Source organism: Nuphar pumila, chromosome 10 (assembly GCF_984573655.1).
Source record: "Nuphar pumila chromosome 10, dmNupPumi1.hap1.1, whole genome shotgun sequence".
Classification (NCBI taxonomy): Eukaryota; Viridiplantae; Streptophyta; class Magnoliopsida; order Nymphaeales; family Nymphaeaceae; genus Nuphar; species Nuphar pumila.
Window position 1 is genome coordinate 31,832,597 of NC_143258.1, and position 144,179 is coordinate 31,976,775.

The window sequence follows — 144,179 nt, forward strand, 5'->3', positions numbered from 1 at the left end:
CAATGATATTCGAATTCCTTGAAAATCCTTCTTATATATTGCTGTCACAATGAACCAACTTTTTTTAAATAAGAAAACTATGTTAATTATATATATCGATGAAATATGCTAAACAAGTTTTTTGGGTTTTTTCTTTATAATTCTGACATTGTAGGTGTTGTCTATGGGTTGACTTCATCAGAAGCGACTTTGATTGGTTTTTATAGCATTTTAAAATCAACTACATAAATTCTTCATAAATTTTTGAAGCTCAATTTTTTTTTTCAACAAAGAAAAAGGATACAATTGTCAATTCCTCGCCGATAGATATTGCCATACGCATAAGGTTTAGATTTAGTACTAATAAAGGTATGAAATTATTGAATAAAAAATCATTTGTGCAAGTTAGTATTGACTCAATCTGACCATATAAATGTACTCAATATGCTTTATTTTCTAAGTAATATTGGTCATGTCTTTTTTCCTTGAGGTGAGAGAAGCTCTGTGAGGGTTTTCCTCCCTGAGCTTCCTCGTCCTTTGAGAGATCGCTAGCCCTTGGCCGGTCGGTCTTCCCCGGCTGCTTTGGCATCCTTCTGGGGTCGTCTCTCTCCCACCCAGGTGCTGGTGTGCCCAAACAGGTAGTGCAAGACCCCTGCTGGTTTCTTATTCCTCCTGCATCCAGGTTTCTAGGGGTGGTTAAGGGATAGGTCCAAAGGTCGAGAGACCCACTCCTCCCCCTTTCCCTATTGGGGAGGCGGATTGGGCAGCCTTCCATCCGTGTATCTTGTTGTTTTTGGGATGGAAGATGCCTCGCGACGGTGCCTCATCAGCACTGATTCAAACTAGGGCTGATGAGTTTGTGGTTGATAAAGATGGGTCGATAAGGGATGCCAGATCGGTTTTTGCTTCGATGGTTCAACCTGCGTGCAAGTCTGCAGAGGATGGTGGTGCAATGTGTGGTTATCATCCATCCATGGATGCTGGAGACGTTGATGCGTCTAGGGCTTCTTTCGCATGAGAAGGTAAAGATAGATCACCGTCATCTAGTTTGGTGGAGGAAGTTGCTACGGGTACGACAGGTAGTGGTGTTGTACTGCCTTCACGTTCATGGGATCATGTAGTGGGTTGCGCCTCGATCGCTCCCAACCCAGAGTTCCCTCCCCCGTTAAAAGATGGAGGTAAGTGATCCATTCACATACTGCAAAGCTTTTACGATCAGAAACGCAAAGCCTTTGCCCATTGTTTGATCTGCAAGTAGGATATGCGGTCGATGGAGAGGGATTCCTACATTCGTGAGTTGTGTAGACGTTGGAATCCGTGATCCAAACCTATTTTTTCGTTGCTTCTGGATAGTGAATTTTTGTGTGATTCGGCAACCAGGAGGACATGATGTTTGTGATGCATCGAGGGCCCTGGTGTTGCTGGTCGCACGTTGTTGAAGGAATCATGGGATGGCTCTGGCATCCCAAAATTTCATGGTTTGAGTTATGTCCATGTTTATGTAAAGGCCTATGGATTACCTCTTGCAATATGGTGCAATGACGTATTTTACTTGATCGTGGAAGCCCTCTTCTGGAAGTTGGTGGCAGTTGATTTAATGACTAACTCGCAAGTTCGATATCACTTTGCTCAGGTCCTCGTTGAAACGCAGATTAATGTTGATCAGCCAACGACTATTCCCATTACGCTAGCTGACTCTTTTGAGGAAGAACTATGTCTGCAATATGAATATGGAACGCGTGTTTGTGTGGTGTGCAAGGCTCGCTCTCATACCACATGAAATTGTCCTCGTAAGAAGATAAAGGTTGTTGTGAAGGAAATTTTGTTGGGTGATGGGTGGCAACAGGTTCCTAGGAAAAAAGCAAATAAGGTTTGGGTTTCTAAGTCCATTATGGGGATGACCAATTCGTTTGATGTCCTTAAGGTAGCTGAGGATGAAGATGTTGTTGAGGGGGGTAATCCATAATCGCCTCCAAGAGAAGAGCGAGTTGAGTTGGTCTGTGCAGCGGTTGAGAAGGTGATTGAACAACCAACGAAGAAGATCACTCCACATCTGTCTCCAAGAGTGGAGCTAGCCTTGGTTGGAGGCAAGGATGCAGTGGTTGAGTCGGTGATTGATGAAGATTTTCCTACAGCTATTTCGAATAGTCCTATCTCCCTAGTGACCTTGCCAGGGATTGGTGATCAGCAGGGTCTGGTGAGTTTCTGAGGTATGGCTCTGCAAGAAGGCCGGTGGTTGTGCAAAATGAGAACCATGATTCAGTTCTGGAACAGTTGGTTGATGTGCCTGTAGTGTCCCTGGTTTCAACTTGCTATCCAGCCATACAGGATGTTGTCATTGAGACTGCAGCCTTGAGTTCTTTACCAATTCGGGAAGGGAAGGACCAGGAGTGTTTTGGCCCAGTTGATGGTGACAAAGGGAAGGTTGTTCCTCCATATTCCAAGAAGAAAAGGGGCAAGCCAAAGAAGGGTGTAGTAGAGCATCAAGGTGGGGATGGAGTCAATCTCTGACCTCAGGGGTGGCTCCAAACCTAAATGAGGATTCTTTCTTGGAACATCAAAGGCTTTTCTAAAGCCTCTGTTCATAGGGAGCTGCAAAAGTCCATCCGTTCTTACCAACCTGAGATGATGTTTATCATTGAGCCTATGATTTTCTTCAAGAGATTTCAGTCTCTCAAATTTGGGTATGTGGACTTTAACCTTATTCATAATGCCTTATCTGAGAATGATCGCATGTATATCATGTGCTTTTGGGATCTGATGAGTTTTGACTGTTCTGAGATTCACATAAATGATGGTTTTATTTGGTATTCAGTGTTTGATCGAGCAAGGAACAAAAATGTTATGGTGGTTGGCCTATATTTTAGCAATCATTATGGTCATAGATTGCAGCAATTTAATGCACTTTTAAAGGGAATGGAAGCTATTTCTCTTCCTTGGGTCATTACTGGAGACTTTAGTTGTGCCCTAAATGCAGCTGAAAAGTGGGCTGCCTCCAAATATTCAGCATGCTGCACATTTCCAAAATTTTATTTCAACTGGGGGATTATTTGAGATTAATGACCTTAACGCCTTTTATATATGGTCCAATAACTAGAAAGGTAGGCACAATGTTCAGTGCAAGTTGGACAGGTGTTTTGTTAATTATAATTGGTTTGATTATGTGGTATGGGGAGTACCTTGGTCTTTCCTAGGTTTGTGGTCGACCATTGTTTGCTGATTTTTTACTCTAAAGTGGTTGTGAGGCAGAGGAATAGATATCCATTTAAGTTTTATTCTTGATGGTTGTCTGAATAGGAATGTCTCAAAATTATTTAGGATTGTTAGAGCTCTCCACAAGTGGGTTGTCCAATGATTTGTATCCTTAGCAAGTTAGATGAGATTAAAGCAAAATTATCTTTTTGGAATAAATCTAAGATGGATTTTGATGTCAACTTAAAATCCATTCGAGAGAGCCTTCTTCATGTACAACAAAGAATGAATTGCCCATCTCTTGTGTTTGAAGATATTTAGCATGAGATTGTCTTCAAACAAAATCTGGAGAAGACACTCCTTCAGGAGGAAGCCCATTGAAGGCAAAAGTCTAGGGTGAAATGGTTACAAGAAGGTGAAGGCAAAAGTCTAGGGTGAAATGGTTACAATATGGTGACAGGAATACCCATTTTTTTATGGCATCGGTGAAAGGTAAGAGCCAACATAACAATATTGCCAAGCCTTTTGTGAATGGTGATTATGTCCACGATTGCATGATGTTCATTGTTCAGTTATATCCTTATCTAAATCAAACTCCGCCTGCACAAATTATCATAAAATAGTTAGTAATACTTTTTTTATGGATTAATCTGTTTATCAAAACATAGTTAGGTAATATACTTACATAAACTGCCTCACGTAACACCATCTTCTCATCCTTTGGTACCTTTATCCACGACTTGTGAGTCATATTGGCCCGCTTCCTGACGATGCATGAAAGCCTCCTAGAGAATACGGATTCGCCCTCGCCTATGACTCCTTGCATCACAAGCTTGATACTTACTAAAGTCTTTCGTTGCTTGATTTGCTTCTAGTAGGCTATACATTTGTTCCTCCCACGTTTGCACTGAGAAAATTGTATAGTTGCTAATTTGTTGTAATAAACAAATATATATTAATATGAATGATAGTAATAAATTTTTAATTATAAAAAAATACTAGATTAATATTTACCTAAGCCTGCCGTGGATGCCTCTGGAGCTGCAGTGGCCTGTGGTGTTTGGGGGGCATCTCTTCCTACCTTGAAGTATCACCCATATGTGATATGAAGTGGATCTGGTCTAGGTGTTCACCTTGCGGTTGGTGAACCATTCCACGGCGAGGAAGAACGTGCACGTCCTCGTTGTGAGCGACTATATATCGTTGGTTGTTGGATACTGCTTTGAAAGACTTCTTTCTTTCATGTTTTCTATTTTGAAAGACTTCCTAGACCAAAGCAGTTGTTAAACATGGTAGAAGATGCATATAATGTAAGTTTTATGTACCTATCCTGCACATATTTCATAATATTCATAGACATCTTATCTTTTTCCTTTTGTCCCTTATCTACCAAAATTATATCTTTTAGCATTGTACAGTACTGGTGGTTGCACTTTTTTTTACTGTGTGAAGTTCATCTATATTGTTGATGTTGGTACTTTTTCTTATATAAATATAAAAATACAACCATGCTTTCTCCAAAAGCATGACATGTGTACTAAAAGCAATGGAAGAATCACACTCAAATAAACTGAAGATCTAGAATCAGCTCATAGAAGCAAGCAATAGTACAAAGCTACATATACAAATCCAAAGTACAGAAGATGATATGCTTGTCTGTGGCATTTGTTAATGTTGTATTTCCAAGATAATGGTGCCATTTGAATGTTATCAAAGGAGCAAGGATACTCAAGACAAACATTGGCAGCTAGGTTGAATCAACATGAGATCATACAGCTGAGATACCATACAAATCCAATTTAAGAGACCAAACTCAAGAATCTTTCAAATTTTAATATAAACATTTGTGTGACAGCTGACATTGAGTATGATAGAACCAGTAATAAGGGACTTCTCATTCACACAGGCCAAGAACCAGACTGAGAGTGACCACTGTATATAAAATTTAGTGAGATTTTATAACATCCTTTTTTGCAGTGACAATTTCAGAAAGTTAAAAGGAAACTTTCAAGGAAAAATAGGCCAGCCAGGATATTTTCAACATAACTACATAAGGACTATTTTGATTTCTTTTTTCTTTTGAAAAGTGAAAAGCATTTTCATGTTGACTAGCAAAATTTTATTTAATGCAATGGCCTAAATAATCATAAATACATTGCTCAACTGGCTGATTAACAAATCCATGTTCCAGTAAGATCATACAAAATCAAGTACATGGCTCTGAACTACAAAAGTTTGGTTTCAAGCAAACCAAAAAATCCTTCATGAAATATAGCCAGTTTTGGAATAAATTTCTCACTATAACTAGCACACTTCACATATCTTTCAAGAGATCTAGTCATCCTGCCACAATTAAACCTCTGAATTAATTGAAGCATAGGTTTGTCTAGATATGAACCAAAGGTTCCAAGAATGGATCTTTCGTGAATAATTTTGAAGTAATATTGAGAACAGCGATTAAGAGAAAACTTTGCATAAAATTGGATAGAGAAAAATCAACAGAATATACTGTTGTGATATATTCCAAACACCATCTTCTATTTGAAAATGACAAAACAACATTAGCAACTATCATATAACTGCACATAATTTGTGGTGTAATGAGCAAAGCAAGCAATGTCATTGATACATTATAACCTTGACTCTTCTCATAGCCTATTATGGGACACTACCAAATGTTATAATGACCTAACTTATAATGACAGAGTCGAACCCAGCCCGGGCTGGGTTCACCACCCTCGTCAATGAGGGAAGAAGAAGAACAACAAGAAGAAGAAGAAAGAGAAGAGAAAGAGGAAGATGAGAGAGAGATACCTTCGAGAGGGAGGTCGGGGTTCGGCAGCATCACCTGAGCAGGGAGGCTGGAGAGAGAGAGAGAGAGAGAGAGAGAGAGAGAGAGCCCATCAGGCCCTAATTATAGACTCAATAATGGTGACATTTATGTCACCGTTATAGAGTAATATATAACAACAACATAAATGTCACAGTTATAGAGTATTCTATAACAACGACATAAATGTCACCGTTATAGAGTCTATAAGTATACCATATAACGGCGATATACAAGGTTACCATTATTGAGTAAAACCTTATAACGGTGACATTTATATGTCGCTGTTATTCATCTTTAACAGAGAGATTATCGGCCGTTAAATATTTTCGTTAAAGTATTTTTTAACGGCAATATTTAATGGCCAAATAATGTCGCTATTAATGATGTATCTTTAACGGGATATATAAAGTCGCTGTTATATGTATGTTTATAACGACGATGTGTGCCGTTGTTGATCAATCATGGTGACTTTTATTATCGCCATTAAAGTGTCACTGCTATTGACCCTCATCTTCGAAGTGGCCATATAATATTATCGTTATAAACATACCTCTAACATCGATAGCTAAGGTCGCCGGTATAGGTGTGTTTATAACGGCGACATAGTTAACAACCATATAATATCGCTGTTATAAACATACCTATTACGACAATATCTTAAGGCGTCATTCCATATATGTCCATAATAGCAACATTTGTTCAGGGTCAAGGTATTCACAGGGATATCTAAAGTCGCCATTATTGCTCAGCCAATAGCAGCGACTTTTTATGTCGCCATTAAAGAGTCACCGCTATTGACCCTCATCCTTGTAGTGAATATTTATATACCTTCTTTAGTGGCTAATATTTACGCCTCAAGTTTTGGTGTATCGTAGTGTGACCCAAGGTCAATAACATATCTTTCACTCAATCTAAGCTTATGGATCTGCTAAGCATAGTTTATTTACTATGATTCATACCTTGGGTTTTGTTTCTTCAAAGTAAGATAATTTTTGAAGTTGTGAAATTTTGGCACGTTATGAGCCATTGAGGTTTTATGCCTTGGAAAATCCTTCTTACACATCACAATGTTACGATCAAAAACATGCTTTTATTAAACAAACCATATAAATCACACTTATGATACTAGTTTGACTATCTGATCAATTGATTGGACAATTTAAGGTGGGGGCACACTAGGCCACACCATCCAACTTCTCTCTCTCTCTCATATATATATATATATATATATATATATATATATATACATATATGGGCTAATATTTGGTTCTATTGAGGGCATGAAACTATTGAATGTAAATTACCTTCTTTTCATATTTTTAAGATTATTTTTTTGTAGATTGGACCTTATGGATGTGATCTACAAGGTTTGTTTTAAAAAAAATGAGTTTTGAATCATGTCATTGTGCAAAAGTTAACAGCCAGTGTTGTGAAAAGCGTTGAGGCGTAGCGAGGCGCTCCACCAAAAACCGAGGTGAGGCGTAAAGCGTAAGCCTCAAGATTTTTTTTTGAAAACTTTAAAAAATTTATAAAAAAAATATAAAAATACAAATAAATAAAGGAATGTTTTATTGATGAAATAACAACCAATAAGAAATAGAAAATCTCAAATAAGTACTAAAAAACATGAGATTGACATATAAAAGTAACTAAAAACTGATTATATAACTGAAAAATATATGAGATTAACCAAAAAAAGTTAAAATATACTAAGAAACTGATTACATAACTGAAATAACTGGAAAATATATGAGATTAACCTACAAAAGTTAAAATATATGAGATTATTCTAAAAAATATGAGATTAACATATAAAAGCAACTAAAAAATTACATAACTGGAAAATACACGAGATTAACCAACAAAAGATAAAATATACTAAGAAACCGATTACATAACTGGAAAATATATGAGATTAACCAACAAACATTAAAATATATGAGATTATTCTAAAAAGTATGAGATTAACATATAAAAGTAACTAAAAAACTGATTTCATAACTGGAAAATATATGAGATTAACCAAAAAAAGTTAAAATATACTAAGAAACTGATTACATAACTGAAATAACTGGAAAATATATAAGATTAACCTACAAAAGTTAAATTATATGAGATTATTCTAAAACATATGAGATTAACATATAAAAGTAACTAAAAACTGGAAAATATATGAGATTACCAACAAAAGTTAAAATATACTAAGAAACTGATTACATAACTGAAAAAACTGAAAAATATATGAGATTAACCTACAAAAGTTAAAATATATGAGATTATTCTAAAAAATATGAGATTAATATATAAAAATAACTAAAAAACTGATTACATAGCCGAAAAATATATGAGATTAACCAACAAAAGTTAAAATATATTAAGAAACTAATTACATGACTGAAATAACTGAAAAATATACAAGATTAACCAACAAAAGTTAAAATATAGTAATATACTAAAAAACTTATTACATAACTGAAATAACTGGAAAATATATGAGATTAACCTGCAAAAACTTTGCTGGTTATGCCTCAGAAATCCTGTTGGAAAGTAAAAAATTTTTTTTTTTTGCGCCTCAGGCTTGCGCCTTGAGGCACAGAGTGCCGCACCTCAAGGTGCGTTTTTGATAACACTGTTAACAGCCCATAATGCACTAAAACTTCACTGAGTGAAAAATTATATTTTATATCAAAATAACATGATCCAAGGTTTGATCCTTAACAAACAAGCCATATTAAACACATCTATGTGGTTAAATTGAGTTGATAAAACTTGAACCTATGATTTCCAAATCATCAGTGTGCCTTTAATGGCACCAAATATTAACCTTATATATAATTATTTATTTAATATAGTCAATTGTACCTACAATCTACTTAGAATCTCATTATCCTAGTTGTTTTGACTTAATCTAATCTCGTAGATATGTTCAACATAGTCAATTTAGTAAGAATTGACCCTTCGATCAAGTTCTTTCGATAAAAAATATACTCTGTGTGGACAAAAATCGTATGCTTTTATAGCAGTTGATTTTTTCATCACCAGAAAAACCTGTACACAAGTCAGATTCTGGTAATTCAAAAGTTGGTTCCCATTGAAAGAGGATGTAGATCACATCCATGGGGGTCAGGGGTCAGTTACAAAAGAAAGACAAAAAAAAATAAAGAGAGCGAAGTTGCTAATTTGTTTGTACATACAAACAATTACAACAAACTTTCTTCCATATATATATATATATATGAGTAATGCTCTGGGAGTACCTACTCCCACATACTGGAAAATCATGGTTGTAGGCTATGTCACACGGACTCGGCTAAGGAGGTGCTGCACCCGAGTCGACACGCCCCGACACGGGTGCGGACTCGAGTGCGGCTTCGGACTCGGTCAACGCCGAGTCGGACTCGGTCAATGAGTTGAGGCCGAGTTCGTCCATATTTTGGACTCTGTCAACTTTGACCGAGTCCAAAAATGTCCATTTTGATTTTTAAATTACGTTTTGTATCCGGGTCGGGTTGTGTTCGGACCCGACCCAGATCCAAATTTCTTTTGCAGCCGAACCCTAAAAGGGGTTTATCGACAGGGGGAGGGGCTTACCCTCTCGATTTTGCCTCTCCCCCTCAGCCCTTGCAGCTTTCTCCTACACCCACGCTGACGATCCAGACTCCGGCGACAGTACGCACAGGCAGCCACCGTCTCCCCCTCCGTCAACACTCAACAGGTATGTCGATCGACCCTGCTGCACCCTCTGCTCGCAGCCTCCCTCCTTGCACCCTCTGCTCGCAGAAGAGGGGCTCGGCCCCTCTCTGTGCCTCCTATTCACAAAGGAGCGGCTTGACCCCTCCTCGTTTTGCTTATGTTAGGCAGGCCCCTCCCCTAACATAAGCAACATATGGATCAGAGACTCCAAATCTGCAACGTCTTGCAATGAAGTTGTTATCTCAACCTGCTACATCATCTTGTTGTGAAAGAAATTGGAGTACATATTCTCAAATTCACAACATTAAAAGAAACAAACTCACTAGTAAAAGAGCAGAGGATTTGGTTTATGTTCACTCAAATCTACGATTAATTTCTCGTCGCACCAAAGAAGATTATAGGTACTTTTTTTTCTTTGTATTCAAAGTTTGTATTTAAATATTTGTATTCAAAGTTTTAAGTTAGATACTAATATAGTCATTTTTTTATGCAGTTGTAGACCATCCAAGAATTGTGATGTAAATCCAGAAGATTTTGACTTGGAGGGATAACATAATTTACGTACTCTCAATATGGACTACCTCGATCCTGTTCTTCCCTCTAATTCAGACGATGAGGCAGATTTATGATAAGTTTTGTTGTTTATCACACTCACAAGCTTCTTTATGTGTTATATTTTGGTAAGTTTGTGTTGTTAAGAATTGCTTTTTTATTTTTGCTTTAAAATTTACAATCTTTATGTGTTAATTTATTGTTATATGTATACATATAGCCGAGTCCCCGTGTCCAAATTTTTTGGAATTGCGCTGCACCCGCACCCGCACCCGCACCCGCACCCGCACCCGCACCCGCACCCGCACCCGCACCCGCACCCGCACCCATGTGACATAGGTTGTAGGTTGTATCTTCTCAATTAAACCTTATGGATTTACTCAACGAAGTTTATTTGATAAGAATCATGCTTTGGATCATCTTTTTTGGACATAAAAATAAGATTTTTTAAGTCATGAAATTTTGATACATTGTGAGCCGTTGATTTTTAAAGGTCTTAAAAAACATACATGTATGCTATAATCACATGATCCAAAACTTACTTTTTTTCTAAATAATACTTATAGATCATATCTATAGGGTCTTATCAACAAAAAAAGATTTAATATATTTGAAAATCTAATGCTTCTATTAGGTGGGAGTAGGTACTCAGGTAGCACCTTATCATTACCAATATATATATCTTAAGGATATTGTCGTTGTTCTGGTTTTTATCTCTGGCAATGAATGTAGAGCTGAATCTTAACTTTTTTTCACCACTCACACCATGTCTTTCCCTCCAAGTTTCTTTTGCTGAGGTTGTATTTATTCTGCTGGTCACTATTGAAGGAATGTAAGAGAGCACTTTAGGTTTCCTCCAGTGGATGTAGGTCCATGCGAACTGAACCACGTAAATTATTGCCATTTTTTGCTCTGATTTTCTTTAGAGTTAGCTCAAATCAATTTACTTGCCATCACCCAGAAGGCATGGTCGTGTGTTGCCCTTTGAATAGGAGGCAGGCGCGGGGTCCCCCTCATGGAGGGCGGCAGCCACTACATGGCTCCCCCCAGTTGTGCCAAATACCTTATGAGGTGTTCATCTGCAAACACTAGATTTGCTTCATCACGTACTGAGTGATGCTCTTTATGCTCCGTCCAGGGACAATAAAGGGTTTAGTTACACTTGATTTTCAAGAGGAATCAGGGCCTGCTAGGTATTTGGATTACCAATATGCATGTCTTTGGCAACCCAGTTCCAAAGATTGTGTGATGCCTTGAAGCAGGATTTGTACATATAGTGGGAAGATGTTAAGGTCTTGTTTAAAGAAGATTACACTCCTACCAAGGCGACAATTGAGATTGAAATCATTCACAAGGTTGTGTCATCACCATTAAAAAGGAGATGCTTGCATTGCCTTCTTAAAAGAAAAAGTAGTTTGGATGAAAGGGTTAGGCAGTTGGTGACGCCAAACGTGTGGCAGCTGCAATGACTTGGATAGTGTGAGTTTCATGCATTGCAATTTGAACCAGAAGAATTGCAATCCACTTCTGTTCTTGGGGCCAATTTCTAATTAAGATCGAAATAGCAGTTGATCTGGTGATAAACTGGTACATATATCAATCAATCTTAAAAGAAAGAGAAACAACAAACCTACTACATAAAGCACACAGAATTGTAATGCGGTTAGGTATAGAGTATACCTACATCCACGATGAAGCTCCTCTAAATCTCTCATTGAGGATCATATTAAACATTCACTGATTTATAGATAATACAAGAGGTGTTTTTGACAAGGTCTCGTCAACTCGTCTAGTTATACATTCACTCAAGAATGTAATGGTAGTGTAGATAGCACAAAGGAAATGAGGAAGAAGATGTGGGTTGGGTGTTTGGGAAACAAGGAAGATGGAATAGGGATGTCAGCTAGCTTGGGGATAGAGAAGGGAGTGGTTGCGCTAGTTGGTTTGGTTTGGGTGAGAGGTTACGAAGAGGTTGAGGATGGATAGGTGAGAATCTTAAGTGGTTAGGGGTCTAACCACCCAAGCCTAACCCTTTTAGAGTAGTGCACATTTCCAAAGAGAATTCACAAGTGAATATTCTTCAAATTGCATTAAGCAACCAAAGTAAGATATTATGAGAATGAATGAGCCAAGTGACTTGGGATGAACCTTATATAGGCCACACTCCTCTTGTCTACCCTCATTACATGTTGATTTTACATTCATGTCATCCCCGACCCAAGTGAATACAAAATGACCAAATACAAGTAAAAATTATAATACATGCAATGCCACCCAATGTAAAGCCCAAGTAGGCTAGCCAGCCAGCCAGCCAGTGTAGAGATGCTAGTGAGTCCAATATTCATCCAATAATGTTGGCTAGGAATATGTGCATGTATCCACCCCCCCCCCCCCCCCCCCTCTCAAAATTTGCCTAGTCCCCAAGGCAAGTGTTGAGATAGCCAATGCTCTTGTCAAGATGGAGATGAATATGGTTTCCATGGTCTTTAGCCCTCCCGGGTCCCAAATCTTAATTCTCTTCCAATGGTGCAGCTCAGATATGTTATTTTCATAGTTAGAGAATCATTTCAACTCCAGCTGGGTTTGCCTTGAATCATGAGCTCTTTCTTGCAGTTCTCATAGTATTCTCCATTGTCAATTCCCGTGCCACTTGCAATTTAGCAATTCTCAGCTGAATTTGGAAAAGTTCAGCATTACGCATCAAGGATGGCTGCATACTCCTCGAAATTTGAAAAGTAGGGTTTGGTAGACAAGCAAGTGATCTGCTGAGGTATAACTGCCTTGGGCACCACTTGAGGCTCGCTTTGCTTGTCTACAAGCGATATGTTGAGGTGAAGTTCCGGTGTGACAGCCAAGGATCCCTCGAACAAGTGGCACAAGTGATGCCACACTCCCCCGAGATCAAATACCTACATCTGGTCCATAATATGTGATCTGAACATGATATCAAATCCACTGCTACGTTGAGGCCAATTTGTCACACAATTATTTGCTATTCTTCTCCGTGTTTTCCTAGCAATATTTTGCTGTAGAGGTTGATTAAACAGTGGAAAACTAATCATGGTGCAATTCAGATTTGCCTTCAACAGAATAGTATTGTGCACATTGAGTTCATTTGCCCTGTTATGGTCTTCTTTAATGGAAGAACCTTTTTGTACTTGGATCTCAACATTGCTATCCCCACACTTCTCTTTTCTTTCATTCATGTCTTTTCTACGTTTTTTTGGATCACGTTTTCATCTTGTGGTAACATGAAAGACTCAAGCTTAATATCATCTTCTAAATTCTCTTCATGCTCTTGGCATGTCTCACGTGTGACACCTGTCAGCGTTCCTTCCTGAACTTTAGTGTGACCATAATTAGTTCCAATTTGCTAGATGTTGAACTTTTAGCTTATACTGTTGTATAAGACGCTTGTGTAAGATCAATTTCTGCACATGTTGAACTTTTAGCTTGTGTTAATGTGTAAGATCTATATCTGCACTGTCTTCATTTATGTGACAAGTATTATGTGTGGCATCCTCTTCTTGGGCTATTGTTCTTGAACAACTCGGAGCAGTCATTTGAATTCTTCGTATCCCAAATCTAATATTCCACATAGAGACCAATGTATATTCCCTAATGTCTCCTTGAACTGATTTAGGTTGTCAATAATCTCAAGGTATGTTTCTCTAGCTAGTCGCTTGTCGATTTCAACATAGAGTTGTTTAATCTTCTCAATTATTTTATTCACATCAGTTGAGGATGGGTTCCCCATACACCCATTAATCACAAGCAGCATGCATATCAGTTTTATGTCAATTGAGTGAAAAATCCAACTAAATTCATCACTCTTCATGGCTGCCATCTTCTAATAATCACTTCACAGAACAATTTTTTTGGCAACTAGTTGTGCTGGAACTTGTAGAAGCCAATTGGGTTCTGTATAGGTTAGGTTTATGTTAGGGCCTGATTTGATCTTGATGTGGGTGTCTTGAGAGGCCACAGTCAAAATTTGAGCTCAAATGGTTAGGTGTGAATAGAGTTAAGTGGTTATCAATTGAAACATGTCTAGGTTAGTACAGGTTCAGAAAAATTGCATGAAAGTAGAAATGGGTTGCACCTCAAAAATCATATCCCACAATTCAATTTTCTCAAAATTCTAGAATTTTGAGGGTGTTAAGGTAACATGTAGGAGTAACTCCTGTTAAAACTGTAGAGCAATTGGCTAGGTCTAGGTAGGGTTTATAGGTTCACAAAGTGGGGACAGGTCTGGTTTCACATGTTTCAGGGTTTCACAGGGATGACAAAACAGGTTTCATCATATAATTGTTATCTCATAGCACAGACGTTCAAAAATTCTGAAAATTAGAGGGTATCGATTTAACACATGCAAAAAACTATAGAAAAAAATTTGGCCTTAGATTATAAGTTCTTTGGAAGATACAAGTTTTTGAATTTGGCCAATTTTTGGGTTGGATAGGTTCAAGGTAATACAGAGATGGTGAAACAGGTACTATGGAAAACAGAACTCAACAGCACAGATGTCACAAAAAATGTGAAAATAGGAGGGTATTCTACTAACATCCAGAGGTATCTACGGTTTAAATTTGGGGCCCAAAATCCTCAGAGTTTGGGGGATGCAGATTTTTCAATATGACCCAATTTGAAATATAGTTCTGGACTGGGTTGTGTTGAAATGACACCTACTCAAGATCAAGAACTTGGTGCTACCTCCAAACAGGATCCAAACACCCAAACTCGTCTTTCAACACTTCTTCACAATCCAAAATACACCCAAAAATAGCAAGAGATGAGAACAATAGTAGAAAACCACCCAAACTTCAAATCTTATGCTAACAAGATCACGATCTTGAGAACACCAATGTGGGTTTGAGAAGACCACGTGAATTCAATCAAGAACTGACCCAATTCCCAATCACATCAAACAACCATGAATTATACATTAATCAACTTTTAACACTTCATGTTTCATCATATATATGACCCAAACCGAAATTCAAACCAGAACTATAAAAAATCTCAAGAAAATTGCCCAAGATATCTCCACTACACAAAGATGGCCATACAACATGTAGAAAAATCAAGATTTGACCCAAGAACATGGGAATCTCAATTGTCATAAAAAACACCTGCAGAACTCATAGAATCTACTAAATTCGACCCAAGAACGTGGGTAACCCAAATCAATTTGATTTGCTGAACCCAAGATTTTTCATAAAAAAACAGCAGAATGGTCCAATCTTGGAAATCGATAGTGGGGAAGATCCCACATTAGAGTTCAACAAGGATGAATGTCCCAATCTTCAAATTTATCACTAGAGATAAATTTGATCTTCAACTCACCAATGTTCAGACCTTCCAAGGTTAATATTCATGTAAAATACGGTTTGCAATTGGTTCTTGGTCTCTTTTGGAAGAATATCTCCTCCAAGCTTCAACTAGGTGAGCTACTATGGTTGCGGAGAGCTCCTTGGTGTTTTTGGGTGTTAATTGCTTCAATTGCAGCAGTTTGGATATTGTTGCTTTGAAATCAAATGATACTTTCACTCAATAATGTAATGGTGGTGTAGGTAGCACAAGGGAAATGGGGAAGAAGATGTGGGTTGGGTGTTTGGGAAAAAAGAAAGATGAAATAAGGGTTCGGTTAGCTTGGGGACAGAGAAGGGAGAGATTGGGCTAGTTGCACTGATTTAGTTGAGTGGTTTGAGAGGTTAGAAAGAGGTTGGGGATGGATAAGTGAGAATCTTAAGTGGTTAAGGGTTTAATCACCCAAGCCTAACCCTTCTAGAGTAGGGCTCCTAAAGAGAATTCACAAGTGAATGCTCTCCAAATTGCATTAACTAAAGTAGGATACATGAGAATCTATGTCACATGGGTGCGGCGATGCGGCACTTTCAAAAAACTTGGGTGCGGGAAAACATGTGTTAAATTAGGTATCTTTAGTTTTATGTTTAAATGGGTTTCTAAAGATATCAAATTAAAATTAACAGTCTCCAATGCCGATTCATGATGATATACGATACAGAGGATGTAAGAAGAATATATATGTAGAATCTCCAATGTCGATTCACTTTGATGAAGAGATTTGTTTCTCATTCTCATTCATTAAACAAATGAGGAAAAAGGAGAAGAGAATGATATACAATGATGAAGGAATTGTGAATTTCTCTCAAACAAACAAGCAAATAAATATATAATATTATTGATAAAAATGGGTTTTCTATTTAAATATGAAAAACAATTAACACGAAGAAAAGAATGTGTGAATATATATTAGGTAAAAGGGTAGTAGCATTTGAAATGTTTGTTTCATTGTGCCTATTTTGATACCAAGAAGAAACTTGTTGCATCAAGATGACATTTCTTTGAACATTTACAGACGAGGGGAGAGAGAGACTGAGAGACGAGGGGTGAGAGAGATTGAGAGAGAGAGTTATTGAAGGAGAGAATGAGAGAGACAGAACGCACCAGACTTCGGTGGTCGGTGGTAGCTCGAGGTCGGGAGACGGCGTTGGGGTCAGGAGAATAGGTTGGGAGGATTAGGGCCTCTCCTCAGCCCATTTCATCGGGTGACTTTTTTTTTAAGTCTAAAAGTTGGACATATATGACACTGGGTGCGTTGACCGCACCTAGGGTCGGGTTGATTGCACCGGGTGCCGCACGTGCACCCGCATCGTGTCGACGCGGGTGCGGCACCTGGTTGGCCTAATCCGTGTGACATAGATGAGAATGAATAAGCGGCCTGGCGTGAACCTTATATAGGTCACACCCATCCTATCTACCATCTTTACATGTTGATATTACATTCATGTAGAGCCCAAGTAGGTTAGCCAACTAGTGTCGAGATGCTAGTGGCTCCAATATTGATCCAATAATGTTGGCTAGGAATACGTACATGTATCATATAGCCTTATCTTTAAGTATTTCTACTTTACAAGAATACACGGTGTTCTTTTTTCCTTTTAGTAATGAATCCAACTCGGAAGTTGGGTTTGAAAGAAAGTCCGAGTCGGAACTCGGATCTTGCAAGGAAAACTTAAACTAATTTAGAAGTTGGTTTTGAAAGAAAGTCTGAGTCGGAACTCAGATCTTTGAAGAAAAAATAGATTTAAAAGAAAAGTTTGAGTCGGAACTCGGGTTTTCGAAGAAAGACTAAACCAACTCGGAAGTTGGATTTGAAGGAAAGAAAGTCTAAGTCGGAACTCGGGTCTTCGAAGGAAAACTAAACCAACTCGAAAGTTGGATTTGAAGGAAAAAAAGTTCGAGTCGGAACTCAGATCTTCGAAGGAAAACTAAACTAACTTGGAAGTTGAATTTTAACGGAAAGAAAGTCCGAGTCGGAACTCGGATCTTCAAAGGAAAACTAAACCAACTCGAAAGTTGGATTTGAAGGAAAGAAAGTCCGAGTCGAAACTCGGATCTTCGAAGGAAAATTAAAAAGTTCGAGTCGGAACTCGAATCTTCAAAGGAAAACTAGAAAGTTCGAGTCGGATCTCGAATCTTCAAAGGAAAACTAAAAAATTCGAGTCGGAGCTCGAATCTTCAAAGGAAAACTAGAAAGTTCGAGTCGGAACTCGAATCTTCAAAGGAAAACTAGAAAGTTCGAGTCGGAACTCGAATCTTCAAAGGAAAACTAAAAAGTTTGAATCGCAACTCGAATCTTTAAAGGAAAACTAGACCAACTTGAAAGTTGGATTTGAAGGAAAGTCCGGCACAAAACTGGATTTGAAAGAAATTTCTAACATGAAGCTTTATTTCGAAGGTAAGTCAAGTATAAAGTTGGAATTCTGAAGGTAAGTCCAGTATAAAGCTTGGAGTTGGAAGGGAAGTTCCAGCACAAAGCTAGAATTGGAGGGAAAGTCCGACATAAAGCTGGAATTGAAAGAAAATTTCATCACAAAGCTGGAATTGAAAGGAAAGTCTAGCACAAAGTTGGATTTTGAAGGAGATTTTGGCCCTGAAGTTGAGTTTGAAAATAGAATTTTGAAAAGGGACCAACTCGAAAGTTGGAAAAAGAGGCCAACTCTTGGAGTTAGATTCTGAAAAGGGCCCAGTTTGAAAACTGGTTTAGGAAAATGACTATTTTGGAAAAGAAAATCAACTCCAGGGTTGAATTTTGAAAAAGAGACTAGTTTTAAAAGGAAATCAATCGCGAGGAACCGGTAAGCCTGACTTTTGAGAAAAATACTCGTCTCTAGGGTCAAATTTGAAAAGATTGGTGAAGGTAGTTTTGAAAGGAGACTCAACCAGGGGGTGGATTTTGAGAAGACGGCGAAAATAATTTTGAAAGGAGACTCAACCTGAGGATTGATTTTGAGAAGACCGGTGAAAATAATTTTGAAAGGAGACTCAACCCGGGGGTTGTTTTTGAAAAAGACCGGTAAAAAATTAAATTTTGAAAAGGAGATCAACCCGGGGGTTGTTTTTGAAAAAGAACAGTAAAAAATAAGTAAATTTTGAAAAACAGATCAACCCAAGAGTTGTTTTTGAAAAAGATCAGTAAAAATTAAATTTTGAAAAAAAGAGATCAACCCAGGGGTTGGTTTTGAAAAAGACCAGTAAAAATTAAAATTTGAAAAAAGGAAATCAACACAGGTTTTATTTTTTTGAAAAAGGTTGGTTTGAAACTAGTTTTGGTAGACAGGAGATCAACACGAGGGTTGATTTGAAAAGACCGGTTCGAAACCAGTTTTTGTAAAAGAAGATAAACACGACGGTTGATTTTGAAAATATCGGTTTGAAACCAGTTTTTGTAAAAGAAGATCAACACGAGGGTTGATTTGAAAAAACCGGTTCGAAACCAGTTTTTGTAAAAGAAGATCAACACGAGGGTTGAATTGAAAGGACCGGTTAAAAACCAGTTTTTGTAAAAGAAGATCAACACGAGGCTTGATTTTGAAAAGACCGGTGCCGACCAGTTTTGATAAAAGGACTCAACCCTAGGGTTGATTTTGAAAAATTCGAAGAAAAGTAATTTTGGCAAAAAAAACCCAGGGTTTTTTCTGGATATCTCTTTTAGAAAGTTGTCTTATGAGCTGACGACACTCCATGAAACTGTCATTTGTCTTAACAACACTTGACCTCTACTAACAATAATCTCGATTGTTGTTATTGGGTTTTTGGCGATCTTTTTTGGTCTGAAGCTCTTATCTTTTTCAGACTATCAGTGAACCTTTTCATTATGATTTCTGCATAGTTTCTCCATATCCAGCCATGGTGTTGATCAAGAAAGATAGTATTTTTTCCTTATTTGACATTTTGGGATTGATCCACGAGCATTATCGTGTAGAGGAAGGGGATGCTGGGAGACTACTACTCTTTTTTTCTCTTTGGCTCTTTTTCTAACTCCATCTTCCTTTTCTTTGGATGCAGAATTCACAAAACATTGTTTCTTCTGTCACTCCGTGATTTACTATTTGGGTGCTAGTGTTCAAGCTTTATCATGAGTATGTGATTGTGTTTAATCTGTTGATGGACGTTCGACTTTGCAGCTTCAAAGTAAATGGTTCACTCATTTTGGCACTTGCAAAAAGGTGGATTCATCCACCAACACGTTCTGGCTTTCAATGGGGGAGATTACGATTACTCTTGATGAATGCATCACTATCTTAGGGCTCACTTTTCCTCGAGGTGAAACTCTCCAAAACCAGTTTTTTTAACTGACCTTACAATGAGTAGACAACTTTGCAGAATCAGACTAGTGGGGCTTAGTGGTTGCGCATGGATCACAATGGAGTCTTGCTTGACTCTTCAGTCTTTATGGGAGGCATATTACAACTTGACGGATTGCAAGGCTGAGCAATCTTTGACTAGGCTGAGGGGAAGCTTCACCTTGTGTATGATTTTTTTCATCATTCTTGGTGCGACATGTGAGTTTATGGGCCTTCGGCATGTTCATCGTTGGTTTCGTTATAGGCGGCATCTTTTACTAGGCATGGCGACTCTGGCTTGATTGTGTAGGGGTTTAAGCTCATTTGCATACCTCCAAGATAAGGGTTTTATCGACAGTAAGGTCCTTTTGAAAATCTGGCTCTATGAGCATGTGGCAGATCTTCTACCTCCGGTTCTTCGGACAGGGGAATCTCTTAGAGAGAGATACACTGATTTTGCGGGAATTTGGAAGTGTCAGTCTATGAGGGCTTATTGCAAGATCATCAATGATTTAAAAGGTGAGTCTTATCACATGGGATATTTTAACGACATCAACTTTCGATCTACCCAAGTTTATGATACCTCTTCCTCAGACTGTCCTCTGGCTGACAAGACCGTACTTTATGATTTCATATCACTCTGATCTGTGACTGTAGATTCAGGGGACAGTGATCAATAGTCTCTGAAGATTAGCTAGAGGAAGTGAATCTGGATTTGGATACATGGGTCGCATGCTAGGATTCAGTCATCTTTTCTTGGAATACTGTTATGGCAACCCTGCAGACTTTCGTGGGTCTGAGTACCACTGCTGGTTTTCATCATTTGTGGGAGAAAGTTTACCCCAATTTTTATTTTTCTTATGTTCTCGGGGAAAACCCATAGTGATCCAATGCAAAGACGAATGATGGATGATGCTATTATTTTTTTAATAAAGATGCAATTTTTTTTATTTATGAACAAATGCATTTTTTATGCCTTTTGTAAATGAATGCATACAAAACTCAAAGAAAATAATATGAATGCATGAAAAAATTGTGTTCAGAAGGTCTCAACAACGAAGAAGGCACGATAACAACAAATGAGAAACCAATAATGACATCTTTAAATGTTAACGACAATCCTTCTAAAATATGTGTTGTTAGCGGCCCAAACAAACATGGGTCTGCTGACCTGTGAAATGAAACACAACAATAACGACAAACCCAATTGTCATTAATGGACATGGATCCAGATCTGGGTCTTTTGACCCAAAACAATAATGGCACTCTAAAAATTACTAACGACACTTTACGCTCGATCAATTGTTGTAAACACCTAAAACCGAATAAAAGTTAGTTTGGGGGCGCTCTATAACCATTTTTTGAAATTTCTTTGAGATTTTTTAAGGTTTTTTGCAAAATTTTGAGATTGATCGCACCCACAAGCGAAAGGTAATCCGATTTGAAAACATTGGCGGGTTCTTCGCTTCAAAATCAATTGGAAATAAGGTACAAAGAAAAAAACTTTTTCTCGATTTTGATTCTGTTTTTTGGTGCATGAATGCCCGATTTGATCGGTACAAAAGCTTTCTAGGAAAAAAACAGTGATTAAGGGAGCCTTTCTGTGTGAAAACATTGAAAAATAATGGGAATCGAACGGTGACCCTTCGGTTTCTTGAAAAAGTTTCCAAATTCAGTTTTTGAACCAAATCCAAATGAAAATCTAGGTTTTTAGGATCAAATCATTCGAAAAACAATTTAGAATAATTCTAGACATGATTAGAAACCTGAAATAGGACTTAAATGGTGAAAATTGGCCAAAATGGGTCAAACAATTATCCAAAGACCCCAGACATTAACGACACTTCGGCATTGGTGTCACGGTGTTGACGACAATCTTAGGGGTTTTAACGACAATTCAAATAAAATGAATTGTCCTCAATGTTTCCAGCTAGGGAGTTAGTGACTAATTCATTTGTCGTCAGCATCCGTTAACGACAAGACAATCTGTCATTAAAGGTTAGTTGATGACATCTTGTGTCATAAAAAGAATGTCAAATACGGTGATAAATACTTACCTGGGGTGATCCTTTGCATTGTAGGGAGGAGCTGGTGGATCTACATGACGTGATCTTCACCACCACACCAGATGAGGGCTTTTCCTTTCTTAAGAGAGACATACTTGAGGGAGACGAAGAGCATGGGCAGGTTGTAAAGACTGAGGAGCCCAGTGTTCTTACATATATGACTATTATGAGGGTAGAATGGAGACAGTTTGTACATGAGGCATTTATAGCCTCTTCAGCAGTCTCTTCCTGTGGGGAAGATTCCTCTTTCAGTTCTCAAAGGGAAACGAAGATGACAACAGTTTGATTCTGATCCCTCCTTCCTTCCATCAACGGTTAGGGAGTTTTTGCCTGATCAACCTCATCATATTTCTGGCTTGACTCTCTTGGGAGTGGGGATGTAAGACCCGCAAAATTTCAGCAACTTTTTGAATAAATTCATGAGGCATTTCCATGTGAAAATAAATATGAACTCGGAATGCAAAATGAATCGATTTCTACGAACCAGTTATACTTAGGATATTCGTATCTTCGTGAATATATACTCAAATAGTCAGGGAGCCATAACTTTCTCCTTGAGTAAAATCAAAAGATTTTTACAAGTCAACTTTCTTAGTTACGTCAATACGAAGAAAATGGTGTACTTAGAATTTTTCAAAAAAAAAAAATCACTGAAAGCCCAAAAAATTTTCAGGACCCACAGAAATGTTGGTGAGACCCATGAAAATATTTCTCAGAAAATATCTTGTGTGACTCACAGAATATTCTATGTAGGCCCCACACAAAAAAACCTCTTGAAATTTATTTAAAGTTAAAGGCAAGAAGGAGAAAGAGCTTTTTAAATTTTTCTAGAAAAATCCAAAGAGGAAGTGGGGCTTGGGCTATAAATAGCCCTCCTCTCTCTCTCTCTCTCTTATCATAATTTCGATCGCCCCTCTCTCTCTTGCATTCCTTCTCTCTCTAAAACCTCCCCTACTTAGCCTAGCCTACCTGACCTGGTCTGAACCTGCTTAACCTGGTCGAAACCCACTTGACTTGGCTTGAACCTAGTTGGGTTTAGTCAAAGTCCCTTTTGGTCCTAAACCTTGGTTTGATTCACTTGACTTAGACATAGCCTAGTTGGGTTAAGTTTGAACCTACCTGACCTAGTTGACTTGGATCGAACCCAGTTTGGTTCAAACCACTTGGGTTTAGCAGCTTGACCTGCTCTTCCTCGTTTTCAACTAGGTCGAACTCATTTGACCTCTCAAAGGAAGGTTCAAACCCAGTTCGAAGTAGTCGGAGCATGCAAGAGTCGTTCTTCATCGATCGGAGGGTAAGGGATAATGATGGACCCATTACACATTGGATTCCCAGCATGTTTGAGAATCTAATGAAACAATTAGGGATGGATAACGACTACCCAAGAGAGGTTAAATTTGCAGCCCCTGCCTCTGCAACAGATCACTAAAGAGGTCTCGATTTCATATCGAGGATCCCCTGAAGCAGGCCGTTAATCAACTTCACACCCCTATTCTCCTAAAGTCTTCGCAATGCACACCCCGATCCTAGCCCCTTCAGTGGTATCAGAGCTAGGTTTCGGTGTGCGCAGAAACTCATCGTTGATCACCATGAATACAACCATCGCTGGCAACATTGACTTATTTTCTAAAAGGTGGATGTACATGATCTTCTGGCAGTCGTCAGTGGGCCATTCGAGGGAGTCGTTGTTGGTGTGGGGCGACAAGTACTATCGCAGGAACAAGCCTAAGCGGCCCCTGCAGAATCCCTTCTTGGTGGATTAGGCATATCCAAAGAACTTCTTATGCGACCTCAACTCACTCATCTCTAGCGTGCGACCCATCGTCGACTAGGAGGTCACCAACTCCGAGTGGTTCTACCTTATCTCCATGATGCAATCGTTCGATAATGTGAGTGGCTACGGCCTCACCGAGTATGCCATGTGCTCCCTTGAGTCAGTCTAGCTCTCGGACATCGGCTCCCTCACAGCAACATCCTGCGGTCGCATCTCACAGGTGCACACCCTCAATTTCTACACAATCAGGCATATTTTTTTAGGAAACTAGAGAACCTTGACTGGCACAGTCGCGCAAACCTCAAATCCTCTCGCTCTGGCACTAACGATCGGGGACTCTCCACCCTTAGTCTATGGGCTAGCTGGATAGCAAAAAGTATGATCTCACCTCGAATGCGCCTGATCGAAAAACACCCCTTTGGTTGGTGGTGTAGCCGGAATAGGTGGCGCTCAGATGAATTGGGCAAAGGAAAATCCCATGCTTCCCTCCTCTGTCTGCAAATAGCAGGAACATAGACATAGATGCTTTTGATGGGTCGATTTTTTTTATCTCAATGGCTTACCGACCCTCTGCCTCCTCCAAAATAACTCATGAATAACAGTGGTGCTGCATATAGGAGGCACTTCTACTGAAGGACACCCAAGATAGTGGGGAGGGATGTTGTCCTTCCCCACTTGATTTTCTTACGACATAATAAGGATTGGCCAACAAAGAGCAGTGGCATGATTGCAACAGTCTACCGAAAGTTATGATGAAGCCTCCTCTGTTGAGCGGTGGTTGCCGAAACCCTTGGCCATAGCGGCGACCATAGAGAAACCTCAAAGAAAAAAACATGGTGAAAAAAAAGGGGAAGAAAATTCAAGTTTTACTAAAGGGTCGAGAACCCTTCGAGTTCCTCTCTTTTACAAAGAATGAAAAAAGGGGGAAGATTGTGCTCAAGAGGAAGAAGGGCTACTCATCTGAGCCGACAGAGGACGTCCTTGAGCTCTTCTCTGACAATCTTCATGTCCCCATCCTTGTCGAGGATCCACATCTCATCGAAATCGCAGTGGACCTCCTCCGACGGGTATTTCGACCACCCATCAAATTCATGAGAGGGGTAACCCGCAGAACCCCAACCGTCGATTCCACTGGAGAAAGAGACAGAGGAGGTTGTGAGAGGCATCAGGATGTCTCTCTTCTGTCGGGTCTTTGCCACAGGAGGTGTTGTGGGAAGAGTGTAACACCCTAATTTTTATAATCCAAAAAATGGTGGATTTTTTTTTTAAATATATCCTTTTAAACTCCTTTAACAAATATAACAAGAATTTTATTGAGTCTAAAATTTGGTATGCTATTTCTCTTATTCATGCATAACCATACGATTGTGGGGAGTCAAAAGAAATAGATTTTAACTTGCATAAACTATATCAATATCCACAATCATTCAAATAAATTAATTACTTTAGTCTGTTGACTTAATAATCAAATAATAAATCAGAGTTCAAAAATCTTGTGAATGCAAAAGAAAGGTAGGCTCAGTTTTCATCACAACCTCCCACCTTCTCATGTAAGCTACTTTTCATTTCCTGAAAAATATTGAACCATATAGGGTCAGACAACACATGTCTCAGTAGAGTGAGATATACTAAACTCATAAGACAAAAATACAAAGCAGGAATTTCAATAGCAGTTTCATAATTTAACATTTAAAATTTATTGAAATAATTACATAATTAGTCATGCATATTCAATCTACGAAATTAAACAAGGGAGCATCAATTCATACCTTCAAGAAGTAAGATACATGAGCAGTTAATATGCATGACTTAACATATGCAAAAAACCTTTGATGCATATATATATTCTAATTTTTAATTACATTCTCTTTCTTAAATGATGCATGCAATGCCTAACTAATGCACATACATCTTAAGTTATCACTTTTTAGCCTTGCTAATATGATATATGCTTGACTCTCAGATCAAGATCATGGTTCAGATAGTGTTTTACATGTAGGAGTGACTTTGGCCTGGCCGGGCCCTTTCACCAAGACAAGGTGATGGACAATAATATGAGAGAGATTTCCAATACCTTTTAACCCGATGCATCAAATTTTATAATGAGTACCTTACCCTCTTCACTACAGTCTAATGCAGAAGTTTTCTTATAAAATCCTGGGAGGGAAGAAGCAACTTTCTGTGCTCAAAATATACTTGCCCCAAAAAGTTTTGTACCACCTACCACTCTTTTAGCAAGTATCTTGATTTTAATGTCACATGTTTACTTGATTATATTCATATTTTTCATGCAACATCAAAACTTTTGGCTACTTTACAGGCAATGGATGCATTCTTATAAAACATTGAAATATTTATTCAATTATGCTTTTAATATAAACTTGAGCATATGCAAAAATAAATATTTCATTCACATTCATGCTTTAGGTAGCACATATGCATATAAATGATCAATAAAATAAAGAACATGAATTAGAATATTTATATCATTGCAACATCAATATCATCACCATCATCATTACAACATGGGCATACATGCAGCCAACACAATATTTAAAATTAAACCATAAACTTGCATTCATTGGACCCTTCGATCTTTTATCTTTATGTGTATGCTTTCTTAAGACAGTTCATGTTTTAATCTAGACATATAAACTTCTGCATAAAATTAGACTTACATACTCATTCACATGCTACATGGTATTCGATATGAAGAAATTTATACAACATATGTGCAAACTACACAAAAGTTGACGCTTAGTCTAAAGATCGGTCTCGATTAGCAAAATTTTCAACTTTGTCCAATAGTTAGAGTTAATATAAAAAATTTTAATTAGTGAATATCGTTAATATTTTTACAGTATATATAAAATTTGGTCAGCTTTTCATAGCTGCAAACCGTTCGTAAAAATTCTTCGGTATGAGAGAGTGATGAATATTTTACTATGGACATAACATATTTTGTTCCAACTATCACAGGGTCGTGCTTAGTATATAAAAAGGGATCAAAAATTTACAATAGATGCAAAATTTTGTTAGCTTTCTAACACAATAAGCCATTCATCAAAACTCATCCGGACGAGAGAGATACAAACATTTTACTGGTTAGATGTCTGACTAGAAAACTATAGTTTTGGGTTTATGCATTCGGGTTAGACCAAATCGGGTCACCCGAATTCGTACACCCGTGATTTTTCTTGCATAAATTAAATAAAAAAAGAATAAAATATACAAATAGGTCTCACACATGCTTTATTTTCTCATAAATTAATTCAGTAAAATACATAATAAATTAACAAAATCATGGAATATGCATGAAATAAAAAATCATAAAAAACTACAAAAAATAGAGAATAACTATTTTAATATAATTTATCAACTACCATTGAATATTGCATGAATCTAGCTATAAAATCCATATTTTTTTAATATTTACTGATTTGTTTTTTGAGAAACCCGATATTGCTAAAATCGTAATATCTCTAATTTTTTACCTTGAAATTTCACAAAAAAATTACAAAACATCTACAACAACCTATTTTACCAATATAAATCATTACTTATAAGAAAAGTATAGCATAGCACAAGTATTTATAAAATTTACATATTTTTTTATGAGAAACTGGGTTTTTATAAAAAAAAATGATTTTCAAGAGAGTTTTCTTTTGAGAAAATCATTCATTTTTCATGGATCTTTAGATCTGGTTCAAACCCACAGCTGGGAGGGTTTGATCATGGTCTAAACTCATGAAAAATCATTGGGATCTATGCCAAGGAGGGTTTGATCATGGTCTAAACTCATGAAAAATCATTGGGATCCATGCCAAGAATTTTGTTCTTGCATTTAAAGCATAAATTACCTACCTTTTTTGGAAAACCATTTTTTGAAGATTTCGATGGGTCTTTTTACACAATCTGCTCCATCTACTAGCTTGAGAAAAATCTAATACACCCCCTAGAATCACGTGAAGGTCTTTTTTGAATCCAAGAAAAATGAAAAAAAGGCTCTAAGGGGCATAAAAATATCAGCTATGTAAATCTTACCTTTCTACGATCAATTTTCATGGTTAGAACGAAGCAATAAATGATTCAACTCTTATTCCACCACCATTCAAATAAGTGCATGTTTAATGACTGCACATGGGTTCTCCAAGGCTCCTACATGTTTTGGATGAAAGAGAAAATCCAAAACAAAAGAGAAAAGATAAGAGAGAAAGAAAGAGAGAGATCTGACCTTGTTAATCCTTCTCATGAGGTCCTCTATTTATAGATGAGCTTAGACAAGAGTCTCATCTTTAATATAAAAAGTTAATATTTATTAAATTTTTTATTAAAAAAAATAAAATAAATTATGAGACCTAATTAATTAAATTTTAAAATTACTTAAGATATAAAAGAAAAGTAGGGACTTTTTACTTTGCTTGGGCTCTAGTGACATGGTAACCTTTCGGAAGGCCTACAGACCCAAAAACTCGTCAGAATTTGATGTTTAAATATTCGATTTGATAGCCCTCAAAACATGGATCATCATGCTAATATTAGATTTAATCGTAAGCATATAGATTGGCAAGAAAATTTAATCGATATCAAAAAAGTGTTAATTTTTGACTTATAATTAGGCATGAACTTCAGTCGAGGATAAAATGCTCAAATCAACACCAATTTAGGCATCTAGATAGTTAGTTTTGATGTCGTCAAAATGAAAAATGTCAAGGTTTAATACAATTTAATAGGTGAGCTACTAATAAAACTAAATTTTGTCAAAACAATAATGATGTTATTCGAAGCATCCGATGCTATGGGTCCAATCCCATAAGATTAGATCCAAATCCAAACTCCACAATATAAAATCATTTATTTTTTATTTAGTCCACATATTTTAGCTTTTTTAATTATTCTTGAAATAATCTTCATAACTTGAGACAAAAGTTCATAATTAATCAAAATCAAGAAAATAAAAAATTCATGATTATAGTCATGAATACACTTATAATTCATCATTTATTCATTTTAATTATCAAGAAAAAATCTTAGGTTTTATAAAGAAGAAGTGGAGGTGGTGATCGATGGAGATGGCGGAGTAGATCCCTCCTTTGTCGGGATGATATGGCAGAATCGATGGTGGTGACCACGAAGATCCCCATCGGATGCTCGTCGAAAAGCTCTGGCCGGAAGATGGTGGAGAACCCCCTTTTTCGTGAGGTGGTTGCACCGGTCGAGCGATTGCCGAATCTTTCAGCGAAGGCGATGGCGAGGATGAGATCCCCCAGGAGGTCAGCGATTGTCGAATCATTCGGCAGAGCCAACGGTGAGGGCGACGACCGTCGCCCCCGTCCCCTTTTCTTCACTCTGGTTTTCCCCTTTTTCTTGAAAGGGGGAAACCCTAATCTAAGTCCCCTTTTATGAAAAGGGTAACCCAGTTTTATTTTTAAGGAATCAGTTTAGTTATTTTTTTTAGTGGATTCATAAAATGCCTTTGGTTTTTTTCAAATCAGAGGCTCTATTTTTCGATTTTTCAAAAACAGGCATGTTCTCTGGTTAATTCTCGAGACAGGGTCATATTTTTTTGGCTTGTTCAGAACAATCTTAAAGTTTTTTGAAAATTACAAAAGACCTAGAGTTTTCTATTTAACTTAAAGTTTTTTTATCATGTTCTGGATTGCTGATTTTAACCAGAAATGTTTCTGACTTTTCTGATTTTGCAGAAAAGTGGTTATGATTAGCAGGAATACCTCATACAGGTTTGGATCTGGATTGGGTCAAGTTGTTCAGGTAGCTTCTTACAAACCTTGGTTGGATCAGGTATAAATTTTTAGACCCAATTATGATTTATATCTTTATACTGCTATTTTTGGATCTAGAAATATTGTGTCCACATATATTTTTTATATACATTAATATTGTGTTCATATCTGGATTGAGTATGATCAAATTATTTTTTATATAAATCAAGTTTAATTATAAGATCTATTAAATATAGTGTATGTGTCAAGATTGAATCTCATCGGTATTAGATTAAATGTTTAGATCTATTAAGGTGACACATACCTTGATTTGATCCAGTAAAATATTATGAATATAATTAAATATGCATGGATATAGATAGTTCAAATTGATTGAGTATAGATCCAGTTGAATTAGTTTTTAGATCCAGACAATATTATTGGATCTTGTTAAATTTGAGTGGATCGAGTGTTGTATCCAGATAAATATAATTACCATATGGATATGGATCTAGTTTGATCCAGTTTTTTGAGATTGGATCCGGATAAGTATTATGCTTGGATATGGGATATAGATCCATAATTGATCCAAAGACAAATCTAAATATGTATATATATACATATACTATAGGGATCTATATTTGATCCAAGTTTATGTTGAATCTAGATACTATCTGGCCAGATATTTGGATTTAATAATGGCACATATTTTGTATGGATCCAAGATTGACATGCTTAGATCTAAATAAGTATAATACTGGATATTTAATATGAATTTATTTATATTTGTAATATGTGATTTTGAATATGGATTTGGATTATGGTCAAATCTGGTAAGATCCATGATTTTATGGAGATCCATTCTAATATGGATTATGTTGGACTTGATAGATAATAACTCAAGTCGGCTTTGGATATGGACTCCTACAATTCTAATAAATTCGAATATATATATATATATATATATATATGGTAATGAATTTGAACTTAAATGTTCAAACTTGTGATTTGATTAAAGCCATGTAATTGACTTACCATATTTGACATATTCAAATGATAATGAGATAACTCTCATTGAATATGGATCTGGTATATATCCAAACTGGATTTGGATATATGATTTATGCTTAACTTCATGATGAAGAAATCCAACTAGTATATCTAAAATCACATGATGTTGTGGCTTAATGCAAATATTGCTTAAATGCAATGCATTGAAAAATCGGGAGTTGAATTATAATTTTACACATGCATGCGAAAATATTTATATGTAATAATGATAAATAATCGTAATGCTCCCAATAGAATGAATGATGAATACATGAAAGTATATTTTTCATGTTTTAAAGTTTTACATGAAATGCTAAGTGATGTTGGTCTGTCACATTTGTGACAATTTGGATCCAGATATTTTGATATAAAATGATCAGATAGTGATCAACATGTGATAATGTACATGAAAAATAAGAGTATTTTGCTATGTTTGACAAATCACATATTTATGAATTAATAAATTTCATATTACTCCACTAGTGTGCAAGCTTATGGTATAGACATGGAAGAGCTCACATGACTATGTGAGACCCACATTATGATGTATTCATTCTTGATCATTGGACCACATGATTTAGTATGCAGTAAATCGCGAATACTTTAAATAACCTGATCAAATGTTATGATAAAATTCTATGACATGATGGAAAAATAATCTAGTTTGTGAATAACTTCATGATAGAGATATATCATGAAGAAGAAATTCAACTAGTATATGTAAACCCTCATAATATTATGAGTGCAATACATAATATGGGTGTTTACTCCATACGACAAAGTGAGAGATATTGGTATAGATCCACTGTGGTCAAATGAGTCTCACTTGAAATTCAATGACCCAATTGAGAAGTGGATATTGAGATATATACCACCAAGATAATGGTGAGCCCATTACACATTGTATTCTCAACATATTTGAGAATCCAAAAGCACAATTAGGGCTAAAAAATGACTACCCAAGAGAGGTTAAATTCACAACCCCTGCCTCTGCAGCAAATCACTGAAGAGGTCTCGATAAGTCTATCGAGGATCTCTCCTGAAGCAGTACGTTAATCAATTTCACACTCTTCTTCTCACACACCCCGACCCTAGACCCTTCAAAATAAGAGAGATAGGGAGGAGAAGGGTTCGGGTAGCATCCGTGCTTCGTCGACGACCGACGGTGGAGAGAAGGTGTGGAAAGTGGAGCGAGGAAGGGGAAAGGGAGAGAGAGAGAAAGGGAGGGGTCCTGTGGGTAGGGTAAGGTTCGAGATTTTTTTTTCCGTAACACTTTATATATCCCTTACGCTAGCCGTTCGATTGCTCTTAAAAACGGATGGCCAAAAAGGGTCAGATATAGCGTCTCACTAGGGATGGCAGTAGATCGAGCCGGGGGACAAGGTCTTTACCCCTGCCTCCATCCCTGAACGGGGATGGATTTTAACCTCCACCTCTGTCTCCATCCCAGTTTCATGTCCTCCATCCCTGGTCCAAACGGGGGCGAGGCGGGGCCCCGTTTCCCCTTAGTCTATAGTCATTCCTTAAAGGATTCGGGACAGGGTGGGGTGGGGCTAGGCGGGTATTGGGACGTGGACGAGTTCGGGGTGGGGAAAAGTAGGGGTGGCAATCGGGTCGGGTTGGCGGGTTGGCGTGTCAGCATACCTCAACCCGAACCCGACCCGTTTATTAAACGGGTCAGCTGTGGCAAACACGAACCCGACCCGTTTAATAAACGGGTAACCCGACACGACCCGCCAACCCATTTAATAAATGAGTTGGGTCGAGTAAACGAGTTTTCAGGTTCGTGGGTCAGGTTGGCGGGTTGACGGATCGGGTTGGCAGGTAGTCAGGTTGGCGGGTCGGGTTGGCAGACGGGTTGGCGGGTTGACCCACCCGCCTAACCCGTTTATTAAATGGGTCAGCCGGGTTGGCGGGTTGGCATACCGCCAACCCGAACCCGACCTGTTTAATAAACGGGTTATGCGGGTCGACCCGTTTATCAAACGGGTTGGCTTAAGCCCAACCCGAACCTGCCTAAGAGGCGGGTTGGCGGGTCGTGTCAGAAATTGCCACCCCTAGGGAAAAGCATAAGTCCATCCCCGCCTCCATCCCCGCACGGGGATAGATTTTAACCTTCATCCCCGGTCCAAATGAGGCGAGGTGGGGGTGGAGCCCCGTTGTCCTCCAGGTCCACTGCCATCACTACGCCTGACTATACGCCTCTCTCTCTCCCTCTCTCTCTCTATATATATATATATTTATGGTAATATTCGGACTAGTAAGAGAAGACCAACATAATTATTTTTACACAGAGAAACTACAAAAACAGTAAAATAAGTCATAATCTGAAAACAAATCCAATTAAAGGCATTGATACTTCGAAACAAGAAACCATATCTGTAAAGAAAGCTTCGAGCTCCCGACCGAAACGGATCCATTTGAAGCCCTAAGCGCAAGAAAAGAGCAACGGAGCAGCAGCCCACACCAAAAGGGTTAACCCCGTCATCCCTGCCAAATCCGACGGTCAATTTTGAGATGAACAGCAACTCCAAAAAGGTCGCGCGTGTTACAGGCACACGCTTGAACTACCGATGGGAATGCGTGTTGCTGAGCTGGCTATCGTACCAAGACGCCCGTAACACGAGGCAAGAAGAAAAACTATTGGTTGACCCCATAAGAAACACAAATTACAGAAATATCATTAAACTCTTGGAAAAAAGAAGCAGCACTGCCGGAAGTGGGTGGGCGGACTCGCCAGGACACACATTCATCTGGGTCGCCCCCCGGCCGGAGCTAGGTACACACCTCAAGGTTAGTAGTGTAAACAAGCCTAAGTACAAGTCAACTTTCCGATTATTATTATTAGGTTATCAAGTTCAATATAACACTAATCTTTTTCTTTTTTTTTTTAAAGGCAGACCCCCACAACTATACCATTGGGTTTTGAACCTGCAACGTCCCATTAAAACTTTTAAATTTATTATTTAGAGAGTAAACGTCAAGGCTTGTTAAATAAAAAAACGCAGCAACTTACAAATTAACAAGCTTTGTCTAGTGGCTTCCAGTTCCAATCAAGCGGTGGATAATTATTGAGTTGACACAAAAAATTGTTAGGGTTTTGGCGCACTGCTGCTGTGGCCCGACTAGCGACACTTCATAATGACTAAGCGCCTTTGAACAAAGTTACTGGCGGTGAAAATATGGGCGATATTTTTTTTTTTTTAGTTTCTCACATATTTACGTATCAAAACAAATTAAAAATATACTTTTAAACAAACATAGCTAGGGATGGCAGTGGACCGGGAAAAGCCGGGCCCCGTCCTGCCTCGCCCCGTTTGGACCGGGGATGAAGGGTATGAAACAGGGATGGAGGAAGGTTAAAATCCATCCCCGTCGGGGGTGGAGGCGGGGATGAACGTGCACTTTTCCCCGCCCGACCACTTTTCCCTGCAATATCCCCGCCACGCCTCATCCCTGTTTGAACCGGGGATGGAGGACATGAAACCGGGATGAAGGCAGGGATGAAGGATAAAATCCATTTCCCGCCGGGGATGGAGGCGGGGGTGGAGGATAAAATCTTGAGGCGGGGCGGGGGTGGAGACCTTGTCCCCTGCCCCGCCCCACTGCCATCCCTAAACATAGCATGCAAAAATTATTAAATTAAGAATTTAGGATTACACTGATATAGACATAAATACGTGAGAGAGGGACCACGATATTTGTGTAGAAACAATAGAATCCTTGACTCGTTGAACAGAGCCAGCCAGGGCCCAGGACAGGCTATGAAGAAGTATTCATCCACTCGGTCAGGAGTCTAAAGCCAAGACATCAAGCCTCAAGTTAGCCATATACACGAATGGCGCACTAAGGGTATTTTCGTCAATAAATTTCACGTGACAAAGGGGCCCATTGTCAGGATAGGGTGCAATCACATGGCACAAAATTAAATTTGTGCCATTCATCAGGCCTTGGGCCTTACAACTGACAGGCCTGTCTTTAAGATGGAGGGTGATCAGGTGCTTAATGCACAAATATATCTGTGCAATCATATTGCACCTCATCTTTTTCACTAGCAGGTTTCGGCCGTTTATATTTTTTATTTTTTTTCTTATGATTGAGGCGTCGCAGAAAAAAGAAAGTTTAAAAGAAAAAAAAATCTCCCCTCTCTCACTCTCGTTTCGTTCATGCGCCTCCACCCTCTGCCCCCCTTCAAAAAGTCTAGGGGTTTTCTTCTTTCTCATCCCAAAACCACACTTTCATACTCTGAAGGCTGAAAAAGGGCGGTTTTGCTCTTGCCGAATCTGGTTTTCCGTCTAACGGCGTTGGATCTCCGGCTTTCCAGGAGAACCACCACCACCTCCTCCTCCTCTCTCTCACTTTAGCTCTCGGAAGGCACCCGTTGTTTCTTTTTTCCCTTGCCTTTCTGACGCCCTAGGGTTTCCGAACCAGAGGAAGGGAACGATCGACCGAACCATGGTTCGACCGCGATTAGGGCAAGGTTGAGATTTGGAGTCAGGAATCGAGGGCGTCTTTGTTGGTGGGCTCGGCATGGCGCTCGGCGATCCGACGTCAAGGTGCAGCGTCGAATTAGGAATGTCGACGAGGTACGCACACGCGTCGGTCGCGAGCCACCTCGACGAATTGGCTCAGGCGGGCGAGGACGGGGACTCTGTTGGCGGCGGCGGTGCTTGTCAAAGACGGGACGCCGAAGCCAGTAGCAGCAGCGTCGGCAGCTCGACCGCCGCGGTTGGGGCAGAGACGAGCTTGGCTTACTTGCCGCAGACGGTCTTCCTGTGCGAGCTTCGGCATGATTCATTTGAAGCTCGTGTGCCGTCGGGACCGGCTGAGAGCGGGTTGGTCTCCAAGTGGCGGCCCAAGGATCGGGTAATCCGTCCATCAATAATTCCAAATCCCCATTTTCCAATATATTATTGCTAACTAGATTCTGTATTTTTACCTCCCGAATCTTGTTTGCTTTTGAGTAATTGAGCATTTGGTGTAATCCGTACACCATGAAACTTCACACTCCCGTGCTCTGATGCGCCTACTTATCCAGAAAATTGCATTGTGTTGTATGGTGTAATTTCTCATTTCATTCCTCTTTTTGAGGCATAAGTGGGCGCAGCCAAGCTGTGGTTAAGGGGCATACGAGATTTCGATTGAGATGATGAATCTCGTAAACTTTTGACTACTTGTACTACTTATTTTGCTGACTGTAAGCGGTTTTTGGTCTTTGTAAATTGTGGAGTCCTTCAAGGTGCGTGCAAGTATAGAAACAAACATCATGCTTTTGCAGCCATCAAACTAGTGTTTTCGGTTGATCATTTTCCTCCACGGCCAAAACCCCTCTTTTTGTTTCTGAGTTACGGGGTTCATCTAGAATAGTCTCTAGGCCAGAAACCCAAATTGTTTTTTCTTTAGTAGTAACATGAAGCCGAAAGTGATTTTACATAAAAATGCAACTCTTCAAACATGAAGAACATAATAAAGAAGTAAACTGCAACAGGGGACTCGTTATCTCTTGTTTGTCATTATATTTATTATCCATCTCCTTTTCTGGAATCTCAGTATGAAACATTAGATTGAGACAATTGGCTTCTGTGCGGCTAGTCATCATGTAACCTAAATAACGAACAGTTCAATAGATATGCACAGGTTGGTTCTTGGTTCTCCATGTTTCATTTAAAATGTCAACAATAAATATAGTTGGAAGGATTCTATGTACTGAAGGAATGCAGTATAATCTTAGAGAATGAACACAAACATATACAGTTGCGTAGGCATGTCTTCATAAAAAAGGTCAAATTTCTTTCAGCTTTTGTGTGTGCATGTGTGTAACGCTAAATCTCTGCATTTGTTTTTGTTGGGGGCGGGAGATTAGATTTGGGAGAAGATGGATTAGTTAGATGAAGGTCATAATTTTATTGGCAGTTGTTTCAATTGATAATAATGAGGAAAACAGAAATCTTCTTTCTCACCTATGACTATGAGGGTATTTCAACAATGTGGTATGTTCTTGTTGCTCCTCTTTAGACATTGCTTATGAAGACCTACCTCTTCTGATGAAAATAACCATTTTACAGATGACATTCTGGCTTTTGGAGTGGCCTTAGTAAACCTGCATGTGGAGAACTTGCTAGTTGAAGATTTTTGGTGCTGCCTGTCTTAAGAGTGCAAATATACACACAGCCTCTTAATCTTTCAAACCTGAAGAAGTGATTAGGGTGTTGGCTGTGTGTATTCTTGGGTGTTCAGCTAGATACCTACTGATGAAGTGCTTGAGGCTTTCCCTTACATCAAAAGTGGTGCTTGCATTGGCCATAAATGATAGAATACCGGAGGAGGATTTATAAATATAATGCTAAATATTTATATGTGGCAAACATGGTTGCCAATGAGGAAGTGGAATTGAGAAACAATAGGGGAAGAAAAAACAGAAACAAGAGCTTTTTGAATCTATATGAAGCAGAAATAGCCAGAAAAACCTTAAAATTTGAATGGTGAAGCTTTTTAAAATAAGAAAACAAAAAAAACTCAAAATTTCTACCATATAATATTATTATTACATCCATGATTAGTCAAGAAAACTTAAACTTATTTATTAATTGTAATACTAAATTAAAAGGTTAAAATCAGTATGAACATCTTAAATTCAAACAAAAATTATTACTCACTAGTATTATAGTAACAAAGAAGCGGTAACTAATGAAGAAAATTTAGCATAACAAGTTATTTGTATGCAAGTACGTATAGTATGCGCATTCTTATAATTGGAATCAAATGCTAAACTTTTGCCTTGATTTGAGCTTTCAAATGAAGTGCATAACATGCCTTTCATTCTAATTAAAAACACATCTTTTATGTAAAAAGCTGAAATAGGAGATATCATTCATAGCCTCTCTTCAATTTAGTTAAAGCGATTAAACTCAATCTTTTTCTATATGAATTCACAATTTCCCAATTTGTGTGAACATTGCTTTTTAATGAAAGTAGAGTTCCTATATCTAAAAGTCTTATATACTTAAGTTTAAGCATAGATGTGCAATAGAAAAAATCTAATTTATGCATTAACAACAAGTAAAGTTTAAGTGTCTAAAGTTCAAAAACTCATTAGTCATTACATAATGTCATCAAAGTTCATTACATAAAGGTTTCTACAATAAAGTCACAAAACACATCCGTTATTGTCATTGAATATTCCATGACCATGTTCCTTGTAGGAGACATCTTGTGGTAGTTGTGTGGCGAGTCGTGCCTGTGCCCTTCTTCTAGACTGGCAAGAAACTTAACACATACATTGTTCGAAATATGAGGGCAGCAATATAGTCACAAAAAGTTACTTTGGAGGCCTTCAATGTGGCATTTAAAATGATACAAGCCCTCGTGAAGTGTGTAACCACAAAACCCACATTCAATAAATTTTGCCAAAAGTCAAAGACTTCACAGTATTCTCATGCTGGGTTATCAATATTTTAGGGCCGGGCCATCGCTAGATGTAATCACCACAAACACAATTAATCCATTATAATTTATAAACACAAACAAAAATATCATTATATTGCATAAGGTCATCATAATTCATGATTATATAAAATGGTAAAAGTTCTATTGCAAAAGCCGACACACGTTAGGACCAGGCAAATTTGATGGCTTCACCACTCCACTTAGGTTCAAGCATGGCAAGTTTATCTCAAATGGATGACGATTCCGCAAAATATTCTCTAATAGACATCTCATTTTGTCGAAGAGTCAAGGCCCTTTTTTGAAGATAATATTTGTGAGACAAATGTTTTGAAGTATACATTTTTTCAAGATATTCCCACGCTTGAGAAGCCTTTTTGAAGTTAATGTTGGCATTGATTCTCGTCTCTACAGATGAGGAAATCCATGATAGGATTTTAAAATTTCTCATCTCTCAATCCTCATGCTTCTTGGAGTATTCTTCAAGAGCCTTATTTCTTTCTTCAACTTCAAGAATTTTGATTTCACATTTTTCTATCAAGGTGATCTTAGGCTTCGGTTCCGGAATCAAACCTTGGACATAACCCCAAAGCCCTTTTCCTTTGGTATGGGCCTCCATGTTTCCGACCCAAACATGATAGTTGGAGCCATTAAGTTTGAAGTCAAGAGAAAAATGAGTCTTTTTCACCCATTAAAGAAGAGATAAGAGAGAAGAGAGAAAAAAGTATGTACCACAATAAGATTTTTGATCTTACTTGGTGGAATACGCTTCTAAAATATTGAATGAAGAGAAGACTCTGCGTCAATCACCCAAAAATTGAAGGCACGTTTTTTGAAGCACCCAATAGCGTGAATAGCCACACAATCTTCTTTCTTCAAACCAAGATCTGATACCATGTGAAAATGTGTACAAAGAGACAATACACATACAAGTACTAATACCTCACAAGAGATGTGCACAGAGGCTCTCAAATAACAATTGAACAAATATGCACAAAGGCATAAAATAATACAAATATGCACAATGGCACGTAAAGAATCTCTATATTCGAAAAGAGAAGGTGCTTGAGCTCTCAAGCTTATTACAAATACAAGGGGAAGTCCCCTATTTATAATACACAAGAGGAACCACTTGGAGGGGCTCCAATGTGGTCGTTCGAGCCCCTCCAACGGTCACATTTGTGATCGTTGGAGGGAGGCCCAAAGACTACATTGCCCCCCCCCCCCCCCCCCCCCACACCAAGGTGGGTACAAAAAGAAAAAGAAAAAGAAAAGAAAAAAGAAAAGTAAAAAATACAACCATATTTCAATTGAAATGTGTAAAAGGTAAAATGACAAAAATACCCTTTATCGGGTTTTACAAAGAGTGATATAAATATATATATATCTATGTATATATACATAGAGATACGTATACATATATGTAGGACATATATGTATATGTATCTCCTATATATATATATATGATACATTGAGTACATTTTAACAGGGACCTCCACGGTTTTACCAACCGAAGGCCTGCCAATGAGCGGTCGGCAATGGAGCGGTTTTCCCTTGGCCCAGTAAAAAAAAATAGTTAAAGTTCTAACATTTTATGTTTTAATACTTGAATTTATTAAGCTTAAATAGTGATAGCAGTTGACAGCTTATCCATATTGTACAATCATTGCAAATTGCTTGCATATGTTCCAATAAGAAGTTTGATTACCTGGTAGTTTCCACTTGCACTTCCATATGTTTCCATTCATGACTTTTATCATAAATATGAAAATCAACTATTGCAATATACATATTTGGCAATGACCTTGGCTGCCTAAATATTTGTCGCTGGGCTACATTAGAGATAAGGTTCATGAGGTGTTTTGTCTTCTTTTGAAGTTGTCTCACAAAGGGTCATAAAGTACTTCAGTCAATGATTTTGTGTAATTCTATTAAATTGTTGTTGAGATTTCATTTCTGTAAACCGTTATTCCTTCTTTATTGGAAATTAAATACATTGTGTTATTGCAGATGAAGACAGGTTGCGTAGCACTTGTATTATGTTTAAATATTAGTGTAGATCCACCAGATGTTATAAAAATATCTCCTTGTGCAAGGATGGAGTGTTGGATAGGTATGCAGCTACATGCATTTCCTTTAGTTTGTTGTTTGTGTTATGTTTCTACTTAAAGTATTTTCTACCAAGCTCTGTTACGTGATATTATGCCTTATTGTAGATTGCAGCATGTAGTGTATCTATCTGCTTGTGTTTGTCTATACTTGTGTCTGTGTTTGCGTGCCTAGAAACTAAGTATGTTATATGTAAAAACATTATGAAACTCAAACTTTCTTTGGAGAATGCATTATAAGAGCATATGTGTGCACTGTAATGAAACTAAAGTGTGCGCAAGTAAATGCCACTTAAGGGTTACAAGGGTACAAAGTGTGCACAAACACCAAAGCCACACAAGCTTTGGTGTCCCTGTGTCCAAAATTTTTAAAATTGCGCCGCACCCGCACCCATGTGACATAGGTTCAATTCAAACATGGTTTTGTCTGCATCCACTTGTGCTATAAGTTTGGAACCTAATATAAAGAATGCTTAAAGCATTTACAATGTCCTACAATAGACAAATACAAGAGAGAGAACAAGAGAGGAGTCCACTATGGGACAATACTACAAGCCTTAAAAGGCAACACATAAAAAAATATGAGCTTTATTAGAGAGGAGCTCTAAAGCTTAAAACTACAAGAGGGGAAAGCTCTTATTTATACAAAGTGAAAAGGGAAAAAAGGGAGTACCATTGGGGGCTCCCCACATAGTCGTTGGGGGCCCCAACAGCTCTATGTGGGGCCCCTTTTGCATGGAATAAAAAAGCTAAATGAAAAAGAAAATACAAAAATTTAAATAAAATAATCTATCCTAAAAATAAATAGTTGTTTCTAAAATAACTATGAAAAAAGACAAAAATACCCATATTGGGTATTATATATATATACATGTATTTTAACACCCCCTCTCAAACTTTACGGGGAGATGACCAAAAGTTTGCTAAGAAGAAAATTGAAACGGGGAGCAGAAAGTGCTTTAGTGAAAAAGTCCAATTGATATTCTGATGTGACATATGGTAGGGCAACTGTTCCTCTTAGATATTCATCATGAACATAGTGGCAGTCCATCTCTATATTTTGGTGCGCTCATAGAATGTGTGATTGTTGGCGATATAAATTACACTTTTGTTGTTACAACATAGCTTCGAAGCACCAAAGATGTCAACACCCATATCTTTGAGAAGACTTCGAATCCATATAAGTTCTATTGTAGTAGTTGCCATAGCCTTGTATTTAGCTTCAGTAGAGGACAACGAGAATTTTTGTTGCTTCTTGCATCTCTATGCAATTAAGGAATCTCTTAAAAAGGCATAAAAACCTATAGTTGAGATTTTATCATTAGGGTTACCTCCCAAATCTGAATAAGTATAAACAAGTAAATTTAACGAGGAAGATGAGGATAAAAATAGCCTTTTAGAGATGATATTTTTGATGTATCTGACGATCCATAGCACAACACTCATATGCACAACTGGCTAGCAGAGTGAACGACATGCGCAATATCTGGTCTGGTGATAGACATATAAGTGAGAGAACCAATACCTTGTCTATAAGGTGTATGCTCTTCTAGAAGAACCCCATCATCTATTCATAATTTTGCATTGATCACTTTAGGAGTCTCCACCTTCTTGTCATCTGAAATTCAGATTTAGTATATATATCTGTAGCAAGCTTCATTTGTGAAAGTATATATCCTCAAGGAGAATATACTACTTCAATTCACTGGATCATTTTCTGTGATAATCATATCATCGATATAAAGTAAAAGAACAACAATATTAGCTCTTGCACTTTTTACAAAGAGAGCAGTGTCAGTATAAGATGAATGAAAACTCAGTTTAATCATGACATCACTAAATCTATCATACCAAGCCTTGGGGCCTTGCTTAAGACCATACAATGCTTTTACAAGTTTAAGAGTTTGACATTGTCCAATGTTAAACCTCGGCGGAGGATTCATATATATTTTTTTGTTTAATTTTTCATTAAGAAAAATATTTTTTACATCTAATTGATATATAAGCCATTTTTTAGTTGATGCTACAACTATTAAGGTTCTAACACTAGCCATTCTTGCTACAGGTATAAAGGTTTCTTTATAATCAATACCATATTCTTGTGAATATCTTTTAACAACTAATCTTGCTTTGTATCGTTCTAAGGATCCATCACTTTTAGTTTTAACTTTAAAAACCCACCGACATCCAATAGTTTTTTTTTGGAGGGAGTTTAGCTATTTCCTAAGTCTTAGCCCTTTTGAGAGCATCTACTTCAATTTTCATGGCTCGATCCAATGAGGTATATTTTTTGCTTAATGATAATATGCGGGCTCATGATATGAATGCAAAGCTATTAGACAAGGCTTATAATTCGGTGTAAGTGATTCATATGAGGCAAACTTATTTGGTGGAATGGATTATCTAGAAGATCATCTAAGGGAGGTTTCTCCTATAGATTCATTATTTTGAGAATATTTTTCTAGGGCACTTATAGGTTTATCTTATTCACGTTGGGTATAAACATGTAGATTTTTATAAGTGATGTCATCACTACTTGGTGATGTTTTAATATTAGATACTTCATTATGTGTATCATCCATAATTTCAAAATGATTCAAAGAATCATCATACATATCTTCCGTTGGGGAAAGATCATACAAGAACATGTAGTCAATTTTATCTTTCCTGTCAAGTATTTCAAAACCATTTTCATCTTCTAAGTTCACATTTTTGAAACATAAAGTTTATTATTTTTGTAATCAAAGCATCTATATTCTTTTTTATTTTCACCATATCCAACGAAAACACATTCAATCTCTTTAAGAGACAACTTGTTTCTTTTATGTAAGATGACAAAGCATTTGCAACAAAAAATATGAAGGTGATTGAAATCGGGTGTAAATTTAAAAAGTTTTTTATAAGGAGAGATATTTTTCAAGTTTGATGATGACATACGATTTATTAAATATGTGAAAGTTAAAACGACTTTGGACCAAGAATTCTTAAGAACATTTTTGACGATAAGCAATGTTCTAGCGGTTTTTACAGTATGCCTATGTTTTCTTTCCGATTGCTCATTTTGTTGTGGAGTTCTAAGACATGATCTTTGATGACAAATTCCATTATGCTTTAAATAATCTTGAAAATCATTAGATAGGCATTCACCACCCAAATCGGATCTAAGAATGGATATGCTACTTTGAAATTAGTTTTGAACTTTTATGCAAAATTCTTTAAAGAAACAAAAAACTTCCAATTTAAGATTAAGAAAATAAATCCACACACATCTAATAAGGTCATCAATGAATGTTACGTAATATGAATAACCACCTTTAGATATAACTGGAGATGAACCCCAAACATCCAATTGCACAAATTCAAAAGGTCTTGTTTAAACAAAAGTTCTAGTTGGAAATGGAATAAGCTTCATTTTTTCAAAAATACAATCTTTGCAATTTGTATCTTTTTTTTACAAAATTTGTTTTCAAAGGAAAAAAGATACATTTTAGAGTAACTTGGATGTTCAAGTCTTTTATGCCAAGTTTCAATACTTTTATCTTGGACATAAGTACAAAAAGAGTTTGTAGGAAGAGTCAAATGATCCATATAGTAGAGGTCTCCTTTTTTATGACCTTGCCCAATCCGCTTCCCGGACTGGAGATCCCGGACTGAAGATCGTGCACAAAGCAACCCTTAGATGAGTAAGATCTTTCACATCCATGGTCGGTAATTTGGAAAACCGGAAAAAGGTTTAGGTTTAATTTTGGAACCACTCTTACTTTTGAAACAAAAAAGTTTTGAGAGTTATTAAAATCTAATGTTTCTATACCTTTTATTTTTAAAAAAGGTTCCATCAAGATATTTTTGAATTGGTGCATACATCCGTTAAAGCATTTTCATGAGTCATATGAAAAGATGCTCTAAAATCTACAATCTAAGAATACATACAGAGTGGAGATGTAGAGACAATGACAACATTCGATGTAGATGAGGTAGACTTGAGTAATTGATGAAGAGCAATGGATATTTGACCAAGAGTTTCTTTGAAATCCTCAATTTTGCTTTCATCTTCCTTTTTGGTGATGGATTCTTCAACGGAAGCCACCTTAGTCTTGAAAGTTTCATTTAATTTTGGGCAAGCAGGTTAATATGACCGGACTCATACCAATGATGACACACGATCATCTTTCTACCTCCATTATAGTTTTCTTGTTTTTCAAAATGTGGTGGTTTATATGTGTTGACATATGGCAATGACTTCATCTATACTTATCTTTCTTGTTCCTCTTGCTTTTGTCTAAGTTCAACATCCTCCGTAGCCACTCACTTAGGCTCTTAGAGAGCCAATTCATCTCATAGTGGATTTAGAGCACTACAGGAATCTTGAATGCTCAAATCTCCTTGCTTAGTGGTTCTTACCTTTTCTTGCAAGAAGTAAGCTCTTGCAAAGTCTTTTTGGGTATACATACCCTTCATAAAGAACCAAGCCTTATTGACTCGACGAAATTTAGTTATGTTTGCACATACCTTGAGTTCAACGTTATTTATAAACCACACTATGATTTTTGCGTGATTGCTTTCCCAATCCTCCACCTTTCTTTGGTGTTCTTCAGTTGCTTTGAGGCGAGCATCTCTCTCAAGAGTTTTTTCTTGATCTCCTTCGATATTGGTGAACTTTAATTGGGGTTCAAGAATAGAACCCATTATATAACCCCAAGGTTTTTTTCTTTTGAGATTATTCTCCATTGCGGATGCCCACATCATGTAATTATTGCCATTGAGCTTGAAGAATAGGTCGATTTTGGATTCCATTGCACCAACAAAGTATGAGAGGAAGAGTGGGGAGCTTTCAACTTTCAAGAACCGTATGGCTCGGATACCATGTAATGAAATATACAGAAATATAAAGAATGCTTAAAGCATTCACAATGTCCTACAAAGGACAAATACAAGAGAGAACAAGAGAGAAGTCCACTATGGCACAATACAACACGCCTTAAAGGCAACACATAAAAAAAGAATATGAGCTTTATTAGAAAGGAGCTCTAAAGCTTAAAAATACAAGAGGGGGAAACCCCAATTTATACAAATTGAAAAGGGAAAAAGGGGAGCACCATTGGGGGCTCCCCATAGAGTCGTTGGGAGCCCCCAACGGCTCTATGTGGGGCCCCTTTTGCATGGAATAAAAAAGATAAATAAAAAGAAAATACAAAAATTAAAATAAAATAAACTATCCTAAAAATTTATAGTTGTTTCTAAAACAACTATGAAAAAAGTCGAAAATACCGCTATCGGGTATTATATATATATTATATATGTAGGAATACATGTATTTCCACCATAAATCTAAGTAGAGATATAAAAAATTGTAGGTAAGCAATAAATACAAAACAGTATAAGATTATAGCTGAAAAGGAAATTGAATTGAAAAACACAAAATGAGTTAAATTAGCAAGGCAAAGTTCTGAACAAATGGACCCTCTATTGGAGATTGGAATGCAGGTAGAGGGTGTAACTGTAATCTTCAGCTTATAACAGTATTCATGGTGTTTTTGTCTGTTAGTGCCTGGCTATTATTAGTATTTCCTGTCCAAGTGCCCTTTTATGTCAAATTAGAGTCTTGGAACTATCAGTTATTTAATGTAATTGCTTCAATATGAAGGGTAGCTTCACAATTTTCAAGATTTATTTCTATTTTTAAGAGGAGCTTAGCTTTTGTGATCGTTTTTTTGTTTTCCTTAATATGTAATTGATGATTTGTCTACCTAGGAAATGCGTTATTTTTTGAGTTTTCTATGAATTTGTTCTGGTGACCAATGATTTTTAATATAATGATGATACGTCTGAAGAAATGGCCTTCTTGATTGATCACTCTAGACTAGTTATACTTAAAACTATGAAGTATCAGTCTGAATACGTTGCTAAGAAAACCTGTCATATAATTTTTTGGTGCTTCACTATTGGAGATCTGAAATATGGCTGCAGATTTTGGGTTGCATGAACCAAACTCGTGTGCCATAGAAGTTAGGGATCCCAAAGTCCCTATCTGATGTCTCCAAACCTGGTTTTCAGGTTGAACCCCCACCTATCCTGCCATGAGTCTGTGGGTTAGAGGTTCAAGCTTTTTGGTTTAGAAATTGGAAGTTTTCAACTTTTTTTGTGATCTAAATACCTGGTGTCAAATGTGGCCTTTGAAAAAACAGTGGCTGCAAAATTTAAACCTTTATTTCTTTCTGTGAGTAGTGTGGCATAACATCACAGAAGGTGTTAATATATGCGTAACACTTTATCCCGCATGTAAGCAGTTATCTATTTTGCTCCATCTTCTAATACACTGTCCTTTGAGTGAAAATATTACTTTCCTGTTGTCATTTTGATATGTTTTATCATTTTTGGCTTGGGTTTCCGGAAACACAAGCACATAGATGAAGCTGTTCTGTTGATTTGCAGATCCATTTTCAATGGCCGCCCCAAAGGCACTCGAGACAATTGGGAAAGCCTTACATGCTCAGTATGAACGATGGCAGCCTCGGGTAATGTACTTTATGCATGTATTTGTGTAGAAAGTGTAGAATTTTGTCATTTGTCTGACAATACCTTTGCATGGATAGGCTCGATATAAGCTTCAACTTGATCCTACGGTAGAAGAAGTGAAGAAGCTTTGCAATACGTGCAGGAAATATGCAAAGTCAGAGAGAGTGGTCTTTCATTATAATGGGCATGGGGTCCCAAAACCAACTGCTAATGGCGAAATTTGGGTTTTCAACAAGGTTCTTGTACTCAGATTTTATTTGTTGTTTAATGTGCTTCATGATGCATTTTATATTGAAATTACAATTTCTTGCTGATTACAGAGTTATACCCAATATATTCCCTTGCCTATTAGTGATTTGGATTCCTGGCTGAAGACACCTTCACTTTATGTGTTTGACTGCTCTGCTGCGGGAATGATTGTCAATGCATTCTTAGAGGTATGTCCAATATAATTGAGCTCTTTGATTTAGCTTAGCTCACATCAGTAAAGCAAGTAAAGAGTGTGGACTTTTCTATGATATGTGGCTACTTGCTTGGCCTTCCTTTTTCGTTTTATTTCCTTTTTTAGTGGAGGGTAGTGTAACGAAGTATGCGGAAATGTAAAACAAGAATGCTAATGCATTTACAAATGTCCAAAAATGGATAAGCACCGAGGCACAAGAAAGAGATAAGAGAAGTCCACTATGGGACAATACAAAAGGCCTTTAAAAGGCTACACACATAAGTAAAAATATGAAAACTTTATTGTAAAGGAGCTCTAAAGCTTAAGAATACAAGGGGAGAACACCCCTATTTATACACAAAGAAGTAAAAAAGGAGTGAAAAAGAGGTGGAAAGGGGAGCCATTGGGGGCTCCCACATGTAGTTGTTGGGGGGGGGGGTTCCCAACGACTATTGTGTGGGACCCCCAATGCATATTAAATGCAAAAAGAAAATAAAAGAAAGAATAAAAAAAGCTAAAAATTAAACTACCTATTACAATAGTTGTTTCTAGAAACAACTATGTGAAATGATCAAAATACCCCTATTAGGTATTTTATATATATATATATATATATATATGTTTGTACGTATATTTCTACACCTCCCTTCAAATTTTACGGAAAGATGACCGAAAGTTTGACAAGAAGAAAAATAAAACGAGAAATAGGAAGAGCTTTAGTGAAGAAGTCCGCCAATTGATAACCGTTCTTCTCACATATTCATCACGTACATAGTGACAGTCCATCTCTATATGTTTGGTATGCTCATGGAAGTTGTGATTACTGGCAATGTAAATTGCATTTTTGTTATCACAGTATAGCTTCGAAGGATCGGAGATGTCAACACCCACATCTTTGAGAAGACTATGTAACTAAACGAGTTCCATAGTAGTAGTTGCCATAGTCTGGTATTCAACTTCGGTAGAGGACATCGAGACTTTCTGCTGCTTCTTGCATCTCAAGGCAATCAAAGAATCTCCTAAAAAGACACAAAAGCCAGTAGTTGAGATTCTAGCATTAGGGTTTCCTCCCCAATCAACATCAATGTAAATTTATTGAAGAGGATGAGGATAGAGCCCTTTAGTGATGGTATTCTTCCCTTTAGTGATGGTATTCTTGAGGTATCTGATGATTCTTAGTATAACACTCATGTGGATAGTTGTAGGAGCATGCTGAAACTGGCTAGTAGAGTGAACAACATGAGCAATGTCTGGTAATGGTCAGATATGTGAGAGACCCGATGAGTTGTCTGTAGGGTGTGGGATCTTCTAGAAGAGTCCCATCCTCCAATCTTAGTTTAGCATTCATCACTTCAGGAGTTTTCACTTTCTTTTTATCTGAAATTTCAGACTTAGTACATATATATGCAACAAGTTTCATTTGAGAGAGTATATATTCACGGGAAGAGTATGCAACTTCAGTTCCTAAAAAATATCTCAAGAATCCTAAATCAAACATATCAAAATTATTTTTTAACATATTTTTAACATTTTGAACACCAATTTGATGATTCCCTGTTATAATCATATCTACATTGAGTAGGAGAATGACAATACTAGGCCCTGCATTTTTCACAAATAGAGCAGTGTCAGTGTAGCAAGAACGAAAACCCAGACGGGTCATGACATCACTAAATCTATCATACCATGCCTTGGGATCCTACTTAAGACCATATAATGCTTTTAAAAGTTTAAGAGTTTTTCCCTGTTCAATGTCAAATTCCGGCAGAGGATCCATATAGACTTCTTCATTTAGGTTTTCATTAAGAAAGACATTTTTAACATCTAATTGATATATAGGTCATTTTTTAGTTGATGCTACGGCTATTAGAGTTCTAACACTAGTCATTCTAGCCACATGAGCAAAAGTTTTCTCATAGTCAATGACATATTATTGTGAATAACCTTTAACTACTAATCTTGCTTTATAATGTTATAAATTTTCATCACTTTTAGTTTTAACTTTAAAGACCCACCGACAACCAATATGTTTCTTGTTGGGAGAAAGATTAACTATTTCCTAAGTGTTAGTTTTCTTGAAAGCATCTAATTATATGTTCATGACTTCAATCCAATGTGGTATATTTTTGGCTTGACTATAATGTGCGGGCTCATGATGGGAGTGTAAAGCTATTAAGCAAAGTCCCATAATTAGGTATTAGTGTTTTGTATGACAAACATATTTGGTTGGATGTATTCTCTAGTAGATCGTCTAAGAGCGGTTTTTTCTAGAGATTCATTATTTTGAGAGAATTTTTCTAAGGTACTAATAGGTTTATTGTGCTCACGCCTGGTATAAACTTGAAGGTTTTTATCAATGATGTCATCACTACTTGGTGATGCTTCAATATTAAAATTTTCATGATGTGTTTCATCTATTAGTTCAAAACGATTCAAAGAATCATCATTTGTATACATATCATCCGTAGGAGAAAGATCATACAAAAACATATAATCAATTTAATCTTTCTTATCAAGATTTTCAAAACCATTTTTATCTTCTAAGGTCATATCTTTGGAAACATAAAGTTTGTTATTTTTGAAATCAAAGCATCTATATCATTTTTAATTTTCATCTATCCAAGAAAAACACATTCAATTGCTTTTGGAGACAACTTATCTCTTTTATATAAAAGTACAAAGCATTTGCAATCGAAAATGCGAAGGCGATTGAAGTCGAGTGTGATGTTGAAAAGTTTTTAATAAGGAGAGAGATTTTTTAAATTTGATGAGGGCATACGATTTATTAAATAGGTGGAAGTTAAAATGGCTTCGACCCAAAAATTCTTAGGAACATTTTTAGAATTAAACAACGTTCTAATGGTTTCTATAATATGCCATGTTTTCTTTCTGCTAGCCCGTTTTGTTGAGGAGTTCTAGGACATGATCTTTGATGACAAATTCCATTTTGCTTCAAATAATTTTGAAAATCATTAGATAGATATTCTTCACCTGAATCTGATATAAGCATGGATATACTACTTTGAAATTGATTTTTAATTTTCATGCAAAATGCTTTAAAGAAGAAAAAAACTTTTGATTTAAGATTAAGGAATTAAATCCATACATATCTAGTAAAGTCATCGATAAATGTTACATAGTATGAATAACTACCTATAGATATAACCGGAGATGGACTCCAGACATCTGAGTGCACCAATTCAAAAAGTATTGTTGTAATAAATGTTCTCGTTGGAAAAGGAATGGACTTTATTTTTACAAAAATACAATCTTTGCAATTCATATACTTTTCTTTACAAATTTTGTTTCCAAACGAAAAAAGATACATTTTTGAGTAACTTGGATGATCAAGTCTTTTATGTCAAGTATCAATACTTTTGTCTTGGACATAAGTACAAAAAAGGTTTGAAGGAAGAGTCAAGCGATCCATAAAGTAGAGGTCTCCCTTCCTATGGCCTTGCCCAATCCGCTTCTCAGTCTGGAGATCCTGCACAAAGCAACCATTAGATGAGAAAGATATTTTACATCCATGGTCGGCTAAGTCACATGGATTCGGCAAAGTAGGTGCTGCACCCACATCGACGTGAAAATATGCTCCAGAATCTAAAATCCAAGAATACGTACCGGGTGGTGATGTGGAGGCAATGACGACACCCAATGTAGAGGAGGTAACTTTAAGTATTTGTTGAAGAGCCATGGAAATTTGTCCAAGTGTTTCTTTAAGATCTCCACTCTTGCCTTCATCTTCCTTTTTGGTGGTTGATTCCTCAACGGAAGCAACCTTAGGCTTGAAAGTTCCATTCAATTTGGGCAAGCATGTTTAATTTAACCCGACTCATAACAGTGATGACAAACAATCATCTTTCTACCTTTACCATAGTTATTATTGTAGTTACCTTGCTTCCCAAAGTGTGGGAGTTTGTATGTTTTAACATTATTGCCGGGTTTAGACACGGTTATGACTTCATCAACACTTTTACTCATGCCAAGCTAAGTTTTTTCTTGAGTAATTTTGGCAATGACATCTTCCAAAGGAAGAAGAGTGTATCTACCTAGAAGGGAGGATCTTACTTGCTCAAATTCGAGAGGAAGCCCAAATAAAAATTGAAAGTCTTTCTTGTTCCATTTGCTTTTGCCTAAGTTCCACATTCTCAATGGCTACCCACTTAGGCTCTAAAAGAGTTAACTCATCCCATAGAGGATTTAGAGCAAAGTTACCGGAAGCGCCTAGCTTAGTGGGCAAGCGTGCTTTCCCGAAGCACCAATTTTTTGGGAAGCGTGCTTCCCCCACGCTTTTCCCTCGGTTCCCCCATGCTCCCCCCTCACTTTTCCCTTTTTTCATTTTTTTGTATTTTAATTTTTATTTTATTTTATTTTTCGCTTTCCCCTCGCTTCCGGTTTGCTTCCTAGATAGCTTTCGATTTGCTTCTTAGGTCATATTTCCGAGACGATTCTTGATTCACTTTTAAATCGTCCCACACTTCCTGCTGCTTAAAATTTTGAAAGTGCCACGCTTCTCGCTTCCGCTTTCCGTGTCGCTTCTCGCTCCCGCTTCCTCGACTGACAACCATGATTTAGAGTACTATAATAATCTTGAATGCTCAAATCCCCTTGTTTAGTGGTTCTTACCTTTTCTTGCAAAAAATAAACTCTTGCGAGATCTTTTTGAGTATACATGTCCTTCTTAAAGAACTAAGTCTCATTGGGTCTACTAAATTTAGCTATATTAGCACATACCCTGAGTTCTACATTATTCATGAACCATGCAAGGATTTTTGCATGATTGCTCCGAATCTTTCACCTTTCTTTGATGTTCTTCAATGGCTTTGAGACGAGCATCTCTTTGAAGAGCCTTTTCTTGATCTCCTTCTATCTTGGTGAGCTTTAGTTGAGGTTCCGGGATAGAACCCATTACGTAACCCCAAAGTTTTTTCCCTTTAAGATTATTCTCCATTGCCGATGCCCACATCATGTAATTCTTGCCATTCAGCTTGAAGGATAGGTCGATCTTGGATTCTATTGCATGAACAAAATATGAGGGGGAAGAAGGAGAGCGAGGTCACGATTTCAACTCCAAGAACCGTATGGCTCTGATACCATGTAATGAAGTATGCAGAAATGTAAAACAAGAATACTAATGCATTCACAGTGTCCAACAATGGACAAGTATTAAGGCACAAGAGAGATGTCCACTATAGGACAATACAGAAGGCCTTTAAAAAGCTACACACATAAGTAAAAATATGAAAACTTTATTGTAAAGAAGCTCTAAAGCTTAAGAATACAAGGGGAGAATACACAAAGAAGAAATAAAAAAGGAGTGAAAAAGAGGTGAAAAGGGGAGCCATTGGGGGCTCCCACGTTGTTGGGGGTCCCAACGACTATGGTGTGGGACCCCCAATGCATATTAAATAGAAAAAGAAAATAAAAGAAAGAATAAAAAAAGTTAAAAATTAAACTACCTATTACAGTAGTTGTTTCTAGAAACAACTATGTAAAATGACTAAAATACCCTTATTGAGTATTATATATATATGTATATATGTTTGTACATATATTTTAACAGGTAGGAGAGTTAAGGATGGGAAGGCGATCTTGTATGTAGATGTAATTAAACAAGAATGTGCACAAATAAATGCCTCTAAGGGCTACAAAGATACACACGTGTACACAAATACTATAAGCCACTTATGGGCAAGATTCAATCTCACAATAGATAGCACAAAGCACAAGCCACCAAAGGGCTACAACACATAAAAATAAATACTTTATTTAACATAAAATGCTCAAGAGAATCATAACTTACAATATGGGAGAGATCTCATATATATAGAGAAAGAAGGGAACAAGGACTAGGAGCTAGTCCAACTAGCTACTCAATGGCTAGAATTGAAAAAAAAAACAGGAAAACAAAAAGTAAAAATTACAAAACTGCCCTAATGGGAAGGGTCTATTACATAAGGGGAAAAACAAAAATGCCCCTAGAGGGTATAACCTATTACATATGTATCACAATAAAGGGAATATATATATATATATATATATATATATATTGTGTGTGTGTGATAACCTAAAGTTTGTCTAGTATGAAGTGAAACCGAGGTGACGGAAGCGCTTTGGTGAAAAAATCAACCAATTGATATTCAGAGGTGACATAAGGCAAAGTAATAGTTTTCAAAAATTCTTCACACATAGTGACAATTCATTTTGATATGTTTAGTCCTTTTGTGAAATGTATGGTTGTCAGCTATGTATATTGTACTTTTGTTGTCACAACATAGTCTTGAGGGTGTATGCAAGTGAACCCTCACGTGTTCAAGTAATCTCCTCAGCCACACGATCTTTAATGTTGTAGTAGTCATAACTCGATATTCAACTTCAGTATATGACAAAGATACTTTCTGTTGCTTTTTGCACTTTCAACACATCAGAGAATTACCTAAAAAGACACAAAAACCAATAATTAAGCATCTATCATTAAGATCTCCTCCTTAATATGGATTAGAATAAACAATTAATTCTAGTGAAGAGGAAGACAATAAAAGACCTTTAGAAACAAAATTTTATAAATATCTAATGATTCTCATTACAACACTTATGTGAACTGTATTAGGTCAGTGTTGAAACTGGCTTGCAGTATGGACTACATGGTTTATGTCAGGTCAAGTGATTGTCAAATATGTTAATGCTCCAATCATCTAGTGGTATGGAATGGGATCCTCCAAAGGTGATCCATCATCTTTACTCATCTTGTTGTTAATTGCTTTTGGAGTATCCACCCTCTTCTCATCAGTAATCCTTGACCTGTCAGTAATTTCAGTAGTAAACTTGGTTTGGGTTAACAAATATCCACGTGAAGAATAAGCCACTTCAATTCCTAAGCTTAGTTGTCATAGGCGCTTGGCGGTGAGCCCCTAAAAATGCCTAGGCGGGGCCTAGGTGGTACCTCAAATAAAAAAAACATAAAAAACATAAAAAAACATAATAATAAACATGTGTACAATATAAAATCAATCAACAATAAGCAATAGACAAATAATATGTCGTTTAACACTATAAAACAATTATATTCCATCGGTCCCAATCTTGTCCTCTTCAGAAGTTCCCACCGACGCCACTTTCTTCTCATCTCTTCCTTTGAACTTTGGGCAATAAGGCTTAATATGCTCCGATTCTCCACAATTATGGCAAATGATCTTTCTCCTGTCATCATTGTGTGGCTTCCCATAATAAGGCTTGATGAAGTTGGGAGGCTTATAGCTATTTGTGTTGGCTTCGAGTCTAGAAACGGCCAAACATTGTCTTTAGTCTCTTTAGATTCGGATATAGATCTTAATTTTGTTTCATCCATACAAACTTCAGCTAAAACTTAATGTAAGATTAGAGTCTTTTCTCTATGAATAATATTCACCCATACTTGTTCAAACTTAGGTCTAAGACCCCTCATGAATTGAAAGAATTGCTCTTTAAGGATTTATTTCCTTTGAAGAGCTCCATTCAGAGTCTCCCAAATAAGTTACAACCTATCCATTTGATCCTAAAGTCTTTTAAGATTACTATAATACTCTGTAATGGATTTCCTTGCTTGCAATTGTGGATGCGATCTCGTAAATCCCATTTATATGTGACATCCTTTTGTGTGTAAGTTTGTTTGATGAACTCTCATGCTTCGTCAACCCTTTTAAATTCAAGGATGTTGAAACATAGTTCTTCATCCATGCTTCCCATTCTTTATAGGATTTCTTATAGTCCAATAATGCCTTCTTTCTTTTGATTATTTAAGAGTCTCTTCTTTAGATGCTCCATCTTCTCCCGCTAAGGTGTTGTGAGAATAGGTTGAAGTTTTAGAGAGGAGCCATTAACATATTGCCACAAATCTTTGCCCATGAGAAATTTATTCACCGCCATGTTCTGCATGTAGTTGCTTTCATCTAACTTGATGGGGAGAATCGTAACAATTTCTTTGTCGGCCATTTGAATGAGAAAAGAAGAAAAAGGTGAGAGAAGAGGAGAAAAGTTGAACAGATGATGAAGGCTCTACCAAGAAACTCTCTCATGGACCTCCAACACACGATTCACAAGCATGAACACGAACTAACAAACTCAAAGAGTTCAAGGCTCTGATACCATGTAATGAAACAAGAATATGCACAACCTCTAAGGGATACAAAGATACACAAGTGTACACATATACAATAAGCCACCTATGGGCAAAGATACAATCTTACAAAGGATAGCACAAGCACAAGCCACCAAAGGGCTACAAGACATAAAAAATAAATATTTTATTTAACATAAAATGTTCAAGAGAAGCATAGCTTAGAATATGGGAGTGATCCCATATATAGAGAAAGAAGGGAACAAGGGGCTAGTCCAACGGCTGAAAAAATAAAAAAAATAGAAAAACAAAAAGTAAAAACTACAAAACTGCCCCTAATGGGCAGGGCCTATTACATAAGGGAATAGATAAAAATGCCCCTAGAAGGCATAACCTATTACATGTGTCACAATAAAGTGAAAATACATATATATATATATACATATACTTATCATATAAATTAACAGTAGCAGTTTATTTTTTTAGTTGTATCAGGCTAAGCATGGCATACTTCTGAAATATTTGGTATGTAAGAAGATTGGGCATTTTAGTGTGAAATATTTTACTAATACTAACTGCCACTCAAATTCATTCATACATTTGAAATTATCCGTGTGCTGGAAAAGTGTTTTGAGTTTCTTTTCCTATGTTGTCATTGGCCCTGCACATGTGTAGTGTGTGTGCCTGTGTACATGCATATGCATGATAATGAGGCCTTTAGTTCTTGGTTATGACAATTTTGGTCAAGTTGTTCCTTATATGATAGATAGTAGCAATGATGAATTGGAAAACTAGATTTTTCTTTCACTAGATTGACTCTTTCCATTCCCTGTGTGATTGAGAACTTTTTGTAGCTTTCACATCTCTATAAAAATGCAAGCAGATTGATGGTGCTGCATGGATTTCTGGTTAACAGATGTCTGGCTGCATCCTAATCATGATCCCATGATTCTCTGAAAAAAAACCATTTTGTCCAGTTTCTTATATTTCATAACTCCAAAGATAACATGCAGTTGTCAGCATCCTAAAGCAGTTCTCAAATTTCGTAGCTTATAGTTGGACTATTGTTCAAAGTTTGTCCTTTTTTTTCTTGTTTCTCTATTCACTGTCCATATGTTGTGTGCTCATTTCATCTCTTTAACTATTGCCAGCGGCATGACTGGAACTCTACAAGTACTTCCACATCTCCGATGAAGGATATCATTCTCCTCGCTGCTTGTCAAGCACATGAAACTCTTCCACAGAGTGCTGAGTTTCCTGCTGATGTTTTCACTTCATGTCTTACAACACCAATCAAAATGGCGCTTTACTGGTACAATACTATTTCTACTTCATCTTTTGACTCTTGTTTCAGCTTTTAGTGGATGTTTTTATGTGCTTAATTTCATTATATCAGTATGGTGGATGACAGTGTCTTCGATCCAAATTGGTTTTAGATTTTGTTTTCATTAAATATGCAGTTTTTCTCCTTTATTTTTTCATGTGTTCTTTTTCTTTTCTTTTTTCTCTTTTTGAATATAATGGTTTTTGTAATATTATTGCATAAAAATCATCTTTCTTCAGTTGGCCTGTTAATTGGCATTATAGTACTAATTGCATAAGTTGTTTAGTATTTTGCATCATGGTTACATCATTGGAATCAAACTTGCTTAGCATGGAGCACAGTTGTTGTCATTCTCTCACTTAAAAGTTTGTTTTTGCTAGTTTTCTAAACTGAATTATTGTCTACAGGTTATGGCTAAATGAATATATGGTTCATCATAGCCTGTTTATTGAAAACCACAGGCACAAGTCACCAAAAAATTCAGTAACTGTATTTTGCAACTGTTTCCTTTCATTCCTTTCCTTTTCTTTCTTTATATTTTGTATATGAAGCATTTCATATACTCTGTAATCCATATAAAAAAGGTATGCCTTGCACGATTTCATAAGTTTGATTTTGAATAGAATATTGTACTATAATCTTTTGTTTTATACATGATATATTGACATGGACAAGGGTATGAGACATGACATGGAGATGCTTGGTACAAAATGAAAATTCTGTGAAAAAGGACATGGGGGACACAACTGTGCATCTTATATACAAGGGAGGGGTGGGGTGGGGTGGGGTTAGAACTCACCTGACCTGTGTATGTGATCATGGACATTATTCAAATAAAGCATGAGTGGCATCTTAAATGTAAATTCTGCACAATTCTGAATCATTGTGCTTGTAGACATTAAATAATAAGTTCAAGTTGAAAATTCAAATGTGATGCAATCAGTGACATTTAAAGGAAAAAAACATGCAAATAAATGGAAAATAAACAATCCAGATGAAAAAAAGCAATATAGGAAATTTGGATACAGATTTGACTGTATTATTGAAGTGTCGTGGTGTGTATGGTGTTGTTCGTGTCGATGCTGGTCACATGTGCTATTTGAAGTGTCCTTGTGACCTAGGTTTTGTTCATGTGCATATGGTCACATCATTGATATTTGAGTGGATATTGTTTCTTGACAATCTGCATTGGTGAAACACCACCAGTGAAGGTCCTACATGTCATGGATGTGCAGTTATCACTTGACAAGTTTGAATTGTGATTCAAGCTTCCTATATTTTGTGCCAATATCTATAGTTGGCATGGATATAAACAAAAAAAAAAGGAAAGGAAAATAATTAGTTTTTGCTTTTGTCAATAATTCCAGTCTGTTGGATTTAAGCTTTCTATTCGTGCACATTAGTGAACTGCTAACCTTTTTTAATCTTCATCTGTCAGACAATCTCTTTCCATTGCTGGCATTGCTTTGGTGGTTATGATTTAGCAAACTGACAATATCTTACTATATGAAAACTTTCAGTTGGCAGAATATAAAAAAATGTACAGTGTACATATATACTCTGTGACATTAATTAGTGGAATGTTTTATTATAGTGCATGACTTGTGATCAATACCCATATTAGTTTCTTTCTCTTTCTTTTATTGGTAGACGATGATTGAAGATTGATTACGAGTTATTTTCTTATTCAGGTTCTGTAGCCGTTCACTACTGCGTGACCCACTTTTCCATGATATAATTGACAAAATTCCTGGCCGCCAAAATGACCGTAAAACACCTCTTGGGGAGCTCAACTGGATTTTCACAGCGGTGACTGATACAATTGCCTGGAACGTGTTACGTCATGGTAGATCTCTTGCAGTTTCGTGTCAGTGTCTTTTTTTTTTCATTCTTAGTGGAAAGGCAAAATACCTGAACTATTTGTTCAACTGTTCCCTTTAGATCTTTTCCAGAGACTGTTTAGACAAGATCTGTTAGTTGCTAGTCTTTTCCGGAATTTCTTACTTGCTGAGCGGATTATGCGGTCTGCAAATTGCTCACCAATTTCATTCCCAGTGTTACCTCCAACACATCAGCATCACATGTGGTAATTATCTTCTGGATGATTGGATTGCTCGCTTTACTCAAGAGGTCACTTTTTAATAATTTTAGCCTGCCATAATCATTCTTGTGGCATGCTATGTACAGGGATGCATGGGACATGGCTGCTGAAATCTGCCTTTCTCAACTTCTTCCAACACATGCTGAATCCAATGCTGACTTTCAGGTTTGCTTTTTTGCTTGACCTGTTCTTCACGCCTCATGGAATGATCAACTAATTCACATACTTTCTATTTGCTTATTAATTCTTATTTTCCATTCTTCATGCAGCCAAGCCCCTTTTTTACTGAACAGCTCACAGCATTTGAGTTGTGGCTTGACCATGGATCTGAACATAAAAGGCCCCCAGAGCAATTGCCTATAGTTCTTCAGGTAAGATTAGCGTTTTGCCATCTCTGCATCTAAATATTTTGGTTTTGAAATATATTGCATAATGTAGTGTGATTCTTTTTCCCTCAATGTTTTAACAATATTAATATTACTGGCATTGTTTATTTCATGAGAGTTTTAGATGTAAGAATTTCTTTTGAATGTTCCGGTCAAGATTATTCTAGACCTGTTCCTGTTGATGCTGCATCTATCAAGCTGGTCAATGTTGATCTCGTGGAAAACTTGCTGCATATTCTTGTGGCTTTTTTGGCCAAGCAGGGAATTCAATTGGTGTCAACTGTTAAGTGTAAGAACATTGTTGTGGGCATGCTGTTCTCTCAAGGATGTCTTTCATTTACGTTGCACTTCATAAATGAAAGTCTTCCACTTCTTTCAGTTTATTTATCGGGTGTCTCGTACCACTTCTCTTCTACTTCGCTACTTCCTTCTTTTGTATTGTTAGGTCCACAAATTCCGTAGGAGGGACATGCAACTGTGAGTGTAGAAGAAAACACAAAAATGTAAAAGAGTCAAATCACTTGGTATGTACATGACATTTCTTGAGAATATTTCCAAGAAATAGGCACCCACTCGCATGATACTCTTGCACATTTGCGCTTCTGTTATCTAGGTGACTTTCAGATCCTCCATACAAATCATGACAGTCATAGACACTATGCACGGCCACACTATGGCCTGCCATAATAAATACTTCTACAGCTGTCTATCTTCAGTAGTTCAAATCTATGTAGTCAAAATCAACGCCTAGGTGCCTAGTCATCACCTAGTCTGGGGTAACTAGGAACTCTGGACTTAAAAGGTTCCTGTTATTCTGCCTAGTCCCCGCCTAGGTCGACTAATCCCTGCCTAGACACAAACTTGTCTTTTTTTAACCATGTATATATATATGTATATATTATATAGTTTTTAAAGATAAACATGTATGCTATGTAATCAAAAGCGCTAGGCGGTGCCTAGTCGGTAGACCTTTAAAAAGACCAGTCGAGTGCTAGGCGGGACTATTCGGACTAGTTGGCACCCCAATTACAATATAAAAAGGTACACAAAATATACATAAATATATGTTTAATTCTTTTACTAATAAGATGTTTTCATTACACAAGTACAAAATTACACATGCTTTCACAAAATATATTAATATACATAACCATAATATACATATATAATTGTATACAACACACAAATATATATATATATATATATATTTTTTTCAATTATTCATAATATATTCAGTATAATCAACAAAATATGCTTTCAATCTTTCACATAAGCACAATAACACATACATATATGAATAACATATTACATAATTCATAATACTAAACATGCTTTCAGGATTTTATAGAAAAAATCATCTGAAACAAACACACATATATAAAAAACATAATCAATTTAAATTAACTGTGCATGCTTTCAATGTTTCACAGAAAAAAACCCAAAAGCAAAGTAGCTACATAAACTCACACATGTATATATAATTGTATATATACAAAAAATAACAATATATATAAGACTAATAAATGGCTAAACTGCCCTCGTGCCTAGGCGGAGGCAGCAGGTACCTTTTATGGTACCCACCTAGGAATTGCAAAGCTTAGGCATTTTACTTACGTCTTACCGACTAGGCGGACTAGTCAGTGCCTAGTCGGGGCTTTTGACTACATAGCATGTATGTCTATATATATTTTATAAAGTATTATGATTATTGAAAATCTTGTATTTTCATAACCTTTTTATTTGTTCCGACTAGGCCTGCCTAAGCCCTGACTAGGCTATTTAAACATCTGCCGGCTAGCACTTTGACTACCTAGGTGCAAATTCTAGCCAACCTTGGAGCATTGGAGGGTGAGCTCCATTCTTTGCTTGCTTGATAATTGCTACGTGGTCTCCGTTTGTCAAAATGCCAAGACTCTTTAGGAGGCATTTGGGAGGTGGACACTATTTAGCAATATGGTTTCTTCGCTTAAGCAGAGAGTTGGCACACTGCAATTTTAGTGTTGGAGTTCTCTTTCATAATGTTATATCATAATCCTTTCTCTATGAAAAGGTGGTGGGATGTGTTGAGAGTCATGTACAACATTGTATGACTAAATGTGTATTGCCCCTTCCTTTGTGTATTTACTTGTATATTTCATTCTTATTATATATATATATATATATATATATATATATATATATATATATATATATATATATATATATATATATAATACCCGATAGGGGTATTTTTATCTTTTTACATAGTTGTTTCTAGAAACAACTATTTTAAATATGTTAGATTCCTTTTTATTTTTTCTACTTTTCTTTTCTTTTATTTTGTTTTTTTTAATTCACATTGGGGGTCCCACATATAGTCGTTGGGACCCCCCAACGGTCATAAATATAACCGTTGGGGGCTCCCAACGACAATATGTGGGAACCCCCAATGACTCCCTTTTGGCTATCTCCTTTTGTGTATAAATAGGGGGTTCTCCCCTTGTATTCTTAAGCTTCTAAGAGCTCCTCTCTAATAAAGCTATTTTTTAATTTGTTTGTGTAGCCTTTTAAGGCTTGTTGTATTGTCCCATAGTGGACTTCTCTCTTATCTCTCTTTTGTGCCTTTGTACTTGTCCATTGTAGGACATTGTGAATGCATTAGCATTCTTATATTACATTTCCGCACACTTCATTACAATTCTTGTCCATATAATATTATGTTAGAGTCAAGAGTTTTTGTCTTGTAGTGTAGGATGAGGGGACACCCCTCTATATGGATGTATCTTCTTTTCCAAGCTAATGAAGTCTGTTTTTTGCTTCTCTTCACATTCTTTTTCTCTTGTTGGTGATTTCTTACTCTCATGCCTTAGGGTTCAATATGATATTAGACTAGAGCCATATTGAGGACAAGAGGCTGCTGGAGGATAAGAAGACTTCCCTTTGTTGGTTCAGACCGCCTCGATTTATGTTTTCGTTTGCTGACATCATGCCAGAGTGTGAGTTTTTGTTTGATTAAGGTGGGGTTTTGCTAGAATACAATTTTAGAAGATCAACAAATCAAAACTCGCGACGATTGGGTGAGTTTTGGATTTTCTGTTTTTCTGGGAGAAGCATTGAACAATGACCAGATTTGAAATCCTGTCGATTATGATCTCATCGACAGTTTTGATGGCCCAAGATTGATGTAATCTGGTCGTTTTTTCCCTAGGAAGGTTCTGATATCCATTTTAGGTGATATTGTTGTGATTTGAATGAGTTTTGTTGAAGTCTTTGGGTGATAATTTCACGTGGTGACTATTTCTTCGGGTATTCATGCTATGTGGACTGTGACAGTGGCTATATTTTCGGCTATTTTGGTGTTATTTTGCATCTGATGCTAGAATCGTGCTATTTGAAGTTTTCATCTTTGGTTTTATGAGTGTTTTGAGAGGACTTTGTGTTCGGTTGCTTTTTCTTGGCATCCTGGCTGCTCTTTTGATAGAGATATTTATGAGGGCATTGGTGTCTATCATAACATGATTGTTGTAGCTGTGTTTGAAACAGCATATTTTGCTGTTTTTTCCATTGTGCTTAGTGTATTGTGCAATGAATTTGTAGTTTGGGGGTTGTATGAAGCAAAGTTACCGGAAGCGCCACAAGAAATGGGGAAGCACACTTCCCCGAAGCGCGTTTCGGAAGCGCGAAACATCACACTTTCGAAATGTGTTGGGAAGCACAAAAAAATTTGAGAAGCATGCCTTCCAATTAGGGGAAGCACACTTCCATTTAGGGGAAGCTCGCTTCCCTCTTTTTTTTTGTATTTTTATTTTTATATATTTTTTCTTTTTTCGCTTTCCCATTGCTTCCTAGGTCACTTCCGGCTCGCTTCCGAGACGATTCTTGGTTCGCTTCTAAGGCGTCCCGCGCTTTTCGCTTCCTAAAATTTTGAAAGTGCCTTGCTTCTCACTTCTGCTTCTCGAATCGCTTTCCGCTCTCGCTTCCTCGACTGACAACTTTAGTGTGAAGTACGTAGAAAGGAGAAGTAATTCAAATTGTCCCAGTGAAATTAGATGGCACAAATTATGCATATTGGGATGATTTCATGACGGTCATGATTGTTGAAAAGAGTCTTGGTGACTATCCGAATGGGACCAAAGTCTACAAATGTCAATTATGAGAAGTTATTAAAAGAATGAATAGTAAACAATGCACCAGTGAATGCCTGAATATTAGGTTCAGTGAAACAGAGGATAACTGTGAATATTTTGAAATTTTAAGAGGCCAAAGACGGTCATGATTGTTGAAAAGAGTCTTGGTGACTATCCGAATGGGACCAAAGTCTACAAATGTCAATTATGAGAAGTTATTAAAAGAATGAATAGTAAACAATGCACCAGTGAATGCCTGAATATTAGGTTCAGTGAAACAGAGGATAACTGTGAATATTTTGAAATTTTAAGAGGCCAAGGAAGCATGGGCATATCTCAAACAAATTTACAAGTAAAAAAATTGGGCTAGGCAAGATCAACTTGTACAAGAATTGAAGGCTATGTGTCAAGGAAACAAATCGGTTGATGAGTTTTATTCTGACATGTAAAGAGTTACCATGATCCTGCTTTGTTTGTGTCTTCCTTTGTGCATAGGGAATGCATATTATTCCTCTATGTAGTTGATATGATTATCACAAATGACTTGGAAAGGGTGGAGGATAACAAGAAAAAGTTGCCCAATATGTTTGAGATGAAAGACTTGAGATATATGAAATATTTTCTTGGATTGAAGATAGCATACTCACGAAGGGGCAACACAAGTATGCAACAGATTTGATGGTAAAAGCAAGGCTAGCAGATGTCTTGAAGAAGGTTAGTTCTCTTATGAAAGAAAATCTAAAGATGCGAGCATCAAATGATGTGGAGCTAGAAGACCCTGTAGGGGGTATACATAGTTAGTTGGGAGTTTCATATTTTTTACTATATCCAGATCAGATATTACCTATGCAGTAGTTAGTCAATTTATAAGCGCTCTCAAGATAGTTCATCTGGCTGCAATATTCAGGATTATTAGATATGTGGGGGATAGTATGCACTATGACATGTATTTCTCATCATCATCTACTACAGTGTTGAGAGATTATTGACATAGTTAGTTGGGAATTTCATATTTTTTACTATATCCAGATCAGATATTACCTATGAAGTAGTTAGTCAATTTATAAGCGCTCTCAAGATAGTTCATCTGGCTGCAATATTCAGGATTATTAGATATGTGAGGGATAGTATGCACTATGACATGTATTTCTCATCATCATCTACTACAGTGTTGAGAGCTTATTGTGATGCTGATTTTGAAGGCACTACTCGAGATCGCTTATCTACCATCAAGTTCTGTATATTTCTTGGGAACTCTCTAATCTTATGGAAAAGCAAAAAACAACATAGAGTTGACATATCTACAACAGAAGCATGATATAGAGCTATGACTCAAGTCACAATTCAGATTGTTTGGATAAGGTGGCTATTGGGTGAGTTGGGAGTTCCTATTGTTGACAGGACCTTTTTTGTACTCTGATAATATGAGTGCTATTCATATAGCAAGGAATCCGGAATTTCACGAGAGAGCCAAACACATTAAGCTGAATTGTTCTATGAGAATAGAGTTATTGCTTTAGAGCATGTGAGCTCAAATGACCAAATTGCATGTGTTAAAAAAGAGTCTTGTTCAGTCTCATTTTATTACTTTCCTTTGCAAACTTGGGATGATTCCACTACATCACCCTAAGTTTGAGGGGGAGTGTTGGGAGTTACGTGCAATGCTGTATGACTAAATGTATACTCCTTCCTTTGTCTATTTACTTGTATATTTCAGTCTTATTAGGGGTATTCTTGTCCATGTAATATTATGTTGGAGTCAACAATTTCTGTCTTGTAGTGTAGGATGAGGGGACACCCCTCTATATGAATGTATCTTTCTTCTTTTCCAAGCTAATAAAATATGGTTTTTGCTTCTCTCTTCACATTCTCTTTCTCTTGTTCTCTTGATTTCTTGCTCTCATGCCTTAGGGTTCAATAGGATGTACCAAGATAACAAAATTATGCTTTGAGAAATGGCAATTGGGTCTTGAGAGGGCTAACAGATGCTAAGTAAAACAGACACTCCAAGACACATAGGTGCATCCGTGTTGACGTTGTGCAACATGGGTGCGGCAACTAAAGTCCCGTTGTGTTGGATGCAGTCAACCATGCCCATTTCTTATTTGATCCAAAATTGCACTCTATCAATGTTGATCACAACTAGCCTTTTTCCACATATATATATATATATATATATATATATATATATATATATATATATATATATATATATATATATATTAGATAGCATTTCCTATCTTGGTGGGTAAGGAACCCCTTAGTTAGAACCTATAGGCGGAGGTTGTTTTGACCAAATCTGACTCTTGGATCATAGTTTTTTGATGCAGAATATGTTTTTTGAGGTTTGAAAATTTGGTACATTGTAGGTCGTTGATTTTTCAACCCTCCTAAAATCTGACATACATCAGAATAACATGATCCAAAGGTCAGTTTCTACTAAACTTAATATGTAGATCATATCTGAAGGGTCAGATGTGCAAGAAAACTGAAAAAGCAAATGTTACATTTTTTAAAGCAAACATCACCCATATATATATATATGTGTGTGTGTGTCCACTCAATCTGGCGTTAGATGTATTCAGCATGATTTTTTTGTTGCGGATCACACCTTGGATCATCTTTTTTTATGTAAAAATATGATTTCCTAAGTCATGAAATTTTGGTACATTATGGACCATTGATTTTTGAAGACCTTGGGAAACCAACTCAGATGTTGCCAAAACATGATTCAAAACATGTTTTCTACTAAAGAAATTATAGGAAGAAGATTCAGTTTGAAGGGTTTTTTATCCAATTTTGAAGAAAGAGAATTCGAAATCGGGTCGGCAGTCCATCCGCTATTGCTCGCATGCTATCCATCTAAATTAACCCGGTATCCAGATCTCTCTTGTTTGAGCACGACTTCAAGATTGTACTGAAATATAAAATGATTAATCACAACTCAAGTCCTTATTTCTTAAATTATTATTTATTATTATTGTTATTTAATATTCTATATAATAATTAATTCATAACTCTTGTATTATGATTCAATCCCAAGTTGAAGGAAGAACCGAATATTCAATGGTAAATCATTCACTCCAATGAGCTCTTTTTTAAGTCTATTTTTTTTTGGGATAAGTCAAAATGGATCGCTGAGATGATTTGGTATTCGGAGATGGGGGTCAACCCCATGGTAGTAGTGCAAAAGGGAAGGTCAACATGGTAGCTTTCAAATAAGAATCTTACTAGTTATCAATTGTTAAATAACCTCTATCTTGTTGACAGACAGATAGAGGTAGTCAACTGATTGACTTTGTTTGAGATGCTTTGTGGGCACCTAGAACAATGGTTGAAGATCAAATAGAATTTCCTTAAACTTTGAAAAGAATGTAGCATGGAGATAGGGTAGTAGCCATGAGACGCTTACCATTTGTCTCTTGGATGAAGATAAAACTTCCTTTTCTGAAGATGTGACTTAGTTATTTTTAGGCTTATAATTTTTGCTTTTTGCATTTGTGGTGCCTGCGTTCTTCATGTTCATTCATATCAAAGAGTTGGTTGATGTCTGCTTCTTTTATAGTGGTTTAAAAATAGTGAGCCAACCAACACCAATTTGTCATGTGTAATGCGAAAGTTTCCCAAAAGGTTTTTACAAGATTTTTTTCCCAAAGATTGAATCACTATGCGTATCTTGGTTGCCATTAGAAAGGGTGGCCTTTTTTTTCTACTTTTTTCTATTGGGTGGAGACAAAGATCTTAAGCAACTGATCCGGAAACAACTCAAAAGATAAAGTAACAATTCTTGAGAAACCATTAATGGAAAGTGGCTAGTCCATGAAAGCTCCTCACCTTCGTAATCTAGATCACATATGTAAGGTTAAAACTACAAAAAAATTGGAAAAATTTGAAAAAGTGTTTTCTACTATATATATAATCACTAGAGTATGAGAACTGAAATGTGAAAACTAGAAATATGGGCATTTTCAACGCTTTTTTTGCAAATCCAACCATCTAGATGTGTTCGGCATGGTAAATTTGCTAGTAATCAACTGTTGGATCGTGTGTTTTCGATGAAAAATGTGATTTTTGAATGCTTGAGTATTTATTGTGTTCGGCATGGTAAATTTGCTAGGAATCAACTGTTGGATGGTGTATTTTTGATGAAAAAATATTATTTTTGAATGCTTGAGTATTTATGAAGATTATGAGCTGTCAATTTTAAAGCTTTAAAAAAACTCTTTTTTATGCATCGTAATCAGATGATTCAAGAGCTGGTCCTTGTAAAACCAAGCATGTAGATCACATTGGTACAATTAGATTTAAGAGAAAAGAACAAAAAATCTGTGAAAATCATGGTTCACGTTGTAGTTCTCATTATTCTAGTGACTATAGAAGGTCGTAGCTGCTAACCACTTTTCTAGCTAACTGGGCTTTCGAAGAGTCTTTCTGTTTTTTTGTTAAATAGGACCATACGGTGCATTCTACGTGCTTCATTTTATAGGAACTGACTCTTGGATCATCCGATTCCGATACACAGGTAGGTTTTTATAAGGTTTATAAATTTACCGGTCTAAGATTTTCCTAAATGTTCAAGGTTTAAAAGATCATGTTTTTTATAGAAAAAACATGATCTAAGTGTCGTTTCCTAGTAAATTGACCATGCCGAACACATCTGTACTGTCAGATTTGAGTAAAACATGGGAAAACCCCTTTGAAAGCCTAGTTAACTAAAAAAGTGGTTAGCAACTACTTCGGTGTGTGTGTGTGTGGGGGGGGGGGGGTGGGGGGGAGTATTGGTACCCTCGTGAGTAAGGAACCCACTACTTAGAACTCACAGCGTGTGGTTATTTTTGACCAAAATGTTTTTATGGGAGTTGAAAATTTTGGTACATTGTAGGCCATTAATTTTTCTATCCTAGCAAAATCTTACATACACGTAATATCATGATCCATGCACCTAATTCTACTAACCCAAACATGTAGATCACATCTGGAAGGTCATATGTGCAAAAACCATTAAAAAAAATATTGTTTTTCACTAGGGAGTTCCTTACCAACGACGGTAGCAAACATTAACCTTATACCAGGTTCTACCTTAAGCAGGCCCAATCCATCTCAAAATCAGTGTTTGATCTTGGCTCAGAATGAACACTAGGTATATGCTTAACACATACAAGTCGAACGGTGTTTACAGTGAGCAAACCCTTAGTCCAATGTAGTAGACTTGATGGTCAAGAGCAAGTGATCAAATGAGAATGCCAAAATGAGAAGCAGGTCGTTCATGAGATGGTCTCAAAACCTAAAAAAGAGTACTGCTGTGACTGATCAATAGGAAGGGGAGTTTTAGTAGGGTAATGGCATGATGATCTATATGGAAGGGCAGTTTTGTTGATCTTTATATATATATATATATATAAAATCCGTGCTATATATGACATGATGCTAAATGAAATATTTTATTGGATTTCTGGTGTTTTTAGGAAATCTGACTGTAGAGATGTGATCTATATGCTTGTTTTTATAGGAATCATTTCTTGGAGCAATTGATTCTGATGCATGGATATGTTTTTATAATGTTTCAAAAATCAAACAGCCTATAATTTTCATAAGTTTTTGAGTCTCCAAATACCATTTTTTTCATCCAAAATGCATGATCCAAGTGTTGATTTCTACTAAATCAATCATGTTGAACACATCTGTACGGTCAGAATTTTGAAAACACGTCGAAAATCCAATAAAATGTTTCATTTAGCACCAATATTTTGCACAGATCCTGTATCATATTTATAGGTGGTACAAATTCTTGTTTGTATGGATCTATCCACCAAATGATAGATCTAGCTGTACAAATGTGTTTAGCATGGTTTATTTACTATGTTAAAAGGCCTTATCATGTTTAATGCCCCACAAGATGTGAGTCTTTTCTCTAGAACCTGTTTTGTGGGAAAGAGAAAAGAAGAGGAGAAGAGGGCCTGCGACTGTCACAATTTCATTATTGAAATTGTGACCTAAAAACATGTATTTATAATGTTTTGATATAAAATATGGGTCCGGGTCTGGTATAATATCCAGACCCAGAATACAATGTACATTCAGACAAGTGTAATATACAAAACACTATACAAAACACTACTTTTTCACCTCCCCTCAAGTTGATCATGGTCTTGAACCATGAACAACTTGCCTTTAAGCATCCAAAAACGATCTTTTGTCAAGCCCTTTGTAAATATGTCTGCAACTTGTCTTTCAGTATTAACAAATTCAGGCTCGATCTCTTTTTCTTCAACTTTTTGTCTTACAAAATGTTGGTCGATCTCAATATGCTTAGCGCGACTGTGATGTACTGAATTGAATGACATGTCGAGAGCACTTTGATTGTCACACAACAAGGTAGAGCGAGAAATCGTTTCTCCCACTTCAGTTAGTAAATGTCTGACCCCTGTGACTTCGGCAGTAGCAACAGCCATGGATCTATACTCAACCTCGGTGCTTGATCTAGCGACAACCTTTTGTTTTCTACTACTCTAAGAGACTAAGTTTCTTCCAATAAAGACACAATATCTTGATGTAGACCTTCGTTCATCAGGGTCCCCTTCTCAGTCTGCATCACAATATATAGTAAGTTCACACACATCCTTGCCAGACGACTGTGGAGAGTATATCAACCCATCTCCAATGGTCCCTTTCAGATATCTGAGTATCCTCTTAACCGCCTCCATATGGCCAGTACGTGGCGTATGCATAAACTGAGTTACTTGATTGACTGAATAAACAATATCGGGTCGAGTGAATGTGAGATACTGTAACATCCCTATTAGACTGCGATACCTGGTGGGATCGTCACACCGGTCTCCATTATGAGCACCTAGTTTTTGGTCTAGCACACTTGGAGTTCCTAGAGGCTTCTGCCTTGCTGAGAACATCTATCGTATACTTGTGCTGAGTGAGAGTTAAGCTGTGAGCCCGGCTATCGACTTCTACTCCAAGAAAATAACGCAAGGCACCAAGATCTTTCATTTTGAACCTCTGACCTAATAGGTTTTTCACTTCTTTGATGTGATCCTCAGAGTTTCCTGGGATGACATTATCATCCACATAAATTAGTAATAGGGTGATCACATTCTGACTTCTAAAAATGAATAATGAGTGATCCGGTAGAGAGCGTGAAAATTCATACTTATGAATCTCAAGTGAGAAGTTGTCAAACCAAGAACGAGATGTATGTTTTCAAACCCTCTAAAAACGAAAATCTATTTGTAGAGTGGGTATGCTTTATTTTTCAATTAAATTTTGGTTCACTTTTTTGCATTTTGTTGCCATTTTCTCCTATGGGTAATGCATGTCTTTGGATGCTTTTGAAAGAAAACCATCAAATTCTTGTTGTAGGGCTTTCAGTTTTTGTGTTCTAAGGTTGCCTGTGTGGATTCAAAAGTGCACTAATTGCTAGTGACTTCATAGATTAGCTAGTTTTAACATTTGTTTTCCATTGGCCACACTAGATATCTCTGTATTTTACCACTTTCTGCTTTTGCTTGGATAGTAACGTTTTAATACAGCCTCATCTTTTTAAGTACCAGTTTTAGTAATTTTCTTGTTCTCCTCTTTAGCGGATCTATTAGTGCATATTATTACTTGACCAATTTATTCCAATAATTTTAATTTCTTGTCATTCGCATCAACTTCATTTGCATGAATATAAAGCACAACGCTGCAAATGGGTATTATATAAATATGTTACAGAATTAATCAAATGATTTATATATGCAATTTTTGGTGAGTTATGCCATTGGTTCAAACCATAGTGACAAAAGTTTAAAACAACAATTTCTCGGCAGTGAATTTCTTGGGAGATTTTCAACTTTTTGAATATTTCTCGAGTTTTTTTTTTCCAGCAAAATCTCGGATTTTTTTTTTAAAAATCAAATAAATTCTCAAAAAATCTAAAAAATAAAAAATTCAAATAAAATAAAATGTAGCACATACTTTTCCCTTCATTTGGCACAAAGTCAGGATTTTCAAAACAAAGAAACCATAAGGATATACAATGATATTTCACCATCTATGTCACAGGGATTCGGCTAGCAGGGTGGCGCACCCGCGTCGACGCGACTCGACGCGGGTGCGTGTGCGGCACCGGGTGCGGTCAACCCTATCCTGGCTGCGTTGACCGCACCCAGGATCATTTTGGTCCATTCTTGTTTTGGATTTATTTTTTTTTAAAAAAAATTGCCCAAATGGGCTGCGAATTTTTTTTTAAAAAAAGTAATGCTGACAGCTGCTGACAGCAGCTGTCTGTCAGCTGCTGACAGCAGCAGCAGCTGTCAGAACAGCTGCAGCAGTCTGCTGACAGCAGCTGCTGTCAGCTGCAGCAGCTGCTGTCAGCCGCAGCAGCTGCTGACAGCCGCAGCAGCTGTCTGTCAGCTGCTGACAGCTGACAGAGCTGCTGACCCCCTTGATATATATATATATATATATATATATATATTTTACATTTTGCCCCTGCCGCACCCCCGCACCCGGGTTTTTTGGAAGTGCCGAATCCCCGCACCCGCACCCGCACCCGCACCCATGTGACATAGTTCACCATATTCAGCAAAAGCTAGGATTTGTTAACAAATGTACATCAGGACAACTACTAAAGGACATAAACTTGCTTCAAAGGTATACCAAGCTGCACATTGGAACATTATTTTTCACAGAAAAGCACCGCAGGAATTGCAGCACGTTCCTAGGTTCCCTAGAAATTAAACAAGAAAATCACCTAAACATATGCATGGAATTAGATGGAGTAGTAGGTTTAGATGATTCCATTAAGCGTCAATTTTGGGAAGGTTTAGATGGAGTAGTACAAGGGATATCTTATGGAGAAAAGCTTTTCATCGGCGGTGACCTTAATGGACATGTGGGCATTAGTAGTGATGGATTTAAGAGTATCCATGAAGGCTATGGTATAAGAGAAAAAAACGAAAGTGGAGAAAGGATTTTAGATTTTGGTTTGTCCTGTGATATGATCTTAGCAAACACTTGGTTTAGGAAGAGGGAGTCTCACCTAGTAACATTTAAAAGTGGGGTTAATACGAGTCAAATAGATTTTTTCTTACTTAGAAAGAGAGATAGGGGTTGTTGCATCGATTGTAAGGTTATATCGGGAGAAAGTGTAGCTACACAACATAGAGTCCTAATTTTAGATCTTAGAATTAGACAATGCCGCAAAAGTGATAGACATAGGATAGATCCTAGAATTAAGTGGTGGGCACTGAAAGGAGCTAAACAAAGAATGTTTGTAAAGCAGGTAGTTAAGGAAGTTGATTGGTGTCTCAAGGAGGATTCAGAATCAATGTGGAATAAGATAGCAAGTGGCATGAGAAAGGTGGCTAAGGAGGTTTTGGGTGAGTCTAAAGGCGGTGCACCGTTAGGTAAGGATACATCATGGTGGAACGAGGATGTCAAATTAGCTATTAAGGTTAAAAGAGAGTGTTATAGAAATCTAAGAGTCATGATAATGAGAATTTGGAGAAGTATATGATAGCAAAGAAGGAAGCTAAAAAAGTAGTCTGAAATGCGAGGGATAAGGTATATAAGGAGGTTTATGACAAGTTGGATACCAAAGAGGGCGAGAAGGATATTTATAGGCTTGCAAAGATGAGAGATAGGAAATCGAGGGATCTGAGTATGGTTAGATGTATCAAAGATGAAACACAAAGGGTTTTAGTCAAAGATGAGAAGATTAAGGAGAGATGGAAAGATTATTTTGATAAGCTATTTAATGGAAGTCAGTCTCAGGATCTTGGAGACTTGTCCATTCCTTTTCATGAGATGAATCGTGACTTCATGCGCAAGATTCAAAAGAAAGAAATTGCAGAAGCTTTGAAGAAAATGAAATCAAGAAGGGCAGTTGGCCCAGATGGTATACCTATCGAGGCTTGAAAATGCTTGGGAGAGAAAGGTTTAAAATGGTTGACAAATCTTTTTAACAAGATTTGGCGGACAAATAAGATGCCTAATGAGTGGAGGAAGAGTACTTTGATACCTCTATATAAGAATAAGGGTGATATACAAGATTGCACAAACTATCGTGGTATAAAACTCATGAGTCATACTATGAAACTTTGGGAGAGGGTGATTGAGTCTAGGTTGAGGAAGGTTGTCATGATATCGGAGAATCAATTTGGTTTTATGCCTGGAAGATCAACTATGGAAGCTATACATCTTCTTAGACAACTTATTGATAGAAATAGAGAGAGGAACAAAGATTTGCATATGGTTTTTATTGATTTGGAGAAGGCATACGATAGAGTACCTAGGGACGTTCTCTGGTAAACAATGATGAAGAAAGGCGTTTCTCTCAAGTACATTATTATAATTAAGGATATGTATGAAGTAGTAGTAACCAATGTCCGCACTTGTGGAGGGGTGACAACCAATTTTTCTATAACGGTTGAGTTACATCAAGGATCTGCTTTAAGCCCTTTCCTATTTGCTATAGTGATGGATGAGCTTACAAGATCAATTCAAGAAAATGTGTCGTGGTATATGTTGTTTGTTGATGATATTATTTTGATTGATGAGTCTAGAGCTGGGGTTAATGCTAAGTTAGAATTATGGAGACATACATTGGAAGCAAGAGGTTTTAAGCTGAGTATGAGTAAGACAAAATATATGGAATGTCGGTTTAATAAGAAACGAAGTAGTGATGAGAGTGTAGTGAAGCATGGTGAGCAAGAAATACCGGTGGATGATTGTTTCAAATATTTGGGATCTATCATTCAAAAGTATGGAGAAATTGATGGAGATGTAAATCATAGGATAAAGGTTGGGTGGATGAAATTAAAAAGTGCATCTGGAGTGTTGTGCGATCATAGAATGCCATTGCGGTTGAAGAAAAAGTTTTATAGAACGACTATTAGGCCCGCTTTACTATATGATACAAAATGTTGGGCTGCCAAGAGACATCATATTAAAAAAATGAGTGTAGCTGAGATGCGTATGCTTAGATGGATGTGTGGTAATACAATAAAAGATAAGATTCGGAACGAGGAGATACGTAAGATGGTAGGCGTTGCACCCATTGAAAATAAGATGAGAGAGAATCGTTTACGGTGGTTTGGACATATTCGGCGAAGGCCTAATGATGCTCTAGTTAGAATGATGGAGAAATGAGAAAATATATTAGTTAAAAGAGGTCGGGGTAGGCCTAGGAAGACTTGGATGGAGATGATAGGAAAGGATATGAATGCTTTGAACCTCACCGAGGACATGGCATTTGATAGAAATGATTGGAGGAGAAGGATTCATGTGGAAGACCCAGAATGATTTTCTTTTTTGTTTCATATCGTCGACCCCAATTGTTCTGGGATGAAGGCGTAGTTGTTGTTGTTGTTGTATATGCATGGAATTAGAAAGAGTTTGAGATTGTTAACCCAGTATGAATTCTCAGCTAGTAAGATGCATGTTGATGCAGATAAAATATACATGTTTGGGGAACATGAAGAGAACATGAAAATGATGGTAAAATATCCAAACATTTTGACTCGACCATGAGCCTGAGCACATTTTATTCCAAGGCTCGAGCACTCAAAAGTTTGAGGCCTTCATATGGTATGAAGGATGATCATGTCCTTTCCTTCTTTTATTGTTTTCCTTTCATTTGCCTTTGTTCTGAAAGGATAGCCATGAAACCCTTCCTGGAAGCCTATAAATACCCCTCAGAGCTAAATCATTTTGCAAAAATGATGGTAAAATATTGGACTAAACAATTCTCTGATATTATATGGGATCCAAGGAATTGGATATTGTGTCATATGAAGAGACAAATTCTTTGGTACATCATCCTGATCAATTTCCTCTCTCAGAGCCACAGTTTCTAGGTGTTCTTTTATTTCCTAAAAGCAAAACCTACTCTTTTAAACGTAAAACAGGCCATCAAGTGTGCAGAACACTGCAATAGAATCAAACAGTTGATGGAAGGGGTAAAAAAAAAAACTTAGCGTGGTAGGTAATTGAGACAAAGACACATAGATGAAAAAAGAGTCAAACGAATACCAAGTTACCACATAAATGGAAACAAAGAGTTCGGAAACAAATGTGAGCAAGTCGACCAAAGAGTTCGGAAACAACAACAAATGCACAATGATGAATGCTGAGATGCAGCTGCCAACAACAACAAATGCACAGTGATGCCCAAAAAACAGAAAGATGCACAGTGATGCCCAAAACAGAGAGATGCAGCTGCCAACAGCAACAAATGCACAGTGATGCCCAAAAACAGAGAGATGCACAGTGATACCCAAAACAATCCTTTGTTACATATACACCTCCCACCCATCGACGAATAAAACGCACCTATGGTATGGAAAAGTCAGGAGAGAGATGCACCGGTTACTCTGTTGCAGACTTGCAGTCGTTGGTTGGTTGCAGTAGCCGGCTGTCGCCCCTCTCAGAGCAAGGTTTTTTTATGTTTTTTTGCAAAGGGGACCTTGGGTTTCAAGGGTTTTAAAACTTGAAAGAACTGTGAAAAAAAAAGTGCGACAAACATATCACAATATTATCGCGAGATTTAGTAAATCTCGCGATAATATCGAGAGAAATTGTCACACACAAAAAAGTTCTCGCGAGATTTAACCGTTTAAAACGTCTACAATTTATGTCACATTTTTTTTCACAAGATTTTCGTAAATGTCGCGATATTTGTCACCATGGTTCAAACCATATCTCATCTGTTATATCAATAAAAATTTCATGTATCAGGAAATACGTATGCAGTCTGTTATTTTAGGGAGTTGTTAATGTTGGATATTTCATGTTTGTGGAGCTTTATCCTCTTTCTTTCATTAGGTTCTTATGTTGACTTCCTCCAGGTTTTGCTTAGTCAGTCTCACCGATTTCGTGCTCTGGTTCTTCTTGGAAAATTCTTGGATATGGGGCCTTGGGCTGTTGATCTGGTAATTTAGTTACAATTCTATTGCTTTGTAGACTTTTGCCCATTTTTTCTTTGTTTATTCCTGTTACCTGAAGATATACTTTATCTGTTAGCTTAGGATTGCTTTTGTTCCTTTCCAGGCTTTGTCAGTTGGAATCTTTCCTTATGTGCTGAAATTGCTGCAAACTACAGCCATGGAACTACGGGAAATTCTTGTCTTTATATGGACTAAAATCCTTGCTCTTGATAAGGTAATGCTATTTCAGTGCATCTTCTTTTAAAAGGTGTTGAAGCTCCAAAATTGTCTCAGTGAAGCTGGCTTCTTTCAGTTTAAGCCAATCGATGTGTTTTTCTTTCTTTTTTCCATAATTTAGGACTTTATATTAAAAAATTAGGTGCCTTAATTACAAAGAAATACTTGGGATCTTTCATTTTGTTTTTTTTCTTCTGTTTTAACCTCTAGTCTTGTTATGTTATTCTTTTGAGTGTTTCTCTTGTTTTCTGTTCCTGATTTTGTGGAAATCACCTGAAAGTTTGTTCTCTTTGCAAGTATAGTCTTGTCAGGTTGATCTAGTAAAAGATGGGGGGCACTTATATTTCATCAAATTTCTTGATAGCATGGATGCTTATCCTGAACAACGTGCAATGGCTGCATTTGTCCTTGCTGTTATTGTTGATGGACACCGGCATGGGCAGGAAGCCTGTGTTCAAGCTGACTTAATTGATATATGCCTGCGGCATCTGAACACTCCAAATCCACATGATGTACAGACAGAGCCCCTGCTTCTTCAGTGGCTTTGTCTGTGCTTGGGAAAGCTGTGGGAGGATTTTCCTGAAGCGCAGATTATTGGTTTGCAACTAGGTGCACCTTCAACGTTTGAGCGTCTTTTGTCAGAGCCTCAGCCTGAGGTCTATCCTTCTCTTGGCCTTTAATTGAATACATGTTATACGTTGTTTGTTCCAGGCTTCCAGCAAAAGCCATACAGGGATTATAGTTCATCTTTTGCAGGTCAGAGCATCGGCTGTTTTTGGACTGGGTACACTGCTGGATGTTGGATCCAATTCATTGAGAGATGGTCTAAGATGTGATGATGACTGTGATGATGATGATAAAAGCAAGGTTGAGTTGAATATAGTTCAAAGCCTTTTTGATGTTGTCATTGATGGAAGCCCTCTGGTTAGGGCTGAGGTTGCTGTAGGTATGAGCATTCAACCTACAACTTTTAAATATGTTGATTCTACCAAAGCTTGAATTAAAAGGTGCGGTTACCCATGCAAACACTTATTATGGACAATTTTTCATGCATGTGCATGAAAACATGCTTGATGCATATTGTTTACTTGGACAATCAGATTCACAAAGCCAGCTGAAATTTTACCAGAGTACCACCCATTATTGACTGATTATGCCTCGTATATGGAGTATCCAAACCTGATGAAATTTCATTAATTTTCTTATCTGATTGGGGCTTCCTGTTGGTTAATATTTCTTATGCAGTGCTCTTTCTCTCTCTCTCACTCACACACACACACAGAGTATTATGCTTCTGTTTGTTTGCATGTGGTGTGTTAGTGGGTGGGCCGTTGTATGGGTGCACATATGAGTGGAAAATCCTTTTATCATGAATATATTATACATGTGTGTGCATGCTTGTGTGTATGTGTGGTGTACAGATGGTGTGTAGGTGCACGCATGTGGGGAAAAGTTTTTATATCAAGGAATTTGAAGAGTTCAAAGTTCTCTTATTATGCTATTCTTTTGCAGCTCTGGGAAGATTTGCATTTGGGCACAATAAGCATCTGAAGTCTACAGCGGCTGCATACTGGAAAACACAATCTAACTCTCTGCTAAGTGCTTTGCCATCATTGACAAATATCCGTAGTCCATCTAGTGGCTATGCAGGTTCCTCACAGTTTTTGCATACTGCAAGTGTTGTCTCTTCCCAGATTGGTCCTGTTTTGAGGGTTGGAAGTGATAACACTGCCCTCATTCGTGATGGAAGGACTTCCGCTAGTAGCCCACTTGCTTCTGGAATAATGCATGGTTCTCCATTGTCAGATAATTCTTCTGAGCGTTCTGATTCTGCTATTCTATTAAATGATGCTACCAGCAATGGGATCATTAGCTTTTCAAAGCCAAAGGCAGTGGATAATGCTGTATATTCTCAATGTGTTATGGCTGTGTATGCCCTAGCTAAAGACCCATCTCCTCGCGTTGCTGGTATTGGTCGGCGTATACTTTCTATGATTGGTATTGAACAAGTGCCAACAAATTCTTTGCGGCCAAGTGGAAATATTCAGCACGGTGATACAGCACCTCTAACAACTCCCCTTGCTGGATTGGCTCGGTCATCATCTTGGTTTGACATGAATGCTGGTAAAATCTTTGTCAGATGTCTCTTTAAGTTATTAACACAGCCCATTCGAGCTTCTAGGTCTGCCATTTGATTTGAAAGCTTTTTACGATGTGGACTAGTACATGCACCTCTAGAATATTTGGACATTGTAGATACAAGTTCAAGCTTGTTTATTTTTTATCAGGTCGTTTGCCAATGACGTTCAGGACTCCTCCTGTTAGCCCTCCTCGGCAAAACTACCTGACTGGAATGCGAAGAGTGTGTTCTTTGGAGTTCAGGCCAAACCAACTAAATTCTGCAGACTCTGGATTGGCTGATTCACTTTTAGGGTCTGTTGGGACTTCTGGACTTTCAGAACGTTGCTTGCTTCCACAATCAGCTATGTATAACTGGAGTTCTGGTCACTTCTCAAGGCCCCTTCTGACCTCGGCAGATGAGAATGAAGAAGCCTTGGTGAAAAGAGAAGAGAGGGAAAGAATTGCATTGGATTGTATAGCAAAATGCCAACATTCTCGTGAGCCTTTCGATTTATCCTATTGTTTCATGTTTCAGAGTTGATGTTTACACATAGTCACCTGTATCGTTAAAGGTAATTTCTCGGCGAGGATATTTCTTGGAGAGATTTTCAAAAGTTGATAAATCTCGGGAGTTTAAAATTTTTTAAAAAATATAAATAACAACAAAAAATCCAAGAAAATAATAAGTTTTGTATTATTTTTCTTTCAAAAATATAAAGAAACATGTTCTAAAGGTTTTAAAATCTAAAAGAAACAAAAAAATAGGAAATGCAAACTTAAAATAAAAAAAAGCTCAAAAAACATCACAAAAATTTCATGATATTTTTTATTTGCCGATATTTTGAAAATATCGCGATATATTCCCGATAATATCGACAACCTTGAAATTGCCGATAATACCACAATATTTTCAAAATATCGGCAGATATTGGTGACTGTGTGTTTACATTGGCACCATTCATCCTTGTCTCACTTCTTATTAAACTTTCCTTTGTAATCTCATTTTGTGTGATTGTTGACTTGCCAGCTGTTAGCAAGCTTTGCAATCAAATTGCCAGTTGGGATATCAGGTCCGAGAGCGGCATAAAAGCAATGTTGCTGCAACCCTTCTCTCCTATAGTAATTGCTGCAGATGAGAGTGAAAGAATCAGGTAATATCATGGATGTAAATGTTTTACATTGCCTGGTAGGACATGTAACAGCTATCTTGGATGGTGTTACCCCACCAGACATTTGATCTTTGTGTTCATACCATTTTGTCTATGGCAAGGACAAAACTAGTGATTTGATCCACCTTTGCTGGATGGCATCTCTCTTTGGTTTCCGACTTGCATGGACATTATAATGCACTGATCATCATATAAACTAAAGCTTATTGTCTTATTTTACCATTTTCTCATCAAGAGAGTTTTATTTGGATGGTGTTACCTCACCAAACACTCATATCTTTGCGTTCATACCATTATTTGTCTACGGCTAGGCCAAAACTAGTGATCTGAGCCACCCTTGTTGGGTGACATACCTCTTTGGTTTCTGACTTGCATGGAAAAATTATAATGCACTGATCATCATATAAACTCAAGATTATTGTCTCATTTTGTCGTTTTCTCATTAAGAAACAGTTTTATTTGGATCAAAGATCTTGGTGCCACCAATGTGAATTGAAAAATGAACCAATGGCAGAATAACATAATCACTGTGGAGTACGATGGTTGTTTATATTTGTAAATTTATACATGCATTGCTATGTTGTAATAGACAAATTAAATGTATGTTTGAGGAATTGATAAAAATAGTAGTGTGTTTTAACCTGTCACCTAGGTACGGGTACCACACAGCAATTCCAAAAAATTTGGGTACGGGGACACGGCTATATATATATATATCACATAAATACAAATAAATTCAAAATAAACTGAATATAATCTAAATATATATGCTATATTTGAAATATATATTATATACTGAAAATATAAAGTTATAAACTGAAAATACAATTATAAATTATAAATTAAATACAAACTTGTATGTTCGGAGGGTAAAATGGCGTGTCCGGGTGTCGACGCGTGTCGACACAGGTACAGAGGGCAAAATGGAGTGTTTGGGTATCATAGGTTTTAACACTGTCACATGGATACGGCCACGGGGATATAAGTTTCCAATATGACAACATACATGGGAATTTGGCATGGAATCAAAATGGAATATTCACGTGACATAGGTTTTAGCAAAAGATGTGGTTTTATATACATGTTCATAAAATTAAATGATGCATGTCTTTTTTAATAGTTGGACTCTCATGCGCACACACATGGATATTGATGGGTGGGGTTCATTTTATCCTAGACAAAACTATCCTACATGTTATCCATTAGTCCTTAGGCTGCAAAGCAAGCTGGAAAGGAACTGTCAAATGTTCACAATAGTTTTCAATGGCTTCATGTCTGACTATGGATTGTCCAAACAAACCAAGGTGAAGAGTATGAGATGCCTCTCTTCAATAAAAAACTAACGTCTTTTGACTAGACAAAATCTGTAACGATCCCAAATAATCCTCGTAAAAATAGTGATTTTTTTAAACAATTGCAGAAACAAACCCAAGGATCCGGGGTCTCACAGCCAAACCACAAACAAACTTTGAATTGAATCAACGAAGAATAAGCAAGTTTATTAATCAATAAATAATGTCAAATAAACTGAAAGAGACATAATGAGCCAATCTGTCAAGAAACCCAGAACTAGTCACACAAGGCTTGCAGTCTCCAGCTAGCAACTCAACCCATCACTGAGCACCTCGACCCGTAAAACCGTTTTTTAAAATGGGTAAGAATCAAAATCCTTTGTATGAATTCTTCTAAAAATCCAAACAGTAAGGAAATAACATAAATCAAATTCATGCATAAATTTCAAAGTATTATCACAACAAAAATTCATCATAATCAACTTACCATTCAAGCATTTAAACAAATATCATGCAATAATAATTATCATGCGAGACAGAATAAACATGAATGTATGAACTAATGCTGAATAATAAATATGCATGATTCAATGTATATGCATGAATAACTTATTAAGTTGTTTATTATAGTTGCTTTTGCATGCATGTTCCTATTGAATGCATACAAATTTAGTTTCCACTTTTCCTTAAAGTTGCGGATGCTCAAAACGAGCACCAATTCTTGAAGTTCAAGTTAGGTTTTCGGTTGTAACTCAACACACAATTTATATTTTATTACTGGGTTTCACGTTTGTTCTTCGACCGATATCAGGAATCCTCACATTCCATCAGAATATTAGGAATCCTCACTTAATGCTGGGATATCAATGAAAATCCTCTACTATTGGTGCCACTTTCTTGATATACCAAAACTACACCTAAGTTAACAATACCACTCCCAGACAAAGTGACTGAAATCTTCATAAAATTATCGCCGAAAGGTGAACCACCATATCGGGTTTAGGGTCACAATTGCACGTGGAGTTTTAGTATTCTCATGGTTCTTCAAATCTGCTATTCAAGATTCTCATACTCTGAAAGAGACATCAAGAAAGGTATTAACTTTTACCTTTTTAAAAAATTTCAAGTTCTTTACAAAAGAACTTTTTTGCAAATCCTCATGCAAAACTAACTTCGAGCCCTGACACACCACATTTTAACAATGCAATTAATTTAAGAAAATCATTAATTTTCAAAAATACATTTTGCAATGCATAAATAAAATCAATACATTGGAGCAACACCTACTCTTGGCCCACACGGCTCACAATGGTTCACATTTGACTACCAAAGCATCACAAAGTGATTTATGTATCTTTTGCAAAATTTTAGTGAACATGCAACACACCTTGTTTCAATTCAAAACATGTCTACAATGCAGATTCAAACACGATTCAAACACATCACATGAATGCTCATAAAGCCAATTGCATACAAATGCACATAGATGCTTGCAACACACTTTCTCATAATTAATTTCATGCATAAACACTCTAACATGCACATGATCATAATTATGCAAACATCAAAATAACTTCAGAATGCCATGCGTATGAGATGCACATTTGCAACATGGTATTCGGATGCATAAGCATACAAAACCAATCAAAATATATAATTAGATACATAATCCTGGAATCAACATGAATGCGGGTTTGAACAGAGCAAAACTATTCAGATATATACATGGCACAATAGCAAACCTGATCAGATTGCATATCAACAATCATTGGCAAATCTGATCAGGTTGCTCAAACACCCCTCCATTGGCAGCCTGACTAGATTACACATGCACAGAAGCTACCAAAATTGATCAGATTGCACCTACACAAGTCCGTGGCCCATCTGATTGGGATGCACTTACACACTCACTATCAAATTTGATCAGATTGCACACAGTGCACCACTTGGCAATCTGATCAGATTACTAGTGAAATCAGTGTCAACTCTGATTAGATTGCTTGCGCACAAATAATGCCAAATTTGATCAGGATTACTCACACTAAGCACGTTGGCAGATCTGAAACCAATTCTCAAAAATAACATACAAACATATCTGCAATCAGCACTAAAACATCTTTGTCAAGCCTGGTAACAGTCATCGAGAATAACGTGTAACCAAGACTGATATAGTCAATGAAATAATTATCACATGTTCGAAACTAATAACAATCATCAAATTAATTCTATAGATAAATCCGATAAGAGTCCTCAAAATACATATAATCAGATTTTATAATACTCATCAAGATAATACATAGTCAAATCTAATAACTGTCATCAAATATAAAATCAGATTTGATAACAGTCCACAAAAATAACTTATAATCAAATCTGATAGCAATCAACATAATAACATGAAATCAGATTTGATAACAATCAAGAAATAACATGAAATCAAATATGATACAGTCATCAAGAATAATATATTGTTAGTTTTGATAACAGTCAGACAAAAATAACATATGATCAGATCGGCAAACAGTCAATCAAATTAACACAATCGGATTTGATAACAGTTCACCAACATGACATGTAGGCAAATCTGCAGACCATCATCAAATTAACATAATCAAATTTGATAACTGTCCACTAACATGACATGTAGTCCAATCGGCTGACCATCATCAAATTAACATAATCAAATTTGATAACAGTCGACCAACATGACATATAGGCAAATCGGCATACCATCATCAAATTTACATAATAAAAAACTGATAACAGTCAATGAATTCATGTGTAATCAGATTTTATAACAGCTATCAGTATAAGATAAAATCATATTTGATAACAGTCTACCAAAAATACATATAGTGACATCGGCATACAATTACCAAAATAACCAAATCATAAATTGTTAAGTCATCCCGATAGCTTGGAATCAGATTTGATATGGGTCAACAAAATAGCCTGTATTCAGATATGATAACAGTCAACGAGATAACATAAAAAATCAGATTTGACAACAGTCATCAATTTAACATACAGTCAAATCCGATAGCCGTTATCAAAATAATCACATAGTTAATCCGATTAAATATCAAAACAATGTGAAAACAAGTCTGATCAGCATCAAAAGTAATGTATAAGCAAGTTTGATCAGATTGCACACACGCAACACGTAGACAAGTATGATCAGATTGATCAAACATCACAATATGGTAGATATGATCTTGTCAATGCATATCTATTTTTTTTTAACAAGAACAAGATTCATCAAATATCAAGGTCAACACACACACACACACACACATATATATATATATATATAAAATACCCGATAGGAGTATTTTGATTATTTCACATCATTGTTTCTAGAAACAACTATTGTAATAGGTAGTTTAGGTTTTACCTTTTATTTTTTTTATTTATTTTTCTTCTTTTTTATTGCCTACATTGGGGGTCCCACACTATAGTCATTGGAACCCCCAACGGTCATAAATATGACCGTTGGGGGCTCCCAACGCCTACATGTGAGAGCCTCTAATGGCTCCCTTTTCCATTCCCTTTTTCACTCCTTCTTTGTGTATAAATAGGGGGTTCTCCCCTTGTATTCTTTAAGCTTTTGAGATCTCATTCAATAAAGCTCTTTTGCTTTTTTTATGTGTAGCCTTTTAAAGTCCTCTTGTATTGTCCCTTAGTGGTTTTTTTTCTATGTCTGTCTTGTGACTTTGTGCTTCTCCATTGTTGGACCTTGTGAATGCATTAAGCATTCTTGTATTACATTTTCGCATACTTCATTACATGGCATCAAAGCCATACGATTCTTGGAGTTGAAATCGTGACAACACTCCCTCTTCCTCTTCGCACAATGGAATCCAAGATTGATCTCACCTTCAAACTCAATGGCAAGAATTACATGACGTGGGCATCCGCAATGGAGAATAATCTCAAAGGAAAGAAACTTTGGGGTTATGTAATGGGTTCTATTCCGGAACCTCAACTAAAGCTCACCAAGATAAAAGGAGGTTAAAAAAAGGCTCTTGGGAGATGCTCGCCTCAAGGCCATTGAATAACATCAAAGAAAGGTGGAAGATTAGGAGAGCAATCATGTAAAAAATTCTTGCATGGTTCATGAATAATGTTGAACTCGAGGTATGTGCTAATATAGCTAAATTTCGTAGAGTCAATAAGGCTTGGTTCTTTATGAAGGGTATGTATATACAAAAAGATCTTGCAAGAGCTTATTTTTTGCAAGAAAAAGTAAGAACCACCAAACAAGGTGATTTGAGCATTTAAGATTATTTAGTGCTTTAAATCCTCTATGGGATGAATTAGCACTTTTAGAGCCTAAGTGGGTGGCCATTAAGGATATGAAACTTAAGCAAAAGCAAATGGAACAAGAAAGATTGTTTCAATTTCTATTTGGGCTTCGTCCCAAATTTGAACAAGTAAGATCCTCCCTTCTACATAGATTCGGTCTTCCTCCTATGGAAGATACTATTGCCGAAATTACTCAAGAAGAAACTTGGCTTTGCCTGAGTAAGAGTGTTGATGCGGTCCTAACCGTGTCTAAACCCGGCAACAATGTTAAAACATACAAACCCCGACACTTTGGAAGGCAAGGTAACTATACCAACAATAATAACTATGATGGAGGTAGATAAATGGTTGTTTGTCATCATTGTTATGAGTCGGGTCATATTAAACCCATTTGTCCCAAATTAAATGGAACTTTCAAGTCTAAGATTGCTTCCGTTGAAGAATCAACCACAAAAAAGGAGGATGAAGGCAAGAGTGGGGATCTTAAAGAAACACTTGGATAAATTTTCGTGACTCTTCAACAAATTCTCAAGGCTACATTCTCTACATCGAGTGCAGTCATTGCCTCCACATCACCGCTTGGTACGTATTCTTGGATTTTAGATTTCAGAGCATCTTTTCATATGACCTCCCATGAAAATGTATTAACCGATGTATGCACCAATTAAAAAATATTGTGTCTCTACGACCAATGAAACTTTTAAAAAAATGAAAGAGTATAGGAACTCTAGATCCCAAAAATTCTCAATTTTTTTTGGTTTCAAAAGAGTTCTTCCAAAATTAAACCTAAATCTTTTTTCGGTTTCCCAAATTGCTAATTATGGATGTGAAATTTCATTCTCATCTAATGGTTGCTTTGTGCAGGATCTCCAGTCCCGCAAGCGGATTGGGCATGGCCATATGAAGGGAGACCTCTGCTTTATGGATCATTTGACTCTTCCTTCAAACTCATTTTGTACTTATGTCCAAGACAAAAGTATTTGAAACTTGACATAAAAGACTTAGACATCCAACCTACTAAAAAATGTATCTTTTTTCTTTTGAGAACATTTTTTGTAAAGAAAAAGATATAAATTGTAAAGATTGTATTTTTGAAAAAATAAAGTCTATCCCATTTTCGACTAGAACATTTATTTCAACAAGACCTTTTGAATTTGTGCACTCGGATGTATGGGGTCCATCTCTGGTTATATCTAAAGGTGGTTATTCATATTATTTAACATTTATCGATGACTTTACTAGGTGTGTATGAATTTATTTTCTTAATTTTAAATCGGAAGTTTTCTATTTTTTTAAAGAATTTTGCTTAAAAATTAAAAATCAATTTCAAAGTAATATCTCTATTATTAGATCCGATTTAGATGGAGAATATCTATCCAATGATTTTCAAAATTATCTTAAGCAAAATGAAAATTGTCATCAAAGTTCGTGTCCTAGAACACCTCAACAAAACGGACTAGCGGAAAGAAAACATAGGCATATTATAGAAACACTAGAACATTACTTATTTCTAAAAGTATCCCTAAATTTTTTTCGGCGGAAGTCAATTTAACCTTCACTTATTTAATAAATCGTATGCCATCATCCAAATTGGAAAACATTTGTTCTTATGAAAAACTTTTTAACATGACACCCGGTTTCAATCGCTTACGTATTTTCGGTTGCAAATGCTTTGTACTTTTACATAAAAGAGATAAGTTATCTCCAAAAGCGATTGAATGTGTTTTCCTTGGATACGGTGAAAATGAAAAAGGATATAAATGCTTTGATTTTAAAAATAACAAACTTTATGTTTTCAAAGATATAACCTTCTTAGAAGATGAAAATGGTTTTGAAAATCTTGATAAGAAAGAAAATTTAATATATGTTTTTGTATGATCTTTTTCCAACGAAAGATATGGATGCTAATGATGATTCATTGAATCATTTTGAAGTAATAGATGATACACATCATGAACATTCTAATATTGGAACATCACCGAGTGGTGATGATATCGTTGATAAAAACAAAGTTTATACCCGGCGTGAGTAAAATAGACCTATTAGTGCGTTAGAAAAATTCTCTCAAAACAATGAGTCTCTAGAAGAAGCCTCTTTTAGATGATCTACTAGAGAATTCATTCCCTTAAATAGGTTTGTATCCTATGAAACACTAGCATCTAATTACATGGCTTGCTTAATAGCCTTACACTCTCATCATGAGCCTGCACATTATAATCAAGCAAAAAATATACCACATTGGATTGAAGCCATGAATGTAGAATTAGATGCTCTTAAGAAAGCTAACACTTGAGAAATAATTAGTTTTCCTTCCAACAAGAAATCTATTGGATGCCGTTGGTTTTTTAAAATTAAAACTAAAGTGATGGAACCTTAGAACGATATAAAGCAAGACTAGTAGCTAAAGGCTATTCACAAGAATATGATATTTACTATGAGGAAACCTTTGCACTTGTAGCTAGAATGACTAGTGTTAGGACCTTAATAACTGTGGCATCAATAAAAAAATGGCCTATATATCAATTGGATGTTAAAAACGTCTTTTTTAATAGAAACATAAATGAAGAAGTTTATATGGATCCTTCGCTGGGATTTAACATTGAACAGAAAAAAACTCTTAAACTTTTAAAAGCATTATATGGTCTTAAGCAGGCTCCTAAGGCATGATATGATAGATTTAATGATGTCATAACCAATTTGGGTTTTCGTTCTTGTTATACTGACACTACTTTCTTTGTGAAAAATGCAGGACCTACTATTGTCATTCTCCTATTTAATGTAGATGATATGATTATAACAGGGAATGATCAAATTGGTTTTCAGAATGTTAAAAATATGTTAAAAAATAATTTTGATATGTTTGATTTAAGATTCTTGAGATATTTTTTAGGAATTGAAGTTGCATACTCTTCCCGTAGATATATACTATCTCAAATGAAACTTGTTGCATATATATGTACTAAGTCTAGAATTTCAGATGATAAGAAGGTGAAAACTCCTTAAGTGATCAATGCTAAACTAGGATTGGAGAATGAGACTCTTCTAGAATATCCCACACCCTTCAGACAACTCATTAGGTCTCTCACATATTTGACCATTATCAGACCAGACATTACTCATGCTGTTCACTCTACTAGCCAGATTCAACATGCTCCTGCAACTCTTCACATAAGTGTTGTACTCAGAATCGTCCACTACCTCAAGAATACCATCACTAAAGGGCTATTTCTATCATCATCATCTTCATTAAATTTACTTGCTTATAGTGATGCTGATTGGGGAAGAAACCCTAATGATAGAAGCTCAACTATTGGCTTTTGTGTATTTTTAGGAGATTCTCTGATTACTTGAAGATGCAAGAAGCAACAAAAAGACTCATTGTCTTCTACTGAAGCTGAATACCGGGCTATGACAACTACCACCATGGAACTCGTTTGGTTACAAAGTCTTCTGAAAGATATGGGTGTCGACATCTTCGGTCCTTCGAAGTTATGCTGCGATAACAAAAGTGCAATTTACATTGCTAGTAATCACATTTTCCATGAGCGCACCAAATCATATAGAGATGGACCGTCACTATGTACGTGATGAATATCTGAGAGAAACAGTTACACGACTATATGTCACATCAGAATATCATGTGTCATTCTTCTTCACTAAAGCTCTTCTTGCTATTCGTTTTATTTTTCTTCTTGGTAAACTTTCGATCATCTCCTCGTAAAGTTTGAGGGGATGTTAAAATATATGTATAAACACACACACACACAAACAAACACACACATATTTATGTATAAAATGCCTGATAGGGGTAGTTTGGTCATTTCACATCATTGTTTCTAGAAACAACTATTGTAATAGGTAGTACCTTTTTTATTTTTATGTCTTCTTTTTTATTGCCTACATTGGGGGTCCCACACTATAGTCATTGGGGGCTCTCAACGACTATGTGGGAGCCCCCAATGGTTCCCTTTTCCATTCCTTTTTGCACTCCTTCTTTGTGTATAAAGAGGGGGTTCTCACCTTGTATTTTTTAAGCTTTTGAGCTCTCATTCGATAAAGCTCTTTTACTTTTTTGTAGCTTTTTAAAGGCCTCTTGTATTGTCCCTTAGTGGATTTTTTTTCTATTTCTCTATTGTGACTTTGTGTTTGTCCATTGTTGTACCTTCTAAATGCATTAAGCATTATTTAATTACATTTTCGCATACTTCGTTATAATACATTTATATATATTCAGCATGCTTGGCTAAAAGAAGAAATCGAGAGTTGATACATAGGTTAACATATGCTTAAACAGGGAAAAATCGATGGCATGCTCACATCAAATAAAAAATATATGAAATCGTGATGTAATACATATTCTTATGCATATTTTTGAATTAAATTTTCCTTTTCCATCTAAACTTACGCATGAACCTTATTTAAACATATTTCTTCCCGTAAGAACCTAGAGAGAAACTCGTACCTTAAATCGAAGTGTAGAAAGAAAAACGAAAAATTGACGGATGTAGAAAGAAAACTAGATTTCTTCCTTTCTTTTTTTTTTCTCTCTTTTCTTTCTTTTCCCTTTTTTCCTTCTCTCTCTCCCCCCAACGAGTTTGGGGTTATCTCCACTCTCTCCCTCTCTCTCTAGAAACACGAGTTTCTATATAGAGGAGAAGACTACCCCTTTTTATACTATGTTGTCCTCTTATTTATTTTATTTTTTAATTAGCTTCTTATCTAGAGGGTGATGTCCCCTCTTGATATCTCTCCGGTCTCTATTAGCGAGTAGAACTCTACCTCTTCTAGATAATCCTTTTTATTATTAATTACTTTTATTTTATTATTTATTTAATATTTAATATTATATTCTAAGAATATTCTAGAGGGTGTTGCTTCCTTTGGAATTCTCTCTATAGTAGAGTTCTATTCCAAGTAGAACTCTACCTACCCAATTCAAATTTTAATTTGATTTTAAAGTTTTAAATTGATCATATATGGATTTCAGATTTAGATCCGGATCCAAGATCCAAATTCATATCCAAGATCCATATAGATCTTACCTGGACCAAATCCTAGTTAATATGGGTCCTGGATTGGGTCCATATTCATATTAACTTGGATCAAACAGAGTGGATCCAGTTCCGATCCAAACCTGAAAAAGGCAAAAATAGAGGCGGGTCATTTTTGAAAAACGTGATTTTTGGGTCAGCTGCAACTCAATTTCAGAAAAATAGGGCACCAACGTTCTCAAAATTACGAGACACATCTAATGGTATACATACCTTATTTTTGCCTCTGAATTTAACTTGAATTTTGTTTGATTTTCGCTTGAATTTAAAGGTTAAAAAACAAAAAATTTCTCAAACTTTAATTGTCTCATTTTGGTCTTGTTAGTGGGCTCTGGGCCACAGACATCACCTAAATTTAAAGATATTTTCCCATGAATTTATTATTCAACTAAATATTAAATTAACAATTCATATTTTTTGAAATTAAAAATCATGGAAAAATACGAGATATTACAAAATCAGAGTGGATAATCTCTTCTGCATAAGTTTTTAAAATGTCCTTTAAGGAATTGATCTCCAGCACCTTTTCTAGCTTCACGTCAGAGTGTACCATAGAATTTCACATGCAATGACTTATGATGCCGGGAGTTAGTAATTTAAACTGACGTAACAACTCAAATAAATTAGTCGAGTGAGCCCCTAGTCAGTCTCTCTCTCTCTCTCAGATTAATTATTACCTTTGGCTCGAAATTTAAAATTACAAAAATCAGCTGAGTCCTAGATCCCTAATTGGGTGCAAGAGACCTTGACAATGATGTTACATAATTTGATGTGTTGGTTCCAATCATCATCTTGTAAGACAAAAAAATTCATCATAAAGTTAGTGGCCTCTCTAATAATCATAGCTGTGTTCCACCAATATCCCTGTGCCTAGAAGTTCTCGAGCAGCATTTGTACTGTGAAACCACATGAACATCTGTTTATTGTAAAAGCATTGGATATGTAGTGAATAAACGATGGGACATCATGAAGTCTAAGCTTTCATTTATTACTTCGCATTTGTTGGACTCTTATTGTCAGTTGGTTCAACGAGTGAATGTAATGCTTTGATGGTTAAACTCATAAACGACACAGGCATCTCTACCAAGATAGTATATGATGAACAACTGAAAATTCCATCATTTTTTTTCATGCTTACTGTAAGTAATACTGTGTTGCCTAAATGGCATGAGCAGCTCCTTGTTTCTATTTTGCTGTCATAATCCATATGTAGAAGGAGTACGTTGGCCGTTGGGTTATATTTTTTGGTGCTAGCTTCAATCTATTGACACACAAGATGCTGCTGCTCATTCTTGACTAATATCCTACTGATATTTGGAAAAAAAATTCTCTAGTTTTTGAAATTTGCCATTTGCCATGTTAGTCTTTTACATGTGTAGATATATGCTTTAATGTCATGTAGCTATCATGATCATTTTGTAAACTTTTTTGTGGAATACTTACACTACCATGTGCTTATACATTGAAAAAGATGCTAAATTGGGATATTTAAGCATTGAATATTGAAAGCTGCATTTGTAGTTATATATATTTATTTATTTATTTGATACTTTTATTGTTTGGAGCTTGTGCTTGAAGTTGATGTGTAATTTGTTTCAGGGTATGGAACCATGAGGATACTGTGCTGCTAAATACTTTTGACAACCATGATTTCCGTGAGAAGGGAGTTGCTAAACTTTGTCTTTTAAATGAGCTGGATGATAGTTTGCTTCTTGTTGCTTCATGTAAGACCTGTTGCCAATATGATATTTGTTAAAGGGTTGTAGTGGTTCAAATGAGCCACTTCTCGATGATTCTTTTTCCTATGAAAATAAATGCTGCTATTTATGATCAGGTGATGGGAATATTCGTATATGGAAAGATTATACTCAAAATGGTAGACAAAAGCTTGTGACAGCTTTCTCCTCCATTCAAGGCCATAGACCTGGTGCACGGAGCGTAAGTGCTGTTGTTGATTGGCAGCAGCTTACCGGTTGCTTGGTAAATATCCTTATTCGTTTGCTTGCGTAATATCACCATGTTACTTATTTTGAGATGCATAGATTAGCAAATATTTTGGTATTGTTTGGCTTAAAAATGCATCGATTCATGTCCAGTATGCATCTGGGGAGATATCTTCCATTATGGTTTGGGACCTGGACAAAGAGCAGCGTATAAATGCAATTTCTTCTTTATCAGATAGTAGCATCTCTGCATTGGTAAGTTCAACCTTTTGCTTATTCAGGTCCTGGTTTCTTCTTTCCTTTTTATCCTCTTCTCTCCAATTAGCGACTGTTGATCTTAAGTGTGACTACATCCCTGAATCTATTGTAATAAGTGACTTGATCAGATCCTTGTCTCTCTTTTATATAAGTCATGAGGTTTCATTGTGTGTTAAATCCAGGAAGCAATGAGAAAGAGATGGTCATTTGAGTTAACCGGTCATTGACCTTGCAGTTCTCAACTGTAATGACACATTAGTGTGGAGTTACAGCTTACATAGGAGTTAACCGGTCCTTGTGTGAAAATTTGGATTGCGCTACCTTTTCAAAAATAATTACTATGCTCCTTTTTTAAGAACTTTGAGAAAAAGGGAAAAAATAAAATGCTTGGATTTCATAATTGTCTCTTGTTTTCTTTTTCTGATTCTTCCATTCTTCACCAGGACTGCAGAACTAAATTGCCTTTATTCCTTCAGTACAGTTCCAGAGTGTCTTATTTTCTAAATTTAAACAATATCCTTCTAAGAATAGCATTTAAAGATTTTGTCATTCTTTTCTAGCTTATTTTTGTCCATAAAACAATTCTGAAATATTGGATATCTCCAAGAAGTCTGAAACTTATTTGAAAAATATGGAGAAACTAAATTTTACAATTTTTTAATATTTGTAAAAAAATCGTGGAAATTTTCTAAGATCTTTTTTCTTGTCTGTTGTTTTCGTATTGAAGGTTAAAGGGGAGTTGTCGTGGACATGCTCATTTTTGTTTTTCAATAGTTTGCTCAACTTTTCTTCTCTATGTTTTATGCTTGTTCTGTGTCCATGTTTCAAATCTCGATGTACAATTGTACCTTATTGCAGCTATGTCTACCTTGTATCCTGAACAGAGAGAGACCATATTAACCATTGGAGTAGTAATAGCTAATGTTAGTACGAGAGATACCATCAATTAGGCATGCTTTTACTTTATTGATTATGTATTGGTAACATGAGTTTGGTATCTTACCCAACTTAGTGGTGCATTTTCTTTTCTCAATTTATGCTTAAATTGTGTATGTGCTAGGTGTTCATCTGGCCATGGTAAAATATCGATATTATCATTGTAAATTCAGCAAACTATAATATAGGTAAAATATCGTGATATTATCACGATATTATCAATTAGTTTTACTGTTTTTATTTATTTTTTACATTTTAAATATGTTTTTCTTCTTTCTTTTACATTTTTGCTTATTTCTTTTATTATTTATGTATTTTTGTCTAAACATGACATTTTCTTACTTATTTTTGTTATTTTTTATATTTTTTAAGCCCTGAGATTTTTCTGAGATTTATCACCAACCCAATAATATCGCGAGAAATAGCTGATAGCGATATTTGTGACTATGATCATGGCTTGAGCAATATATTACAAGTTTAATGTGCCAAGAAATGAACTATTGTGTAACACCTTGAAATCTTAACCCAAATTTTGAGGATTTTTTTTTTCAATACAGCAGAAACAAGTCATCCCATCGGGTTAAGCATTCCAGAACATTACAGGTGTAGCAAAACCAAAACATTTATTTCAATATCAATAAATAATAACATCAGAGTTTCTCACACTATCCCTGGAACAGTAAATCCAAAATCTCGATCGAAGCCTCATCCCGCAGTCGCTCATAACCTCTACTCTTCACCTGAAAATTTATGGGAATTAGACTACAACTGTATAAGTAAGAAATCTGTAACTTTTAATGTGGTATATCATGAATCTAGTATGTGATATGGGTGTCAAGTATGATGTTCAACACATACCAAAAATAAGTAATGGTTTATGTTACGACAATTAACAATTTATCAGAAGCTAACTGACAGATAACATCAATAACATTATTTAAATATCTCATAACCACATATACGAATTCACACAATGATTCAGAGGAATGCAATTATGACAATTATATAATTCAGGTACGCATTCATGGTACATCCATTATGCCCCAAAGAACATAAATCAATACCATGAATTACAATTCGTAGAATAGGGCATTTAACATACATTAGAAATTAAACATCATGCATCCACCAAATATATAACAATGAAGGGAACAGATAACATATGCATGTTCTAATGCATAACATGAAGATACATGATTTATGTGCAGTGCATGAACACTTTATTATCTTTCATTAAAGTTTTCTCTTTCATATGCATGCCTTATTAATTGCATGCAATTTAAGTTCCTCTTTTTTAATTATCATTGCCTGCGGATACGCCAAACGGGTACAAACCCCGAGGTCAAGTCGGTTCTCAGGGTAACTTAATACACAATTTGTATTTTATTACTAGGTTCCAAACTTAGCCTTCGACCGAATCACATTCGGAACATTAGACCTTTACATCTAATGTCGGGGACACAAGCGACACCCACGCCCACAAGTGTTACTTTCTTGGTACAAAAAACAATCACAACTGTGACAGATACATCACCTCCAGGTAAAGTGACAAACTCTTCCTAAAATCGTAGCCAGAAGAAGAAACCTCAATATCGGGTTCAGGGGACAAAATTTCAGCATACAATTTTTGTACCTCATAGTCTCTCCAAGACCGGAACTCTAAGATCCTCATTCTTCATATGAGATATCCTAGAACGTATATTACACTGTTCTTATTCATTTTTTTTATTAAGAGCCAATTATTGAGTTTTGCAGTTCCACATGCAAAAACAAGGCAAAAGCTCGCATCTACCCCTGCGAGAACCATCACGAGACTCCAGCCTGTGGAAATACATCGAACAGTGCAATACAATCACATTTGCAAATCAACATGCAAAGTTAATAACATAGGCTTGCAAATTAACATGCAACCATAAGCTCGCAAATTCAACATGCGCAGCTCTTCACGGTCTACCACCCGTGGCAACAATAAAACCATAGTATAAATATGATTATCGCGATGCAATTAAACAATTACAGAAAGAGCAAACCCAAGCTCCAGGCTCTCCAGGCCTGTGATGATTCATTTAGGCCGTCGATGCATCGTATGCAAAAATCATAACTTGCAATTTATGCAATGAGGTCAACATGCCTCCAAATGCACATCCATTCAAGCCAATTTAACAATGTGCATGAGTTACCAGAATCATATGCATGTGTTCACCATCCATGTGCTTCATGTAATCACTTAACACACATGCATTCATCTATAATTCATAAGTACATAAGAACATTTATGCATGATTGTACATGCCAAACACACATCGATTTCATGTATGCATATATACTTGAAACTGATTCATAAATGCACGATAATCAAACATGTTCCATAAATGTAGGCACATGAAACTTTTCATTTATAACATAAGTTAACATCCACTCCCATGAACATAACCTGGACCTAAGAATTGAATTTCAGGGCTGCACACATTCATATCATGTATGCACCTGTACCCAAGCAATAGAATATTAATAAAAATCAAATATCTCACATGTTACCAATTCCACAGCACAATCACCGATGCCCCGGTACCTTTAAACCAGTCAGGCATACAACATTTAAGTTTAAGTTTTCTATCAGTTTTATTGTTATTGCGAACAAGTTAACCACCCAAGTACCCGCATCAAGTATTCAACTCATATTGCCCATTAGGCAAGATTTCCCAAGCACCCTCTCCTAGTGCTATGTTGCCTTTGTTGCCATTTGCTAATTTCAGAAAAATATATAGTGTGCTAGGCCATTGATCGCTAGAAGACAAATTATGCACCTTAGCATGAAATTAATCATTAGAGAATAAGCAACTCAATAGGCATTTTAACATGAGCACATGTGTAGCTTATTCAGAGCCGTCCAAAAAGTATGCACTTTGAATGTCAGATTTTATGCAGTTTAATATGCACTTATCATCAAAGAAAATGGGCAGTTTCCCACCCATTGTCACAACCCTGTTGACACCTGATTTGCATAACTAAATTGATTTAAAAGATTGAATTAACAATAATGAGGCTGACATGTTTCTCGAATGCAAACACAACCAAGGAACCAGAGCCACATTTATGTTCAACTGAGAAGAAAGATACAGCCATATGAAGTTTTGCATGATCCAGCTCATTGAATGTCACACCAATTACTTTGTCAATATTTGGAAAAACCAAAACGCACCAAAATAACACCCCTCCTATAATTTTTACGAATATCAAAGTCACCCAACACACGGACATGCACAAGAGGAAACCCTGACCCCATGAGAACACAATTCCACAATTCAGCTAATATAGGCTTAGCATGCCATGAAAAAAAAATCCAAAATAAACCACACACGACTATTTAAGATTGTAACTGAAAGAGGTACTTTAATGTTGTCCTGATCAATAACTCAAATAACCAAATAAATGCTAGGAATTAGCAAACTTCAAAGAAAGAAGCAAAATAAAAATAACAATTGCCTGAATAATCACAATGTAATGTGATAGTCGGAAGGCCTCAAGGCTGTAGAAAAAGAAGCACAACATGCTTTCATGTGATGGAAAGGAATAAGCAATCACTAAAATGAAAGCTTATCAACTTGTACAAGAGAGACAAGCTTACTGTCTCCTCAGATTTTGGGGTTATCCAATATCAACATTGGACCCTTCCCCTTCACCCCCCCCCCCCCCCCCCCCCCCTCTACCACCACCACAGTCTGGGGTTTCTTTGTTCAATACCAGAAATCCTCAAATTAGAGGATCGATCTGAGGGTTTCTTGCAACCAAACCAATGGGATTTTAGGGTAATCAGAATTTCCCCTACAACCCTGAGTTACCCGATACTACACAGAGCAAATCCGACTCTACCACAGAAAACCCCCAAATCGCTGTCATCACCATAGAAAACCCCGATTTTGGTCTCCCAACACCAAGAATCAAACCCTTTCTCCAAATCTAGGTTTATCATACTCTAGAATATGAAACCCCCAAATCATCTACTGTCTTTTGCTTCCTGGCAGTCAAGAACCCTATCAAGAACGACTGAGCATGCAATAGGTGTGCTTTCTTGACCGACCCACAACACACACAAGATACAATCAACACCAAACAAGAAAAGTGCAAAAATCCTACCTGTTTCCGGCGATCGGAGGAGATTATCTAGAAAATCCTGAGCTTCTGGTAAACAAAGATGACAAAAGGATTTGCTTGCTTCGATCCCCTCTTCCACTCGGTTCAGCTGTTTCATCACCACATCCATGACTTTAAGTGTGCTACCCACAAGATCCCTGACATTGATTGCACTCCAAAACAAGGGGATCACCCTGCTCAAATCTTTATCTATCAAGTGTACTTGCTTTGCCTTGACATAAGGCGAGTTTCCCGAAGGAAGGCCAGATTTCGGTGATGGCAACCTGTTCTTGATCTCTGTTGCCGGTAAGTCCGGCGTTGGAGGGGCAGATCTCGTCATTTGAATCGCAGGAGGCTTCCTTGTTGGGGTGTTCTGAGCACCGTAAGCCATTTATAGGCGACAATGAGAGAGAGAGAGAGAGAGAGAGAGAGATGAGAAGTGAGAGGGCGAGACCTCACCCTCCTCCCTTTGTAACCCCCTCCCCTTCCCTTCTTGACGCTATGCAAGAATCAAGGTTGTTAAATGTGATGAGGCGAAACGAGGCGTTGAGCATGTTATGAAGCGAGGCGTAAGCCTCGAGGCGTTGAAGCGTAAGCTTCATGATCAAAATAATAAAAAATATAATATTAATAAAACAATGAAAATTTTAAATAAAAACTACTAATTTGCTTTTAGTTATTTTAATACAAAATTATAAGAAAATAAAATAAAGATGTTTAAAGAAAAGCAAGGTAAGCCGTAAGAGGACACTGATTTTTCATTTTTAATTAATAAAACTTATTTTTGATATTTGATAGATAAACTTACATTTTAAGTGAAACACTATTAAAAGGCATTAAAATCATATTAAATATTAAAGTAATGTTTTAAATTTTCGCTGTCGGAGGTATGCTTACCACTAGGGGATTCAACGGGTCAGGTTTACCTAGACCCGAACTGTACCAAACCCTAAGGGTTTGGCTATGGTGATAAATACGAAGACCCGGTCCAGACCTGAAGGTCCTATTAGTACATGGATCCTAGTATAGTTTGTGAAAAATTATACCAGACCCAGACCTGACCCGAGTTTCGATTAAGACCTCCAAATTTTCAATGTGAAAATGCTAAAAAAATATTATTTTACTGGCATGGTCGGGTCTGGTTCATTTAGTTCTTATCTGGTCTGAGCATGGTTTCTCTTATAATGGGTCTGATTAGACTCAGATCTAAACCCGATACCATACCCAAAAATTGGGGCAAGGTTTGGTTTCACTTGAGTCTGAACCAAACCCTACCCATTGACACCCCTACTTACCCCCCCCCCCCCCCCCCCCCTCTAGGACGCTTTTGTAACTGTATGATTCTATATTGAGAACTTGAGCTCTATTTCATAAAAATACAAGTATGGCTTGATGTGCAACTTGTGCCCAAAATTTTATTGCAAAATAAGATGTGGTGGAATAGATTTGTTTTTTACCAATGAAAGCCTATCGAAAAAAGCTTGACCCATGAAAATCTATTTTTGGTATTTTAGTATATAAAAATTTATTTCTGTTATAGTATTATTAAAAGTGTCACTGAAAATATTTAAACTAATGACACGTGTTTGAGTCAAGTTGGCATGTCATACCGTGTCATCATCAAATGTGAGACACCCACTTTTTTTTTATGATAAGGACGGAGGACCACGTCACCTAATGGGCCCACCTCCTGTGAGGTAAATTCGGACGGGATCACCGACACCCAAGCCCCTGGACGCTTCAGGTACTGAGTGTGCGCCTCGCCTTTGAGGCGTACGCTTCAAGTACTGAGGCGTACACCTCTCAAAACACTGGCAAGAATCGTGGTCATTAAATGAAAGGTTCAAGCTACTTCGCTGGTCGTTAAATGAAAGGTCCCAGTTTTTACTGGTCATTAAATAAAAGGTTCCAGCTCCTTCGCTGGTCGTTAAATGAAAGGTCCCACTTTTCACTGGTCGTTAAATGAAAGGTTCCAGCTCCTTCGCTGGTTGGTTGGTTTTTGATAAATGCTCTTTTTAAAAGAAAGTTTTTTTCAATAAAATCTTTGGAAAATCGTCAACCAAAAGTAAATAACCGACTTTCCACGAATTGATAGAAATGACCATTTTACCCCTAGTGGGTATTTACAAAAGAAAAATATACATATTTATATATATATGTGTGTATATGTATCTCTCTCTCTATATAAATATATATATGAGGTGCATTTTAACAAAGCCATAATCTTGCCATGTCTTATTCTTCATTCTTTTCACTTTCTCAAATAAGTGGTTAAAACCTTGGTTTTCTTATCTATGAGAGGTATTTCTTTTCCACTTTCTACCTTGGTGAGAACTAGTTTAGGTTCTGAGTCGGAATCATCTACTAGTCCCCACAACCTCTTTCTCCAAAGGTGGTGCTTCATCCGAGCCCCGCGACCCGCGATGCCGCTGGATCCACCTTTAGCGTGGATCCTGGTTGGCCCTTTAGTGCTAGATTCATAATGAACGTGGATCCGTAACGGATTCTGGATCTACATGTTGGATCCATTTGGGTCCAACCACGGATCCAACCCCAAATAATTAGTTTTTATACTAATATTATTCTCTTAAAAATAATTTTATTTATTTATTAAATATTGTTATTACATATATATTTTTAATACCCATATCTATATTTCTTTTGGATTTGGGTAATGGATCCTGGGCCCAAAACCTTAAAATCGTAGATATTACATATTGTGTCAGTCTACACAAGACTGGTTTGTTAGAAAGGTCCTGGTTAAGTGTTGTGAAAGCATTGTGTGTCTATTTGGAGCCATATCTTGCAATCCTGTTTGTGTAGACCTGCTTTTGCTTCTTGTTTGGCTTTCACCATGCTATATTCTAGCTCGAGGCTGCCAGATTTTTTATTTTTCACAAACAATAATGCATGTCTCGATGATAGATCTCTAACACTTGTTTTCTATGGGTAATGTTTATATTTGCTTTTTTTCCCTACTTTGCTTAGTGGTTAAAATCCTGCCCCCCACCCCACCCCCGCTACCTAGGCACACGCCTACTGCTAGGCAGGTACTTAGGTGTGAGGGTGCTAAGGCTGGCATTATATATTTGTTTTTTATAATGTTTAAAACATTTTAATCATGTTTTGGTTGTGTATTTTGAAACATTCAAGTTTTCTTAGTTTTCTTCTTATTTTTATATTTTTAAGATTTTTTAAATACTTGTACTCTTTTATGGGTTTGTAGGTGATGTAGCTAATCTGATACTTATTTAGATTGATTTGAATGATAGAAATGTAATTATACTTTAATTGTTTAGCTTCGTTCATGAATTATGCATTTTTTAGCTCCACTTATTTAACTACATAAAATGTGTTTAATATGTATTTTTTTATTTTTAAGAATTTATTGTATTCTTTATTTTTTATTTTTGTTATTAGTCTTGTTTAGGCACCGACTAGGTCTTAGGGGGAACTGGTGCCTAGATGCCGACTAGCGCTTTTGACTATGTAGCTAGTTTGTATGCATTTACTTTTTTTTCTCTTCTATGTTTTTTAAATAGGAAATAGTTGATTGGTTTAACTATTTCTTGCTTTTGTGTAAGAATATCATTAGAAGTAAATGAAAGCCTATGTCAGATAGGAGCGGGTGCGGATGTGGTGATGCGACACTTTAAAGAAACTTGGGTGTGGGTGTGCGGGGAGGGTATATATATATATATATTTTAACAGTTTTAAGTTAACACTACATGTATGTGTATGCATTTATGTAACACCCCAAATTTTCTATCTCGAAAATCGTATAATTTTTTTTGAAACAGTTTTATAAAATTGCAGCGAAAATTCAAACGGGATAAAAACTTTGGCGTATTACTTCACGAGTACATCTTTTTTCAAATACACATTGAATTTAAAATTAATCTATAATTAATTAAATTATCCATTTCACTTTAGATTTAAATAATGACAATCTTTCAAATTTATAGTAATATTAGAGTCTTGAGCATTATAAAATGCTCGCAATCCAAAACAGTCGAAGGAGTGAGAAAGGCTTGGCTCGGTCTCCATCGCAACCTCTCGTCATCGCTTGTAAACTCATTCGCTACCTGAAAACATTTAATTTTAATAGGGTCAAAAAATTAAGTCTTATTAGGGTAGAGCTATTCAAAACACATAAATTAAAACAAGTAGGCAGAAATTAATTTGACTTTTCACACATCCAACAAAGATTAAATACATCAAAATTATATGCATGAATTTCTAATATGGCATTCAAGCATACATTTACAAAATTTATCTCAATCAATCATCCACTTAACTATGAATAATTAAAGATGCACGTGTAATGAAGTAAGCGAAAATAAATATAAGGATGCTAAAGCATACCCAATGTCCTATAACGAACACCCACAAGTGCAACCTGTAAAATTGTCTATGATAAGACAATACGCATACGAGCACAAATACTTTAGAAAAGATGTGCACGAAGGCACTCTCACAACACTTGAACAAAGTACGCAAACGCGTAAAAATAATAAACATGCACTATGGCATGTATTTTATAGAAAGAAGCAAGTGCTTGAGACTCTCAAGCTTAGAGAAAACAAGGGGGGAACACCCCTATTTATACAAGAAGAAGGAGGTGCAAAGGGGCTCCCAAAGGAGTCGTTGGGGAGCCCCCAACGGTCACATTTGTGACCGTTGGGGGACCCCCAATGCACCTTTATGAAAAGGTAAAAAAAAAATAAAAAAAATACAGAAAATAAAAAGAAGAAAAATACAACATATTCCAAATGGAATATGCGCAAGAAGGGAAATTACAATTATACCCTTATCGGGTAAACAAAAAAAAATATAAATATACATATTTATATATATAGAGATACATATACATATAAATATTATATGTATATGTATCTCTATGTATATAAGTATATATATTTATATTTACATCAACGATTTTGGGAGATACATTTTAACACAACCACAATGAACAAGTCCACAAGGGACAAATACAAAAGCCAAAAGGGCTTACAAAATAAAGAGAATGTTATTGAGCATATGAGCTTGGAAAAGCCTATTTTACAAAGGTGTGAACACCCCTATTTATATTTATACAACTAAAAGGGAGACCATTGGGGGGCTCCCACTAAGAGTCGTTGGGAGCCCCAATACAATCCCATAAAAGAAAAGAAAAGAAATAAAAATAAAAAAGAAAAGGAAAAAGAAAAGAAATAAAAAAGACTGAAATGCCCCTATTCGGCTGAAATACAAGAATACCCTTTATCGGGTATGACACATGTTTTAACACCCTCCCTCAAGTTTTACGGGGAGATGACTGGAAGCTTGTTAAGTAGAAAGATAAAGCGAGGAGCAACAAGAGCTTTGGTGAAGAAGTCCGCCAACTGGTACTTGGATGTAACGTTTGACAATGTGATAGTTCCTCTTAGATATTAATCACGTACATAGTGACAGTCCATCTCAATGTGTTAAATAGGCTTGTGAAAGCTGTGGTTGCTTGCGATATAAATGACACTTTTATTGTCACAACACATCTTCGAAGTTGTAGAAATGACTATGCTCATATCACTAAGAAGGTTGCGAAGCCGTACAAGCTCCATGGTTGTAGTGGCCATTGCTCGCTATTCAGCTTCCGTTGAGGACAAAGATACTTTGTGTTGCTTCTTGCATCTCCAATAAATCATAGTCACCTAAAAACACAGAAACCTATAGTTGAGACTCTATCATTGGGATTTCCTCCCCAATTAGCATTAGTATAAACAATTAAATTAAATGACGAAGATAAGGAAAGAAAAACTCCCTTGGTTATAGTGTTTGTAATGTATCTGATGATTCTTAAGACTGCACTCATGTGCACCATTGCAGGTGCATGTTGAAACTGACTGACTGAATGAACTGCATGAGCAATGTCTGGCCGAATGATGAATAAATATGTCAGAGACCCGACAAGTTGACGGTAGGGAGTAGGATCTTCAAGAAGAGTTTCATCTTCCAATCTTAATTTGACATTGATAACTTCAGGGGTTTCTGTTTTCTTGTCGTCGAAAATGCCGGACTTCGAACAAATGTCAGTTGCAAGTTTCATTTGAGAAAGAATGTACCCTCTGGGTGAATACGCCACTTCAATACCTAAAAAAATATCTTAAGAATCCAGGATCAGACATGTCAAATTTTTTTAAACTTTCTTGATATCTTTAATTCCGTGCGTATCACTTCCAGTGATAATCATATCATCTACATAAAGCAGGAGAATAACCACCAAAGATCCTATAAGCAGTGTCAGTATAGCACAAACGAAAACCTAAATGTGTCATTACATTGCTAAATTTATCATGCCAAGCTTTTGGGGTTTGTTTTAATCCATATAAAGCTTTGTTGAGTTTAAGAATTTTGTCATTACCAATACATACCCCTGGAGGTGGATCCTGTGAAAGTATCTTCAAATCAATAGAGAACAATATTGTTGAAAATAAATACGTGCACATACGCACAACAAGAACACTTGAAACACTTGTGCACAAAAGCACAAAACACGAACTCACAAATGTGCAAATGCACTAATAAGATTCATAAACAACAAAAGGCTGGGCAATAGTCCCAAAACCCTAGAGAATACAAGAAATAGTGCCCATATATATAAGGCATTGGGAGGGCCTTGGAAGGGGCTCCACATAGTCGTTGGAGGGGTCCAACGACTAGTGGGTTGGGCCCCTCCCAAGGCAAGTACACTATCATTTATTAAAAGAAAAAGAAATTAAGAAAAAAAGAAAAAAAAAGAAAAAAAGAAAAAAAGAAAAATACAAAATAAATACGAGCATATTCACAAAAAAGAATGTGTAAAATGCCTAAACTACCCCTAAGACTAAAGATAGAAATATATATTTTATATATATATATATATAATAAGTAGATACATATACATATATATATATATGTATATGTATTACCTTATATATATAATATATATACTAAATTACAAGTTGGATTTACATATTTTAACACCCCCCTCAAACTTAGGGCAAGATGACCGAGAGTTTGCCAAGGAGGAAGTTGAACCGCGAAGCACACAAAACTTTAGTAAAGAAATCTGTCAATTGTTATTCTGACCAGACATAAGGAAGGTCAATGACTCCTTTGAGATACGCCTCACGAACATAGTGACAGTCCATCTCGATGTGTTTAGTCTGCTCATGAAAAGTGTGATTTTTCGCAATGTAGATTAGACTTTTGTTGTTGCAACACAGCTTGGTGGGCCCTTCTATTGTGATCCCCATGTCTTCTAGCAACTGATGAATCCATACAATCTCTATGGTAGTAGTCGTCATTGCACGATATTCAGCTTCAATTGAGGAGAGCGACACCTTTTGTTGCTTCTTGCATCTCTACGAAATTAGTGAGTCTCCTAAGAATACACAAAAACCAGTGGTGGAGTGACGGTTATTTAGATCACCTCCCCAATCAGAGTCAGTATAAGCAATTAATTTTAAATTAGAAGAGGACACAAAAACTCCCTTATTTAGAGTATCCTTTATGTATCTTACGACTCGCAAGATGACACTCATGTGAACTGATGTAGGCGCATGCTGAAACTGACTTGCAGTATGGACTGCATGAGATATATCTGGTCTGGTAATACTTAGATACATCAATGATCCTACAAGCTGTCTGTAGGGTGTAGGATCCGAAAGAGGAACACCATTATCAATTTTCATCTTTGCCCCTACTACAGCAGGAGTTTCACAAACCTTCTCATCTGTAATACCTGACCTATCAATGATCTCAGAAGCAAGCTTAGTTTCAGATAAAAAATACCCTCTAAGAGAGTATGCTACTCCAATCCCAAAAAATTAAGTTAGAAAACCCAAATCAGACATTTCAAATTTATCTTTCAAAATAGATTTTATACTCTTAAACCCGTTAGAATCACTCCCAGTGATGAGCATGTCATCCACATATAATAATAAGATCACAATCCTTGCATTAGATTTTCTAACAAATAGAGCGGCGTCAGTAAAGCAAGAAGAAAAACGATTTTCAATCATTACAAAATTAAACCTATCATACCAAGCCTTGGGGGCATGTTTTAGTCCATAAAGTGCTTTTTGAAGACGGATAACTTTTCCTTTGGGAAACTCCATTCCAGGTGGAGCATCCATATAAACTTATAACATTTTTAACATCCATTTGAAAGATGTTCTACTTGTTGATAAAGGCAACAATTATAAGACATCGGACAATGACCATACGAGCTACAGGAGCAAAAGTTTCCTCATAGTCAATACCATACTCTTGACTATATCCTTTTGCAGCCAATCGAGCTTTATATCTCTCAAGAGATCCATCACTTTTAGTCTTTACTTTGAAAACCCATCTACATCCTATTGTTTTCTTACCTTTAGGAAGATTTTGAAACTCCCAAGTTTTTGCTTTTCTCAGAGCTCCAAGTTCATTATCCATTGTTGTAATCCATTCAGGGCACTTTCGTGCTTCTTCAAGGTTTCTTGGTTCTATATGAGAATGAATGACACTAAGACTGACTCTATATTTAGGTGAAAAAGAATCATAGAAAATAAACCTAGAAAGAACTTTTCTACTTCTTTCAGTTGTACGGGGGATGACTTCACTCTGAGGAGCACTTGGACTAGCATTATCATATTTTTCAAGAGCACTTCTAAGGGTGTTTCGGTCTCTATGAATATAGGCGATAGGATCTCTAAGTAATCCTTCATCAATATGTTGATGAGATGAAGAGAGCAAGCGAATGTTTTCCTCAGTTTCATTTTGATTTGACTCATCATCACTAGTATCATCGTTTTTATCTAGTAGATAAAATATAAAAGAATAATCTACATTCTCATCATGAGATTCACAATATTCGAAGCCACTAAGATTTTTCAAAAAACTTACATTTCTGGAAACATACAGTTTATTACTTTTGACATCATAACAGTGAAAACCCTTTTGGGTTTCAGAATAGCCAAGAAATGCACAAGGAATGACTTTTGGAGAAAGTTTGTCATTTTTATCAGTAAGAACAAAACATTTACACCCAAAGAATCTTAACCTGCTATAATCAGGTTCCTTTTCGTATACTTTTTCAAAGGGATAAATTTTGCTTAAATTTTTTGATGGAAGTCTGTTTATGAGATAGACAAAGGTAAGGGCTCCCTCAGCCCAGAGATTCTTTGGAATGCTTTGTCAAATGAACAAAGTCTTAGTTGTTTCAATGATATGCCTATGCTTTCGTTCGGTTAACCCATTTTGTTGAGGGGTTTTCGGATAAGATTTTTAGTGAAGAATACCAAAACTTTCAAGATAACTCTTGAATTCATTTGAGAGGTATTCTCCTCCAGAGTCGGACTTAAGGATTTTTAGGCTTCCATTGAATTGATTTAAAATCATCATATGAATTTTTTTAAAAGTTGAAAAAACTTCATGTTTATGTTTAAGAAAATAAATCCAACAAAACCTAGTGTAGTCATCCACAAAAATCACATAGTATGAAAATCCTCCCTTAGATATCACAGGAGCCGGACCCCATACATCGGAATGGACAATTTCAAAAGGTTTTGTCGTAAACATGGATCTTTGAGGAAAAGGTAAACACTTCATCTTCTCAAGAATACATTCATTTCATAAAAAATCACTTTTACAAAGATGTTTAATAAAAAGCAAATAGGAGATTTTAATAATATTGGGATGACCCAATCTCTTATGTCATACATGAATATCTTTGTTTTGAACAACATTACAAAATTGAGTCTTGGGAACTTGAAGAAAATTAACGTAGTAGAGGTCTCATCTTCTAGAGCCTTCCCCAATCAATCTCCCGGACTGACGATCCTGTATCCAACATTTATTAGAAGAGAATTTTATATCGCAACCATGGCCCGAGAGTTGGAAGACAAAAAGAAGATTTAAATTTAATTTTGGGATAAGACGAATTTTTGGGACAAATAAATCTTGTTTTTCAAAATTGCATATTCCTTTAATTTCAAGAGATGTTCCATCCGCGGTTGAGACAAAGGATGGAAGAGAATTTTTAGAAAAATTTGAAAGAGAGCAAGTACTTGGGGTCATGTGAAAAGATGCCCCGGAATCTAAAAGCCAAGATGTCTTACCGGGGGGGTGGGGTGGGGTGGGGTGGGCAGGGGAGAGATGACATAGCGGCTCCAGAAATGCCTCCCTTGAGAAGAGGTTGCAATGCTTCTACGATTTGTTGAAGAGAAAGAGACCCACTTGATGATGAAGGTCGTTCCTCCGATTGGGATGTCATAGCCGTTGCAATTAATTTCTTCCATTTAGGGCACATGGGTTTGATATGTCCTGGTTCTTTACAAAAATGGCAATTCAATTTGCTATAGTCACTTTTGCCATACCGATCATTTCCTCCTTGACCTTGTTTCTTGAAATGAGGAGGTCTATAGGTCTTCACATTATTCCTCGGTCTTGACACGACATCAACCACTTCACAATCTTCTTGAGTAGAAGAGACAACAAGAATGCTAAGATTACTCTTGCTAATCCCCATATGAGTTTCTTCACCACTTAGCTTAGTGATTACATCTTCAAGTGAGGGAGATGTGAAGGCGGAGAGAAGAGAGGACCAAACTTGTTCAAATTCGGGTCTAAGACCATTTAGAAAGTTGAAGAACCGGTCTTTCTCAAGTTGTTTGTGCCTTAATTCGATTGTTTCTCCACTCCATTTTGGTTCAAGGATGGCAAGCTCGTCCTAAATAGAGGATAATTCGGCAAAGTACTCCCGAATGGACATCTCATTTTGTTGGAGGGTCAAAGCCCTCTTTTGGAGATAGTACTTGTGAGATAAGTCTCTTGAAGTGTACATTTTCTCAAGATACAACAAAGCTTCGAAAGCTTCTTTAAACTTGATGATATTGACGTTTATCTTGGTCTCAACGGATGAAAAAATCCAAGATAAGATCTTGAAGTTCTTCATCTCCCAATCATCATGCTTTTTAGAATATTCTTCAAGAGCCCTTTGCCTTTCTTTCCCTTCAAGGATCTTAATATCCCCTTTTTCAATTATGGTGATTTTGGGTTCCGGTTCCGACATTGAACCATGAACGTAACCCCAAAGCCTCTTTCCTTTAATATGGGCTTCCATATTACCGGCCTAAACATGATACTTTGAGCCATTAAGTTTAAACCCAAGAGAGAAATGGGAGTCTTTTTCGCCCATTAGAAAGGAAAGAAGAGAAGAAATAATACGTACCTCAAATATTTTTCGCGTCTTTCTTGATAAAGGAGACTTCTAAAATATTTCCCAAAGAAGATGATCCACTTTAAACTTCAAAAGCTTGAAGGCACGCTTTTCGAGGCACTCAAACAGAAGAGACTCGCAATTCTTCTTCTTCAACGAGGCTCTGATACCATGTGAAAGTATTTTCAAATCAATAAAACAATATTCTTGAAAATAAATACGTGCACATACGCACAACAAGAACACTTGAAACACTTGTGCACAAAAGCACAAAACACGAACTCACAAATGTGCAAATGCACTCATAAGATTCATAAACAACAAAAGGCTGAGCAATAGTCCCAAAACCCTTGAGAGAATACAAGAAATAGTGCCCATATATAGGGCATTGGGAGGCCTTGGAAGGGGCTCCACATAGTCGTTGGAGCCCCTCCAACGGTCACAAATGTGATCGTTGGAGGGGTCCAATGACTAGTGGGTTGGGCCCCTCCCAAGGCAAGTACACTCACAAATGTGCAAATGCACTCATAAGATTCATAAACAACAAAAGGCTGAGCAATAGTCCCAAAACCCTTGAGAGAATACAAGAAATAGTGCCCATATATAGGGCATTGGGAGGCCTTGGAAGGGGCTCCACATAGTCGTTGGAGCCCCTCCAACGGTCACAAATGTGATCGTTGGAGGGGTCCAATGACTAGTGGGTTGGGCCCCTCCCAAGGCAAGTACACTATCATTTACTAAAAGAAATTAAGAAAAAAAGAAAAAGAAAAATACAAAATAAATATAAGTGCTTATTCACGAAAAAGAATGTGTAAAATACCTAAACTACCCCTAAGACTAAAGATAGAAATATATATATTATATATATATATATATAATAGGTATATACATATACATATATATAATATATGTATATGTATTACCTTATATATATAAAATATATATACTAAATTACAAGTTGGATTTACATATTTTAACAGATCCATGTAAACCTCTTCATTTAGTTTACCATTTACAAATGCATCTTTAACATCTAATTGATAAATAGGCTATTTTTTAATAGAAGCAACAACAATAAGGGTCCTAACACTTGTCATTCTAGGAACCAGGGCGAAGGTTTTCTCATAATCAATACCGTATTCTTAGGAGTATGCTTTAGTTACTAACCTAGCTTTGTAGCGTTCTAAGGACCCATCGCTCTTAGCTTTGACTTTATAGACCCATCTACGTCATATGTATTTTTTTCCCATAGGTAATGAAGTTATTTCCCAAGTTTTTGCTTTTTTAAGTGCACTAAGTTCTAAGTTCATGACCTCAACCCATTGGGGAAAATTCTTAGCCTCATTATAGTGGGATGGTTCATGGAATGAGTGTAACACAATTAGGTATGACCTATATTTTGGTGTTAAGGAATCATAGGAAACAAACCTGTTAGGGGGATTGGAGATACGACTGGATCTTCTAAGTGAAGTTTTCTCTATGCTAGAATCTCGAGAGTATTTTTCCAACGCATTCATGGGAACTTGTTGACCACACCGAATATAGGTTTGAATTGGTCTACTATCAATGATATCGTTTTCATCAACATTTTCATTTTCAATATTATTAAGAGGAGTGTCCTCTTGGTTATTCACTAAATTTTCATTAGGAATCTCTTCTTCTTGAGGAAGAAGATCAAACAAGAAAGCATATTCGCTTTCATTAATATCTTTAGTTCTCTGAAATCCATTTTCATTTTTCAAAAAGGTTACATCTTTAGACACATACATTTTGTTATTTTTGGAATCGAAGCATCTAAATCTTTTTTTATTTTCTCCGTAACCTAAGAATACACATTCAATAGCTTTTGGTGATAATTTATCTCTTTTATGTGAAAGAACAAAACATTTACAACAAAAATTCTTAACCTATTGAAATCAGGTATTCTTTCAAATAGTTTTTTATTGGGAGATATATTTTGCAAAAATGATGAGATCATTTTATTTATCAAATAAATTGATGTTAGAGCGGCTTCGGCCCAAAAACTTTTTAGAATTTCTTTTAAAATAAGAAGAGTTCTAGTAGTTTCCAAAATGTGTCTATGTTTTCTTTCTGCTAAACTATTTTGTTGAGGAGTTTTAGGACAAGATTTTTAATAGCAAATTGCATTGGTTTCTAGATAGTTTTGAAACTCTTTTGACAAGTATTCTCCACCCGAATCAGACCTAAGGATAGAGATATTACTTAAAAATTGATTTTTGACAATCATATGAAATTTCTTAAAGAACGAGAAAACATCGGATTTTAAGTTAAGAAAATAAATTCATACATATCTAGTAAAGTCATCAATAAAAGTAACATAATATGAATATTCTCCTTTTGATATGATAGGAGAAGGCCCCCATGCATCTGAATGAACTAATTCAAAAGGCCTCTTCGACACAAAAGTTCTATTTGGAAAATGAGTGAATTTCATTTTTTTAAAAATACAATCCTTACAAACAAAATTTTTCTCATTACAAAATTTTTTCTCAAAGAGAAAAGAATACATTTTCGAGAAACTTGGATGTCCAAGTCTTTTGTATCAAGTCTCAAAATTTTTATCTTGGACATAATTACAAAAAAATTTGGTGGGGAGTTTTAAGTAGTTCATGTAATAGAGATCCCCCTCTTATGACCTTGCCCAATCTGCTACCCGGACCGAAGATCCTACAACGAGCAACCCTTATTTGAGAAGGCGATTTCACATCCATGTCGAAAATTTAAGAAACAGAGAGAAAACTTAAATTTAGTTGTGGAACAACTCTAGCATTTGGCACAAGAATTTTTTTAAAAGAGCTTAATGTTCCAACACTTGATTTGTAAGGATGTTCCATCAACAGTTGAAACATAGGAGGTTTTTGAATTAGAACATAAGTCAGATAGCCCATTTTCAACCGGTGTCATATGAAAAAAAGCTCCTCAGTCAAGGATCCAAGAAGACATACCGGGAGGAGATGAAGAGGCAATGACGACACCAGATGTAGATGGAGATTTGAGTAGAATTTGAAGCACCTCCAATAGTTGAGCAAGAGAAAAAAAATATTTTCCTTCCTTGGTGTGGTTTCTTCAACGGAAAGCAACTCTAGGTTTGGGAGCTTCATTTATCTTGGGATTTTGTTCTTATGTGTCCCAGTTCTTGACAATGATGGCATATGGCCTTCTTATAGTTACCATTATAACCATTTTGCCTCCCAAAATGTTGAGGCTTGTAGGTCTTAATATGATTGTTGGGTTTGGATACGACTAAGACTTTATCTTCTCATTTTATCATGCCAAGACAGGTTTCTTCTTGGCATATTTCGGCAACCACATCTTCTAGAGGGAGATGCTTAGATCTATGGAGGAGAAAAGATTTAACTTGATCATAATCAGGCCTAAGCCCATCTAAAAATTGAAAAAAAGTGTTCTTTTTCCATTTGTTCTCTTCTAAGCTCTACATCTTCACTAGCCACCCACTTGGCTTCTAGGAGAGAGCTCATCCCATAAGGGACTAAGAGATCTAAAGTAGTCACAGACACACATGTCCCCTTGTTTAATGATGCAAATCTTTTCTTGAAGAAAGAATTGTCTAGCGAGGTCTGTTTGAGTGTACATACATTTCATCAAGAACCATGTCTCGTTAGCTTTACGAAATTTGTCAATGTTAGAACAAATTTTTAACTCCACATTGTTCATAAACCATGCAAGTATCTTTGCATATTTACTCTCCCAATCCTCAATTTTGGATTGATATTTTTCAATCGCCTTGATTCGTGCACCTCCTTCCAAAGCCTTTTCTTGATCTCCTTCCATTTTGGTAAGTTGAGGTTCCGGAACCGTGCCCATCACATAACCCCAAAGCTTTTTGCCTTTGAGGTTGTTCTCCGTAGCGGATGCCCATACTAAATAGTTTGAACCAATTAGCTTGAAAGAAAGATCTATCTTTTGTTCACCCTCCATGGTGACTAGGAGAGAGGAGCAAGAAGAGAGATACAAGAAAAGCAAATACAACTTTAACAAGATTCAAGAGCACAACCTTGCTCTGATACCATGTAATGAAGTAAGCAGAAATAGATATAAGGGATGGTAAAGCATACCCAATGTCCTATAACGGACACCCACAAATGCAACCACAATGAAAAAGTCCACAAGGGACAAATACAAAAGCCAACAAAGGGCTTACAAAATAAAGAGAATGTTATTGAGCATAAGGGCTTGGAAAAGCCTATTTTACAAAGGGGTGAACACCCCTATTTATACAACTAAAAGGGAGACCATTGGGGGGCTCCCACTAAGAGTTGTTGGGAGCCCCCAACGGTTCCCAACGACTCTTAGTTGGGGCCCCAATGCAATCCCATAAAAAGAAAAAGAAAAGAAATAAAAATAAAAAAAGAAAAAGAAAAGGAAAAAGAAAAGAAATGAAAAAGATTGAAATGCCCCTATTGGGCAAAAATACAAGAATACCCTTTATCATGTATGGCATATGTTTTAACAACATGAACAATTAAAAAGTGCATGTACTTATCATTGCAAGAGTCGACTATGTGCATGCGTCATTTATTATCTTTAATTAGGTTTTTTTTCTTAGATGGTGCATGTCATGTCTATCTAAATGCACACTCAATTTATGTTACAGTTCTTATCCCTATGAGTACAAATACAGGTAGTAATCCTGAGTCAAGGCTGAGGCGCAGGTAATGTTTTCAAATAGGGTGACTTTGGCCTGGCCGAACTCCATTCACCTGTGCTGGGTGCCGGGTGTTGGGTGAAGCTCCCAACAATACCATCCCGATGCATTGGCCTTTACTCATGAGATTATGTGCCTCCACATTGCAGTATAATTTAGAATTTAGAGGGTTCCCCTATCTTCGTGATTGGAGATGAGCAACCTTCTATGCTCAATTACGATACCCACGAAGCCAGACTAGTACCGCTTGCCCTCTCTTTGCAAGCATCGATCTTTAGTGTTACATGTTTAAACTTTTAAATTAATTACTTTATATGCAACACTTACATATGAACCCACTTGTGGGATTCAGCCTCTTCAGGGCTCATGGATGCACATTTTGAAATATTGAATTCGGTATCATTGCTCATGCTTCTTTCATTTCAAACTTACGAGCATATGCACAAATAAAACAATAATTTTTTCTTACACTAAATGCATCCAATCATTCACATCATCATCATGTACATGTCAGTCATGTAAAAACAATATGCATGGTTCATTAAACATTCACATTTTATTCGCAAGGCAGACTCTTTCGTCTCATTCACTAGCGAGAGGTTACGAAGGCAAGCTAGTGCATTAGCACATCATTCAATTTGTGCCTTATAATTGACACTTAGTTCCCTGCAGAAAACAGATTTTAAATAGTCTATAAACTTTACGATGTTCATTTGCAAAAGTACACACAAAAATGCATAGAATTCTCAAGTATATGATAACCGGGTCTCGAATCGGTTTAAAACTTGTAAAAACTCAATTATGTTCGACTGTTACAGAGGTCACATAAAATTTTATAGTCGGCGAATAGAGCTGAAATTTTTACGGATGACATAATTTTGTCAGCTTTCCAATGCCATAAATCGTTCGTAAAAATTCCTTCGGATGAGAGAGATACAACTGGTTTAGTGCACACATGTACTTCTCTGTTCTGATTGTTATGGTTCAGTGCTCAATCCAAGAACAGAGATCAAAATATCACAGAAGTTGTGAACTTTTGTTAGCTTTCCAATACAATAAACCGTTCGTAAAAACTCCTCCGAATGAAGGAGATACAAACAATTTACCGGTTTGGTGTCAAGCCGGAAATATGCATTAACAAGAAATATGCATTCAGGTGAACCATTACACGAATCCTAAGAAATTACGATTTTTTTTCTGACAAAATCGCTAGCATGCATATATTGTTTTTGTTCATTTTAATTTTAGCAATTGAACCACTTTAGGGTGGAATCAATTTCTTTTAGGGGAAATCAAAATCAACCCTTCTTATTTAAATCAAATTTGGATTTTACAAAAAAAAATCTTCTTTTAGCAACAACTTGAATCGAATTCGAAAACCTGATTTTGATAAAAATGATTTTTGAGAGGGGTTTTCTTCCGAAAACCCTTTATTAAATTTGTTGACAAATCCAATTTCAATTCCACGTATGAGGGGTTTGGTACAAGGTTTGTTCTTGTTAAAAATTGAAATAAATCGTGTCTACGAGTTTCTATTTACGTGTAGAGAATAAAACCCCCTACCTGGAATCGTCGAAACACAAACACTGAACCAATGCATCATAGGTACGAATCAAACATCCTCCAACCAGTGGTTGTGCTTTCTCGTCCAACCACAACCCCACTCACGTCTCTGCCCTCCAATACCGTGTGGTGGAAGAGAGGGGAACAAAAAGAGAAGGGAAGGGAAGAGAAAAGCTTAAAAAATCCAAACAAGGGTCAATATGGGGGGGGGGGAGCCCCTTTTTGGCTTTATATACCCTCATTTAGTCTTCTAACTCTTCCCTAATTCTAACAAAAGAAATCTCAGCCCTCTTTCCATTTTTCAAAAAAAAATTCTTAACTTATTTTTCACCGTGTATTTTCTTACCTTTATTTATTATGTTACATAACTATATTATATCTTACATGACATAATCCACACACACACACACACACACACACACACATATATATATATATATATATAAGAGTCCAATATGGTTGGTCCACACCCCCATGAGGGTTGAAACTTTCCATATTGAAAGTTGTCAAACTTGCTTGCTTGGCAAAAAAGTTTGACTTGTCAAGCTTCTAAATTTCTTTTTCTTTCCTTCCTTTTCCCAATCCTTCTTTCTTTCCTCCTAAATATTTCAGCCCCATCCTAGAAGAATCTAGGATGGGACGTCTCCTTCCCTTAGGTATTTAGAAACTCTTTACTTTTTTTTTCTTTTATAAATTGGTTTTGGTAACTTTTAAAAACTCTCAATTTAAATCTTTAAGTTTAATGTTTTTTTCTTAAGTTAACAAAGAGGTTCAACATAGGATAGGACGGCTCACCAATGGACCTCTACCATTTTATTCAATTTAGTTGAATTAAATTTTTATTCTATTTTAATTATTTTACTAATTAACTTTATTTATTATTTTGGATTTCAATTCTTTCAAAACTATAATTTAAGTTTCAATGGAAGAACTCCAAATGCAAACTATTTTTTTTTCAAATGCACATTAAATTCTTTCAAATACTAATTTATCTTAATTATCTAAATTTCCTTCTCAGAAATGCCATTTTTACTAAAATTAATTTCGAGTACGGTTTTCGCGAGGGTCGACAGGACACTTAGTCATTTTTTTTCTGTAACTTGTTTGGATTTCAAACCATAAAACTAAATTCAATTTATTGAAATTACATTTCATTTGTATCAAATTATTCTAAATTCGTCTGAAATCATATTCGACTTTATTTTGACGAAATTTATCAGTTATTTTATTAAATTATATATTTTTCATAAATTGGATTATGAATGCGAAGTTTACTAAAATCAACTCGAATACTTTAATTTTTCATAAGATATTTCTTTTAATTTGTCTCAGGATAATTTATATTTTTACACTTATTTCTTGTAAAATTCATCATTAATATTGTTTTATTCATTAAAAATACCCTGAAGAATCACATGTATTACCTTTAAATTCAATTTTAAATTTCAAATTTCAAATTCAATTTCAATGAAAATTCTAATTATTGTATATTTCAAACTTGAATTAATATTCAATTAAGTCTTGATTTAGATTCAAATCAAACTCAAATCTAATTATAGTATTCGAGACTTATTTATTAAATCCGAATTTAAATCCAAATTCGATAAACTCTAAAAATTGAAATTGGAATTCAATGCCACTCTTATTTCAAATACACACTCAATTCGAAACCGAGCTAATATTGAAATTAAAATTTCATTTAAGTTCATATTAAATCCGATTAAAATCAAAACCCTGATTCGGAATAAATTCTCAACTTAATTTATTCTGAATCCTAATTAATGCTCGGATTACAATTTAATTCTCATCTTAATTTTAAATAATATTTTAGCCTTAAATTCACCTTTATTTCTCATAAAAATATTAAAATTTTGCAGGTTTTACAATTTATATATATATATATATATATATATATATATATATATATATATATATAGAGAGAGAGAGAGAGAGAGAGAGAGAGAGAGAGAGAGAGAGAGAGAGAGAGAGAGAGAGAAAACTGGACTTGGTTAGGGTTAACTGAATCTACTTTTGGACAGAACTGAACCTCAATGTGGTTGGCTTCACCTGACACAAAGGAAGCCATGTCCAAATGTCGAATCCGCATGGGTCCGGGTCCAACGTGGGTGCAGTTCCTTGTTAGAAGAATCTATGTTACATAGATGAAAGCATCCTGGATTTTGAATATAGGTACTGAGGTTTTTCTCCTTTTTTGTGTCTGAAATTCTTTTTTTAGTTTTTGCCAAAAGAATACCATTTTTGTCCATCCTAGATCCAATCCAATTGGGTTGAATGAGTAAGTGGTGTTTAAGGTCACTTACCCTAGGTTCAGCCAAACCTAAGGCATTCCATGGGTAAGACTGGTTCCAACCTATGTCACATAGGTGCGGGTACAGGTATGGATGCGGCACTTTAAAAAAACTTGGGTACGGGGAGGGCATATATATATATATATAAATTTTTTAACAATTTTAAGTTAACACTACGTGTATGTGTGTGCATTTATGTGTGTGTGTGTGTATATATATATATATATATAGATAAAAATAGACTTGATTAGGGTTAACTGAATCTACTTTTGGATAGAAATTGACTTCAGTGTGGTTGACTTCACCTAACACAAAAGAAGTGGTGTCCAAGTGTTGCACCCGCCTGGGTGCGGGTGCGGGTGCGATGCCCTGTTAGAAGAGTCCGTGTTACATAGGTTCCAACTCATGCATCTTACATAGTAATGTTCTTATATTAACCTTGATTAGCATTACGACACTTGAAATATTGCATTATTTTGAACCAGACCTAAGCGAACGACATTGAGTTTTGACTTGACACTAATATGAAACCACCTACTCATGGATCCATCTGATTTGAAGTGGCGCATACATTGTTTTTGTACTCCATCATTTGAATATCACTTTTATTACCTTATTGCTGTGTGTATTTAAGGTGTATAGCTGCAGTTGTATGAAAGGTCTGGCTACACATTTTTTAATTGCTTGCAAAGATCTAATCCCATGTTTAATCCACCACTCTATCCTTTGTAATCACCGACCCCCACTCCACTCTTTGTGCTCTTATGCTTGCACTGCTCACACTAAGTGTTGAAAATTCTGCCACCAATTTGGATCCACCTGCATTGCTTTCACTCAATCAGATGATGTGATTTTGATTCTTCTTGCAATCTTATACAATTTTTTGCTGCTTCTCTTTAAAAATAGTTTTCTCAGCGTTGTCTTCTATTGTATAGTCTGCTTCTCAAGTTTATGGAGGGCAATTAGCGGCAGGTTACGTGGATGGTTATGTCAGATTATTTGATGTGCGAGCACCTGATAAGTGAGTCATTTTCTTTATCTGGAATGCATTAACCTCATGGATTAGTATTTCCTGCAAAACTTTGAATCTGTACTTTCTTTTTCTATTATAAAGTTCTGTTCTGTGGCATTCTTATGAAGTTATAAATCTTGTAGGCACATTTGTACAATGAAGCCACATTTACAGAGTGTTGAGAGAGTCGTGGGAATTAGTTTTCAACCTGGACTTGATCCTGTTAAGGTAATAACACCTAAGATTTTAGTGTGTATACCATCTGATTGATATAGTTTATAGTTGCTTAGCTTTTTGGAGTCTCACTCTGAAAATGTTGAATAAAATGGCTGGCTAACCTTGCCATGGATGCTGATGCAGCTTATACAATTTAGAAAACTTAAAAATGCATAATTTTTTCTTATGCATCTATTTTAACTTGTGGATTCAGTTTGCTAGCTATGCCGTGAGGCTGTACCTTTATATTAACACTTAACAGTGTCTATATAAGTTGTATATAGGCTCTGCGGATAAAAATATTCCTTATTATGAGGTTGATTAATTTCGTTACCTACCATAACTCGTCTGACTAGATTCTTTTGTGGTGACTTGCATTTCTAAATTTGTACCTGGTAGAACATATATAAATGATGACTTTCTGGTCTTCACTTAATCTTTCTCCTGCTCCTGGTTTCACCTTTTTTCAGATTGTCAGTGCATCACAGGCTGGGGATATTCAGTTCCTGGATATAAGAAAGCACACAAATGCCTATCTTACTATTGAGGCCCACAGGAGATCTCTTACAGCCTTGGCTGTTCATCGTCATGCCCCTGTAATTGCTAGTGGCTCCGCTAAGCAAATCATAAAGGTTTTCAGTCTTGAAGGTGAACAGCTGAGTGTGATCCGTTATCACCCATCTTTCATGGCCCAAAAGATAGGTCCTGTTAGTTGCCTCAGTTTCCATCCCTACAGAGTGCTCCTTGCTGCAGGTACTGGTGGCCCAACGGATGCCTGTGTTTCTATCTATGCAGATGAGAGCCTGCCAGCAAGATGAACATAATACAGATCCATCCGTGAGACATAAACATCCTCCTTACCCTGCTGACTTTGTGGGAAGCACAGGTTCAGTAGGCAAGGCCACCATGCCCCTTCTCCCTTCTGTTTGACTGCACGCATCTTGAGCATGGGTGCCATCCAAGTGTGTTAAATCTATGACATATTCGTTAGGTCCAAGCATCATGTCCTGCAGGGTTTTACAACCAGAGGCATTGCAAATAATCCAGCACATGGGTAAAGATTGTAAATATTTGCATTTTTTCTCTCTCCCTGGTCCATTGATTTGTATCAGGAGCATGCCTGGGATCATTTTAAAATAATTGATGAGCTAGTGAAGATTGCCTGGAGAAACAGCCACGATGAGGGTGGCTATTGCCAAGCATTGCAAGCTTTCAATATAAAACCTGCTTCCTGGCCTCCTTCCTCGAACTGGGTGTCATTTATGTTGCCTAAGATGTTGAATGGTTAGATCCATTCAATGCTGCTGAAAAATGGTTGTGAACACTATTTTTCATTCTTTTTCTTTTTATCTCTTGGTTTTTGGTATTTGCCGACTCTTCTGGAGTATTTTCTTTCTCCAAGCATTCCTACGAGATTCTGTCGGCTGTTGGACCTCGAACTTGAATGCTGACCAGTTGGTAGAGGCTGCTGAAATGGCTACCAAATTGGTTTACCTGTGCAAGGATTGGAGGAAAGTGCCATGAGCTTTTGCTGCCTTGGGCCTGGTCAGTACGCCCAAAAGACAAGGATGCATGTGCTTTTCTGGAGCTTTGCTTGTTTCTGAATTTGTACCATAAGCTTTTGAAATTCCTTGTAAATGATAAATGTTATATATATTTGTTACAATTGTGAGAATTGCAATAGATGTTCCTTTCCTGACAATCTCTCTCTCTCTCTCTCCCTGAAAAAATTGAAACGATATTCCTTTCCTGACAGTCGCCAGAGCGGCCTCCGAATTGGTCCCATCATTTTGATAATTTGTTGGATTCCAACTGTTCTGTTTAACAATTTGCTCATTCTGTTAAATGGTAAAACCTGCGTATTTCCATGGTTCTGTGCGCTATGTTTGCACTGCAGTCACGCTGGGCATTGTTCCACATTAACACGTGATCATCTCCTTCAACTGCCTTTATGTTGGATGAATGCAGGTGCGGATGTTAATCAACCCCACCATTAATGCAGAAAACGAGAAATGCTAAAGCTGTTGTGTTGAGCGTGAAGGGTTTAATTAAGTCAGCTGCAGGCTTGGTCCATGCCATGCATCCTATCGTGGCGATACCGATACTGACAACATTCTCCGAGGTCGATGCTTCTTGGTCGCAAGGGATTATGAAATACTTCACTCTGTATTTAGGGCTTGTGTGCAAGGCCTTGTGATTCCTAATTTTTTCTAGATTTTTGTGATCCACAATCACGACAGAATCAAAGGGCATTGTAAAGATGAAAAAGTTTGCGATCGTGGTTATCTGTGAAAGTTTTAAACACTGTTATCAGTATCGGTGTGTATCAGCCTCCATCGGATGCGTGGCAGGCCTGAATTGTTTTTTTTTTTTTAATAAATGTAAAAAGTACCAAAAAATAATTTATTAATATTACTTTAAAAATATTCTAATAGTTTTAACACGTGTCATGTTATGATTGACACATGATAAATTTTTTTTTTTATTTTTTTGTGTCAGCTGATACAGATGAATCGATGGGCCAACGATTCTGGGGGATACCGATACTGACAACATTGGTTTTAAGCCTTGTAGTACATGCATATCATGATCTTTACGAGAGAAAAAAAAGTAAACTAAGGAGTTGTCCCGTCTGTCTCCGGCCCCCTCTGACTCACTGGCATCCCATAGATTCCTTCTCCCAGTCCTTTGGGTAGATCCACGTGTTGCAGTGTTTTGAGTCGAGGATGACGATACCTCAGGTCGTGCCTCTGTCTGCTTTGTTCTGGTTACAGGTGGCAAACCTCAAGAAGTGAAGTGCTCACTCCACCTGAGGGAATCTCGATCTTGCGAGTCTCCAACTTCTATTGGTATCAGGTCATCAACACCTTTGTCTGGGCATGCAATTCCTTCAGCTCCATGTTTTCTTGCATTACGCAAAAAAGGATTTTCAAAAATCAACGAATAACATCTAAAAAAAGCAGGTCTATGAGCATATATAAGGTATGAATGATCTCTATACTAAGTGTTAAAGACCAACATTTCTCAATCACAAAAAAGGACCAAAAGAAAAGAGAGAAAAGTACCTTGTACACCAGGCTAGCTTGAAGCCCTATCAACTCAGCCTGAGTCACTACTTCACCCTCGTCAAAGGCTACGTCCTGTGCTCACTGAGACTCCTCCAAGTCTGCTCTCAAGTCTGCCACTGTGGACCTTAGCTCTGCTGCCACCATCAACTCCAACTGAGCCTCTTCTATTTCAGTCTGCACCCTCTCCAGAATAGCAGTTCGCTCAGACAAGGCGTACTCCAGACTTTGGGTTCGTGCCTCACTCATCTAGAGGGTCAAATAACAAACATCAAAACAAAAAAGGAAAAGAAGAAAGTGACAAGGGCTAGGGATCGGGACAAACTCAGTCTGTAAATGCTTACAGGTGGCTCTTCCTCCTCAGGAAGCTGTGGACGACCATGATAAAATCCCGGACAATTGCCCATCAACTCTGAGTAGAAAAGCATGGAAGACTCATTGCCCATCCCTAGTTCCTATTCTATGTGGATCTCGCCAGAATCTGTTGCGTTCTCGGGGATCTCTGTTGTCTCTATGCCCAGCTCTACTGATCCTCCAACCTGCAACAAACTAGGCCCAGCTACACAGAATCATACCAATTCATATACTCTCTCCTTACAAATGTTCCCAACAGCAAGCATCTTCGCATCTCCAATCTCATTCCAAGGGGTGGTAAACAGTCGCTCTCCCCAAGGTGTAGCATGGTCTCTCAAATGAAGACCAAATTGCCTCATCACCTGATCTATGTAATAAGGTTATCTAATCCGATCAAATATGAGGGTGCAAGGAGCACAATCCGGAAAAATCACGGCTCCTAGTGACTACTACTCCTATGGAGTGTAAGTCCTCCACTATACCTGAAAGCAGAAATACAAAGTCAAGGGGCAGAAAATGAGCAGTAAAGGGTGAAGAAAAGCAACACCAGAAAAAAAGAAAAGAAGAAATCTTCACCTTAGTATAATCCAGTGCATCGAGTGTTGTCCTGAGCTCCGACTGTGGGTACTCATCCCTCACATGATAAATCTCCCACCAATGCAGCCTAGGACTGCCGAAAGAAGCTAGAAGAGCCATCTTGCTGATAGGGATCTACATGTATCTCCACAATTAACCAGTCCAAAAAGCAAAAGTCAGAAACATTCAGGAGAAAGAAGTTGGAATGAAAGGGATAAATTCAGAAAAGAAAGTCTCATACCTCCAAAAGAAGGGCGTAGCCCGCCATAGCATCTGTGTTATTCCTGAAAGAGCTGCAAGAGTAGGTCAGGATCGCATTGCACTAGTCATATCGGCATGGATCCTCCACAAACTTCATTTGACAGAAAAATAATTGCCCCCATCAAATATAGCAGATAGGTGGCCCTATGAACCAAAACGGGGTGTCATACACCATGTACACTGGCTCTGAACTAGGTCCGCAACCAATGCATCTCGATCTTCCCATCAGGGATCTCTACCTGAATATCATACAGAAAATTCTAACAGGGTTCTCACCTAGAGTCACCGTTGGATCAGGGTCCATCGGAGAGCCCAACAAATGATAAACCTCACCTAGACTCTTTGCACCGTGCAACATGCAACTTTCCTCAGAGGTGAGGAGTTGCTTAAGCCTTAGATTTGAGGTCGTAAATATCCCATGCAAGCTTAGCACGGGAAGTCTTGAAAAAGCCAAGTCAAGCAAAGCAGGTCGATAGCGGGATGATGCCAAAGCATTTGATGTATAAGCATCCAAAGGGACGAGTGTGTCGCTTTCCTTTGATGAGCACATGAGCAGGGTCGTAGAGCAAACTACACATCCGAATAAGCATCACAGACATTTGATCATCGAGTTTCAAAGACACACCGAATGCAGAGTATATTGATTTTTGGGACCTATGGGCCCCATCGGGCATATGGTGGGCCCACATGAGACCTCCCATCACTACTGAGAAGGCCTTTTGACCTCCAGCCAAAGCCAGATGATAGAATGATATAGATGGGATTTGACCACGGGTGGCTAAAGAGACCCTATGGCATGGAGCATGGCGTTGAGCATATGCACTTCAGATGTGTGACGCACACTAATGCTTGCTTGTTGTGTTGCTAAAGAGCATGTTGCATTGCCTCTTTCCATCACCGCATGCCATAGCCATCTCCATGAGCTTTCCACATAGCAACACACGTGTCATCAAGGCATCATCACAACACGTGCGACATGACACACTGGTGATGAATAAAGTTCATCACATCCTAAAGGAATCACCCTTGTCCTACCCTAGGAATAGTCCTATATAGAAGAATATTAGGCTCCTTAGACTCCTTAGGCTCTACAGCTTCCCCGTTCTCTTCGCTCCCCTCTAGCATGTCCCTCTCAAGGAAAGAAAAGCCCATGTTTGGTGCGTTGGTGAAAATCATTTCTTGCTGTGAAGCAAAAGGAATGCCTTAAGTAATTATTTCTCCCTTTGATATAAAACATGGTTCTCGATCCGAGATAATCGATAGAGGTACTCCATGTAGTCACACAATCTTCTGCATGTATAAATCTGCCAAACTCTCCAAAGACTGGTTGGTCTTGATCGAAAGAAAATGGGATGACTTGGTGAGTCTATCCACAATCACCAAAATCATGTCCTTACTCTTGTGGGTTCTGGGTAGACCAACGACAAAATCCATCATGATTCCTTTCCATTTTCGCTGAGGGATCTCTATCTGCTGCAGGAAACCTCCAAGCCTCTGATGTTTTATCTTTTTCTGTTGGCAAGTCAAGTATTTTGAAACATAATATGCTATGTCCTGCTTCATTCCGCTCCATCAGTAATTCTTTTGTAAGTCTTTAAACATTTTTGTACTACCAAGGTGTATGGTAAACTTCTGCTTATGCGCATCACCAAGCACTTCTTCCCTACGAATGAAAGTTGGGTCATGTCCATAAATCTCTTATAAGACATGTCGTCACCTCCAACAACTTGACTGTTCTGAGCCACCTGTTGCAAATTGGGTCTCATGGCCAGCATAGCCTGGCCAGATGGCCCACAACCCTTGCTAGGTTATTTAGAGTGTCAATGATATCATTGCAATGATTAGCCCATATTATCTAAACAAAACAAGAAAAAATAGGTAAATTTCTAACGAAATTACCAAATACCATCCCTATCATGTGTCTGGGTTCTCGCATTGCACTACACATTTTCAAGCAATAGAAATCAAACAATCAAAATTAAGCTTGATCATACTTTGACGACCGAATACTCTATGGGTCAAGAGTAAAAATTTCTTTAACTTAGATCTTATACCAAGATTGTCTTTCCCAAAGACAGTTTGGTATCCCAAACAATCTTAACTCTAAGCTCTAATACCAAGATTGTAATGCTAAAATTGTTGAAATTGAATTTTTATGGATTTTTTTTAATACCTTTACACAATTTTCAAGAACACAACGAAAACTCTTTTTAAATACATTCCAAGCCTCGGGTGGGTTACATATACAACACACACATGTAAGACCATAATAACTAAATCAAATTATCACTAGTATTAAACAAATCAAATAATATTCTCACAAATTATCAGAGTTTACAGAACTTAATGATATAATCAAATAATAAAATATCAAGCCCTTTTAATAGCCTTAAAGATGTGTGACCCTCTTGTCATCATCCCAAGCCTTTCTGTCATCACCCTCCAACCTACTCATTATCTGAAATATTATAAGTAGAGACATTAGACCATAGCCTCAGTGAGTAACACCAAAACATGTGAACATAAATATATTTCAATCACAGAAATAAGCATTGACACATTTTTAGATATCATCTAAATCATGCCATATAACATATCAAAATTAAGCAAAATTTATATTTACATAATTAATTATGCTTGAATTCATAATTTTCTATACTACAATGTATCATGCCAATGAAATAACAATTTATCTACAAACCGAAATATGACAATGATTCTATTTTTAATTCTTTTGTTCTCTTTTCTTCCCTTTCGAAGGTATACTCCCGGGTTCCTACCTTGGACTCAACCAATCCAAATAAGGGATTTATTATGTCTTATATTTTATTAACCTCATTGAATTAAAGAATTTGTGACTTTTCATGGAGGTTCCACTAGAGCGGTTTGTGACTGAGATAAACTCTCATATGTCCAGCACGAAATCAATTCATACTCTGCAGAGATTCTGGACATACCACCTAGGATACCTAGTATTCCAGCCCCCCTACAATCGGAGATTGAGGACCAAGGAAGATGCCATTGCCCTCTAAAAACTAACAATGATCAATCAATCATATGTACCCCCTACTCTCTTTAAAGTGGTCTTCGGTCCAATAGATTTAGTCTGAATGGGTCATGGGGGTTATTTAATTATTAAGCTCATTAATTAAATTTCATGTACTCACATCACACACACCCAGGCTCACAAGCCCAATCTTCCTACCAGAGATTCAATAACACAAGTCTATTTTGACCTATTCAAACAACTCACAGTTCACACATTGAGCATGGCCTACAAGTAATAATTATGTGATTATGTGCATGAATATTTTTTTTCTTTGGTGCACTACAAGCACCTAGAGGTTCCACCAAACCCAAGCTCGCACCCAAGCCATATACATGCTCATATCATACATCATTATCACCATCTCATATACTCACATACATACATAAAGGTTGCACACACATGCAATCATGATCATGCTTCAACAAGAAAAATAATAGGTCTAACCAATTAATTTACAATGATCATGCCTTATGATGCATAATTAATTAACATGCTTGTTATATGAATGGTTATAAATCAAGAATAATATGCAATACATTGACTTTGCACATATTATCAGATTAAATTTCAATATAAGCATCCATAACCATGCTGCACAAAGTAAAACACAACTAGGCACCAACACATGTCATACAGTGCAATTCAGATCTCTTTTAACCCGATTTTAAAAAACCCACCAAATATCACAGGAACTGAATTTCACTCTCATAATTTTATTGAGACTGCCCCAATATCTGAGGAACACAATCCAACAAAGAAAATTACAAAAACAGTCGTAATAAAATCAAGAACATTCTTGGACTAAACTATACTCAGGAAAAATATAAAATGGTTCCTGTCAACTGCAAAAATTCATCTCGGTTTGAAAATTTTCTCAAGACTTGTAGAAAAATCTTTTTACAGAATCTTCTTTTACATGTTAGCTTTCACCCAAAATTTTCATAATTTATTTTGATCAGGCTTTATTGGGTGTTTAAAACTATCAATATCTCTGGTCGAAACTGTCCTACTGACAGGGCAGAAAACTTGTGCTATTTTGCAATAAACGTTTTGGCCTCAAAACAGATTAAAAATAAATAAAATAAGATTCTAAATTCAAGCCCTAGATGTATAGAACACTTTGATATTTTTGTTTTAACTTATTAACATCATTTTCATAGAGATATCAATTTGTTTCTGAAATGAGTTAGAGCAAAAAATAAAGACAGAATAGTCGAGATTCAAACTCATGCAAGATTCATTAAACAAGAATAATATTCGTGGTAGGATCCATAAAAACCTGATTTTTAATGCTATAAATATATTTATAATATCATACAACACATCTTTGATCATATTCATGTTAATCTTGCTAAAATATTAACATCTATTTTCAAAGAATAACAAAACCTTCATGGAATATCTCAAATATAATTTCATCTATGTAAGAATCATAATAAACCTTAAACAATATGAACTCATGATTGATTTATGCAATAACATGTTGTTCAATCATGTTATACATAAACTAAACTACCATATATGTTTAGATCAACTTTCTTTATTATAAAACATCAAAACCCTAAAACATTTTTTGCCAAAACCATCTTCAAAAATGATTTTTGCACACGAGAATATGGATTCAAACATATATCGCATTTTAAGAATTTATATAACTTATATTTCTTTAATATAATCTAATATTAACATTTTAAATATTTTGGAACAAATAAGATCTAATAAATAACAAGAAAACAAGTTTTCCAAATCATTTTTTTCAGATTGAAAGCCCAAAAATAGTCTTGTTTTGAAACAGTTTTTCATTTTGATTTCATGGTGACATGGATCCACAAAAAATGTGTTCTCCAAAACGAAAACCAATATTAGAGAGGTGTTTCAAGGTCTGATCTCGATTGGTTTAGATCTAAAAACTGTCCCTACGCATATTCCATGTGTTTGGATAAATCTATGTCTGAATGTGTAGACCACTTTGGTATTTTTGTTTTAATTTATTAACGCCATTTTCAAGAAGATATCAATTTGTTTCTGAAATAAGTCAGAACAAAAAAAAAAGATAGAATAGCCGAGATTCAAACTCATGCAAGATACATTAAGCAAGAACACGATTCATGGTAGAATTCATACAATCATAATTTTTTATGCTATCAATATATTTACAATATCATACAACATATCTTTGATCATATTCATGTTAATCTTGCTAAAATATTAACATCCATCATTAAAGAATAACAAGACCTTTATAGAATATCTCAAATATAATTTCATTTATGTAAGAATCAAAATTAACCTTAAACAACATGAAATCATTATTTATTTATGCACGCATATCAGATCAAATTTCAATATAAGCATCTATAACCATGTTGTACAAAGTGAAGCACAACTAGGCGCCAATGCATGCCGCAGTTTAGATCCCTATTAATCTGATTTTTGAAAACCCACCAAAAATCACAGAGACTGAATTTCACTCTCACAATTTTAGTGAGACTAACCCAATATCTCAAGAACACAACCTAAGAAATTGAACTGCAAAATCAATCGTACTAAAATAAAAAAATTGTGAGACTAAATCTTGTTTAAAAAAAATATAAGAGAGATCATTTTAACTGTAAAAATTCATCCTAGTTTGGTAAATTTTCCAAGACTTATAGAAACATCTTTTGACAAAAACCCATTTACATAATCTTCTTACACATGTTATATTTTATTTAGATTTTTTATAATTTATTATGATCAGTTTTGATTGGGTTTTTAGAACTATTAAAAACTCTGGTAATAATGCAGAAAACCTATGCTTTGTTGTAATGGACGTTTCAGCCTCAAAACTGATCCAAACAGAATAAAACAAGATTCTAAATTCAAGCTTTGAATGTGTAGACCATTTCTTCACTTTTGTTTTAATTTATTAACTATATTTTCAAAGAGATATCGATTATTTGTTAAAACATGTCTTAACAAAACAACAATGATAAAATAGCCAAGATTCAAACTTATGCGAAATCAATTAAGTAAGAACAAGATTAATGGTAGAATTCATACAATTACAGTTTTTTATGTTCTAAACATATTTACAACATCATACAACATATCTTTGATCGTATTCATGATAATCTTGCTAGAACATTAACATTCATCATCAAAGAATAATAAAACCGTGATGGAATATCTCAAATACAATTTAATCTATGCAAGAATCACAAGAAACATTAAACAACAAGAAATCATGATTTATTTATGCATGAACTAAACTTCCATATATGTTTCGATCAACTTTCTTTATTATAAAACATCAAAACTCTAAAACATTTTTGTCAAAACCTTCTTAATTTTTTTTTTGCACACAAGAACATGGATTCAAACATATAACATATTTTTAGAACTTATATAACTTGTATGTCCTTAATATAATCTAATATTAACATTTTAAACATGTTGGAACAAATAATATCTAACAAATAACAAGAAAACAAGAAAACAAGAAAACAAGAAAACAAGTTTCTCAAATCTTTTTTTTCATATTAAAAGCCCAAAAATAGTCTTGTTTCGAAACTGTTTTTCATTTTGATTTCATGGTGACATGGATCCACAAAAACATGTTCTCTAAAATGGAAACCAATATTAGAGAGGTGTTTCAAGGTCTAATCTCCATTGATTTAGATCTAAAAATTGTTTCTATGCATATTTCATGCGTTTGGACAGATCTATGTTCACGTGATTGATGTACCTACCTTAATCAGGTTCTCAAACGTAGAATGGTCTTTAATTTTCATCTTCAAGCCTTAGAGGAGCTTCAATGACTTCTGAAAATACTTTAAGAAGATGAAATAAGGAAGAAGAAGGAGGAGGACAAGAAAGAAAAGATAGAAGAAAATAGGAGACTAGGGAAAAGGGGCTTAAAAAGCCCTCCATAGGGGGTTGTCCTCCTCCCCCATGGGGTCTTTTTCTTTCATACTAGAGATAAGATCTATCTCTAGTAACTACTAGGTGGTCGACTCACCTAGAAGCCTCCTATGGGAGTTCTATAAAAAATAAAACTCTTCTTCTAGAAGAGTTCCAAAAGGCTATAGACGCTTTAGAGTCCTACTTGAATAAAACCCTATCTTCTCTAACTAATGTAGGGTCGACTAGAAGGGGACGTCCCACTTTCATTAGAACTATTTAATATAATTTAAATTTATTAATTAAATATTTCCTACAAAAAGAAAAGTGGGTCCCATTTAAGTGCACCCCACTTGGGTCCAAATCCAAGTGATCTGGATCCACAACTCCATATCTAAATCCAAACCTAGTTGGGTTGGATTCAGAAACCAAACAAGAATCTAAAACCAAAACTCAATTTAAAGATCTATGGCCAAACATGAGATTCAAATCAACATTGGATTCAAAACTCAAGTTTGAATATGAACCCAACTCATCCAGGATCCATAAAACTCTGAGTCACCCCTAAACCCTTGTGGGCCACCATAGCAGCACTTGGCACCCCAGTGGGCTAGGCATGACCCCCTATGTCACTCCAAAAACCTTGTTTGAGTCCAAAACACAACCCAATCAACTTAGACTTTCAAATTTTGCTTGAATTTAAAACTAATTTTAACCTAAATTTAAAAGTTAAACTAAACTAAAATGGCAGGTGTTACAAGCATACACCACCATCACACCAGAGTTAATTCCATCTACCCTCTCCAAGGTATCACTGGGACTAGATAGGCATCGATCTTATCAATTTAGCATTTACAAAATTATTGTACTAGCCTCATCGGGCAACCAGGGGTTCAAGAGACCAACCACCGCACTAGAGTGCACAAAATGCCTGCCTTCATGGCAAGAATACCGACTACACTAGTGTGGTAGTCAAACATTATTTATTGTTACATCATGATCACCCATTCAGTGTACTCGTAGTGTCAGAACACTGACAAGGTCCAAAACCAATCCCCGTTACAAAACCAGCTCAACCTTAATTTATGTTTATGTTCATGTCCATGTACTTATTCATTATTATGATATTGTGCATACATAGAGTACTCCATTGGTCCAATTTGACCACATACCCAGCTTGTGGGCGAAACACACCAGTGCACTCAGGACACCATCATAACACAATATTTGAATGACACACAAACACAATCCCACGTGCTCGTCTGGCACAACAAAGGTTCTATCAAACCCTCTTTGCTCATTTTTTAGCTTTCACACATAAATTAACTATACATATGTCCACAACCATTCAGTTTATCAAACACACACATTCAATAACATGCATTTATAATCAGAACCATGGATATGTCATTTGTTAATACATTAAATGCACTATATAATTAACATAATATGCATGCCATTATCTATATTTTTAGAGTTAAAACCCATATTTATGTGAAGTCTAGTCATAGGAAGCTACATTTTGAATTTCGTCCAATTCAGAGTTAAATTGGCGAAGTTATGAGCTTTTTCGTGAAACAGGGCAAATTTCGGTGAGATCCAGATCCAAACCCAAATGAGCATAACATTTTTGGATTTTGGATCAGAGTTGGATCACATTTAACCAACCCAAGACCCATTTATATTTGCTAAAAAGGGGCGCCTAACATTTTTTAGGAATTTTGGAGTGTTTTTGAAGAAACTTTTTCATAAGAGCCTTTTTGAATTTCTTAAAAATTTCTTAAAAAGGGGGGGACTCTCCTTGCTGCAATTCTTGTCTAGAATTTTTGAGCAACCTCCACAAAACCAGACACCTCCATCCTTTAATCTCCACCTCCATTTCGTCTTACCGAGGTGGTTTCGGGGTGTTGCACCACCGAGGAGTTTTTCAGGCGTCTTCTATTTCTTTCTTTCCACATCTTTTTGTGTATTTTATTTTTGTATCCAGATCTATTAATTTTCTGATTTTGAGGCACAGCAGCAAGTCAACCGTTGACGGAGCTTAGTCTTCACATGGGTGCTTTCCAGCCGAGGAGATTTTTGAGCCCTCACGCGAGCCAGAGTTTTTTGAGCTAGCGCTTTGTTCCCACCTACCGTCCTTCGAACCACCGTCACCATTTCGCCATTGGATTGCTGAAAGTTGCAGACATAATCGAAGTTTAGAAGAATCCCTAGGAGGCCTCAAAGCTTGGACCGAACGTGGATCGTCCGGTAAGATCTCATTCTTTTTATTCCTTTTATTTTAGTTGTTGTTTTACAAAAATTGGCTAGCTTATAGCTAGCCATTTTTTATCTTCCAAAAACTATGTGCATTCTGATTTTTTTTTACAGCATTTTAGATAGTTAAAAATCTCAGTAATCACGTAGTAAGATCGAGTCTAGATTATTTTTAGGGGTCGAGTTATGTTTTTTCATTTTTTTTAGTTATTGTGAAAACCAGCTAGAGCTAGCTAGCCGTTTTTAATGTTCTGAAATTTTTTTTTGTAGATTACAGTAGGTTAACATTATGCTTTTATGACCCTAAGATTGAGTCTAGCTAGTGGTTTAGTTTAAATAAAAATATATTTTTAATTTTCTTGTTTTGCTAGTTAAAAATTAGTTTTTTTTTTTTGTAAAATCGTGTTTTAGGGGCTGCCATCTTCTTCGAGGAAGAAGACTACCATTGTTAGTTCAGTCAAGGTCTGGGTGTTTAGTAAGTTTTAATTAAGTTAGGAAGTCTTCATTTTGTCATTAAGATAGTTAGCATATTTAGATCAATACATTTTTATAGGTTACTCATTAATTAATTAACATAGGCTAACTTATTTCTTAACAAAGTAGATAGTCACGTTCTTTTTTCTTTGTCTTCATTCCATGTTTGTCCAGGTAACAGTGGGTCTAGTTAGAATATAGATTAGACTATAATAGTAGACTAGTCAGAATTATAAGAATTTCAAATTTCAAATGAAGGGCAAATTGGGGAATTCAATGTAATAGGCGATTTTGGCAAAAGTGAGAGGTTTCTAATTGTTGTCGGATGTTATTTTGGAAAGACTGACTCCTCTTGAAGGACTCAGCCTGGGATTATCCTTTTCCTATTTCATTAAGTAAGGTGATTCAAAAATTTGAATCACCTTTCTTATTAAATTAAATTCTTGAGTAATGGAAAGGATTTCCTCTTAATTAGAGGATTTTATGCAAAATCGTGTGGGATTTCTAAGGCTGGCAGTTTTGACTTTGAGATGTCAAACTTATTTATTTATTAAGGCAAGAGTGAATGGGGCCCACTTAATGTCCAGTCATATGCATGAATGTCTTTCATTTAGCATTTAGCATTTTAACTTAGTATAGTATAGTGTATTACGTATTTTATTAACTATTTTGGCAAGGTTTGACTTAGACGTCTTAGGTAGTGCATGCCATTTAGTAATTTTGCATATTAGCTAGGTTAGTTAGGCATTTGTGTTTAATGCTTCATTTCATTTTATTAGTTCATTAAATATTAAGTAGGTCCCACATGGGGGACGTTTCCTAGTACATAGCTTTTAACCTATTTTTAGTAGATGACTTAGGTAATTTTGTTTATGTTTAGTTTTTTTTTTAACTTCCAATTTTCCTTAGTATTCATGTATGATTTATGTTAATTAGTATAGAGTATAGTTGAAGTTTGTATTTAAGTAAGTCTTATTTATGTTTTTTATTATAATTTCATGTCAATTATGTATTAAGATTGCATTTTAATTACTTGCTCATTTTTAATTTCATTTGGAATTAGTATTTCTTTTTTTAGTATAGTGGAATAGGTCTCATAATGTCTGTTTTGCCTAAGTCTAATTGCAGAATTATATGAATTACATTTATTTCAATTGAATAGTGCATTGAATTTTTTAACTGGATTTTGCACCTAATTGCACTCGCTATTTTATGTGCGTTTTTCTGAATTTTTTTTTCTATTCTATTAAATTGTGTGTTAACTATCAACAGACCAAAAATCAGCTCTATTGGAGTTGATTTGCTTTGATTTTTAAGCATTTTCCAAAAAATAGGTTTTTCAGGTTTTTAAATTTTAGGACAGGTGATTTCCAAAATTTTTATCATATTTGAAATGCTTATATCCGAAGCTTCCGGATGAATTTTTTAACTCTGTAAAATCTGACAAATTCTTGAATTTGTTAGAAATAAAACAAAAGAAAAATTAGCAAATTCGAACTTCTTTTTTTCCTCCAAAGAGTCTGTTTTCAAAAACCTGTCAGAATTCAAATTTTCACTACATTGAGGGCAGAACGGTTATTTTGTTAATTAGTTAGTTTTCGATAGTTTTCCTTATTTTTCTGCATACTAGTTAGTGTATTTACAGTAGTAGCTTAGTTATATTTAAATTAATTAGTTAGTTTAATTTGATATTGTAGTTTATTTTATTTTTAGCTTAATTGCAACTTTAGATTCAGTAATTAATTTTAGAATTAGTTTTAGTTCAATTTTTAGAATTAATGATCGTAATTGTATAATGACTTGTTATTTTTGTGGTTTAGGTTGACAAGCAGCTACATGTTCCAAGGTTAATTTCATCAAGTGCGAGAAAGTTGGAATTAGTGAAAAGACAAAAATGCCCTTGCAATTTGGAGAAGCTTGAGCAACTTAATTTAGGATTTGTCTTTAGTTATTTTTAGTTTGTAACTTAATTAGAGTTATAGTATTTGACTTAGTTGTAAACATTTATGATATTAATAAATTGAAATTTTTAGATTTAATTTGAATATTCTCCCATTCTCTGAGGATTCAACCTGTACTCACCACATTCATGGAAAATCGGTTTTTATATTTTTGGTTGACAATTTTTCAAATCTTTTAGTGAAAAATATGTTTTAAAAATACTATTGCAAAAAGTTCAACCATCATTCATATGTGAAACAACCCTAATTTAGTACAAAACAATAAAGGCATACAACATATCATGCTCTTTTGCTGATTTCAGTAAAGGTACATAAAATCACTTCATACACAAATGATAAAAGTTGCAACTTATACGATATCACATTCATGTACACTAAATCACACAAAATGGCAGTAAATAACATAAAGAATCTTATTTTCACCACGTTTCTAACTTTGTCAAAATAGTGTACAACTTAATACATTGAATAATGCACATATGCACACAAGCATTATATATATATATATATATATATATATATATATATATATATATATATATATATATATATATATATATATAAAACTTACATGTTTCATGAACTACAACAAGCTGCCTCCCAATTTTAGATATGCGGCCTGGTTCGGATGAACACAACCTGCTGTAAGTAGGTGCAGCAGTTGCTGCCCACCCTGCTCAACACAACAGGTTGTAACTGTTGTGCTTAAAAGGGTACAACACCCTGCTGTTTACTATGAGCGAGATTGTCGGTTGGTGATCTGCAGACTCGAGCAGGCCAATATTATTAATATTTTTTTTGGCTGCAGCAGACATGTTGACTATCACAACATGTTCGAAAACCAACAAGCTAGGGGTCGAGCAGACCCCAACTTAATATGTGTTGGCATGCTGCCGTGAGCAGCGGCAGTGCCCAGCAGGGTGTTGTGTGCCCTACTGTAGCCTATCGTACTTGGGTCTAAGCACCATAGACCTATGTCGGGCTAGGTTAGACCGACCAGGTCTGGTCTGGTTTGGTCCGACCAACTTGACCCTGGGTCAGTACGGAGGAAAGGGTTGGGTCGTTAAGGCCTAGTCCATTCCCTTCACACCTACACACCATATATATATATATATATATATATATATATATATATATATATATATATATATATATATATATATATATATATATATATATATATATACATATATATACAAGTGCGTGTGAGTAAGCAGATCTAAGACAAGTGAATCAAAACTAGCAAGTAAACATCGATGAACTGGGAATACAATTTTATACTTAGATCTGAAGCAAATGATTAGATTTTCCTAATGACATTAACAATAAAAATAAATAGAAATATGTATTATTGTCTTATTTTTTGAATAAAAAAACTCATATTTTCTTTCTTACCTTTGCAATGTTTCATATAACAAGAAATAATCAACGAACATGTATCATTTAACATTGTGAAGTAATAACCATGTACCAAATGTACTTCGATTCTTAAATTGTTTTTGATAAAAATCAACACATTAAAAATCTAAAACAACAAATCATGCATAATATTAACTATTCGATTTTGAAAAAAAAAATTGTTTCTTGTTATTCTTTAATCCTCACATACACAAACTGCATGGTTTAGATTCACATCCAAAGTGCCATCGATCTCACCGATCAAGTGTCATCGATCTCACCGAACATTTATTTATGAAAGAAATACTACATATCTCAAGGCATATCCCAAAACTAATTGTAAAGCATTCACATAAATCAGTATATAGAATCAATTGCTTTCAGAAATGTAAAGTTATACAGTTATCACTTATGTTCCGCAATTAACCCTTACAGGTACGCATAGTTCAATTTCATCAAGAGAGATGAGACCATCTGGGGGTTTATTATGCTTGAGTGTTTTAATACCATGAATGACTATTTGAAACAATTTTTTAAAAGAGCAGTGTAATGACCAAGAGAACTCTCATAAAGGTTGAGATTTCAGGATGCATTTGACTTTTGCAAAAGTTGTAGCACCTACCCACCTAGAACAAAAGCGGTAGACTGGGTTCCTTAACTCTCTGGGATGAGAAACCATCTAGTTAATGCCGCTCATAGCAAGTTAAGCATTGTAACGCCCCAATTTTTTAAACCAAAATGTTAGAGATTTTTTTTTTTAAATCCCTTTACATGATTATCAAGAACACAGTAAAAACTCTTTTTAAATACGATTTGAGCCTCGAGCAGGTTACATATACAACACACACATATAAGACCAGGAATCAAACCATCACTAGCATTAAATAAATCAAATACTAAACTCATGAATTATTAGAGTTTACACGACTTAATAACATAATCAAATAATAAAATATCAAGCGTCTCAACAACCTTAAAGAATTGTGACCCTCTTGGTGTCACCCTGAGGATTCCTGTCATCACCCTTTAGCCTACTCATTACCTGAAATATTATAAGTAGAGGCATTAGACCACAACCTTAGTAGGCAATACCAAAACATGTGAACATAAATATATTTCAATCATAAAAATAAGCATTGACACATTTTCAGACATCATCTTAAATCATGCAATATAACATATTAGAATTAAGCATAATTTATATTTACATAATTAATTGTGCTTAAATTCATAATTTCAGAATAAATATGCTATAATGCATCATGCCAATGAAATAACAATTCATGCATAAACTGAAATATTATAATGATTGCATTCTTAATTCTTTTATTTATCTTTTCCTCCATCCTGAAGGTACACTCCTGAGTTCCTAACTCTAATTCAACCAATCCAAATAAGGGGTTTATTATGTCATGTATTTTATTAACCTCATTGAATTGAAGAATCTATGACCTCCTATGGAGGTTCCATTGGAGTGGTCTATGACCATGAAAAACTCCCAGTGATCTAGCGCAAAATTGATTCCTACCCTGCAGATATTCTGGACATACCACCTAGGACACCTGGTAGTCCAGGCCTCCTCCGATCGGAGACTGGGGACCAAGGAAGATGCCATTGCTTTCAAAAAATCAACAATTGTCAATAGATCGTGTGTTCTCCCACTCTCTCTAAAGTGGTCCCTGGTCCAATAAACCTAGTATGAATGGGTCATGGGTGTTATTCAATTATTAAGCTCATCAATTAAGTTTCATGTGCTCACAATACACACACCCGGGCTCACAAGCCTAATCTCCCCACCTGAGATTCCATAACACAAGTTTGTTTTGACTCATTCAAACATCTCACAATTCAATGCATCCACACAACCTTCATGAGGCAACTATGTAATTATATGCATGGATATTTTTTTCTTGGTGTACTACAGGCACCTATAGGTTTCACAAACCTCAGGCTCACACCTGAGCTACATACATGCTCATATCACACATCATTATCACCATATTATATGCCCAAGTTGCACATGCATGCAATCATGATTATGCTTCAACAAGCAAAACAACATGTGTAACCAATTAATTTATAGTGATTATGCCTTATGATGCACAATTTTCATTAACATGCTTGTCATATGAATGGTTATAAATCAAGAATATCAGAAAATACATTTAAGTTAACACCTGTATCCCCATAAAATGGGGTCAGTACTCTTGCGAGTTGGTGAGATAACCAATCAAGATATATCATTTTCAGGGAAACATAAGGCATGATAGCAGGTATGACATGAATCAAAAGTAAACAGTAGAACTACGACTAACATGATAGAATAGTTAACAATGTATAACCAAAGTAAAAGTACGTGTGAGCATATACATGTGCAACGTGCAACAACTACGAGGCTAGCAAAAGTAGCAATACAAAGCTAGGTGTATCAAGATGAGATAGTTAGAAACATACAACCAAAGGCAACTACGGTACGTACAACGAAGAAAGCAAAGGAAACACATTACATAGTTCTGATATAACCAAATAACTAATCAAGGTAAGTCAGCATGTGATTAGTTAGTAGTTATATTCTTCTTGATTACTCCTTCGGGTAAATGAAGGAACCTCACATTCTGTGAGACGTGCACTTGGCGTATGTTATTCAATTTCTAATATGATAACCAGGGACGCTACATACCGAGTAACCTTATATGGGCAGCCCAAGGCTGAGAGAACCCTCACATAGGTAATAGATTGCAATCCTCACTACTACAATAGTAGAGGTACCTCAAAAGGTAACCTCGACCTCCCTAACTTTGAGTGATTGGAGGGCAAAAGGATGTCTTTGCTCCTATAACGTGTCGTAGTAATGACCTGTCACCCGAGGTTTGTACCATCCACCCTCTCCAAGGAGAACCGTTTAGTGAATGAATAATCGGGTGGTTTATCTATTCTCAACCTGAAACACCATTTCAAAACCAAACTCACATTGAGTCCCTTGAAAATTCATGGCATGAGCAAGCATTTGCACGTGCTAAGGTGTGTGGGTGCTCAAGACGTGAAGGAACAACCAATGCAATGCACACACACACACACACACTCTAATCCACCAAAAACTCTTGCATACACCGAATGCAAAAAGGGTTTTGGTTTCATGCTTGAACTGAATACCCAAAAAAAAATGGTGAAAAGAGGAAATCTCAACTTGATCGGATGAAGGAAGGAGAAGAAGATGATGTGCTTCTTCTTGGAATAGAGCTCCACCACACACACACACACACATAATTTTTTTGTAGAGAGAGAGAGAGAGAAGAGAAAGAGAGAAGAGACCAATCAGATGGGGTCTTTCTCTCTTCTTATCCTTCTCAAAAGCTTAAAGAAGAGATGGAGGGCTGTGATGAAGAGGGAGAGATGGAAAATTCAGCTTGAACACCCCCCCCCTTTTCAAAGTCCTCCCATAAATGCTACACACTCTCCCCTTTTTCCGCCTTAAATTTGAGCAAACTTTTGGGATTCTGACTTTTCATTCTCTCGTTTTTTTTGGAACTTTTTAAATTGGCATGGGCTGCACCCTAGAGTGCACCCAAGCCTTAGGAAAACGTTGTTTTTTAAGCCCTCCTTTTTTTTAAGAATCTTGATGGTTTGATTTTAATGAATATATATATATATATATATATATATATACATACCTATATATATACATATATATGCAGATATGTACGCATACATACACTTATATATATAGGCTCATACATATACTTTGAAATTTCATCATACATTGAGTATTTTTCTCAGAAAATTTGAGGGTCTTACATGGACTATGACATACAAATCATTAATTTTTTTCTTTGGAGGATTATCTTTTCTCGGTGGTATGTTGGATCCCTCAATCTTATTAAAACCACTGGTAGTTATGAAGTTACCGCGACAACGATATGTTTTTGTTTATCTTTGTGAATGATGTAGATTTGTATTTATGAAGTTATCTCGATTTATAGTTTACTAAGTCTAAACATCATGTCGATTTGTTTATTTTTTTCTTTTCTGCCTTTTATGAATCAGTTATTGTGTAATTCGTGATACGGTGACATATCGTTCACATAGACAAAGCTCATAAAAGCAAATCGCGATAGGACAACAAAGAATTTATACACTTATAGAGTATCACATTACACAAAAGAATTATAGAATTATAACAAAGAGTTACAGAATTACAAAAAATAATTATTAGGACATCGATTTGTATTTATGAAGTTACTGCGACAATGATATATCTTTGTTTGTATTTGTGAATGATATCAATATCTAATATCGTGATTTACTCATATCGGTTTGTAATTGTTACTAAAATATTATGAACGAAACAGTGAAATCGATTTGCAAATGTTACTTAAATCGGTCTGAAGTTGTAAATCCTAATATGAACGAAATAGTGAAATTGATTTTTACTTTAGTAAGTCTAAACCTATCGCGATAGAACATATCATTCACATAGACAAAGTATGTAAACTCAAATCGCAATAGGATAAATCGTTTCTGCTTTATGTTCGTGGCTCTACAGATCGTGATAGAATACTTCTATAAAAAAAAGTCGTGATCTCTTATAGAAAAAACTATATAATTATTGATTGTTATATTACAACAAAGAATTATAACTTGTTGCAAGTCAATCAGTATCAAGAAAATTACAATAGCACGTAGCCTTCATACATACAAATTGTTTCAGCCTTTTATCAATCATTGTGTAAATCGTGATAGGAAGACAACGTAAAAGCAAGTCATAATTTCTACAGTACACAACGCTAAGCACTTTTTTTTTATGAAGGCCGAACGTTACAATGATTTATTCAGTGGCACTTATGTGTTACACTTATTAAAAAAAGAATTATATATTTATAGAATGTCACGTTACAAAAAGAATTATAGAAATACAACAAAGAATTATAGAATTACAATAAATAATTATCAGGATAAAAAAATCACATAATGTTTATTCAGTGGCACTTGATGACTCAGATAAACTATGATATACAAATTGTCTTTCTTTTTCTTGGTGGACTCTCTTTTCTTGGTGGCCGCTTGGTTCCCTCGATCTTATTAAAACCACTGGTAATCATTTCTACCAGTGTACCATATTATGACCGTATTTATCTCCCCAAATTCCTCACTTGTTTTCGTAACTCCTTATTCTTCCTCTCCAACCTCTCTAACCTTGTGGCAGAGACTACTTTCTTTTTTTGTGAGTTGTGTTTTCTCCTCATCGTGTATTGCAACTGAAGGAATCGTTGTTGTAGCTAGAGGGAAACGATGAACGTTTTTTCTATGTTGGGAGACGACATAATGGGGGACAAGAGGGAACCATGAGTTCCCAATATTTTTACGTTTATTCTTCTCAATCTCCAGATTTTGATGCATAGGTTCCCAATATTTTTTGAAATAGTTGGGGTCATATTATCGTTCTTTATAATCATATGCTATGTCATGAATACCTCCTTTATACCAATTATCCAATTGTTCCCTGAAATGTTTGTGCCAATTCACGTTTTTGGCCCCACCACTATTCATCTTTCTTCTCACTTCCATAGGTTGCTTTGAGGTAGACTGTCCCAAGCCAGCTTGTAGGAGAACTCGACTACCATGCTGCAACTCGGCTTTAGATTTTCTAAACAGCTAAATATCGTAGCCTCAATAACAACCTCTTGGCTCTCGTCCTCCCCATCTCCATACGGTCTTCACACAACCTGTACATTTGGAGATTATGGTTTAGGTATAAACATAATTATTTATGCTAATGAATGCTAAATATTAGAATGATTTATAATAATGAGTATTAAATATTTTACAATGACTGTTACTAATGAGTGATTTGTATTAAAATGATTTACACTAATGAATGCCACATATTACAACGATTTACAATAACAAATGTTAAATGCTAAAACGATAAGGCTTTGCACTAACAATGGCAAAATTCTACAACAATCATTACTTAAAAATGCTAAAGATTACAACAGTTTACACTAATGAAAGTTAAATGCTAAAACAATAACGATTTGTAATAAGGAATAAAAATCCTACAATTCTCATTACTTAAGAATGTTAAGCATTAGAATGATTTATACTACTGAATGCTAATGCGATAACAATTTGTACTAATACTTAAGAATGTTATACATTTCAACGATTTATACTAATGAATGATAAAGGTTGAAATGATTGTAAACGATTTTAAACCATTTACCTCATTTAATTACAGACCATTTAAACTGAATTTAGCATTATCCTCCTTAACATTTATTCTAGCCCACCGATCGATCTTGGGAAAACCATAAATCGAAGGGCCACACTGAGGACGCAAGACGACAATATGCTCTCATGCCCAGACCTACAAAATCAATATATTAGTAAGACTACAACCTTTAACGATCTTAGTCTAAAACTACCAAATATATAATAAACAATTATCTCGACAAATGGCCAAAATCATTCAACAATTTTTGTACCCTTACTTGTACAGTAAAGTTGACTGTACAAATGTGCGAGCATAGCAGCACCCCATGCATAGTTGTCGATTTCATCTAAGTCTTTCAAGAACTACAACCACAAGTAACTTAACCTCAAACCAGACAAATCCAAAAATAAAGTAAGTCTAAAAAAAAACAAAGAAGCTGCACAACTCTTGGTCAGCTCTTTCATATGCACATATAGCGGACCGACCTTTCCATTTATTACAGAAAGAAGAAACTTTCATCGGTGTGAAATTGCTTTAACCATAAATACGTCCATCAATATTCTTAGAAGGGTCGTACACTTGTCCCTTGCGTTATAGTTTGAATCTCGTAATAGGACATTACTTCCATGGCACTTAAGACCCATAATTTGTGCCACATCTTCTAGTGTTATGGTGATCTCAAAAGAATCAAACTAGAATGTGTTTGTCTTATGATTCCACTTATTTACCAGGTGGGTCATGGTGTTTCAACGCGTTTTAAAATAATACTGGTATAGAAGGCCGTCGAAGTGCATATTTCGTAATTGATCCTTCTGATATTCACTCAGTTGTACATACCACGACAGAACTACATGCCACTGACACCGCTCTCTAAGCTTTTCACTTGGTGCTCTACTTCTCTTTTGACCTTCCTATAACATAAAATAACATAATATTCGTATCAAATAAAAAATAGTCTCATTTGTACTTCTACATGTCGTTGTACACAGTAATCACTATATATAATAATCGTTGCACACTAGATATTATAGTAATTGTTATACATAGTAATCACTATCACAGTAATCGCTATACATAATAATACCTATCACAGTAAATCGTTTACAGTAATCGCTATCACAGTAATCGCTATATATAATAATCACTATATATAGTAATCACTATTACAGTAATCACTTTACATAATAATACCTATCACAGTAAATCATTCACAATAATCGCTATCACAGTAATCGCTATATATAATAATCATTATATATAGTAATCGCTATTACAATAATCACTTTACATAATAATACCTATCACAGTAAATTGTTCACAATAATCGCTATACATAGTAATCATTATCATATTAATCGCTATACATAGTAATCACTATCACGTTAATCGCTACACATAATAATACCTATAACAGTAAATCATGACAGACAAGAGCGATTTACATACCTTGGTCACACTTTTCTCCTCTTCATCCCCTCCCTCCATCTTCTGCCTTTCTTGTTCTCCATTCATTCTCTCTCCTCCTCCTCTGCCTTTCTTGTTACTCCTTCGCTCCGCCACCTCTCTCCTCTGCTTTTCTACTTTTTCATTTCTTCGCTCATTCAGCTCCCTCCCCTGCTTTTCTAGTTCTTCCTTCCTTTCCCTTTCCTTCTCTTCCTTCTCCTGGTTTTTCCTTTTCCTTTCCTTCCCTTCTTCCTTCTGCTTCTTCCTTTCTCTAACGATGCCGCTAGGGTGGTGATTCTCTAGCGATGCCATTAGGGTGGTGATGCTTTAATAATGCAACTGAAGTGGTGATTCTTCAGTAATGTTGTTGGAGTGGTGACTCTCCAACAATCCCATTAGGGTGGTGATGCTCTAATGATGTTGGTGGAGTGGTGATTCTCCAGTAATGCCGTTAGGGTGGTGATTCTCTGACGATGCCATTAGGGCGGTGATTCCCTAATGATGTTGTTGAAGTGGTGACTCTTAAACAATGTTGTTAGAGTGGAGATTCTCTAACAATGTCTCTAGGGTGGTGATTCCCTAACAATGTCATATGAGTAACGATTCTCTTTGTTTTATTGTGTTAGAGTGGTGATTCTCTAACGTTGGTCGTCTAGAATGGTGACTTTCTAGCGATAGCGAACTTGTGTGTGTCGCTTGAGGTTGTTCGAGGAATGTGTTTATATGACGTGTTGCTGCATGATTAAGTTGTGGTGTATTTTGCTTGAATTATGTGTAGTGTGCTCGATAATTTTTGAATGATTGTTGCGATTATCGTTTAGCGAGCATGGTTG

At 36.2% G+C, this 144,179-nt stretch overlaps 1 protein-coding gene across 1 annotated transcript; it reads left to right on the forward strand.

Annotated features, from left to right (window-relative positions):
- The first annotated feature begins 34,675 nt into the window (after positions 1-34,675).
- RAPTOR1 (Regulatory-associated protein of TOR 1) lies at positions 34,676-120,115 on the forward strand. Its single transcript, XM_090018906.1, has 23 exons — positions 34,676-35,381; positions 39,969-40,071; positions 46,499-46,581; positions 46,660-46,818; positions 46,903-47,019; positions 56,274-56,434; positions 58,138-58,292; positions 58,388-58,532; positions 58,634-58,712; positions 58,817-58,918; positions 75,882-75,965; positions 76,084-76,194; positions 76,499-76,852; positions 76,953-77,142; positions 77,709-78,320; positions 78,485-78,814; positions 79,345-79,468; positions 91,734-91,858; positions 91,969-92,114; positions 92,231-92,332; positions 118,121-118,206; positions 118,341-118,425; positions 118,884-120,115. Exons 1-23 carry the CDS (start codon positions 35,046-35,048, stop codon positions 119,229-119,231), a joined length of 4,137 nt encoding a protein of 1,378 aa, XP_089875032.1. The 5' UTR covers positions 34,676-35,045; the 3' UTR covers positions 119,232-120,115.
- The last annotated feature ends 24,064 nt before the right edge of the window (positions 120,116-144,179 follow it).

What these genes read in the sequence shown, in the direction of transcription:
- RAPTOR1 (XM_090018906.1), top strand. Translation starts at nt 35,046, where the DNA reads ATGGCGCTCGGCGATCCGACGTCAAGGTGCAGCGTCGAATTAGGAATG. An exon ending in ACACATCAGCATCACATGTG is followed by an intron (nt 58,533 to 58,633) that starts GTAATTATCTTC and finishes TGCTATGTACAG; the next exon opens with GGATGCATGGGACATGGCTG. An exon ending in TGTCAGAGCCTCAGCCTGAG is followed by an intron (nt 76,853 to 76,952) that starts GTCTATCCTTCT and finishes CATCTTTTGCAG; the next exon opens with GTCAGAGCATCGGCTGTTTT.